At 47.2% G+C, this 142,850-nt stretch overlaps 2 protein-coding genes and 1 non-coding gene across 16 annotated transcripts in view; 2 read left to right on the top strand and 1 right to left on the bottom strand.

Moving 5' to 3' along the window:
- TMC7 (transmembrane channel like 7) overlaps positions 1-42,718 on the bottom strand; it is a 54,685-nt gene extending 11,967 nt beyond the window's left edge. For 3 of the 5 annotated variants that reach the window (XR_014840635.1, XR_014840636.1, XM_021086539.2), the window contains exons 1-12: positions 42,566-42,718; positions 25,415-25,655; positions 23,431-23,579; positions 19,763-19,930; positions 16,954-17,036; positions 11,521-11,666; positions 9,829-9,976; positions 7,959-8,132; positions 6,094-6,251; positions 2,853-2,970; positions 2,190-2,287; positions 1,559-1,745 (exon numbers count right to left, since the gene is read on the bottom strand). Coding sequence is in view for 2 of the 5 variants with exons in the window: in XM_021086539.2 (XP_020942198.1) it covers positions 1,559-1,745; positions 2,190-2,287; positions 2,853-2,970; positions 6,094-6,251; positions 7,959-8,132; positions 9,829-9,976; positions 11,521-11,666; positions 16,954-17,036; positions 19,763-19,930; positions 23,431-23,579; positions 25,415-25,655; positions 42,566-42,632 (1,737 nt within the window). In the remaining 3 variants the exon portion in view is untranslated. Of the gene's footprint in view, positions 1-1,558; positions 1,746-2,189; positions 2,288-2,852; positions 2,971-6,093; positions 6,252-7,958; positions 8,133-9,828; positions 9,977-11,520; positions 11,667-16,953; positions 17,037-19,762; positions 19,931-23,430; positions 23,580-25,414; positions 25,656-30,510; positions 30,723-42,565 lie in introns of all 5 variants that reach the window. The other 2 variants (XR_014840637.1, XM_085017418.1) reach the window with 1 other exon arrangement.
- Positions 42,719-60,251: 17,533 nt separating this feature from the next.
- TMC5 (transmembrane channel like 5) lies at positions 60,252-137,355 on the top strand. 10 transcript variants are annotated; one of them, XM_085017391.1, is made up of 22 exons: positions 60,252-60,396; positions 61,893-62,092; positions 94,796-95,636; positions 97,124-97,296; positions 98,327-98,416; positions 103,633-103,732; positions 106,793-106,880; positions 107,325-107,573; positions 109,193-109,344; positions 111,561-111,705; positions 113,297-113,452; positions 115,362-115,513; positions 116,960-117,038; positions 117,960-118,057; positions 119,961-120,056; positions 124,013-124,088; positions 124,366-124,499; positions 126,583-126,756; positions 129,621-129,699; positions 132,885-132,989; positions 134,492-134,534; positions 136,877-137,355. In XM_085017391.1, exons 3-22 carry the CDS (start codon positions 94,861-94,863, stop codon positions 136,921-136,923), a joined length of 3,012 nt encoding a protein of 1,003 aa, XP_084873517.1. In that variant the 5' UTR covers positions 60,252-60,396; positions 61,893-62,092; positions 94,796-94,860; the 3' UTR covers positions 136,924-137,355. The 10 variants fall into 10 exon arrangements, 9 of the variants coding, with proteins under 9 accessions (XP_084873517.1, XP_013851073.2, XP_020942196.2 ...); XM_013995619.3 differs by having other exon boundaries at positions 60,348-60,396; positions 61,677-62,092; XM_021086537.2 differs by lacking the exon at positions 60,252-60,396 and having other exon boundaries at positions 61,487-62,092; positions 134,495-134,534.
- Positions 60,603-60,704, top strand: LOC146404509 (U6 spliceosomal RNA). The gene has a single exon (XR_014842666.1). It is a non-coding gene; the product is annotated as a U6 spliceosomal RNA (small nuclear RNA).
- Positions 137,356-142,850: the final 5,495 nt, after the last annotated feature.

The raw sequence follows: 142,850 nt of genomic DNA, 5'->3' as shown, positions 1-142,850 counted from the left end.
TACATGGCGCTGTGAGGTGGAAAGGGTGGATTTCAAAACTCTGTATTGTATGATCTCATTTACATTTTTAAAAGTTTTTAAAAAACATTTTACTGTAAATTTCTTTTTTGCGACTTTAGTGAGGTATTCAGTTTCCTAATTTGTAAAATACAGACATATCCTATATATAAAATATACCCTATATATAAAACATAGAGCACATACCCTACTGCAAAGGGTATGTGTAAGGGAGTTCCCGTTGTGGCGCAGTGGTTAACGAATCTGACTAGGAACCATGAGGTTGCGGGTTCAGTCCCTGGCCTTGCTCAGTGGGTTAAGGATCCGGCATTGCCATGAGCTGTGGCGTAGGTTGCAGATGCAGCTTGGATCCCGCATTGCTGTGGCTGTGGCTGTGGCGTAGGCCAGCGGCTACAGCTCTGATTAGACCCCTAGCCTGGGAACCTCCATATGCCACGGGAGCGGCCCTAGAAAAGACAAAAAAACAAAAAAGCAAACAAAAAAACCACATGCACACAAAAACAAAAACAAAGGATATGAATAAGCATTATATGAACATCCATGCAAAGTCTTCAGCAGAATCGGGGCACAAAGTATTGCTACCATTTGTTGTTATTATTGTCATTACTATTAATGCTATTATTACTTCCATTTATGAATCCTCAGGGTTTGGCATAAGAGGTGATCAATAATTGTTGGGCTTGTTAACAGAGGGTTCCTCTGGCAGGAGGGACAGGATCCATATATGTATTGTCTAAATGTTTAACAGTGAGCATATATTGCTTCTATTTTAAAGAAAAAAGAAGTTTGGTTCCTAAGCCCAGGTAAGTCAGTCATCTGCAAGGCTATTTCACTCATTAAGAACTTAGTTCAGGGAATTCTCATCATGGCTCAGCAGTAATGAACCAGAGTAGTATCCATGAGGATGCGGGTTCGATCCCTGGCCTCGCTCAGTTGGTTAAGGATCCAGCATTGTGGTGAGCTGTGGCGTAGGTTGCAGACGCAGCTTGGATCTGGCATTACTGTGGCTGTGGCTGTGGTGTACGCTGCAGGCAGCTATAGCTCCAATTTGATTCCTAGCCTGGGAACTTCCACATGCCGCAGGTGCGGTGTTAAAAAGACAAACAAAAACAAAAACAGAAACTTAGTTCAGCTACAATATCCAGGGCCTGGGAGCTGTTTGAGGAGCTACCCAAATAACTGAGACCTGAAAAGAAATGAACTAAAATCCAAACAGAAAATGACAAAATTTTAGTTCATAAACCTTTTGTTAAACATCACCGAAATGGACCACTGTCAACGGATCAGTGACTTGCAACTCAACTCTTCGCTGGTTACATATGAAAACAATTCAACAGGAGCAAAACGACTTAAAAAAACTCTCAAAATGACAGAAGTGTGAAAATTCACTCAAAGTCTTTCTTTCCAGCATCAAAATATCTATCAAATAAGGAACGCAATTCCGATACAGCTGTTAGGATGTGGGTGGGCTCCAAGCCCATCACGTGCCGAACATCTTGCAAGGTCAAGGAGGGTCGAGGTTATGGACCACGCTCCTTACCTCTTTCACGTAAAAGATGATGATGAACTTCAGGGTGGCGACTGCAGGAAGGAGGGGCGAGAAGAAGGCACCGATCCAGCAAATGGTTTGTCCGTAAACGATCCCCAGGACGTTGTCGGGAATGGCGAACTCCTGCTGGCCCCAGCACTGGAACAGCTTCCAGGAGGAGCAGTAGGTCACGAGGATCCTGAAAACAAACAGGACAACTTCTCACCTGGACAACCAGTGTCTGCCAAGACACAGCCACCAAATCAGGGCTGTTTCCACGCATGTCTCATGGGCACTGGTTGCTCATACATCTGTAAGATGCAGAATATAATGAACTCTGGAATTATAGGCAGGCCATATGCAGCCTGGGGCGGGGGGGCGTCTCCACGACAGGGCCCATGGCTGTGAAAATGGCAAAAAGCACCCTTTCTGCTCCTTGTGCTCCCCTTCAATGGGGCACATTAGGGACAAGGGGGTGATGGCCTGGAGCTGTCTGAACGTCACCAGGGGGTTTTTAGGGGTTCCCAGGATGTGGAATCATCTAGTACTCTGTGAAGAGCAGTTGGGATGGGAGCCTACAGTGGGGGGACCCGGGGAGGGGGCGGGGCATGGAGGGAGAGGAGGGGGTGCCCCTCGCACTTACTTTCTGGGAAAATCCACAAAAAGCGTCACAGCCAAGATGATGATGAGGTCGAAGATCATCAGCTTGTACATCTCCTGCCCTACCTGGGTCTCCCAGCACTGAAACCAGAGAAAGGAGCCTGACTTGGAACAAAGAAAGCCAGGTCCTCCCGAGGCCATGTCCAGCCCCAACCCTGCTGCCTCCGGAAGCCATCAGCCGATGCTCCTCTGAGCTCCAGCCCAGACTTTGGTTTTCAAGACCTTAGAAGTGACGGCTGTGCCAGATTCTGCGACCCAGCATGAAAGTGGATGGAAAGTTCCCGTCGTGGCTCAGTGGAAATGAATCTGACTAGTATCCATGAGGACACGGGCTCGATCCCTGGCCTTGCTCAGTGGCTTGAGGATCCGGCGTTGCCGTGAGCTGTGTAAGTTGCAGATGTGACTCGGATCTAGCGTGGCTCTGGCTGTGGTGTAGGCTGGCAGCTGTGGCTCCGATTAGACCCCTAGCCTGGAAACCTCCATATGCTGCAGGTGGGGCCCTAAATAGCAAAGAAGGCAGGAAGGAAGGAAAGAAGGAAGGGGCTCGATGGGGTTCAAACCCTTGGCTTCAAGCGCCATCCTCTTGACCTTGATGCTATTACCCCGTGACCCACGGGCCAGGATGTGCCCATCCCTGCAGCCTCACCGGGTAGAGTTTCTGGTTGTAGCCACAGAGCTCACACGAGTAGTTGTCGCAGGATGTAATCTTGGAGCCCAGGGTGAACACCAGCACACAGATGGTGGCCAGCCGCATAAAGACACACCTGCAGGAAAGAGCAGGGGGATGGAGGATGAGAAAAGGAGGAATCGAGGCAGCCTGGCCCCTTGGACCGGGGTGTGGGGAAGCTGCCTTTCTCAACAGCAAACCTACAAATGGGCAGGGTTTCTATTTGGGATGATGAGCAAGTTCTGGAAACAGACAATGGTGATGATGGCAGAACACTGAGAATGTACAATTCTCTTGCCACGGAACTGTACCCTTCAAAGTGGCCAAGATGGTACATTCTATGTCATCTATATTTTATCACAATTTTTTTTTTCTTTTTACGGCTATACCTGTGGCATATCCAAGTTCCCTGGCTGGGGGTAGAATCAAAACGGCAGCTGCTGGGCTACACCATAGCCAAGCCACATCTGGGACCTACACTGCAGCCTGAGGCCAGGCTGGATTCTTAACCCACTGAGCGAGGCTAGGATCAACCTGCATCCTCAATCTTAACCCACAGAGCCACAATGGGAACTCCTACCACGATTTTTTTTTTTAAATGGCAGATTAAAAAAAAAAACAGACCAGAAAGCTGGGAACTCCTGAATCCATGACAACAGAGCCAGGCTCCAAACAATTTCTGGAAAGAACTAAATGCATCTTCTAAGTATCAGCTTTGAGAGACGGCTAACATATTGAGAAATGAAAAAACTGCACTTCAGAGTTTCCTGCTGATACAACTCTATTTTTATTTTTTATTTTTATTTATTTAATGGCTACACCCACAGCATATGGACATTCCCGGGCCAGGGACTGAATCTGAGCTGCAGCTGTGCTCTGCACCAGATCCTTTAACCCACTGCACCAGGCCAGGGATCACACCCACGCCTCTGCTGGGACCTGAGCCGCTGCAGTCTCAGATTCTTAACCCACTGTGCCACAGCAGGAATGCCACAACTCTATTTTTAAAAGAAAACAAAATGTGTGAAGTTGGCAAGAAAAATAGGAAGCATGCAAATGAGGGCTGCCAGGGAAAAAAGGATTCAAGTGAGGAGAGTGCTTTTTTTTTTTTTTTTCCAAGGGCCACACACATGGCATATGGAAGTTCCCAGGCTAGGGGTCGAATCAGAGCTACACCACAGGCACAGCAATGCCAGATCCTTAATGAGCAAGACCAGGGATCGAACCTGCATCCTCATGGATACTAGCCGGGTTCATTACCACTGAGTCACGACAGGAACAGCCAAAGGAGGGGGATTCTTGAAAGAATAAAAGGGATTTGAGAGATATTAACAACCCGTGGAGTGCCCTGGTGGCACATCAGGTTAAAGATCCAGTGCTGTCACCCTGTGGCTCTGGTTACTGCTGTGGTGTGGGTTTAATTCCTGGTCTAGGAACTGCCACATGCCCTGAGTGCGGCCAAAAAAAAAAGAGAGAGAGAGAAAGACCTAACAACCCAACCCAACACATGGCCTTTCTCTGGGTCTTGGTTTGCACAAACCAATCACAGAAAGCCTTCCGCAACTCCATCAGGGAACCGACTTAATTCTATGAGGTGTGATGATGATAAAAAAAGAAAAGTCGTTGTCACTTAGAGATATGTTGAAGTGTTTAGAGATGAAAGGACACGTTCTGAGATTTGCTTCAAATAATCCAGCAGAGTGGGAGGACCACATGAAACAAGATTGGTAAAATGTTGGTAAATAGTTGAAACTAAGTGACAGGAACACATAAGGGTTCATTATATGGCCTGTTCAAAAATTTCCAAAATAAGAAGATTTTTTTAAAAAACAGAGCTCCCCACAATGAAATTCTTTGCAGAACAGATACTGACTCACAGACTTTGGAAAACTTACGGTTTCCAAAGGAGACAGGTTTGGGGTGGGGATGTGTCAGGGGTTTGGGATGGAAATGCTATAAAATTGGGATGTGATGATCATTGTACAACTATAAATGTAATAAAATTCATTGACCCCCCCAAAAAAAACAAACAAACAAAAAACAACAGAGCTCCCTGGTGACTCACAGGGTTAAAGACCTGGTATTGTTATTGCTGTGGTTCTGGTTACAGCTGTGACTCGGGTTCAGTCCCTGGACTGGCAACTTCCACATGCCAAAGGCATGGCCAAAAAAGAGTCTTTTTCTATCTGGTCTCCCTTAACTCACATGTGTTAATTCCCTGAGCTTGGCTTTATAGCTGTCATTTATTTTTTATTTTTTTTTTATGAAACTGAATAGTTATATAGTATGAGAAGAGATATGACAACAAATTATGATAAATCAACTGTGGTACACACAGTAATATTTTTTCAGCACTCATTCTAGCAAAAGTTTGCGCATCATAAATTCTTTCTCTCTCTCTCTCTCTTTTTTTTTTTTTTTTTTGCTTTTTAGGGCTGCATCTGAAGCATATGGAAGTTCCCCAGGTTAGGGGTCGAATCAGAGCTACAGCTGCTGGCCTACACCACAGCCACAGCCATGCGGGCTCTGAGCCACATCTGCAACCTACACCACAGCACAGCAAGGCTGGATCCTTAACTCACTGAGCAAGGCTAGGGATCGAACCTGCGTCCTTATGGATGCTAGTCAGATTCATTTCCACTGAGCTATGACAGGAACTCCTGCACCACAAGTTCTTACAGTAACTCTCCTCCCAAGGCCTGCGAGTGCGGGGAGTTAACGCCTCTGGGAGCCAGCCACCCTTAGGCAGGGGAGGAGGAACGTTTTGCCGGAGGATACATACTGTACTGAGCAGGACAGTTCTGAGATATTTTCCATGCAAACTCCCAGAGGTGTCCCACAGGACTGAGCCCCACCTGCAACTTGCCAAATAACATACCTGCCATCAGGTACCTTCCCTTCTCTCATTTCATCACTCTCCTACTGGTATTCATTTGTCATTTCCAATCTCTTGAGAGCAACACCTCCTCCAAGGCCCCCACCCTATGCCCTCCGCTGTCCATGTGCTAATACACGAACCAAAAATAGACAGCAGCTGAGTAGACACAGAAGTCAAAGAGATTTTGCTGCAAGTGCAAACTCTGAGTCATCTGTAGGGGTCATCTGAAGGCTGAAGAGGATTCTCGGCTCAGCAGGGAAAGGTGCCACAAGGGATTAGCAAAGTCTGCCGTGGGCAGGGGAGGAGACAAGTGGTGGCCTGCCCGGCATATCTAGGCCTCACCTAAGGATCGTCAGCCGGATCTCAAAGCCTGGGGAATAATCCTCATAGTGGATGATCTTGGCAAAGATCATCGGGGTGATAAAATTGGCCAGCGTGATCACAATAGAAGGCAGGTACAATATCAGGAGGTTCTCTCCAAAGACCATCTTGTCAATTTCCTACGAAGATAACACAGCCAGTCAGGAATCTCATAAAGGAAGAGGCATCACAAATGAATTGCCCTTAAAAGAACCCAATATCGGGAGTTCCCGTCGTGGCGCAGTGGTTAACGAACCCGACTGGGAACCATGAGGTTGCGGGTTCGGTCCCTGCCCTTGCTCAGTGGGTTAACGATCCGGCGTTGCCGTGAGCTGTGGTGTAGGTTGCAGATGTGGCTCGGATCCTGCGTTGCTGTGGCTCTGACGTAGGCCGGTGGCTACAGCTCCGATTCAACCCCTAGCCTGGGAACCTCCATATGCCGCGGAAGCGGCCCAAAGAAATAGCAAAAAGACAAAAAAAAAAAAAAAAAAAAAAAGAACCCAATATGTACGTCATATGTAGGCTGAACACCTTAAACTTATACAGTGCTGTATGTCCATTCCATCTCATTAAAACGAGACGAGAAAAAAACTATACGTGTTTAGCAAACCTAACATGTCGTTCAATGGGACCCCTAAAAATAAGCCATCTCTGTCACTGGCTCTTCCAGGAAACACAATTCAGTACCACAGGGAAAGAAGAATGAGCTCTATTGGACTTATTAAGGGGAAGTAGTAAAAAAAAAAAATCTATGCATTCTGTGTCAATGGGCAATTGAAATCATTTTCAAGGCTGCAGAACTAAATGACTTGAATAGCCACTCTCTTCTTTTATAATAATAGGCTATTTAGTCACATATATGGCTATCTGGGACAAAACTAAATTTCCTAGCCTCCCATTGTGGCTAGGTATAGCCGTATGACTAAATTCTGGCCTAGGAATATAAGTGGAAGGTGAGTTTTTTTTGTTTTTTTGTTTTGTTTTTTTTTTGGTCTTTTTAGGGCTACATATGGAAGTTCCCAGGCTAGGAGTTGAATTGGAGCTGTAGCTGCCAGCCTACACCACAGCCATGGCAATGCAGGATCCGAGCTGTGTCTGTGACCTACACCACAGCTCACAGCAACGCCGGATCCTTAACCCACTGAGTGAGGCCAGGGAACGAACCTGCATCCTCGTGGATGCTAGTCGGGTTCATTACCACTGAACTCCTATAAGTAGAAGCTTTAAGTGTAATCTCCAGGTTGAGCCCTCCCCACCTCCTTCCCTTCCTTCCCATTGGCTAGAATGTGAACATGTGAGTTACCCTGTACCACACAGAAGGCCAATCCTAAAGATGGCAGAACTGTAGGATGGAAGGAACCCAGGCCGCTGATGATTCATTCCATGAAACAGAGCCACTAGATTAACCCGAATTTTTAAAACCACTATTGGAGTTCCCTTGTGGCCTAGCGGTTGAAGATGCAGCATTGTCACCTCTGTGGCTCAGGTTACTGCTGTGGTGTGGGTTCCAGCCCCAGTGTGGGATCTTCTGCATGCCATGGGTGAAGCCAAAAAAAAAAAAAAACCTCCATTATTTTAAGTAAACTGAAACCCCAGTTAGTAAGTAGTGGAATTGGGGATTTGAACATTGCAAATTCCAGAAGGAGCAGGTATCCCAAATACGCTATTTTGGATGCTTTTTTTTTTTTTCTACTAAGAGTGGAAATGAGTGACTCTGATATTTGGTTCTCTGTCCCACCAGCCATAGGTAAAAGAGAATGATGACAGCACTTCCCCAGAGGTTTGCTAAGGAGCACATATAATGTCCAACCAGAGTAAAAGTAAAATTGACCTTCAGGAGCGCTTACCTTTTTCATGTGTTCTTGCGAGAATATCGTTGCTCTATAGATGGCATAAAAGCATGCTGCTAAAACAGCCAGCACGAGACAGTTCAGAAACAGCCTCAGAGAGTAAATCCGTATTGTTTCTTCTGAAGTCCTTTCTGCTATTTTCTGCCGAATTCTTTCTTCCTCCAGATCTGCCTAAGAACCAAAGCAAACTCATTTGTGAGCACTGAGATGAAGGGATACTGTGTGTGGGGGGAGCTCTAACTCGTACCCTCATACCCTCCTGCTCCATCTTTAAACATTCCTGAAATATTCATTTCCCCCAGTATAACTTCCCCAGACCAAGCCCAACTAGTTTCCATGTCTACCAAAGGCCTAAGGCAAGGCAGAACCTCCTACTTAAGATGGCAATGAGATGTAATACATTTGAAAACAGAACTATAATCTATTCATGCCTTATACGTAGCATGCGTTCTTTCTTTTCTTGTTTTGTTTTGTTTTTTTTGTTCGTGTTGCTTTGGCCGAGCCCATGGCATGCAGAAGTTCCTGGGCCAGGGATCGAACCCACACCACAACAGTGACCCAAGCCACAGCAGTGACAACACCAGAGCTGTAAAGGAAGCAGTTTTCTGCTAACAGCTCTTGACTGTTTTAAGCCAGTTCTTAACTAGGTCACCAGAGAACCTTGTGTTATTGCTTTAAACAAATGTTACATTTGATTTGATTCCTTCTGTCTTATTTTATTAAGTTTTTGATATCATTGTCTCCTCCGCTTTTTGTTTTTGTTTTTGATGCTTCAGCATAGATAGTGTAATTTAATTTAACTTCGGCTTTTATAGGGCCACACCCTTGGCATATGGAAGTTCCCAGACGAGGGGTCGAATCAAAATCAAAGCTGTAGCTGTCGTCCTACACCACAGCCATAGCAACGCCAGATTCGAGCCACGTCGGCGACGTACACCACAGCTCAAGGCAATGCCAGATCCCTAACCTACTGAGCGAGACCAGGGATTGAACCCATGTCCTCATGGATACTAGTCAGGTTCATTACTGCTGAGCCATGACGGGAACTCCCTTTTTTTCAGATGTATTTTTAATAGCTCCTCTGTTTATTTTCAGACCTATTCAGTGTCCTAGTGCTGTCAGGATCTCTCTGGGAAGCCAGATTTGAGAATGGGAAGAAAAAAACTGTGGATACAGATGGTCCCCATCTGCAAGGCAGGGATCTGGGCAGGCGGCCTCCTCTCCTTTTCGGAGCACATCACATCAAGATGCTATTTGCTGCTTCTTCTCTCTCCTTGTTAGTTTGGAAATTCTCCTTTTCATGTTCTCTCTGCTCCACCTTGTCCTCATAACAATCCCGCTTAGTCTTATTCCTCCTGGTTTAAGCCATGTTCATGACAGGTTTTCATCAGACGTAAAAATGACAGTATACAGTGGACAAGGAAGTTCCCAGCCTCAGCTCCATGCTTGGGTCTAAGGTGAGCGACCCCAGAAAGGAAGCAGTTTTCTGCAAACAGCTCTTAAAAACTACATAGGGGAGGAGTTGCCCTTGTGGCTCAGCAGTTAAGAACCCAACATAGTGTCTGTGAGGATTTGGGTTTGATCCCTGGCCTCACTCAGTGGATTAAGGATCTGGTGTTGTTGCAAGCTGCAGCATAGGTCACAGACGCAGCTCCGATCTGGCGTGGCTGTGGCTGGCAGCTGCAGCTCTGCTTCAACCCCTAGTCCGAGAACTTCTAGAGGCTGCATCGGCCCTTACAAAAAAACAAAAAATAACTACATAAGGGAAGGTAGCTAAGCACTGGGGTTGTCTTGATGAGGCCTCCATCAAGCTCCTTTGCAAGCATGCCACCCCACCCCCGCCAAGAGTGGACCCAGCGGCACTCACCCGGAGCTCATAGCGCAGGCTGCTGTGCTTCAGGTCTGCCATGCTGCGGTTGGTGATGCAGAAATCCCAGCCCGCGAAGATCTTGTTGCAGTAACTTTGGAAGTGCTCCTCACTCCGGATCAGGTTGATTTTGAACCCTTCCACTGACCTGACCCCAAAAGAACCACCACAAAATATAGGGCCATGCATCTTGCATCCACTTGGACATGCGTGGCCAAGTTCTGAACCATTCTAAATATGGGGCCGCTACCCCGGCATCTCATTGTTGCAAATTGTTTCTTTTCATCCATTCAGTGGCTTCTGGCACAGCTGGAATAAAATCCAAACTCTCGACACAGCCTAGAGGTCTTGCATGACCTTGCACGAGGTCATCTTTCCTCCCGTAGACCCATAATGACAATGGCTTTTTCTCCTTTCCATAAACATGGAAACCTATCCTCCAGCCTCAGGGCCTTTGCACCTGCAGTTCCCTCTGGCCTCTCCTCTTCCCGAGGTTGCCTTCTTCTTATCCCCTCCACAGATTCCCCACTACCACATCTAAAGTTGTGACTTCAAGTGAGTCTCTTTAATTTCCTTCACAGCGATGAACTGAATCCACAATCATCTTATGTGTTTTACTGCTTGGAGCCCCTTATCCTGACTGAATTTTAAATTCCTTGAGGGTAGGTACCCTTGCTGTCTTGCCACCTTTATGCCTGGATATAAATATGGCCACTATCTAAATGATGGAGAAATGCGTGAATAAATGACTTAAATGGTCCAAACAGCCAATTATCTAGTGAGCACCCGTTTCAGTCAGATGCACCTCTGGTGCACAAATTTATAATCATTCAAATGCTTTCATGGAAAATAATATACTCTGGCACCGGATTAAAAACATCAAAGGCCATACACTCTGTCGTTGAAAGGGTACTTGTAAGATTTGCAACTGAGTTGGGAAGACGATAGAAGTGGAAGGAATTAAAATAATCAGTCCCCCTGCCAAAGGCTGACAGCGAAGAATTTACTACATCACCACTACCGGGGGTGCTTTTGCAAAATGCAGACTCCCAGGGGTTTTCATAGGCTGAGAGTTCTAACTTAGTAGGTGGCCTGTGGGGTCCAGAAATATACTCTTTATAAAGCTCCATGGTGAGTCTGAGCGACCATAGTTGAATGGTCTGATTTAGACTCAACCAATATTTTACAGATGAGAAAGCTAAGCTCCAGAGACGGGAAAATTATTTCCCTAGATCCAGAGAGCTAGTGGCAGAACTGGGGCTAATTCGGTGATGATGATGATTTTAATTAAAAAATGTCGACAGGGTGCCACGCCCAGTACTAAATTCTTTACCTGCCTTATTTCAGTTAATCCTCCCAACAACTCTTTTAGGTGTGTTCATTTCACAGATAAAGAAAATGGGGTTTGGGTTTCCCTTCGTGGCTCAGTCGTTAACGAATCCGACTAGGATCTGTGAGGATGCGGGTTCGATCCCTGGCCTTGTTCAGTGGGTTAAGGATCCAGCATTGCTGTGAACTGTGGTGTAGGTCGCAGATGAGGGGCTGTGGCTGTGCTGTAGGCCGGCAGCTGTAGCTCTGATTGGACCCTAGCCTGGGAACTTCTGTGTGCCGAGGGTGTGGCCCTAAAAAGCAAATACTACTACTACTACTACTACTAATTCAAAGAGAACACAACAACAAGGTAAACTTTACCTTTTCACTATCCAAAGAAGACTCAGGGCCAGGTAGGCAATCGTGCTTAATAAATAAGCCAGAGGCAAGTCATAGACGAAGTTCTGAAATTTCACCCCGTCAATGGTGTAATGTCCATAAAAGAGGTAGGTATCCTCCAAGAAACCCTGAAACAAAGCCAAGGGCATGAGGTCAGACTGGTGAGGTGACTGCAGGGAACCAGGAGCCTAGTCTCTGCCTCCAGGAATTCACATTCCAGTGCCACTGTTCATCCCTGAATTCCCAGAGACTGGAAAAATCCAGAAATATACAGGATGCTCAGTTTATGTCAGGGGAATAAATCATGGATAAAGCCTAAGCATTAAAAATACACAAGTGGGAGTTCCCGTCGTGGCGCAGTGGTTGACGAATCCGACTAGGAACCATGCGGTTGCGGGTTCGGTCCCTGCCCTTGCTCAGTGGGTTGACGATCCGGCGTTGCCGTGAGCTGTGGTGTAGGTTGCAGACAAGGCTCGGATCCTGCGTTGCTGTGGCTCTGGCGTAGGCCGGTGGCTACAGCTCTGATTCGACCCATAGCCTGGGAACCTCCATATGCCGTGAGAGCGGCCTGAGAAATGGCAAAAAGACAAAAAAAAAAAAAAAAAATCTTGTATGTGAATGTTCTTAACAGTATTATTCATAACAGCCAAAAGGTGAAAACCACCCTGAATCATGAATTTATATATTCATTCAATTTATACAGTCATCTTGAATACATAAACGAAATTCAGTATTTCCATTCACTGGAATCTTATTTGGCCGGAACAGGGAATGAAAGGCTGATAGATGCTCCAACGTGGATGAAACTTAAAAGCTTGCGAGTGAAAGAAGCCAGAGACAAAAGACCATGTATTATGATTCCACTGATACGAAATGTCATGAATCAGCATTTCGTGGAGACAAAAGAGGTTAATGGTTGCTTAGCACTGATGAGAGGAACTGGCAGGTGATAAAGGACACAGGGGTTTTTTTTGAGGTGCTGAAAATGTTCAATTCTGTGAATATAATAAAAACCACTGACTTGGACACTTCATTTTTTTTTTTTTTTGACTTGGACACTTTAACTGGGTGAATTGTGTGACATGTGAATTGTAATTCAATTAAGGCTATAACAAGAACAGAACAAAACAAAAACCCTTGAAAACCTAAAGATACCCTATCTGAAAATATAGCAGAGAGCAGCCTGGGACTTCTTTTTTTTTCTTCCTTCCTTCTTTTTTTTTTTTTTCAGTTTTTAGGGTCACACCTCCGGCCTAGATGGTGTCAAATCAGACCTGTAGCCACCGGCCTACACCACAGCCATAGCAACACCTGTTCCAAGCCGTGTCTGCAACCTACAGCACAGCTCGCGCAATGCCAGATCCTTAACCCAGGGAGCAAGGCTAGGAATGGAACCTGCATCTTCGTGGATACTAGCTGGGTTTGTAACCCTCGGAGCCACAACGGGAACGCCCCATAACTTCTTATGATGGGGATAACTGAATACCTGCAACTCCTCTTAGAGAGCAAGGATCAAACAGTCTAGGAGCACGAGGAAGGGAACACACACAGGAAGCAGAAACAGTACCCGGAGTGCCTAGCTGTGCAGTACAGCACTGTCTGTAAGGCGGGGGGGAAGGGAAGTAACCTGAATGTCCATCAGTAGGGGACTGGCTAGACCATGAAAACCCACATTAGAAAATACTAAGAAGGAGTTCCCGTCATGGCTCAGTGGTTAACGAATCTGACTAGGAACCATGAGGTTGCAGGTTCGATCCCTGGCCTCACTCAGTGGGTTAAGGATCTGGTGTTGCCGTGAGCTGTGGTGTGAGAAGTGGCTGAGATCTGGTGTTGCTGTGGCTCCGCTGTAGGCCAGAGGCTACAGCCCCGATTAGACCCCTAGCCTGGGAACCTCCATATGCCGCGGGTTCGGCCCTGTAAAGACAAAAAAAGACAAAAGACAAAAAAATAAAATAAAATTAAAAAGTAGAAACAGAAGACTCCTTCTTCTCATTTTTTTTGGGGGGTGGGAGATGCACCCATGGCATGTGCCAGTTTCACAGCCAGGGATCAAATTCACACCACAGCAGTGAGCCAATTCACAGCAGTGACAATACTGGAACCTAAACCCGCTGCACCACAAGAGAACTCCCTCCATTATCTCTTTAACTCTCCCAAAGCTGGGACACACAGGCCATAAAAACTCGCTCAACTACACAAAACCTGTTTTTATCGCCCCAGGTTGCTATCAGGGCTGCCATCCATCACTCACACAAAATTATGTAACATGGAAGGACAAAGGTCCCCTAGGCCTGGAAAATAACTTCTCTGATTAACCATGAGCGTGGCTTGACTGTTTTTAGCAAAGACAAGCTCCTGCTTGATATCTCTGGCCATCTCCCTCTTGGACATATTTAAATTTAAATTGACCAAAAAAATAAATTAATTAAAAAAAAAGAGGAGTTCCCATCATGGCTCAGTGGTAACGAATCTGACTAGTGTCCATGAGGAGGCAGGTTCGATCCCTGGCCTCGCTCAGTGGGTTAAGGATCCGGCGTGGCTGTGGCTGTGGCTGTGGTGTAGGACGGTGGCTGCAGCTCTGATCGGACCCCTAGCCTGAGAACCTCCATATGCCATGAGTGTGGCCCTAAAAAGACAAAACAAATAAATAAATAAATAAATTTAAATTTATATGTGACCCGAGTTCCCGCTGTGGCTCAGCAGGTTAAGAACCAGACATAGTGTCCATGAGGATGCACGTTGGATCCCTGGCCTCGATCAATGGATTAAAGATCCAGCGTTGCTGTGGTTGTGGTGTAGGTCGCAGATGTGGCTCCAATTTGACCCCGAGCCTGGGAACTTCCATATGCTGCAGGTGGGGTCCTAAAAAGAAAAAAAATATTCTATGTGACATGATAAAGCTATTAGCTAAAACTACTGTAGTAATCAGATTACAATATATAAATGTATCAAACCAACAGGCTGCACACCTCAAACATATCCAATGTTATATGCCAATCATATCTCAGTTAAGAAAAAACCACATGCAAAAAGATGTAAGGATGCTAGTTACCTGCAATGCTGAAAACAGTGTTTTTCAGTGAATACACGTGACAGGCATATTGTAACGCATCAGTGAAGATTTTAAAAACACAGGGAAAAAGGTGGTTGTAAAAGTGCTACTTGCTCATTATGCTAAGAATACTTCATTTTGGTTTTTTTTCTTCTTTTTACGGCCACACTTGCAGCATATGGAAGTTCCCAGGCTAGGAGTTGAATTGGAGCTGCAGCTGCCGGCCTACCCCGCAGCCACAGCAATTCCTCTTATGGCTGTTTTGAGGAAAACATGAGCTCAGCTATGTAAGAACCACTTTTTCAAAATCAAATGCAGTGGGAGTTCTACTATGCCACAGCAGGTTAAGGATCCTGCCTTGTCACTGTAGTGGCTCAGGTTGCTGCTGTGGCACCGGTTCGATCCCTGGCCCTGCAACTTCCACATGCCACAGGCTGGGCCAAAACAAATAAACAAAAAAACCAAAACAAAACAGGAGTTCCCCTTGTGGTTCAGCAGAAACGAATCTGACTAGTATCCATGAGGATGCAGGTTCAATCCCTGGCCTCGCTCAATGAGTTAGCAAGCGAGCCGTGGTATAGGTCACAGACTCAGCATTGCTGTGCTGTGGCCAGCAGCTATAGCTCCAATTCAACCCCTAGCCAGGGAACCTCTATATGCCTTGGGTACTGCTCTAAAAAGAAAAAAGAAAAAAGAAAGAAAAAAAGATTTTATTTGGAGTCCCCATGTGGCTCAGTGGGTTAAGGATCTGGCTTTGTCACTGTAGTGGCTCGGGTCACTGCTGTGGCATAGGTTCTATCCCTGACCCAGGAACTTCTGCATGCTGCAGGTGTAACCAGAAAAGAAAAAAGGAAAAAAACAATTTTGGGGGGTGTGCTTTTATTGTTTAATCTTACCCTTTTTTTCAGCAGATAAGATTGCAGCTGTGCATAGTGGCTGTCTCGCCTTCTGGACTAGGGTTTCTTACCCTGGGACCCAATATGTTGTTGCTGTGGGTGGGCAGGTGGCCTGTGCATAGGAGCTCTAGCCACTGGCCTATGGCACAGCCACAGCCACACCAGATCTGAGCTGCGTCTGCAACCTACACCTCAGCTCACAGGAAGGCTGGATCCTTAACCCACTGAGTGAGACCAGGGATCAAACCTGCATCTTCATGGATATTAGTCAGATTCACTTCTGCTGAGCCAGGACGGGAACTCCAAAAAAAACTATTTTTTTTTTAATTTCTTTGTCTTTTTAGGGCCACACCTGTGGCATATGGAAATTCCCAGGCTAAGGGGTCAAATTAGAGCTGCAGCTGCCGGCCTACACCACAGCCACAGCAACGCCAGGTCTGAGCTGCTTCTGTGACCTATACCATAGTTCACAGTAACACCGGATCCTTAACCCACTGAGCAAGGCCAGGGATCAAACTCGAGTCCTCATGGATACTAGTCGGGTTTGTTACTGCTGAGCCACAAGGGGAACCTTCAAAATCACTTTTTAGAATAAAGAATAAAAAACCTTTTGAAACTACTATAGGAAGGATGAGATTAATTCCACTTTAGAGCAGTAGGGTTACCTTGGGATTAATAGACTTTTCAGGGATTTTAGGGAGTGTATTCACGTGTGTGGACAAGTGCAGCGTGTGCACATGTACACCCAGGTGTGTAATTTCTAGGGAGAAGAGTCACAACTTTCACCCAGGTGGTCCAGGACCACAAAATGTCAAGGTTTTTCAATGTCAGAGAAGTGAGATAAATTTTGTCTGGGTTTATTTTTTCTTTCTTTCCTTTCCTTTTTTATCCTTTTCTTTTTTTTTCTTTGGCTTTTTAGGGTCATACCTGCGGCATATGGAGGTTCCGAGGCTAGGGGTGGAATCAGGGCTGCAGCCACCGGCCTACACCACAGCCACAGCAACGCAGGATTGGAGCCGCAACTGTGATCGACACCACAGCTCATGGCAATGCCGGACCTTTAACCCATTGAGCATGACCAGGGATCGAACTTGAGTCCTCCTGGATACGAGTTGGGTTCGTTAACCGGAACTGAGCCATGACAGGAACTCCTATCTGGGTTTATTTTCACTAAACCTTCTTTCTATGGGGGACCTCAGATCTTGCTGCAGGTCCACGCAAAGGTAGCAGGCATCAGGAAGAAGCCAAAGGCTGAAAGTGACAAAGCACATTTCCTGGACATCCCAGGAGAGGGCGGATACATGTCATCCTTGCCAAGAAGGCCACTGCGAATCCTGTTTCTTTTATGGGGACGTTGGTCAAAACTTGTGTTTGGCTCTCATTGCAGACATTTAGAAAGCGGATCTTTAAATTAATCTATGTTCAGCACACGGAAGGTCCAAGTCCAGAATTACGTCAGATACTTACGGTGCCAGAAAGTAAGTCTATGATGTAAGTGTAAAAGTAAGTGAGTCCAGAACTACTTATTGCATATGCTGTGCATTGACTATCTGCAAAACAAGAACAAGAACATCAGTGGAAACAGCTTCGGTCTCTATAACCTAGCATAAGCTTGTGTATATATGCATGTATACGTATATACATCTAGATGCCATATACAATTGAGAGTGGGTGCATTTGTGAATCTGAGATTTTCTAGTTGCAGGCCACACCCCAGGGCACCAAGTACAGCAGCATTTTCTCCAGTACTAGTCTCCCTAAACATCTGGGGATATATTTTCTTTCTATACATTTTTTTTTTCTATACATTTTGTATGTGGGTCCACTTATACTTCAGGTTTTCTTCTAGTACTGGTATTTTATTTTGGGGTTTATGTTTGCAGATATCTTAAAAACTGTGCTTGATATAACTATTCCATTTTAAGCACATCCAGTTTGGTTGGTTGGTTGGTTGGTCTTTTTAGGGCCGCACCCATGGCATATAAAAGTTCCCAGGCTGGGGGTTGAATCGGAGCTGTAGCCACCAGCCTATGCCACAGCCACAGCCACAGCCAGGCTAGATCCGAGCCTCATCTGCAATCTACACCACAGCTCCTGGCAACGCTGGATCCTTAACCCACTGAGCAAGGCCAGGGATCAAATCTGCATCCTCATGGTTACCACTCAGATTCGTTTCTGCTGAGCCACCACATCCAGTTTTGTAGGATCTCTACATGTAAGGAGTAAATTAACATGCAGTTTCATTTCAAAAATTAAGTTTTTGAAATTTTGAATTAAAAGTACACATATGTACCTATAGTTAACCAAGAAATCTTTTGAACATCAGTTTTCATGACACTAGATTACACTTAAACCGATTCCCTTCCTCTGTATCAGTCAGCTATTGCTGTGTAACAAAGAACCTTAAAATATGTATTTTCTCCCTCAGGAGTCTGCAGTTGGAGTTTATTCAGCTGATTTAGTCTAAGCCAGGATGGCCAGGAGGCTCCCAGCTGGGCTGTCTGCTCTGTATGACTTCATTTTGGGGCCCAGGCTGAAGAGGCAGAGAAGAGGGAGACAGTCATTCTATGTGGAGTGGAGTCAGGAAGATGGAATGAGGTGGCTGCCACTCTGCTCTTCACTCACTGTCCTCAAGCCTAGAGGTCAACCAACTACGGCCCTCGGGCCAGGTCTGGCTGGCAGCCCGTTTTTGTCAATCCGGTGCTATCGGAACACAGCCATGCACATTCAGATCATTTGACTACGGCCTCTTCTGTGCCACCACGGCAGCACGGAATAGTTGCAACAGTGACCATAGGGTCTGCTAAGCCTAAAATATATCCTTTCTGGCCCTTTCCAGAAAGGCTGCTCTCAAGCCATGCTAGGCTTTTCATTTCTCTAATATACTGAGTGATTCCCAGTTTTAAACTTTTGCAGGTGCTGCTCCCCTGCACGAAGATGCTGTCCCAAACTCTTCAACAGCTGCCCTCTCCTTGCCCTCTTGGGCTCACCTTAAATGTCCCTGCCTTCACAGAGGGCTTGGAGGAACCCTCAGCCTCCAGTGGCCTAGGGTCCACCCTCTCAGCATCTTATCCTTTCCCTTCCTCCCAGACAAATGCATGCCTTTTACCTCTCTGTGTGGTCCCTTCCTAACGCCCACCCTTGGCTGGAGTGCATGAAAGTCACTGTGGATATAGGTATGGCGTTCCCAGCCGCAGCCCCAGGAACCGGCTCAGGCACACAGCAGGTGCTCAATAAACACTTGGGGGAGGAATGAAGAAGGGAAGGAAGGTGAGAAGAGGACAGAGGAACTTCTGACCCTTAAGGAACCTTTGATGGCTGAGTTAAAAAAAAAAAAAAAACAGAAGAAAACACACACACACACACACACACACACACGCGCAGGAGGATGTAGTCAGAGGAAGTAATGAGGAGAGAGCAGAGACAGGAGGTGACGATGCTCAGAGTCCAGCTCCATTTCTCTCAGAGGGTGGCTCTCCTCAGTGGCGGCTCTTCTGGGGAAAGGAGTCACGTGGTAAAAGCATGCGATCTCCACTTCCAGCACAGAGCACAGAGCCTGGTACCAGAGGGTAGTCAATACACGACTCTGGAATGACAGAAACTCTCCCCTTTTGCATAAACAGCACACCCAGAACATCAGACTTGTGTCAAGAATTCAGTAAGAAAACACAGGTCCAGCAACACCTGCCACAGTATCGGGCAGATGATGGGTGTTAAATAAATGGAGGGCTGAGTATCATCATTACCAGAGATAAAAGCCTTGGAATAAAGTCACTGGAGCAGATTTTATTATGTTTACTAAACACTCTACCTCCCTACCCTGCACTGCTTCTCCCAAAGGCCTTGCTGAACCCAGGAGTGGACAGTGACTTGCTTTGGCTAAAAAGATGGGGCAGAAAGGATGTGTGGCGGCATCTCCAGGCAGAGGCGCCAGAAGCCAGCACACATTTGCTGTGGTTCTTTTTTCCCACAGACGTAGTTACTTTCAATGGGCCAGAGAGAGGCGGTTCTGTCAGCTTAGGTCCCAGAGTGAAGACAACACGGGACAAGGCCACCACAAACACTGATGGACATAAACTGTGAGCAAGAAGAAACCTTTGTGGTTATTGGGTCCTGAGAGTTCTGGGGTCATTTGTTTCTGCAGCATAACCGAGCCTATCCTGACTAATACAGTCACCCAAGACTCAGAATATAAAGATTCTTAGAGAAAGAAGCCTGGCTGCTAGGTACACAATGAAAAGAACATTATTCATGGCAAACCAGGCCTTCGACTCACCCACGTCTTTGAAGGGAATGAGCACAAAGCTGCTGTTGGTGATCTTGTATCTGGTGAGCAAGACGGGGAGCAAAACCAGCATAAAGATGATCAGAAATATAACCAAATTCAGCAACACCAGAAACCGTAAGAAGGAGAAGTAGGATTGGATCCCGGTGCCAAATTTCCCTGGAAAACAAGAAATCCAAACAACACTGACCAAGAGTATTGACCTAGTACCCACGGCAGGTTTCATCAGCCACAGAGGGCTGAACTGAAATAGGAGGCTCTTAGTGGGGGAGGAAGGAAGAATCATTTCACATTTTCCACTGTTGACTGTTTTTTTTTTAGGGCCACACCTGTGGCATATGGAGGCTCCCAGGCTACGGGTTGAATTTGAGCTACAGCTGCCGGCCTACACCACAGCCACAGCAGTGCAGGATCTGAGCTGTATTTGCGACCTACACCACAGCGCATGGCAATGCAGGATCCTTAACCTACTGAGCCGGGCCAGGGATCGAACCCACATCCTCATGGAAACTAATCGGGTTTGTTGCCGCTGAGGCATAGTGGGAACTCCTACTGTTGGCGTTAAGGCTTTACTTCCTAGTAGTTTAAACTTTTGCATGTAAATCTACAATCAATCTTAAATTAATCATTTAAGATGGTGTAAAGGAGGGCTTAATATTTATAGTTTCTCATAGGAATGTCTAGTTGACTCAGCATCATTTATGTAAAAGGCCATCCTTTCCCTGGTGAACGGCAGTAGTGCTTCTATATCTGGCGATATATTTATGCACCTGTTTCTGAATTCTCCTCTTCTATTGGTCTATTTGTCTATCCTTACACCAATCCAGACTGTCTCATTATTGTAGACTTATAATAATAATACTTGATATATGGTGCTCCAAGTCTTCAGGCTTTGTTCTTCCTTAGGCATCCTTGTCCTTTGCATTTTGACATAAATTGTAGAATTAGCATATCGATTTTCTTTTTTTTCTTTTCTTTTCTTTCTTTTTGTCTTTTTGCCTTTTCTAGGGCCACTCCCGTGGCATATGGAGGTTCCCAGGCTAGGGGTCGAATTGGAGCTGTAGCCACTAGCCTACGCCAGAGCCACAGCAACACGGGATCTGAGCTGCGTCTGCAACCTACACCACAGCTCACAGCAATGCCAAATCCTTAACCCACTGAACAAGGCCAGGAATCAAACCCAAAAACTCATCGTTCCTAGTCAGATTCGTTAACCACTGAGCCACGATGGGAACTCCATGCATATCAATATTCGTACACACAAACACACACACACGAAATCTGCTGAGACTTTGATGGTGATTACATGGACTATATCATGACCTATATATATTTAGATCAATTTGAGGTCAAGTGACATCTTTACAATATCGAGGCATTGATTAATGAACATGGTATAATTTTGTTCTTTTCTCAACAGTATTTTATAGACTGCTGTGCAGAATTATTACATAGAGTCCTTTAGATGTATTCCTAGGTATAAGGATGCTATTACAAACGGTATCATTTTTTTTAATTGTTTGTTGCTGGCATATAGAAATACAGTGGATTTATAGATCTCCTTGCTAAATTCACATGTCAATTCTAAGAGTTTCTTTTTTAGTTTCTACAAACAAATCATGTCATCTGCTAAAAAAAAAAAAGACATTATTCCTTCCTTTCTGGTCACTGTCCCTCTTTCTTCCAACATTGTACATTGGCTAGGACCTCCAGGATGCTGCTGAATAGAACCTGTGAACATTAGCAGCCTTTTCCTCATTCTCCATCTCAGGGGAAAAGCTTTCGATATTTCACCCTTACGTATGATGTTTACGGCAAAACTTTTTTTTCTTTTTTGCCATGCCCGACCCATAGAAATTCCCATGCCAGGGATCAAACCTGAGCCATAGCAGTGACAACACGAAATCTTTAACCACCAGGCCACCAGGGAATTTATATACATAAATTAAGAAAGTTCCCATCTATTTCTTATTTGTTAAGAATGAAAACTGAGGAGTTCCCGTCATGGCGCAATGCTGAACAAATCTGACTAGGAACCATGAGGTTGCGGGTTCGATCCCTGCCCTTGCTCAGTGGGTTAAGGGATCCGGCGTTGCTGTGAGCTGTGGTGTAGGTTGCAGACGCGGCTCGGATCCTGCATTGCTGTGGCTCTGGCGTAGGCTGGTGGCTACAGCTCCGATTCGACCCCTAGCCTGGGAACCTCCATATGCCCCGGGAGCGGCCAAGAAATGGCAAAAAAAAAAAAAAAAAAAAGAATGAAAATTGAATTGCATCAATACCTTTTCTGCATCTGTTGAGATAATCATATTATTTTTATCCTTTATTCTGTTCAAATGGTAGATTACATTCATTGATTTTCAAATGGAAAACAAACCTTCCATCAGATAGTGATTAAATTACTAAGGACAGACATCAACACTCAAGGAGTAGGGTCTGCTTATTGCTGCAGGCAAAGAACTCATATTCTGAGACTGAAGATTCACACTCTTTGCTTCTCTCTTTGCCAAATAACCACCTAGTCAGCAGAGAAATCTCAGGAATGGAGGCACAAAAGAGAAAATCAAGTCCCTGGCTCTACAGAGAGAAACTCCCTTCCAACACACAAGCCACTTTATTGGATGAAAGTCTCCAGGGAGGCCACCCCTTAACAAGAAAGGAAGCTTGGCATGATGGATAAAACCTTGGGCTCTGAAGCTTGACTGCCCAGATTCAAATTCTGGGTCTGTCTTGTCCTAGCCAATGCACCTGGGCAAGTATTTTAACCGCTCTGAGCCATGCAAACGATACATGCCTATAGAAAAGTTGGGTTTTGTTTTTGTTTTTTTGTTTTTTAGGGCCATGTCTGCAGCATCTGGAAGTTCCCAGGCTAGGGGTTGAATCCAAGCTATATAGTGGCTGGCCTATGCCACAGCCACAGTAACGCAGGATCCACTCCTCTTCTGTGACCTACACCAGAGCTCAAGGCAACGCCGGATCCTTAACCCACTGATGGAGGCCAGGGATTGAACCCACATCCTCATGGATATTAGTCAGGTTACTGCTGTGCCACAATGGGAACTCCTAAAAATTTTTTCATTAAAAAAAAAAAAAAAAAGATCAAGGGGCAGATCTAATCACTGTTATAATTTCGTTTTTTGTTTGCTTGTTTGGGTTTTTTTGCATTTTAGGGCTGCACCTCTGGCATATGGAGGTTCCCAGGCTAGGGGTCCAATTGGAGCTGTGGCTGTGGTGTAGGCCAGCAGCGACACCACAGCCACAGCAACGCCAGATCCGAGCCTCATCTGTGACCTACCTACACCACAGCTCTCGGCAACACCGGATCTTTAACCCACTGGGCGAGACCAGGGATTGAACCTGCATCCTCATGGATCCTAGTCGGGTTCGTTAACCACTGCGCCACAACGGGAACTCCCCTGTTCTAATTTCTGAGGTGTGGCCAGCACAGATGACTACAACAACTGGAAGGGACAGGAGGACATCTGTGATCTTCCTGGGGACAAAGACACAGGCTCTGTTCATCCTCACTGTGGTCTGAGGCTCGCATTCATGATGGAGGGAAATGCTACATTTCAGCTGGAGGCTGGTGAAAAGTGTTCTTCTCCAGGTGCAGGACACCTCCATGGAGACACACACACAGGAGACGTTGGCAAGGAGGGTACCTTCTATGCTGCGTATGTCCTCCCGCCACAGCTCCAGGTGGGTCGTCATCTCACGAGCCTTCTCAATGAACCGCTTCCACGACTTGCTGCTATACCGTTTCCACTGGTCCCACTCAGATAAGTACTTCATTTGGGTTTCCTGAATGTCCCTGCATTAAAAAAAGAAACCAGCATGGAGTTTCCACTGTGGCGCACCAGGTTAAGAACCTGACTAGTATCCATAAGGATGCAGGTTCCATCCCTGTTCTCGCTCAGTGGGTTAAGGATCGGGTGTTACCATGAGCTGTGGTGTAGGTTGTAGACATGGCTCAGATCTGGCATTGCTGTGGCTGTGGTGTAGGTAGGCAGTTGCAGCTGCGACTCTACCCCTAGCCTGGGAACTTCCAGATTCCACAGGTGCAGCCCTAAAAAGACAAAAAAAAATTTTTTTTAATTAAAAAAATAAAAATAAAGAGCATGACTGGAGTTCTGGTTGTGGTGTAATGGGGTGGGAGGTGTCTCTGGAGCGCTGGGACCTGGGTTTGATCCCCAGCCCAGCAAGGGGTAAGATCCTGAGTTGCCACATATGCGGTGTGGGTTGCAACGGTGGCTCAGATCTGACCCCCCCTCCCCCAAAAAAGAGCATAACAATGACAATGGCTATGCCATCAAGTCTCAGCATGAAATTAACACCTCCCCCAAGAGGCTATGGAAAATCTAGAGCCCTCATACACTGCTGGTGGGGAGGTAAAATGGTACAGCCACTAGGAGAAGTTTGGCCATTCCTCAAAAAGGTGCCATATGACCCAGCCAATCCACTCCTAGATAGATAGATGGTCTGTAAGAATGGAAAACAGGGTCTCCAACAAAAACTTGCACATGATGTTCACGGTGGCATTAATCACAATGGCCAAAAGGTGGAAACAACCAAAATGTCCATCAATGAATGGATCAACAAAATAAGGTCTAGTCCTACAATGTAGTATTACTCCGCCATAAAAAGGAATGAAGGCAGTTCCCATTGTGGTGCAGCGGAAACAAATACAACCAGTATCCATGAGGATGTGGGTTTGATCCCGGGCCTCGTTCAGTGTGTCCGGGATCTGGTATTGCTGTGAGCTGTGAGCTGTGGTGCAGGTCAGACGGGGCTCGGATCCCAAGTAGCTGTGGCTGTGGTGTACGCCAGCAGCTGTAGCTCCAATTTCAACCACTAGTCTGGGACCTGGGAACTTCCATATGCCTCCAATGTGGCCCTAAAAAGCAAAACAAAACAAAACAAAAAAAAAAAAGAATGAAGAGCTGATACAGGCTACAACTTGCATGAACCTTGAAAACATATGCTGAGTAAAAGAAGCCAGACACCAAAGATCACAGAGAATATGATTCTATTTATATGAAATGTCCAGAATGACAAATCTCCAGAGACAGAGAGTGGACCCGTGGCTGGGCAAGGGCTGAGGGGAGAGGGAACAGAGTGACTGCAAACAACAAGGCTTTGGGGTTGCAGAGCCACAGAGGGAAGGAGCCTGGGTCCCTGAGTGACTGCAAAGTCCCCCTTGACCTCAACCCAGGACGTTCATGTGAGCAAAAAAAAAAAACTTCTAGGGTTCCAGCTGTGGCGCCATGGATTAATGATCCGGCTTGTCTCTGTGGTGTTGCCAGTTCAATCCCCAGCCTGGCCTGGGTTGGGTTAAGGATCCCCCATTGTCATAGCTATGGTGTAGGCTGGCAGCTGGGACTCGGATTCAATCCCTGGTCCGGGAACTTCCTGATGCTGGGGGTGCGGCCGAAAAAGGAAAAATAAATAAATAAAATGTTGAAAAAAGAAAGAACCTCCTAATACATGGAGATTTTACACGTTGGAGTATTTTTGTCCCAGCAGCGTCGCTCATCCTCCGTGATACACTTGTCATTATGTGACCTCCTCGGGAAATGCACTTCGTGCAGAAAAATCCCCTCTGCCCGAAACCGTGCATCGCAGCTTCCGGATGATTACTGGACAAACCTTAGCCTTCGCTTCTCCGAGATGTTCAGTGCGTACTTCCGAATGGATTGGTTATTGAGGTTTTCGGCGATTCCTCTCTCCAGCTGGTGGCTGTAAGAGTCTGCGGGCTTCAGCAAAGTACCACTCTGCTTGTCCCGGGACAGGACAGTTGTCCTCTTCCGAGCAATGGACCGGTAGCTGGGCAATTCTTGAAGGAAAGTCACAGGCGGAGAAAAGCAACTGGAGTCCAAAGAGAGGTTCTCTGCGAAAAAAAAGAAGAAAACTCCTCATTTACCCCAGTGAATCTGGGGCCAAAAAACAAAACTTACACAGGAAACCTGGACCTCAGAGACTCTAACTAAACCTCGCAGTCAGGAGCCCGGGCCGCTGACAAAAGCATCTGTGATTTAATTATGTACCAGCATGCTGCTCAGGACAATGAAATCTGGGTTTGCTTTTATCAGATGTGTTTGCAAATATGTTTTTTTGGGGGAGGTGGGGCACACCCACAGAATGTGGAAGTTCCCAGGCCAGGGAGGCAGAGCTTCATATGCAGTCATGCGATCTGGGCTGGGCTTTGATCTGCTTGGACCAACACAATACAACAGAAGTGATGCTGTACCAGCTCTAAGCCGAGCCTTGGGAGCTCTGCCAGCTTCTGCTGCTCTCTGGACCCCAGCTGCTGCCTTGTGAACGAGCCTCCGCTAACCTGCTGGAGGATGAGAGCAGATGGAGCAGGAATAACAGCTCCAGCTGAGATCATCCCAGGCCAGCCTACAGCCAGCCATCACCCCAGGGACGACAGATGCTCACAAATCTTGAGGTAGGTACTGTGATCATGCCCATTTTACAGATGAGAAAATAAAGTCATTGATGGCTTCCCCAACCCCTCGCCCTGCATGGTCCAACTCCTTGTCTCTCTACCCTCCAACTTCCATTTGTGGGGGATCCTTCTTATAATAAAATGCACCCATGTGCCCTCCTCCTCAGAGCCTTTGCATAGGCTGTTCCCTCTGCCTGGAATGAACCCGTCCCACCTCTTTATCCTTGTAGCTCCTACTCAAATGTCACTTCCTCAGGGAAAAGGTCCCTACATCACTGCACTATTACTGCACCACTGCAGGGGCCTTGTTACACATTTTCCCCTACACAGTAAGCCCTTCACAGCACTTATCCCAACTTATAACCTTATATGTCTTTGTGTGACAGCGTGTGTAGGTCTGTCCCTGGGACTGTGATGACTGCTTCAGCCTCCCAGGGACCCAGCAGCATCCTTGGCTCAGCGTAGTTCGATAAATACATATTAGATGGATGAACGCGTGGAGGACATTTCTAACTTGCCCGCGCTTAGAGAGCCTGCGAGCGAGGGCGCTGGAAACAGAGTCAGGCCCACCCAGAAGAACCTCTGTTCGCTCTGCTACATCAGGCCACAGCTGGAGGCCACGTTCTGCTGTGCCTTGTGCAGTGGTCCAAGGAGGGAGAGCTTTCTGTCGAAGGGGAGGAAAGAGGGCCACCTTCAAGATGGGTTTTACACCTGATCCGCTTTTAGTTTGGGAAGTTCACAGAAGAAGGAGGAAGGAGGGAAGAGGTTATTACAAGGCTAAGCAATGATCCCTACAGACAGCAGAGTGTCTACAGCCTAATGTGAGACGACAAATTGCTTGGCTTTGAATCTTGGCTCTGTCGATGACTAGCTGTGTGTCTTTGGGAGTTACTTAACCTCTCTGAGCTTTAGTTTCCTCATCTCAAAAATGCATTCGTGGAATTCCCACTACGGTGCAGCAGGATCAGCAGCATCTCTGCAGCACACAGGATGCAGGTTTGATCCCAACCCAGCACAGTGGGTTAAAGGATCCAGCATTGCCGCAGCTGCAGCGTAGGTTGCAACTGCAGCTCAGATCTGAATCCCTGGCCCAGGAACTCCACATGCTGCGGGAGGCCAAAAAAGAAAAGAAATAAATTTTTTAAAAACATCATTCATTTCCCAAATATACCTTCCCTGTGTCAGATCTGGAGTGAGGGGTATTGCGGTGAAAAAGTAAATCCTCTACCCCCATGGCACTTATATTCTAAGGTGGGGGCAGGGGATGATCAGATAATACACAGGCAACAAATATTATGCCAGGAGGTGATAAGTGCAATTTAAAAGGGGGGGGGGGTAAGGGGACAGAGGTGATGGGTGGGGTACCTTGTTTTTGATAAGGTGGGGTCAGGCATGGTTTCTCTATTAAGGTAGCACTGAAGCTGAGGCTAAGTAGAAGAAGGCTGGGGGCCCTGTGGATATTTGGGGAACGGTACCCAGGAAGGGAAATAGCAAGTGCAAAGGCCCTGAGGCAGGCAGGGCGGGGGGTGGCATGTTGGAAGAAGAGCACGGAGGTCTAGGTGGTGGGGAAAGAGTGAACAAACAGGAGCCTCACAGGCCCTTTTGTTGGTGGCCCCAAAGAGCCACACCAGCCCTCTGTGTCACCCTTGAATCCGGGCTGGATCTGTGACTTGCTTTAGCCAAAGGTCACAAGAGAAGTGCTACTCAGCCAGTTCCAGACCCAAGCCTCAAAAGGGCCTGGAAGCTTCTCCCTTTGCACTCTTGGGAGCCTGGGGCTACAGGGTTAGAAGTTCAGCTGGGTTGTTGGCACGTGGAAATAAAGAGGCCCCAAGCCCCCAGCGAGAATGGCCAAGGAACTGGCCGACAGCCCAGAACCAAGGTCCCAGCTTAGGACCCCAGGGAGCCACCGGACCTGGTCCCCAGCCCTCCAGATCATCCTCGCCAGGCCCCGCCACAGGTGCTCAGAGGCCACTGGACGCTCAGACCCAGGAGGCATGACCCGCAGCTAAGCAAACTGTCTCGGCCATAGCCGGCTGGTTTCCTGAGGCACAGCATCAGCAGAAACCATCAAATAGTGAAAGCCATCATGTTTGCAGCCCGCTGTTAAGCGCCAACAGGGAGTTGGAACAGGAAGAATAGAAAAGCAGAGGCCAGAGAGATGGCTGGTCCAGACTCTGTGGGCTGTGCTCTGACCCCTGGATGTAGCAGATAGACAGCCAAAGCATATCTCATCAGACCGCATTGCAAAGGATCACTCTGTAGGCTGCAAGGCTAAGGACGGGCACCACCACAAGGGCGATCATGCAGGTAGAAACAACAAACACAGGACCTGGCACTCAGTGAGCTCCATAAATGTCCTCAAATTTAATGAAGACGCGCTAGGGGGGTTCCCATTGCGGTGCAGAAGTAACGAATCTGACTAGTCTCCATGAGGACGTGGGTTCAATTCCTGGCCTCGCTCAGTGGGTTAAGGATCTGTCATTGCCGTGAGCTGTGGTGTAGGTCACAGATGTGGCTCAGATCCCATGCTGCTGTGCCTGTGGTGTGGGCTGGCAGCTACAGCTCCAATCTGAACCCTAGCCTGGGAATCTCCATATGCTGCAGATGCAGCCCTAAAAAAGCAAAAAAAAAAAAGGAGGGAAAGAGCCAAGGCCTTGATCTGGAGTCCAACAGAGCAGCTCTGTAATCCTTGCCTCTCCAATGGGCATGTCCACACACAGCGAACAGCTGTCCTACCGCTGATGACACACAGACACGCGTCTGGAGCCCTGCCAATCGCCAAGTGCAAGCCTGCAATTCCCATTCAACCTTTCATTCCCGGCCCAACGCACCCTGAGGTTAGGACACACGTGGCTCCCTAAGCAAACATGGGGGGTGGGGCGAGGGGAGGGCTGAAGGCTAGAGGGTCCGAGGCTGGAGGCCGCTCCTCTCTGGACAGCAACAAAGAGCTGTTATTAACTGGAACAAAGGCCTTTGAACACGCAGCAGCACCAACCTATAAATATTCGGCAGCTGTGGGGTCAGGGACCGAGGGCTGGAGCAGGGCTGGCTTGTCACCCACTAGCCAGGCCAGCCCAGGAGAGACAATGACCATCTCTGAGTCACATGTTTCTCATCTCAGGACCTGGGGGCCGGCGGCGGGGAGCGGGGTGGGGAGGGGGGAGGAGGAGGTGGCATTTATAATAGCATGACCTCATCCGTCTAATTATGAGCATGGATTTACCAACATAAAGAACACTGGCTGGGAACCATTAGGCACTTGAGCCAGGCTATTCCGAGTATACAAGAGGCATCAGCCCACCCAATGCTCTGAACTTCTTTTATTTTTTCTTTTATTTATTTATTTATTCAGTTTTGCTCTTTAGGGATGCACCTGTGGCATAAGGAAGTTCCCAGGCTAGGGGCTGAACTGGAGCTACAGCTGCTGGTCTACACCACAGCCGCAGCAACGCGGGATCCAAGCCACGTGTGCGACCTACCCTGCAGCTCATGGCAATGCCAGATCCTTAACCCACGGAGCGGGGTCAGAGATCGAAGCTGCATCCTCATGGAGACTAGTCGGCTCTGTTACTGCTGAGCTACATTGGGAACTCCTCTGAACTCCTCTTTGGACAGAATTATCCTATTTTACAGATGGAGAAACTGAGGCTTGGGGAGGTTGGTGCCTTGCCCATTGGCACAGCTACGAAGTGTTAGAACCAGGAACCTATCATAGGTGAGTCAAGTACCAAAGCTGCAGTCTTCACAAGGAGACCAGTCAGTGGGCCACGGATTTGAAAGTGCTTCGTAAACACTAAAATGCCGTACAAATAATTATTTGATTTTTCCTGCCTCCAAGCCCCAGGAAGGATGGGTCCCATTCAAACTTCCTAACAACCGGCCCTGGTAGAGAACTCTGTTTTCAAAAGGGCCATCATTGGAGAGGAGCGCTTTCTCCTTCTCAGACAGCCCTAGGACGTTCTCTCCATCTTCAAATGTAAAAAAAATCAAGAGTCCCAGCTGTCCCAACTAGTATCCATGAGGATGCAGGTTTGATCCCTGGCCCCACTCAGTGGGTTGGGGACCTGGCATCAGCTACCGTGTAGGTCGCAGATGTGGCTCGGATCCCGCATTGCTGTGGCTGTGGTGCAGGCCAGCGGCTACAGCTTCAATTCGACCCCTAGCCTGCGAACTTCCATAGGCCACAGGCGCAGGCCTAAAAAGACCAAAAAAAAAAAAAAAAAAAAAAATCACCACCATAGCTTTGAATGCAGGCATCATTATTTTCATAGCTGATCCACCTCTGACGGTTTACCTGTAGGACCACACACTTTCCAAATTGTGACATCACCGATTTCTCACGCCCACTTGCACGGAAGGCTTCGCTGCCCTCGCTTTTCAACGGGGAACCTGGGGCCCGGAGTGATGGCAGCTTGCCCAAGGCTTTGAGGTCAAGACAGCCTCCCGGTTCTACCACTTCTTAGAAAGGCAGGCCGCGTCCCCTCTCCAGGACTTGGTCTTCTCATCCTGAGAGGATAGGAATGCACTGTCAGATGTTCTCTGCAGTTGGTCACCTAAGCCTTGGGGGGTGCGGGCTGCCGGATGACCACTGGCATGGAGGGAGGAGCATGGCTCAGATACTGGGTGTCTCCATCTAGAAATGCCTAGAATCTCTTGGCCATGAGAGCCGGACTTGAGCAAGTGGGAAGGGAGTTAGGTGGGAGGTTGGCTGGGTAGCTCCAGGAGACGTGGGGGCAGAGCAGACACGACTCCTTTTTCTGGTGTCTGGTACTCTGCCAAGTTAAGGACAAAGGTAGTCTCTCCAAGGCTCAGAGCAGTGTCTTGTTCACAGAAAGCCCTCCATCTGAAGAATGATTGAATGAATGAATGAACAAGCAGAGGCAGGCATACCTGAAGAGCACCCTGAGGTCCCAATTTTCTTTTTCTTTTTTTTATAGCCACACCTGAGGCATTTGGAAGTTCCCAGGCTAGGGGTCACATTGGAGCTGAAGCTGGGGCCTGGGCCACAGTCACAGCCACATCAGATCAGAGCTGCCTCTGCAACCTATGCCGCAGCTTGCAGCAACACCAGATTCTTACTCCACCAAGTGAGGCCTGGGATTGAACCCACATCCTCATGGAGACTATGTCAGGTTCTGAACCCACTGAGCCACAACGGGAACTCCAGGTCCCAATTTTCTTGGCAGCTCTTTCCACAGGACACCAAATCCCACCAATGGGCACAAACACTCCCAGAATGTGAGTCCAGGCCAACCGTGATCTAAATGGCACTAAAACCACTCCCAGCCTCGTTCGAGGCCAGAGCCAAGAGCCCAGCCTGACCGTATTTGGTGCTGGCTTCCCTTCAGGGTTTTTCTTCTCACTCACAGCATCATGGAAACTCTGGGTAAGAAGGGACCTTCTGGGTCACCTGCTCCAGACAACTGGCTGGCTGCTGTGGGAAGCAGTTCTGCCGCATAACGTGCATGGAGCCCCTCCCCTCTCTGTGGGGGACTCTGGGTTGGGTTGGGGGCAGGGGCTCTGGAGAGGATGAAGGTCTGTAACTAATTCCTGCCTCAACAAACTTCCCCTCTGTCCTTCAACCAGCATGGGTCTCCTGAGTGCCCACCGCTGCATCGCTGTCTCATCCCACCCTCTACCCTTCGTGTTTCCCAGCATAGGGTCTGACCCCTTCCCTCCCCCATGACAAAAGGGACCGCTGAGTCCCCAAGTCCTAGCACAGAGCCTGACATGTGGTGGATGCTTCAGAAAAACCTAAGTTCCCCTGGCGGCTCAGCGGGTCAAGAACCCGACATCATCTCTGTGAGGATGTGGGTTCAACTCCATCCCTCGCTCGGTGGGTTAAGGATCCGGTGTTGCCACTGCCCTGAAGGTCACAGATGCGGCTCGGATCTGGTGAGGCTGTGGCTGGGGTATAGGCTGGCAGCTGCAGCTCTGATTCAACCCCTAGCCAGGGAACATCCACATGCCGCAGGCGCAGCCATAAAAAGGAAAAAAGAAAAGAAAAGAAAAACCCAGGTGAATGAATGCAGGTATGAATGAATTGTGAGAAACTGCCCTTGTGGCTGGAGATAGAGGCAACACTGGATCACCCACCAGGCAGACCAAAGCACGTGTTCAGCACCAGCAAAGGGCACCAAAAAATGAAAAAAAGATACAAGGAAGTCAAACATTTAATACTCTTTAGAGATTTTTTTTGGTCTTTTTTAGGGCCGCACCTGCAGCACATGGAAGTTCCCAGGCCAGGGATCGAATCAGAGCTGCAGCGGCCAGCCTACACCACAGCTCACAGCAACGCCGGATCCTTAACCCACTGAGCGAGGCCAGGGATCAAACGTGCATCCTCATGGATACTAGTCAGATTTGTTTCCGCTGAGTCGCAACAGGAAATCTGATGGGTTTTTTTTTTTTTTCACGATTGAAAAAGCTGGCAAAAAATATTGCAGTGTTGACTGCATATTACATCCTTCCTATTTCGGGGAATTTATACAAACCAGACCTCTTAGAAATGGGTGTGTGGAGTTCCTGTCGTGGCTCAGCAGGTTACGAACCTGATATAGTGTCTGTGAGGATGCAGGTTCGATCCCTGGCCTCGTTCAGTGGGTAAAGGATCTGGCGTTGCCACCCACTGCGGTGTAGGTTGCAGATGTAGCTCAGATCTGGTGTTGCTATAGCTGGGATAGAATGGGAGCTACAACTGCCCACCTACATCACAGCCACAGCAACACAGGATCCGAGCCATGTCTGCGACCTACAGCACAGCTCAGGGCAATGCCGGATCCTTAACCCACTGAGCAAGGCCAGGGATTGAACCTGCATCCTCATGGATGCTAGTCAGATTTGTTAACTGCTGAGCCACGATGGGAACTCCGAAGGACATATTTCAAATGGTGATAAATGTATGGTGACAAATAAAGCGGGGGTGTGTTTGAGCAAAGCCTGGAGGGAGGGAAAAAGCCACCTGGTTTTCTGGAGGAAGAGCATCCAATAGAAGATAGAGAAGAGCCAGTGCAAAGGCCCCGAGGCAGGATCACGCCCAGCCACTTCGAGGAACAAAAAGGAGGCCAGTGTGGCTGAAGGAGAGTCAGCAGGGAGGAAAGCAAGGGGGTAGGAGAAATAGGCCATGCCACACAGGGCTGTGGGCCATGGTGTCACCGTACGTGGGTAAGGTGGGAACCAAGGGGAGTTCTGAGCAGAGAAATGATACAGTCGGACGCAGGTTTAACAGGCTCTCTCTTGCCAGCCATGTGCCTATTTCTGTCCTTGAGCTACACAGATTGGCATGGCCACATGCCACGGCAGGACATCACACGTCAGGGTGCAGTCTCCTGCAATGATGGAAACGTTCTATAATTGCACTGCTTCATGTGACCACTGGCTATTGTGTGGTGTGGCGATTGGGTAACCAACGTGTGGCTGCTGAGACCGAGGAAAAGGGAATTTTTAACTTGATCAGATGTCTCTGGCTAGTGGCTACAGTACTGGACCACGGGGCGGGGGGGGGGGTGGGGGAGGCAGGGGAGGAACAAGGGGCTGGGGAGCATCCCCCATCTGCCAGACTTCAGAACTGCAGGGCTGGGGAGACCTGCGTGAGTCACCACCTGGCACCTGGGTGGGGCTTGGGGAATGATGAGCCCAAAGCTTTATGACCAGATGAGCAAACAGTCTTTAGGGACAGTGATTCACTGGGTGATCAGAGCCGTGCTGGGCCCAGAACCCAGGTCTCCTAGTTTTCAAGCCAGTAGAGCATCCGGTGGACTGTACTGGAGCCATTACTGTGAGTCTGTCTAAGGAGCTGATAAGACACGGTGGTTAAAAGCACTGGCTCCAAAGTCCGCTCCCTGGATTCTAACCCCAGCTCCGCTGGCAGTTCCTTGACCTGTGTGACCTGGCGAGTTCCTTGACCATTCTGTGCCTCAGTTGTTCCACCTGTAAAAGGGGGGTAGCCGTCCCCACCTCGCACAGCCGCCCAAAGGATTAGATGGCTAGTGCAGGTGAGAAAAGAGGGCAACCTTTTCTGTAAAGAGCCAGAAACAACATATTTTTCCCACAAAGATCTTTGTCACAACTACTCAACCGGCATTGCTGTAGGAGAGCAGCCACCATCCATAAATGAATATGCACGATTATAAATAAAACTTTATAAAAATAGGAGATGGCAGGAGTTCCCCCTGTGGCTCAGCACCTCAGCTACCTTTCAAGGGCACAGCACCTGCCCACGCGGTGCTAGATTCTAGACACACTTATCTCATTCAATGCCCTCGGTGGCCCCAGCAGAGGGGGTCTGCGATTCCTCACATTTCCCAGACGTGAACACGGAGGCCGTATTAGCTCTTTTCCTCCACCTGCTAGTGTCTCTCCCCGCTGCCGGACTAGAAGCTTCGACTGCACATCCCGGGCCAGCCTCTTTCACCACGAGGCCCCAGGCCTGGTGCCTGCTTTTGGCTCAGGGTCAGTTCCCCGCCTCCCCCTGGCGAGGGTGGGAGGGAGCCCCCCACCCCGCAGAAGGGCTGGGTGGTCCCACAGCCCAACAATGCTCCTTGAAAAAGCAGCCAGACGCCGACAAAGTTTACACCCACTGGAAAGTCATTTCCCCCTTTTATCTCTTCAATTCTTCGCTTCCTGAAAAAAACAAACCAAAAAAAGCCACTGAGGGCCTCTGGGCCTTTGGGCCTAATCTGGGCCCGAGTTGCTGGGCAGAGCTCAGCCTTTCCCAGACAGAGAGGAAAAGACAGAACTTGGCTCAGATGGCTGGTTCACCAGAGAACCATGGCAGCCTGTGTCCAGACCTGCAGAAGGGCACCTCTGAGGAGTAATCTGGATGAATGGATTTAGCAGGTAAGGTTGAAATTAAACAAACAAACAAACACACTGCAGGTCCAATGGTTACTGGTCTGCACGTTTCTTACAATCCACGGACGGGACTAAAATAGCCCACAGGATAGGTATATTTAACCACTTAAGTATCTAACAGCATAACTTTAGGAAGTATGGACACACAGCACATGCAGTCATCAAACCTTAAAACAGCAGAGCTAGAGAAGGCAATAATAATAATAATAATAGTAATAGTAATACCAGCAGCTGCCATTCAAGTGCACAGCATCTGCCCACGTGGTGCTAGATTCTAGACACGCTTATCTCATTCAATGCCCTCGGTGCCCCCAGCAGGGGGGGGGTCTATGAGTCTTCACATTTCACAGATATGAACACGGAGGCTCAGAGAGGTCACAGGACTTGCTCAAGGTCACAAAGCTGATAACCGGCCAAGGTGTGGTTTGCACCTGGACCAGGCAGGCTCCATGAGGCTCTCTTCATTTATCTTAAAACGCAAACCAAAGTTGCAGAGGCCCCTCACCAGAGGAGCTAGAGGGGCTCTTTCGTTTTCCCCCTTTATCCTCCCACGTGCTCACTGCTGGGAACAGACCAAGGCCCACCCTGCAGCGGGAGGGGGGGCGTCAATCCAAATAGTCACATCAGCGTTGTCCAGGCAGGTCCCCTCCCAGGAGCGGCGCCCACTGAGGAGGAGAGAGGCTGGGCCAGTGGCTCTGCAGCCACCGCGCAGGTGTCAATGCTGCCCAGCCAGCCACCATGTAAGGCCATCCGGCCACCTTGGTTAAGTCACGCAGGTCCCCCTCTGAACAGTGGAGTTATGGTCATAGTCACGCCGCACAAAAGGGGCAAGAGTCCCTGGGTGTGGCAGTTCCGCAAAAAATTAAACAGAGAATTAGCACATGATCCAGCAAGTCCACTAGCAGGCAGATAACCAAAGGAAATTGCAAACATGTTCCAACGAAAACTTGTACATGAATTTCATGGTTACCAAAGGGGAAATGCAGGGCAGGAGAGGGTCTGGGATTGGCATATACACACTTAGTAAAACAGCTAGGTAGCTAGGACCTGCTGTATATACAGCACAGGGAAACCTACTCAATATTGTGTAATAACCTATAACACAACAGTTATTTTTATTTTTTTGGGAAAAGAACCCGAAAAAGAATGGATATGTGTGACACAACTTTGTAAATCAACTATATATATATTTTTTTAATTAAAATAAATAAATAAAAAGACACTGTGGAGCTCTTGTCATGGCTCATCAGTAATGAACCTGACTAGTATCCATGAGGATATGGGTTGGATCCCTGGCCTTGCTCAGTGGGTTAAGGATCCCACTGAGCAAGGCCAGGGCGTTGTTGTGAGCTGTGGTGTAGGTCACGGCTCGGATCCCACATTGCTGTGGCTGTGGCATAGGCCGGCACATGCAGCTCCTACTGGACCCCTAGCCTGGGAACTTCCATATATGCCTCGGGTGCAGACCTAAAAAGACACACACAAAGACACACTGCAAAAAACTAAAATAAAACAAAATTTTAAAAAAGGTATATGTGGAGTTCCCGTTGTGGTGCAGTGGTTAACAAATCTGACAAGGAACCATGAGGTTGCAGGTTTGATCCTTGGCCTTGCTCAGTGGGTTAAGGATCCAGCATTGCCGTGAGCTGTGGTGTGGGTCGCAGACGCGGCTCAGATCCTGTGTTGCTGTGGCTGCGGTGTAGGCCAGTGGCTACAGCTCCGATTAGACCCCTAGCCTGGGAACCTCTATATGCCGTGGGAGCGGCCCTAGAAAAGGCAAAAAGACAAAAAAAAAAAAAAAAAAAAAAAAGTGTATGTGTATGAATGACTGATTTACTTTGCTGTACACCTGAAACTAACACAACTTTCTAAGTCAACTATACTCCAAAAAATGTATTTAAAAAAAAAAAAGGAATAAAAGAGCTATAGTTACAAAGACATCAACAACAACAACAAAAAAAGAAACTCACACATGAATGTTCACAGCATCATTTTTCCTAATGGCCAAAAGGTGGAAACCCAAATGTCCATCCACGAATGAATGGATAAACTAAGTATCCATACAATGGGATATTGTTCAGCCACACAAAGGAGTTAAGTACACGCTACATGACTGAAACTTGAAAAGCATTATGTTATGCTCCGTGAAAGAGGCCCATCCCCAAAGGTCACCTGTTGTATGAGTCCATGTCTTTGAAACATTCAGAATCGGTAAATCCATAGAAACAGAAAGCAGTTTCGTGGTAGCCAGGGGTTTTGGGGAGGGGAACAGGCTGGGACCATTTCATGGACATAGGGTTTCCTTTGCTTTAGGTTCCATGAAAATATTCTGGACCTCGAGAAAGATGATGGCTGGACCATTTTGTGAATGGACTAAATGCTGCTGAAGCTACACTTCAAAATTGGTTGATTTTTGTTATATGAATTATACCTCAAACAAAAAAATAGTCAGGGAGTTCCTGTCAAGGCTCAGTAGTTAACGAATCGGACTAGGAACCATGAGGTTGTGGGTTCGATCCCTGGCCTCGCTCAGTGGGTTAAGGATCCGGCATTGCTGTGAGCTATGGTGTAGGTCACAGATGTGGCTCAGATCCTGCATTGCTGTGGCTGTGGTGTAGGCTGGCAGCTACAGCTCCGACTGGACCCCTAGCCTGGGAACCTCCATATGCCATGGGAGCGGCCTTAGAAAAGGCAAAAAGACAAAAACAAAACAAAACAAAACAAAACAAAACAAAACAAAACAAAACAAAACCCCAAAAAACAAACCTCAGTGCACGCAGTCTGGCTGAAGGGCTCCAGACTGGAATAAGCGTGCAGTTCCAGTACATACACCGACAGCATACCTAAGTGTGCAGTGAGCATGCAACGGACTGGTATGACAGCCTGGGAGCCCATATGTACATGGCAAAGGCGAAAAGCCATGAGAGTCATTCTATCCAACAAACACGGGACACACCAGGTACCATGGGGCTGAAGGGCAATGAAGCCCTGGGAGTGGGCAAAATGTCTCCTGGGGGTCATGTGAGATGGGAGGGGGGGCTCTTTGTCTCTTGGAGGAGGTGACTTTCAAGCTGACAGCTGAGGTGTGAAGACCTGGCCACAGGAAGGGCAGGGGGAAGGGCAGAGGGAACAGCAGCTGTGAACACCTGCGGAGGGAAGCGCTGGGGGCATTGGCGGGCAGCTGGAATCTAGGGGAAGGGAGGCAGCAGGGGTCGAGGTGGAGAGGTGGGCAGGGGCCAGCTTTCATGCTGAGGCTCAGAAAAGGCCGTGACTTGCTTAAGGCCACCCAGTTTATAAGAGGCCAAGTCAGTGTCTGAATCTGGGTCTGTTTAATTCCAAAATCCTTGCTCTTAAAAATGATGTAGGCATTCCCATTGTGCCTCGGTGGGTTAAGAACCCGACATAGTCTCCATGAGGTTGCGGGTTCGATCCCTGGCCTCACTCAGTGGGCTAAGGAGCCGGCATGGCTAGGGCTGCGGCGTAGACACACTTCGACCCCTAGCCTCAGAAATTCCATATGCCGCAAGTGCGGCCATAAAAAGAAAAAAAGAAAAAAAAAGAGAGAGAGAGATACAACTCAAGAGAGGCGAGCATACAGTTCAAGGGAGACTTTGACAGGTGAGGCCAAAGGGTTGTGTGGACACTAAGAAGGGACACAGTCCAGTCTGTGGGAGGGAGGTAGTCAGGGAGGCTTCCAGGAGGAAGCGACACAAGACTGAAAGACAGGGCCTATGCCTTAAAAGGAAGTAAGGCACTGGCCCCCTGGTTGAGGGAACAGCAGGAGCTTCTCAGGCTCAAGAAGTAACATGGAGACCATCAGGCAGGGGGGGGGGGGACTGGGAGCTGAGACGGAGACCAAATCATGAAGGGTATCCTTTCATACCATTAACTGGAAAGCCTGCTAGGCACCAAGCCCTGGACTAAGTAAGCACGGGGACGCAAAACAAGCCCCGCCCCGGCCCTGCTGGAGCTTAACGTCCAGGAGGGGAGCAGAGGCATCCATGGCAGCAGTTAACACGGACCAGTTACATGGACCCATGGCAGCCAATCCTCTCCTCCCAACATCCTGACATTCGTGCCTTTACACAAGTCCCTTCCATGCCGAACAGGGCTGACTCGTGGGCGATTTCTTTTTTTCTTTTTTTGTCTTTTTTTTTTGGGGGGGGGGTCTTTTTACAGCTGCACCTGCAGCATATGGAAGTGCGCAGGCTAGGTGTTGAACTGGAGCTGTAGCTGCTGGCCACAGCCACAGCCACACCAGATCCGAGCTGCGTCTGCAACCTACACTGCACACAGCTCACAGCCATGCAGGATCTTCAACCTACTGAACAAGGCCAGGGATCGAACCTGCATCCTCGTTAATACCAGTCAGGCCCATTACCATGGAGGCACCATGGGAGCTCCCAGGGTGATTTCTAAGACCAGCCCACAAGAGATGCGTTTCTGCCTTGCTCTCTCTTGGAACATCTGCTCTGGGAGACGCCAGCCACCATGTCTCGAGGACACTCAAGCAGCCCTCTGGGAGGTCCACGTGGAGAGGAAATGGGGCCTCCTGTCGAAAGCCAGTGTCAACACTGCCATTCATGTGAGCAAGTCATCTTGGAAGGGCCCCTCCAGCCCCAGGCAAGCCTCCGGATGACTGCATGGCTGGCTGACACATGATTGCAATTTCATAAGAGACTCTGATCCAAAAAAGCTTGGATCAGTCACTCCTATATTCCTGAACCACAGAAACTGTGAGATAAGTGACCGTTACTGTTCTAAGCCTCTAAATTAAGGGATAATGTGTTACAGGACATTAGATAACTAATATAAGCTACTAAATTATCTACATAACTCCCTTATTAGCAATAAGTTACTCATTACTAAGTTATTTACATAAATTCATAATTCTTAGAAGGACCTCCTGAAGTAGGCGCAATCATTATCTCCATTTAGTGCCTTCCCCAACGACAAATCCAGTAAATGGGAAAAAGAGGATTTGCATCTGGGAATCCAGAGTCAAGACTCCCAACGGCTACACTATAGCTGCCCAGAGTGGTTGTGGGTACATTCCATTCATTCGTTCATTCATCCATTCATTCAACACATACTTAGCACCCACCATGTGCCAGATACTGTTCTAGGCTCCAGGGGAATAAGACAAAGCTCCTGCTTTTCATGGCATCCACATTCTAGAAGAAGAGATGGTTAATAAGCCAGGAAATAATCAAACCAGATGACTTTCTTTTTTCTTTTTATGGCCGCACCTGCAGCATAAGGAAGTTCCCAGGTTAGGAGCTGAACTGGAGCTGCGGCTCCAGGCCTACACCACAGCCATAGCAATGCTGGATCTGAGCCACGTCTGCGACCTATGCCGCAGCTTGCAGCAACATCATCAGATCCTTACCCCACTGAGCAAGGCCAGTGAACCCGCATCCTCACAGACACTACATGGGGTTCTCAACCCACTGAGTCACAACAGGAACTCCCCAGATGACTTTAGATGGTGCTAAATGCTTTGAAGAAATAAGCCAGGTAACTGGTCAGGGGTAGAGATAAGAGGGCACTTCTCCAAACTTCTCCAGGGTTGTCTGTCTCTCTGAAGGGACATTTGAGCAGACACCTGACAGGAGGAGAAATGGAGGCTGCCCTATGAGCATCAAAGAGAAAAGTACTCCAGGCAGAGAATAGCAGGTGCAAAGGCCCCGAGGCAGAAATAACCTTGCTATGTTGGAGGAATGGGAAGGTAGTCAGTGTATCAGGAGCAGGATGGGTTAAGGTAAGGCAGTGATGAGGGCAGGAGGAGTCACTGGAGTCTTTGTAGGGCTTGTTGGCCACCATAGAAAAGCCTGGAGTTTATTCTCAGAGCAGTGGGAAACCACCGCAAAGTTTCCATTAAGAAGGCAAGCAGGCGTTCCCATGGTGGCACAGTGGAAACGAATCCGACTAGGAACCATGAGGTTGCGGGTTCAATCCCTGGCCTCGCTCAGTGGGTTAAGGATCCGGTGTTGCCGTGAGCTGTGGTGTAGGTAACAGACGAAGCTCAGATCTGGCACTGCTGTGGCTATGGCAATAGGCAGGGGGCTACAGCTCCGATGTGATTCCTAGCCTGGGAACCTCCATATGCCCTGGGTGCAGCCCTAAAAAGACACAAAAAAAAATAGAAGACAAAAAAATAAAAGAAGGCAAGCATTGTGATCTGTTTTATCATTCACAAGGATACACATTTCCCATTTCTGTAAACCAGATGCCCTGTCTCCTCGCTTGCTCCAACCTTCCTCCCATGATGCCCAACAGTATATCATGGTTTGCAAAGTGCTACAAAGATATGAACAGTCCCTTCTGAGTCTCCCTCTCATGCCAGCGGGTACAAGGTCACAAAATATCATCTGTCCAAGGGCAGGGGGAGACCTTTTAATTAGAGGGGTTAGTTATAATACTCATAGGAAGATGCTTATAATACTCATAAGAAAAGTGCCCTTAAACACCCAGCAAAGAACCAAGAAAGACGAATCTCATGCCCTCTGTATGGGAAACCAAGATTGGTGCCCTAAAGGTGACGAGTTGTGATAATACAAGAGGAAGATAAATAAATATCAACTCGAAAATACTTGAATAGCTATTACTGAAAGGCTGAAACTGAACTGATGCCAGCACTGTTGATTATACATCAGAAACGAATTAGCATCAAACCCGGTCTAACTTCTTTCTCTGATTTCTGAACAAGTTGCCAGAGTTTGAGTGTCTTTTCCTTTTCTGCTTCTTCTAAATGCTGCGATCAATCCAATCCGAAGGGCCCAATGCCCATATCTAACTACACTCAAGTTGTACTGTAAATCCAGGTAGCAAAATCTCTATTCTCAAATTGAAACAGAAAAACAAACAAACAAACAAACAAAAAACACTGCACATAAAACCCACAGTGGTGTCTTGTGTTTTGTGAAGGGCAAATAAAAGATACAAATGCTGCAAAGAAGCCTGCCTGGGGACTGGCAACTTTTCTGACTTGGCTGGGTCGCGGTTGTACCCATTTACGTAAAAATTCACAGAGCTGTACCCTAGGTTAGGTACTTCACACATTCCTCTCCCAACTAACCCCACCTACATCCTCTTCTCATTTTACTGCTGAGGTATCTGAGGTTCAGAGAGAGCAAGCCACTTAGCAAAGCTCACACAGCAAGAAAACAGCCGAGGCAGAATTCACTTCTAAGTGCGTCTCATCATAAAGCCTGAGATGGCTGGGAGGCAAGCACCGCGTATCACAATGTTCGGGCTGGCAAGGATCTCACAGCCTTTCGTTTCACGTATGGGACGCGTTTACGAAGACGCCGGGATCCCTCCACCAGAATTGGGACGGCGAACTCACCACGGTCGCGACTCCCATTCAAGCGCGCCGGGGGTTAGAGCATGCGCTCTCTGACCTGGGTGAGGATGGGCTGGAGGGAGGGAGAGCACCAATAAGAAAGACCCGCTGTCCCCCCTCAAGTTGGGGAACCCAGTCCCCGCCGCCCTACCTTGGTGGATGAAGGGCTGCCTGCTGGGTCTGCCGGGTGGGAGCCCACTAGCGCTGGATTCGCTCATGGTTGTGCCCAGCGCCGCCGAGAGGCCGCGGGAGACCAGCTCCAGCCGCCGCCACCTCCCCGCCTTCGCTTCGGGAGCCGGGATTCCAGGTTCCGGCGCTGACGTCACAGAGGCGGGGGCGGGGGCGGGGCGCCGGGCTGCCCTTCCCACGCCCGCCCCGCGCTGGACCACCCGAGGGGCCCGGAGCTGGGAGGCGAGGTGACAGCCGGGGGCGGCGGGAAGGTGCGGTTCCGGCGCGTCGCCCACCCGGGATGGGAGGAGCGGCTGGAGAGCCTGAGAGACCCCGGACGGCTCCATCCAGCGGCCGCGCTGAGGGGCGACCTTCCAGTTTTTAAAAAGTGTAATAAAAATAATCAAAGACTCCAAACAAGTGTATCGAGTAAGTTACCATTTGAGTACAAAAAGGGAAGAAAAAAAAGAAAGGGACCGTACTTGTTTGTAAATACAGAAGATGTCTCTCGAGTGGAGAGCTAGGAGGCTGGGGGAGAGAGGTAGGAGGGAGGATTTTTCTATAATATATATTTTTAAAATTTTGCACCATATCCACATCTCTGCCTCTATCCACGTTTAAAAGATAGAATTCAAAGGAATTGCCAAATAAATACTGAAGAAATTGTATATACATTTGTATATAATACAAGTAACTGCCAAATTAAACAAAGTGTAGCTAAGTCTACTATGCAGAAGAATTCCAAATAATTTCTAGACACTTCAAGGAAGTGGAACCTAACTCCGCCCTCTTTAAGTGTAGACTACATACAGTGACTTCCTTCCAAAGACGACAGTGTGGAAAGGGAGGGCGGGGCAAGTATTTAACTGAATAATCCCTGACAAACACTTTCCCAGACAGATGATCACAAAGTCAGAATCATCAGTGATGTCATATTGATGATATGCATCCTTGATATGATGTGATAGAAATGATATTTTACCTGTGGGGTCTTTCTCCCCCAGACCCATAATTTCAGCCTCATCATGGAAACATCCGACAAACCCCAACTGAGAGACATTCTGCAGGATACCTGATAAGCTCCACAAAACTGTTAGGTCGTTAAAAACGAGGAAAGTCAGGGGTTCTCGTTGTGTCTCAGTGGTTACAAACCTGCCTAGTATCTGTGAGGGTGCAGGTTTGATCCCTGGCCTCACTCAGTGGGTTAAGGATCCGGTGTTGCTGTGAGCAGATCGCAGATGTGGCTCAGATCCCATGTTGCTGTGGCTCCAATTCGCCCCCTAGCCTGGGAACTTCCATATACTGCAGGTGCAGCCTTAAAAAAAATAAAAAAGGAAAGTCAGAAACTGTCACAACCAAGAGGAGCCTAAGGATCCATGACCACTCAAGTGTAAGGTGGCTGCTAGGATGGGATGTGGAACAGGAAAAGTAACATCTAAGCAAATCTGAATAAAATATGGACTTTAATACTCCAATATAAAATAAAAATTGACTTAAATTGGAAAAAATTAAAGTATGGACTTTAATAATAATGTGTAGGCATGGCTCATCTATCACTGATGGGGTAAGAGAGTAATAATCAGAGAAACTGAGTTTGAGTGTATGGAAATTCTCTGTGCTATTCTCAACAATTTTCTGTAACTCTAAAACTATTCCAAGTCAGAAAATTATTTGTTTATTTATTTATTTTGTTTTCAGGGCTGCACCCACCGCTTGTAGAAGTTCCCAGGCTAGGGGTCAAATCAGAGCTGCAGCTGCCAGCCTACACCACAGCCACAGCAACGGGGGATCCAAGCCAGATCTGTGACCTACACCACCACTCACGGCAATGCCAGATCCTTAACCAATTGAGCGAGGCCGGGGATGGAACCTGCGTGCTTATGGATACTAGTTGGGCTTGTGACCACTGAGCCGCAATGGGAACTTCCAAACGTGCTTTTTTAAAAAGTGTTTTTGTTTTGGGGAGGGGTTTGGTTTTGTACATTTATTAGTATCAGAGTGGCGAAGACCTTACTAAGGTTGACCCAAACCCAGAAGCCAAAAAACATGGTAAATTCAACTACATAAAATTTGAAAATTCTGCAACACAAGCTATAACATTTGTACATTGTTGTTTGTATTGCATTTGTTCCCTGCAATGTTGTTCATGCAAGCAAAAGAATGGTAGGGGCCTAAATCTCCATAGATACAAAGCTGGTGAAATAAATTTTGACACATATATCCAGCAACGTTATGGCTGTATATGGAGACATATAGAAAGTTCTATGTATAGGAATATGCAAATAAGGAGTTCCCGCTGTGGCACAGTGGGTTGAGAATCTGACAGCAGCAGCTCCAGTCGCTGCAGAGGTGTGGATTCCATCCCTGCCCTGGTACAGTGGGTTAAAGGATCCAAGCAGTTGCCCCAGCTGCAGTGTAGGTCACAGGTGCAGCTTGCGTTCAACCCCTGGCCCAGGAACTTCCATGTGCTGCAGGTGCAGCCAAAAAAGAAAGAAAGAAAAAGAAAGGAAGGAAGGAAGGGAGAAAGAAAAAGAAAGAAAGAAAGAAGGAAAGGAAAAGAAAGAAAGGAAGGAAGGAAGTATGCAATCAAGCGAAAAAAGCAAGGTGCAGAAGTTTATTAGGTAAGCAACCATTTGGGTAAAGAAAGAAGAAGATGCGTGTGCTTATAAATGCACAGTATATATCTCAGGACAGGAACAAGAGGTATTTGCTGATGATCCTTTTTTTTTTTTTTTTGTAATGCATGGATTTATTACCTATATATGCTTGAATTTTTTCTTAATAACCTTTAAAGTCTGCAGCATAGAAAAGTGTCGACAAGTGATGGCTATTTCCATCATGAGACAATCCGCCTTCCTTTCCTCAACAGAGGCCCCCTCCCAGCCCACAGATGGAGGGAGATGGTGGAGATGGATGAAGACTCAGAACTCCAAGTGTTTATCTCCTCCTGCGGGCCTCACCGGGCACCTGGCCCTGGCTTGGTCTGCACCCTGAGTCAGGAGCAGGGGAATGAGCCCAGTATCCTGTAGGAGCCTCCTCCCTCCCGGGAGAGGACTGATTTTACAGGAATAGAAATCAGATAATTCTTGGAGCTCCCGCTGTGGCACAACGGGATTGGCAGGTGCTGGGATGCAGGTTCGATTCCTGGCCTGGCACAGTGGGTTAAGGAACTAGCATTGCTGCAGCTGCAGCTGCAGCTTGGGTTGAGACTGCGGTTTGGATCTGATCCTTGGCCCAGGAGCTCAATACGCTGCAGGGCAGCCAAAAATGAAAAATAAAAAAAAAGAAAGAAAAGAAAGAAAAAAAAATAAGATAATTCTTTGGGAAAGGTCACAAAAATCTCTTATTGGAAGGAGGTAGAGGGGAACAAGTTTGGCAGCTGGACAAACAAATTCAGACAGAAGGATGGCAAGCAGTATAGAAAGCAGACTCAAACAAGCAAATTTTTTTCCCTCTTTTTAGGGCCGAACCTGGGGCATATGGAAGTACCCAGCCTAGGGGTTGATTCAGGGCTGTAGCTGCAGCCTATGCCACAGGCATGGCAACACCTGATCAAAGCCACATTTGTGACCTACACTGCAGCTTGTGGCAATGTCAGATCCTTAACCCACTGAGTGAGGCCAGGGATCGAACCCACAACCTCATGGTTCCTAGTCGGATCAGTTTCCACTGCACCACGACAGGACCTCCAGAAAATATGAATAAGATGTTTGGTAGTGACAAGAAACCAGATTATTCAGCTCTGAAAAATAAAGGAGACCCATTACAAGCCTTAAGTAAAAACTGCTCTGCGAGGGGGCGTGAGAGGCTGATAACCCAGAGCTCTGAGGACCCACGATGGTTTTAGACCATCACAGGGAGAAACCGAGACATGTAGAGTCACCCTTCTTAAGGAGCTAGACTTAGAAGCAGCACATAGGAGATCCATCCCACTATCCTCAAAGTTGCTCAGATCATATTTCATGTCTAAATCAGGCTACAAATAATGGGAAATGGTGCTTCAAAGGCCAAACAGGAGCTGCGCATAGAGCTACCTCCGCAGTACCATCTGGGTTTATGTGTGCTTGCAGTGCTTAAGTAGGAATTAGAGGAAATTAGGCTCTGAAATGGCCAAGGTGGTGTTCTTTTGGCACTCCCAAACTGAATTTTCCTCGTGAAGTTAAAGCCCCAGTCTTCCAGATCTTTGCTTGCAGGTTCAACAAAAAACAAGGGCGGTAAGAGGTTTCCTCTTTTCTAAAATTAGGTTAGCGTGGGAAAATATTTGTAAGGCTAGCTCCTTGATCCTTGGACTTGGAAAACCTACCAAGTTGCTAGAATTTTATTTTATTTTTTATTTTTTGGTCTTTTTTTTTTTGTCTTTTTTAGGGCTGCTCCAGCGGCATATGGAGGTTCCCAGGCTAGGGGTCGAATTGGAGCTGTAGCTGCCAGCCTATGCCAGAGCCACAGCAATGTGGGATCTGAGCCACGTCTGTGACCTACACCACAGTTCACGGCAACACCAGATCCTTAACTCACTGAGTGAGGCCAGGGATTGAACCCGCATCCTCATGGATGCTAGTCAGTTTCGTTAACCACTGAGCCACGATGGGAACTCCCCAAGTTGTGGAAATTTTAGATCTCTCTCTCTTTCCCTCTTTCTCTCTCCCTTTCCTGCTCTTGGAGCATGCGGAAGTTCCTGAGCCAGGGCTCAAACCCATGCCACAGCAGCGACCCAAGCCACTGCAGTGACAACACTATATCCTTAACCAGCTGCAGCACAAGAGAACGCCAAGAGAGCTCTCATCTTAAACTATTGCACCTATTTGAAATGGTATGCAGAAGTCTCGAAAGGCTTCAGAATTTCAAACTAGTCTCATGGATGGATTTGTTGGAGAAGGCTAATGAAAGATTGATGATATAAAATTTACTTAAAACTTTAACCACTGCTCCCCTCTAGCCTTTTTTTCCCTTTTTCTTTTTACAGCTGCACCTGTGGCATATGGAGGCATGCGGAAGCTCAATCAAATTGGAGCTGCAGCTAGAGTCTGGGCTGCAGCCACAGCAACACCAATCCAAGCTGAAACTGCAAACTATGTTGCAGCTTGCAACAACGCCAGATCCTTAACCCACGGAGTGAGGCCAGGGATTGAACCTGTGTCCTCACAGATACTACGTGGACCCACTGTGCCACAAACGGGAACTCCCACAAGTCTGTCTGTATAGTACTAGATGTATGGCTCCAGAAATAATCTGAAGCCCATCAATCTTTTACCACATCCCAAACCTCCCCCACTTCAAGAGGCTTATGAGTATTGAACAAAATTTCTAGCCCTAAGAGAATAAAGTCATCCTAGGAGTGCAAATGTTCTACCTAATTTTTTCCAGCAACTCTTATCTCCATTAACTTTTAAAAATGCAAATTTCCCGTCATGGCTCAGTGGGTAACGAATCCGACTAGGAACCATAACGTTTCGGGTTCAATACCTGGCCTTTTTCAGTGGGTTAAGGATCTGGTGTTGCAGTGAGCTATGGTGTAGGTTGCAGACTCGGCTTGGATCCCACATTGCTGTGGCTGTGGTGTAGGCTTGCGGCTATAGCTCTGATTATACCCCTAGCCTGGGAACCTCCACGTGCTGCGGAGGCGGCCCTAGAAAAGGCAAAAAGACCAAAAAAAAAAAAAAAAAAAAAAAAAAAAAAGCAAATTTCAGGAAAGAGGATAAGGAACTTGGAGCTTGACTTGTTAAGGACAAATGGGAATCTTAAGTGTCTTCTCCATAAATATTAATAAAAAAGGTTTAAATAGTTCACTCTGGGTTGCCATTGCAATGGCTTGGTTGACTGTGGAGGCGCCGGTTCGATTCCTGGCCTGGCACATTGCGTTAAGGATCTGGCTTTGCCACAACTGTGGCATAGGCCACAGCTAGGGCTCAGGTTTGATCCCTGGCCCAGGAATTTTCATATACCACTGGCGCAGCCAAAAAAAGGGGGAGCAGTGGTTAGCCATCTAGACAGGTGATCTTGATTTGTTCCGTCTGCTAGAAAACTAAGTGGAATCCAACCTCTTTTGTATCTGATGGATTTTATATTGTCGTACCTGATTCATGGCTAATATTTTGGGATGGGGACTGCGAGGCGTCTGTGTCTGTGCTTATACGTAGTTACATATGTGTGTTGTAAATGTGTGGTGTTGCCAAATTTAATTTGTAAAAGAGCTTTATTGAACTGGCATAAAGGAAACAAGTGCTTATATAAATACTCAGAAATATAAAAGAAACTGGCCTGAATGAATGTTGGGTTCATGTGATCTGGAAAATTGAATTAATACCTGGTTATCAAAGTTAGCCTAACGCTTATTGGTTTAATTAATCAGGCGTGTTGTGAAAGCCATGACATTAAGTATAATACTTTATATGTACCCAAGAATACTAGAAATCAAAGTAGACCTTATTATTCCTGTTACAAAGTTTGTCAGTAAGAAAAATAACAAGGGATTTCCTGTTGTGACTCAGCAGAAACGATTCTGACTAGTATGCATAAGGTTGCAGGTTTGATCCCTGCCCTCACTCAGTGGGTTAAGGATCCGGCGTTGCCATGAGCTGTGGTGTAGGTCACAGACACAGCTCAGATCCCGCATTGCTGTGGCTGTGGTGTAGGCTGGCAGCTGTAGCTCCGATTCGACCCCTAGCCTGGGAACCTCCATACGCCGAGGGTGTGGCCCTAAAAAATAAAAAATAAAAAAATAAAAATAGACTAGTCTCTCAAGATTTTGGTAACTTGAAACTTTAGAGTTTTGCTAAATTATGTTAAATGATGGGAATCCATTGACTATCCAGATTATTTCCAAATAAGACACCCAAGCATTAGTTACTGAACATAGAATTCCTTTTACAGAGAAACTAAAGATACTTAGGACTATTAATAGATATGTTTGGTGCCACACTAAGATATTTTCTGTAAGAAATTCTGTGTTTTCTAGAAACCATAAATAGTATTTATAGGCTTGCCCATCTACAAGAAGGCCAATGTACAATACAGTTAATAACTGCTTCTTGGTTTTTGATAGAAACTAGGTCTTAAGGTCAAGTAGAATATATGTAGCGAAAGCTATTAAAATAATAAGGGAAACAGTTTCGTATACAAGGAAGACGGGAAGTATATCTTTAGTGGAAGAGGGCGGAAGGAATGGGAATGCATTTTTTTAAGGTGGGAAAAAAGGTGGTTTTGTCCCAGAGCTGATTGTTTCTGAATGGAAAAAGTAAGTGAAGGACAAAAATAATATGGACATAGAAAGTTCTAGAAGGTTTGTGGAGGAGGAACACTGAGAGAAGAGTTTTATGCATGGTCAGGATTGGCTAAGATTGGGCTGAATTTAATTAGATAAACATGGAGCATCTTTTCAGGTGTGGTTGGCCATCTATATGTCTTCTTTGGAAAAATATCTATTTAGATCTTCCGCACATTTTTTAATTGGGTTGTTTGGTTTTGTTTGGGGGTTTTTTGGTATAAAGCTGTAGGTGATGATTGTATATTTTGAAGATTAATCCCCTGTTGGTCTCTTCATTTGCAAAGATTTTTCTCCCATTCTGTGAGTTGTCTTTTTGTTTTGCTTATGGTTTCCTATGCTGTGTGAAAGTTTTTGATTTTTGTTTTGTTGTTGTTGTTTGTTTATTTGTTGAGGGCCACACCCGAGACATATGGAAATTCCCAGGCTAGGGGTCGAACTGGAAATATAGCTGCCTACCTACACCACAGCCACAGCCACGCCAGATCCGAGCTGTGTCTGTGACCTACACCACAGCCCACAGCAATGCTGAATCTTTAACCCACTGAGCAAGGCCAGGGATCCAACCTGCTTTCTCATGGATCTTAGTTGGGTTCATTACAGCTCAACCACGATGGGAACTCCCATGCAAAAGTTTTTAAGTTGAATTAGGTCCCATTTGTTTTTTTGTTTGTTTGTTTTTAATTTCCTTACTCCAAGAGGTGGAACAAAAAAAAAAAGATACTGCTGCAATGTCAAAGAGGCTTGTGCCTATATTTTCCTCTAAGAGTTTTACAGCATCTGATCTTATGCTTAGGTCTTTAATCCATTTTGAGCTTATTTTTTATATGCTGTTAGACAGTGTTCTAATTTCATTTTGTTACATGTAGCTGTCTGGTTTTCCCTGCATCACTTATTGAAGAAACGGTCTTTTCCCCATTGTAAGTTCTTTCCTCCTTTGTCATAGATTAATTGACCATATGTGTATAGATTTATTTCTGAGCTTTTTTTTTTTTGGTCTTTTTGCCTTTTCTAGGGCCGCTCCTGCGGCATATGGAGGTTCCCAGGCTAGGGGTCAAATTGGAGCCATAGCTGCTGGCCTACACCACAGCCACAGCAACGCGGGATCATCTTGCTCGGCTCATGCTTGGCGTGGCTTAGGCTCCTTCCTGGTGGTACATGCACCTCTCAGCCAAGATGGATTCCAGCGCCAAGGATCCTGGGAGGTTAATCATCTTAACCTCATCTATTGGCCCCTCCTGCATCCCCCCAATTAGTCTTCAGGGTGCACCTTGTTCCTTATCAGGGCCTCCTGCTGTGAGAGAACTCCTGCCAGCAGCTACCCGGAGTAAGCTTCGGGTCAGTTCCACTGTCTGACAGGTCTTGCTTTCTCCTTTTGACAGCCTCAACTGCCATGGGTGCTCAGGGCACTAGGTGATCAGCCTTTATTATGCCCCTCAGGTGAGCAGATTTTTTTATTGTTGTTTTGTCTTTTTAGGGAGGCACCCACATCATATGGAAGTCCCCAGGCTAGGGGTCGAATCAGAGCTGTAGCTACCGACCTACACCATAGCTCACTGCAAAGCCAGATCCTTAACCCACGGATTGAGGAGGCCAGGGATCAAGCCCGCATCCTCATGGATCCCAGTCAGGTTCATTACCACTGAGCCACAGCGGGAACTCCTGCAGAATTTACTTAATGGTTTTAGTGGGATCCTCGGTGAGACCACTACGCCTCATGAGGATTGATCCTCAGACATTTCTGCTAGGTTCTTCATCGCCTGAGAGTGCCTTGTGCCTGGAAAGAGAGGATGTCTCTTTTTCTTCCATGCTGAGCAGGCTCAGTCTCTCATTTCGCTAGCAAACATATATGCATAATCTTTCCAATTTAAGCCAAATAAAAAAAAGGAAGAAAGAAAGACAGCCAACCTGGTCCACAACAATGTTCCCTCTGGTCCCTGCCAAGGAAATGTACAGTCCCCTTAGGACTTAAAATCCTGAGGAAAACAGCTCAGGCACAATTCAGGACATCACTTAAAGCAATAATGTTCTTCTATCAGAACTCACCAATGGGGAGAAGTTCGGAGAGGCAGGTGGGGCTCAACGGGCTCCTGGTGGTACCAAACACGGGTTCAGGGTAGACTCACCCTGGCGGGTGTCTCTGATATCCTGCCAACTATGCCAAGAAAATACCAATGAAAATTCAGTTAACTAAGGAGTTCCCTGATGGCACAGTGGGTAAAGAATCCAGCATTGACACTCCAGGGGCTTAGGTTGCTGCTGTGGCACAGGTTCGATCCCTGGCCCAGGAATTTCTACATATCCTCGAGTGCAGCCAAAAAAAAAAAAAAAAAAGACAATTAACAATCAAGTTAAGAAGGAAAAAAGGGAGGCGTTCCCGGTTGTGCTCAATGGGTTAAGAACCTGACGAATATCCATGAGGATGTGGGTTCAATCCCTGACCTTGCTCAGTGAATTAAGGATCCAGCGTTGCCCCAAGCTTCAGTGTAGGTCACAGAGGCAGCTTGGAACTGCTGTTGCTGTGGCTGTGGTGTAGGATGTCGGCTACAGCTCTGACTCGGCCCCTAGCCTGGGAACCTCCATATCTCGCGGTTGTGGCTCTAAAAAGACAGGAGATAGAGAAGAAGAGGAAGGAATTTGACTTGAGCCAAACAGGATTATTATCTGGGAAACAAGTGCCGGCTGTCTGCGGAAGCCGTATGAACCACCCTTGATTCCTGCGGATCTTCTGTCAGATGCTCTGGTCAAGCCTACTAGCAGATCTGGAACCGCCTCAGTCCAAGCGCAGATGCTGAAGACACCAGCCTCCTGGAGCTGCCGTGGGGAGACACTTCTCGCACTTGACACGAGCTGTTTCCACAGCAGAAATCCCAGGACATCAGTGAGAGTTAGAACAGACTTGAGACATGACCCCTTTGGTGGCTGATAGGTTCATCCTGGAATCTGCAGTGGTTTGTCTGCTTCCAGAACAGGCTGTGTGCTGCAAGTCAGGACCCGGGCCCCTCTGACATCTCCTGAAGGAGAAACAAACAAAGGATATTTAAGGAAATTGTTTGTGTTTCTTCTTTTTACTGCTCCCCCTACGGCATATGGACGTCCCCAGGCTCAGGGTTGACTCAGAACTTCAGCTGTGGGCCTACACTGCAGCCACAGCAACGAGGGATCTGAGCCACCTCTGCGACCTACACCATGGCTTGCAGCAATGCCACATCCTTAACCCACTGAGCCACAGTTGGAACTCCAATAAAACTGTTTTTAATTGGTACAATAACAATAGCAGCAGCAGCAGCAATAATAATAATAATAATAATAATAATAATAATGCTCTGGGAAGCAGATTTTCCAAAAACTCTGAGAACTGTTCTGCCTGTTAGAAGTTGAAGGCACAGGAGTTTCTGCTGTGGTGCAGTGGGTTAAGAGTCAGACTGCAGTGCTCAGGTCACTGTGGAGGCACAGGTTTGCTTCCCGGCACTGTCAGCCTAAAAGCAGTTACTTCTGGAGAGAAAAACAGGGTAGAGTATGAAGAGAGATGTTAGTTTTTATTCTTGTTTCTGTGTCATTGGAAACAAGCAGGAGTTCCCATTGTGGCTCAACAGTAACACACCCAGCTAGTGTCCATGAGGATGTGGGTTCAATCTCTGGCCTTGCTCAGTGGGTTAAGGATCTGGCGTTAGTGTGGCTGTGATGTAGCCTGGCAGCTCCAGCTCCAATTTGACCCCTAGCCTGGGAAACTCCATATGCCATGGGTGTGGCCCTAAAAACCAAAAAAAAAAAAAAAAAAAAAGAGAGAGAGAGAATATTCACTGTAGGAGTTCCTCCTGCAGCTCAGTGGTAATGAACTCAACTAGTATCCAGGAAGACTCGGGTTCAGTCCCTGGTCTCACTCAGTGGGTTAAGGATCCCACTTAACCAGCGTTGCCGTGAACTGTGGTGTAGGTCACAGATGCAGCTCAGATCCTATGTTGCTGTGGCTGTGGTGTAGGCCAGCGGCTACAGCTCTGATTAGACCCCTAGTCTGGGAACCTCCATATGCCTCAGGTGCAGCCCTAGAAAAGGCAAAAAGACAAAAAGACCAAAAAAAACAAAAAACAAAAAACAAAAAAAAAAAAGGAAGAAGAAGAAGAAATGAAATTGGTGTTAAAAAAAAAAAAAGTTTATGTTATGTCATTGCATTTAGATGACAACCTCCAGTCCCACCCCACACCCCAGTTCCTAACCATTGGGATTTTTTTTTTTGGGGGGGGGGTGGCAGATGTTTTCATAATTTGTAATTCCATGGGGATGGGATAATGAACTTGTGACAAAGTTTGATCCCCAAATAGGTCACTTGGCTTGACCCCATTTCAAGGCTACAGTGCGATATTGGGGAATGTCTGTAAGCTCCAAGATCAGAACACGCCTGGCTTCTCTTTGCTGGCTCTGATGCTTCCTGGTGGGGTGTCTTTGGGCAACTTTCATTTTTCTTTGTTTGTCTCCATCCCTCAGCCTCCATATTTGTCAAGCCACTTCACAGGGATGTTAAATGAGGTCATCCACGATGTCAAGTGCTCTGCGGAGTGGGCTCCCAGCCAGAGGTACTTGGTCTGGGTTTGCTCCCAATCCCGCAGGCGCACCTCTGGACAGCCTGAGGAGACTGTCCACAAGGGGGCGCAGGTGAGGCGAGTATGAGCGGATCACAGCCTTTGAGTTAAGCGTAATTCGTGTTCCTGGAGGCTCCATGGCTGTGTTTGTATTCATTGCAAGCATCCCTGCAGTTTGTAAACACCATATTCTCGGGAGACAGCAGAATACAGTTGTGTCTTGAATATAATGAGTACTCCAGTGGGTGGCAACAGCTCTGCTTTGCCCCTGGGGCTCCTGCTTCTGGTTCCTAAGGAAGTTTCAGAGCCACTCTTTCCCAAAGCCCTGAGTCAAATCCCTTTTGTGACCAAGTGCCTTAGTTTTACCGCCTCAAAAATAGATGGTGTCATACTTTCCAGTCCCCCCACATCAGGTTCGCTGAAGAAATCTGGGCACAATTGGGAGCAATTCAAGAACATACCTGAGGGAAATTCTCATTGTGGCTCAGGGGTAACTGAGCCCGACTAGTATCCGTAAGGATTTGGGTTCGATCCCTGGCCTTGATCAGTGGGGCTGAGATCCCACGTTGCCGGGAGGTGTGGTGGAGATCGAAGACACGGCTCGGCTTGGATCCCAAGTTGCTGTGGCTGTGGTGTAGGCCAGCAGCTATAGCTCCAATTCCAACCCTTGCCGGGGAACTTCGATATGCCGCAGGTGTGACCCTAAAAAGCAATAAACAAAAAACAAACAAACATAAAATAAAAAAAAAAACAACACTTTAGGAGTTCCTGTTGAGGCTCGGTTAGACATTCCAGATCTCATCTCATTCAACCCTCAAAACAACCCTATGAGGTGGGTACTATTATTAGCCCATTTGGTGATTGAGAAAATGAAAGTACAGAGAGGGCTAGCAACTTTCTTCATATCACACATCTAGGGAGTGGTGGAGGCAAGTTTCAAAGTCTTTTCTGTACAACTTCCATGGCTTGCATGACTAACCACTGCACATACAGCCTTTCTGCGTCAGATAAAAATGCCTTTATCAGGAGTTCCTGTCATGGCTAGTGGTTAATGAACCCTACTAGTATCCATGAGGACTCCAGTTCAATCCCTGGCCTTGCACAGTGGGTTAAGGATCTGGCATTGCTGTGAGCTGTGGTGTAGGTTGCAGACACATCTCAGATCCTGCATTGCTCTGGCTGTGGCTTAGGCTGGCAGCTACAGCTCCTATTCGACCCCTAGCGTGGGAACCTTCATATGCCATGGGTGCATCCATTAAAAAAAAAAAAGACAAAAAAATGCCTTTATCAGAGTCAGAAGATGTGGTTGAATCACTGTTCTTTTACCACTGAGTAAACTGGTCTGGAAAAATCCCCTGGTTTTATCTGTTTCTTCATCAGAAATTGGGGTTTGGGCAATCTCACTCCTGGGTATATATCTGAAAAACCCCCATTAATTTGAAAAGATGCATGCACCCCAAAGTTCATAGCAGCATTACTTACAATAGCCAAGATATGGAAGCAACATAAGTGCCCATCAATAGATAAATGGATAAAGAATATGTGGTATGTCTGTACAATGGAATACTACTCAGCCACAAAAAAGAACGAAATATTGCCATTTGCAGCAACATGGTTAGGTTTGGAGAGTATTGTGCTAGGTGAAATAAGTCAGAGAAAGACAAATACTGTATGAGATCACTCAATGTGGAATCTAAAAAATACAATAAACTAGTGAATATAATAAAGAAGAAACAGGGAGGATTTCCTATTGTGATGCAACAGAAATGAATCTGACCAGTATCCACAAGGATGTGGGTTCAATTCCCGGCCTTGCTCAGTGGGTTGGGGAGCTGATGTGAGCTGTGGTGTAGATTGCAGATACAGCTCTGATTCGCCCCCTAGCCTGGGAACTTCCATATGCTGTGGGTGTGGCCCTAAAAAGCAAAATAAATAAATTAAAACAAAATAAAAAAACAGGGAGTTCCCTTGTGGCACAACATGTTAAAGATCCAGCGTTGTCATGGCAGCGCCTCAGGCTCTGCTGTGGCTTGAGTTTGATCCCTGGCTCAGGAAGGAACAGGTGGAAAAAAGGAAGCAGAGAACAAACTAGTGGTTCCCAGTGGGGAGAGGGAAAGGGGGAGGGGGAGGGGATTAGGAGGTACAGATTATTATATATGAAATAAGCTCTTAGGATCCACCGTACAACATGGGGACGATAGCCAATATGTTATAATAACTATAAATGATTTATAACCTTTAAAAATTGTGACTCACTATTGTACATTTGTAACTTAAATAATATTGTACAGCAGCTATACCTTAATTAAAAAATAAAAGGGAGCTCCCTTGTGACACAGCAGGGTGAGGACCCAGCGTTTTCACTGCAGTGGCTCTGGTCACTGCTGTGGTGCCGGTTTGATCCTTGGCCTGGGAATTTTCACGTGCCTCGGGCATGGCCAAAAAATAAAATAAAATTTAAAAATAAAGAAAAAAGAGAAATTGGAGTCGGCGGGAGGGGGGGGCAGTGGAGTATGACTCTTCACTAGCATCCTTCTTATCGCATTGTGTAGGTGTCAAATGTGATAACGGGTGTTTGGAGACTGTAAAGCGGTGTACACACGTTTAAAGCGCATGCTGAAGATGACGAAGCTGAGGATTCATGGGCTGTAGGGTCCTCACTGAATTTTTTTTTTTTCTTTTTAGGGCCACACCCACAGCATATGGAAGTTCCCAGGCTAGGGGTGGAATCAGAGCTACAGCTGCCAGCCTCCACCGCAGCCACAGCAACATCAAATGGAGCCTTGTCTGCAACCTACACAGCAGGGCACAGCAATACTGGATCCTTCGCCCACTGAGTGAGGCCAGGGATCAAACCCGTGTCCTCAAGGATACGAGTCAGATTCGTTACCACTGAGCCACCGTGGGAACTCCCAGGCCAGGGACGGACTCCAAGCCACAGAGGCAACCTGTGCCACAGCTGCAGCAGCACCAGATCCTTTAACCCACTTCCCCGGGGGGCTGGGGATTGAACATACACCTCTACTGCCCCCCGAGCCACTGTAGGCAGCTGCTTCTTTTTTTTTCCTTTCTTTTATTTTTGGGACCACACTCACGACATATGGAAGTTCTTATGCTAGGGGTCGAATCGGAAATACAGCTGCAGGCCTACGCCACAGTCACAGCAACACCAGAATCTTAACCCACTGAGAGAGGCCAGGGATCGAACCTGCATCCTCACAGAGTCTGTGTTGTGTTCTTAGACTGCTGAGCCACAACGGGAACACCCAATTTTATTTTATTTAAAATAATAAACAATAATAGCACTTAGATAGCTTGTTAAATAAAATAAAACTTACTTAGGGTATGGTGGATCCACATGCCATGCCATAGATGCAGCCAAAAAACAAAAACAAAACCCCCCAAAATGGAATCTCTGTACTTAACATTGACTTTAAGTAATTATTTAAGTGGATTAATTTTCACTTGTCATTATTATTAATTCTACCACCAAACAGGACAGTTCCAGAGAATTTCACTATGTAAAATTAACTCAGGAGTTTCCTTGTGGCTCAGTGGGTTAAGGACCTGGCATTATAACTGCAGTGGCTGGGGTTGCTGTTGGAGTCTGGGTTTAATCCCTGATCCAGGAACTTCCACATACCACCTTGCTTGCAATAATCACCACTGCATTTACATCATGATAAAGTTTTTAAAATTGTGGTAAAATATATATAACATTAAAATTAACATCTTAGCCTTATTTTTTTTTTTTTTTTGGCATGTGAAAGTTCCCAGGCCAGGGATCAAACCTGAGTCACTGCACTGACCACACTGGATTTTTTTTTTTTTTTTGGTCTTTTTAGGGCTGCACCTGCAGCATATGGAGGTTCCCAGGCTAGGGGGTCCAATGGGAGCTGGTAGCTGCTGGCTTATACCACAGGCACAGCACCACAGAATCCCAGCTACGTCTGTGACCCACACCACAGCTCAGGGCAACACCGGATCCTTAACCCACTGAGTGAGGCCAGGGATCAAATCTGCATCCTCCTTGATGCTAGTCGGGTTTGTTAACCCCTGAGCCTCGACGGGAACTCCCAGAACTGGGTTCTTAATCCACTGCACCCCACCAGGGAATTTCCAAGTGGCCATCCTAACCCTTTTTTAAGCCTACAGGTCAGTAGTGTTCCATATATTCACATTGTTTCTAAACAGATTTCTGGAACTTTTTCATCCTATAAAATTGAAAGTCTATACCTGCCAAACGCCAACTCCTTCTCTCTCTTCCGCTCACCCCCACCCCTTTCTATTTTGTCTATGATTTTTATGTCTTTAGACACACTCTGTGAGTAGAATGTTACACTGCGTGCCCTTTTGTAACTGGTTTATTTCACTCAGCATCCTGTCCTCCAGGTCCATCTATACTGTAGCATGTGTCCGAATTTCCTTCTTTTTTTTTCTTGTCCTCATGTATATTTTTCTAACTGAAGGATGGTTGGTCTACGATGTTTCAGATGTACAGCGAAGTGATTCAGTTTGATATCACTGAGTTTTATATCTACCTATATGGATGGATACAGATATATACTTTTTCAGATTCTTTTCCATTATAGGTTATTACACGACATTGATATAATTCCCTCCTTTTTCAGGTTGCACCGTATTCCACTGTGTGTATATACCACATTTTCTTTTTTCTTTTCCTTTTTTTTTTTTTTTTGCTTTTTAGGGCCACACCTTCAGCATATGGAAGTTCCCAGGCTAGGGGTCCCACGGGAGCTCCAGCTGCTGGCCTACACCATGGCCACAGCAACACAGGATCCGAGCTGTGTCTTCCACCTGCACCACCCCTCATGGCAGCACTGGATCCTTAACCCACTGAGCAAGGCCAGGGATCAAACTCGCAACCTCAAGGTTCCTAGTCGGATTTGTTAACCACTGAGCCACAACAGGAACTCTAGATTTCTTTAGATTCCTCATCAACACTTGTTTTCTGTGGTTGTTGTTGTTGCTCTTTTTTTGATAATAGCCATCCTAATAGATATGAGGTGATATCTCATTGTGGTTTTGATTTTCTCTAATGATTAGTGATGTTGAGCATATTTTCATGTGCTTGTCATTTTTATACCTTCCGTAGAAAAATGCCTATTTAATCCTTTGCCCATTAAAAAATCTGGCTATCTAGAGTTCCCATTGTGGCACAGTGGAAACGAATCTGAGTAGTATTCATGAGGATGTAGGTTCGAACCCTGGCCTCACTCAGTGGGTTGAGGATCCAGCGTTGCTGTGAGGTGTGGTGTAGGTTGCAGACGTGGCTTGGATCCCCTGTGGCTGTGGCATAGGTCGGCAGCTGCAGCTCCGATTCAGTCCCTAGCCTGGGAACTTCCATATGCTGCAGGTGTGGCCATAAAAGGCAAAACAAACAAACAAAAAACAACAACCAAAAAAACCCCCAAAAAACCCAAAACCCCAAACAAAAAAAAACCTGGCTATGTGATTTTTTTTTTTTTTTTTTTGGTTGTAGTTGCATGGTAGGAGTTCTTCATATATTCTGGGTATTAACTCTTAATCAGACACGTGATTTGCAAATTATTTCCCGCCACTCCTTAGGTTGCTTTTCTGGTCCCTGACATGTTATTTAATAGACATTTCTCAACTGACCGGTCAACTCTACGAAGCCACTGGCAGTATCTGTTTTGCTCACTACTCTGTTCCCCCAGAGTCCGCTTGTTGGAGGAGGTCATGGAGAGGCCGTGACCGCTAGATGACCAGACACTCAGCCCCAGGCAATCAGGGGTTCCTGGCCCCTCCCCGATCCTTGGAATGTACATTCTCCCCACCCTTCCCACGGGTGGGAGTCAGTTTGGAGAAGGCAACCTTGACAGAGAAAGATGCTGTTGAGACCTTCTGGACAGGATATGTGACTATAAACTAAAGATTCTGCTGGGCACAGGCAGAGATCTACTCCTGCTGCATCCGAGACAAGCCTCATAGGTAAAGTCCCTTATTTATTAGCCCTGCCACCTACCAATCTGGCATGACTGCCTCTTTGGCTTCGTCTTGCCCTCCGTGTACCAGGGCCAGTTTCAGATTTCACCTGGGAGCCCTTGAGTTTGCCATCTAACCCAAGTGCCATGCCTGGTGCTTGCTAGGTCTTCCCCAGATGTTTCCTGAAGGAAATAAGAAAGGGCTGAATTGCTGCTCTCTTAGCAGTACATATACTAAAAGTGAAACGATACAGAGAAGATTAGCATGGCCCCTGTGCAAGGATGACATGCAAATATGAAGCGTTCCATATTTTCAAAAAGAAAAAAGGAAAATTGGAGTTCCGGTCGTGGCTCAGCAGAAATGAATCTGAGTAGTATCCATGAAAGTGCAGATTTGATCTCTGGCCTCGCGAAGTGGGTTAAGGATCGGGTGTTGCCGTGAGCTGTGGTGTAGGTCACAGATGTGGCGGGGACCTGGCGTTGCTGTGGCTCTGGCGTAGTCTGGTGGCTACAGCTCCGATTGGACCCCTAGCCTGGGAACCTCCATCTGTCATGGGTGTGGCCCTAAAAAGACAGAAAAAAAAAAAAAAGAAAGAAAGAAAGAAAGAAAGAAAGAAAAAGAAAAGGCTGAATCGATTCCAGAATGGACAACTGGACTACCCTACGGGTTCCTGCTCAAGATCAGCCAGCACTCTCCAAGAGAAATATAATAGGAGAAAACTTTAAAAAATTTTTTCTTAGCTATATTTTAGAAAAGGAGCAATAGGTGAGCTTATTTATGTATGTATGTATTTGTAGGGCTCCACCTGCCAACATATAGAAGTTCCTGGGCTAGGGGTCCAACTGGAGCTGCAGCCACTGACCTACACCACAGCCATAGCAACAGTGGATCCCAGACGCATCTGTGACCTATGCAGCAGCTTGCAGCAATGCTGGATCCTTAACCCACTGAGTGAGGCTAGGGGTGGAACTGCATCCTCATGGATACTAGTCAGGTTCTTAGCTGGTTGAGCCACAACAGAAACATTTTTATTTTATTTCATTTTATTATTGCATTTCATTTATTGGCTGGGCTTCCAAGGGCGTGCAGAAATCCCAGTTCTGGGGCAGGGATTACCCCGGCCCCACAGCAGTGACAATGCAGGATCTTTTTAACCCATTGAGCCACCAGGAAATTCTGAATTTAATTTTAATATTCATTTTATTCTAAAAGCTATGTCTGAAATAATATCGTTTTAATATTCAATTTAATTCTTGTTAGTGAATGTTTTGAAATTTCTTCTTCAGTCCTGTGGCTTAGACACATCTCAGTCGTTGAAGCCACAATTTCAAGTGCTCAATACCACATGTGGCCATCGTGGAGAACGCAGCCCTAGCCCCTGCGCCCTCCAGGTCCCCAACTGGCGCGCTGGCATCTGGTGGGCGCTTGCTAAGGTTTGCTCAATGGAAGGAAAAAATGAAGGCAGACTCGGGGCAGTGAATAGAGGTCTCGGATGCCAACAGGTGTGCTAAAGCAACACGCGCAGGAGCCTGGCTCGATTCCACGAAGAAAACGATCGGCCCTCCAGGCAGGAAGTCCAGCGCGGGTGCCGGGACGCGCAGCCTACCGGCTCCCCGGCTGGGGTCGCCGATGCGCCCGACGGGCAGGCCCAAAGGGCGGCGACCAGAGCGCCAGGAGCCGGGGACGCGAACGCAGGTCGGAGGTAAGGCGGGCTTGCCTGGTCGCGGGGCAGGCGGTGGGGCTGCTTTCCCAGGTATCCGCCGAATTGGGGCGGCGTGGAGGAGCCCATTCCCGGCTCCGAGAGGGGATGGATGGGAAGAACGCGGCAGCCCAGCGGGGTGTGTCTCCAGCGCGGGGCTGCTGTGACGTGGCCCGGGGTGGCAGCGGTGGCGGGGAGCGGGAACGCGCTGGGGTGGATGGTGGTTCTCTCGGGGGAGAACATCCGGGGGCGGGCATCGGGGAGCCGGGGGACCGAGACCGTGGCCAGCTCCCGGCCGCCGCCCGCGGATCTCCTGCGCTAGGAAAGCTTCCGAGGAGCGCGCGCCACGCACCCCCGCCTCGGGCAGCGGGCCGCGCAGGGGCCGGAAGGAAACGATCAGCACACGGCTTTATCCCGCGCTCGGTCAACCTTGCCAGACCCGCAGACCTCTCTGCGTGACAGTGGCGGGGAGCGGGGGGGGGGGGGTGGTGTGTTAGAGCCCGGGCTATGAAATCACTCTGTGTATGCGCTGTGCGCCTTTAGTTAAATTACCTACCCTCTCTGGGCTCCACTTTCCACCTCTGTTTAAAAAGTGTGTGTGGGGGGGTAAACATGGGACGTCCCTCATAGGGTTTCGGTGAGCCTTCTGTGTGACGGATGGGAAGTCAAGAAGTGCTTCCTAGAAGGTAGATTTTGTTATTTCCCCTGGGATAATCTCCTGGTCCCATTTTCCCCACGATTCAGACCCAGACAAATGGAATACCTTGTACACAGCGATCAGAAGGAACTAGCAGGATTTGAAACCAGGAAGTCAAACTCCAGAGACTGGACGTCAATGTCTAATCCAGGTCCCACTATTTACTAGAAGGATGAAGGGGAGGCAGGAGTAAACAGAGACCCCGTCTTCCTACCTGTGAAATGGCTGTAACAGTAGCTAACCTGTGGGTTATTGTGAGGATTAACTGAGCTAACACACAAGTGCCTTCCTGCTGGTGTGTTCATGCCACAAGGGTAGGATTTTTTTTTTTCCCTCTGTTTTGTTTGCAGATATATCCTCAGTGCCTGGTACATAGTAGATGCTCAATAAATACTTGTTGGGAGTTCCCTTTGTGGCTCAGCAGTTAATGACCCCGACTAGGATCCACGAGGATCTGGGTTAGATCCCAGCCTTGGGGATTCGGCGTTGCCTTGAGCTGTGGTGTAGATCTCAGACGTGACTTGGATCCTGAGTTGCTGTGGCTGTGGTGTAGGCCAGCAGTCGCAGCTCCAGTTCGACCCCCAGCCTGGGAACCTCCATATGTATGGCCCTAAAAAACCAAAAATACATACATACATACATTCTTGTCATATGAATAAGGCACATATATTACTTTTTATCCTGACAACAGTCGTGATGAGGCGACTGAGGTTCAGAGAGGTTAGGTCAACTGAGGGGTCACCTGGGGGACGTCCTAGTGGTGGCTGGTAGAGAAGCTGACATTTGAACGCAGGTCTAGTTGACCATAAAGTCTTTGTGGTCCGATGTCCAATCCAGGTTCCGTCACCTTCTAGTGTGAGTGTGACAAGTTACTTAGTTCTTCTGTGCTCAGTTTCCTAATCCAGAAAATGAGGAGAATGATGGTACTGACCCCATATCATTTTTGTCTGGATGAAATAAAGATAAAGCTCTCAGACCAGTGCCTGGCAATAAACATAAGCTACAGTAAATGCTGTCTGCCCAGTACAGAGTGGAGGGGCTGGCACAGCAGGAGAGTCCATTTCCAGGAGGCACCGGGGCAGGGGGACCCAAGGAGCTTTCCTGCTTGCTGTGTAGTCCACAGGACCAAGGCCCTTGTCTGGCCTCTGGAGTATTCCTGGGAAGCCCCCGTGCCCAGGGCAGAGGGAAGGGTGTGACCCTGCCTCCTGCTGTCTATCCATCGTGCAGGGAGATGGTCACGAGGACCTGTGTCCTTTTGTTCGACAAAGGGGCACTAAGTCCTCTCTGCTTCAGTTGATTCCTTGCTGCAGCTTTTGGGAGGAGGATGTCAGCTTGCAAGGATAGTTGTGTGGTGGTTATTCTACCTAGACCTCCGTTCAAAGATCATCTCAAAGTAACTCCCAGCTCTGGGACTCTGGCATGTTGCTTTGCGAGCCTCAGTTCCCTCATCTGTTGAATGGGCACAATAATAGGACCTCACAGGATTGTTGGAGGGATAATCTGAACTGTCTGGAAAGCATTTGAGGAGTTCCCGTTGTGGCTCAGTGGTAACAAACCTGATTAATAGCCATGAGGATGCAGGTTTGATCCCTGGCGCCAACCCAGTGGGTTAAGGATCAGGCGTTGCCATGGCTGTGGTGTAGGCTGGCAGCTGCAGCTCTGACTCAACCCCTAGCTTGGGAACCTCTATATGCCTTGGGTGCGGCCCCAAAAAGAAAAAAGAGAGAGAGAGAGAGAGAGAAAGCATTTGACATAGGGTCTGGCATGTGGTAAATGGCAGGTGTTTTTGCTCATATTATTTGATGCGTGATGCTCTTTCTATTCCTGGCCTTTGGATCTGTCAATGTGCAGGTTCAACTCTCCAAGGAGGATGACATAAAGTGCCCTTCCCTTGAACCCCTTCTCGTCTAGAGTGTCTCCTTCTAGGGGTGTCCAGCCGTCAAATCCTTGGAGAGCTATGTGTTCTAATAGGACAAGTACCGCCCTAAAGTGCGCCAGGGCAGTTTCTGGGGACAGTAAAGCTGACACGGGGTGGAAAGGGCTGTGCTCTCCCCTTCCTTTGAGGTGGGCACTTGGTGGGGGCAGAGATCCCCGCCTTTTAGTGGAATCAGAGTCCTTAACATCTATTCTGCTGACTCTGTGCCAGGCATTGTGCGAAGCCACAGCTCTAGTGATCTATGAACCTGGGCTCTGAGCCAGACTGCCTGGGTTCCAGTCCTGCCTCTGCCACTTCCTAGCTCTGTGACCTTAAGCCCAGTAATTAACCTCTCTGTACTTCAAATGATCATCTATAAAAGGATGATTGTAATACTCAAAACTCACAGGGCTACCATGGACATTAAATATAATCAACATTCCTATAAGAACAAAGTCACGATAAACATCAGCCACTTCTGTAGTTAGAATTATCTCTATTATAAAGCTGAGGAAGTTAAGGGAAATTAATAAAGAGCCCAATGACACAGCTATCCTTTCTCAGAACTGTCCATGTATTTCCATTTATGCTGCCATCCTCTGTGGTTTTTTTTTTTTTTGGTTGCTGTTTTTTTTGTTTTGCTCTTTAGGGCCACACCTGCGGCATATGGAAGTTCCCAGGCTAGGGGTCAAATTGGAGCTGCGACTGCTGGCCTACACCACAGCCACAGCAACTCAGGGTCTGAGTCGCGTCTGAGACCTATGCCATAACTCACGGCAATGCCAGATCCTTAACCCACTGAGCGAGGCCAGGAATTGAACCTGCAACCTCATGGTTCCTAGTTGGATTCGTTACCCACTGCGCCACCATGGGAACTCTGATTTATTTTAAAAAAAAAAAATTTTTTTTTTAGGGCCACACCTGCACCTGCACATATGGAAGTTCCCAGGCTAGGGGTCGAATGGGAGCTGCAGCTGTCGGCCTACGCCACAGCCACAGCAAGGCGGGATCCAAGCCGCATCTGAAGCCTACACTGCAGCTTGTGGCAACGTCAGATCTTTAACCCACTGAGTGAGGCCAGGGATCAAGCCCGCATCCTCTCAGAACTATGTAAGGTTCTTAACCTGCTGAGCCACAGCGGGAACTGCAAAAGGGGTGATTTAAATCACCTATGTAGGGGCAGTTCTTCTGGGTCTTTATTGTCCTCTGGCCAACCGTCTTGTTTTATTTCTCACACTTGATTGGATCCAGGGCCCTCCCCAATCAATAAGTGTGTGCAAATTTTAGCCAATAGGGAGTCCAGCATGAGGGATTATGGGAGGTTAGCACAACTTATTGTGGCCTGGCATCCCCTCCCTTTTTGAACCCCAATGAGCCTTTCTGCACATGTGTAGCTGGGGAGGCCTCTTTGACCTCAAGAATGATTGAGGAGTTCCCATTGTGGCGCAGCAGAAACAAATCTGACTAGTATCCATGAGGACACAAGTTCGAAGCCTGGCCTTGCTCGGTGGATTAAGGATCCAGCCGTGAGCTGTGGTGTAGGTCACAGATGCAGCTCAGATCTGGCATTGCTGTGGCTGTGGTGTAGGCCAGCAGCTGTAGCCTGGGAACTTCCATATGCTGCAGATGCGGCCCTAAAAAGCAAAAAGCAAAAAGCAAAAAAAAGATTGATGTCTTTTTACTCCAGCAGAGCTCAGCTGCTGTCATTTATTTTCTTCTCAAAGTTTCAAGGAGAAACTCTAATTTACTCAGTGTGACAAATCCCAGCTATTCTCAGCCCAGAGGCCCATCCACTTCCTCCCTCAAACTGGAGGCGTTTTGCCTGGAGATAGTTTTGGTCATCCCAGCTTGCAGGGGTGGTGATGAGAAATGTCCTACAGGCATCCACAGCCAGGGATGCTGAGAAACATCCTACGACACACAGAACGGCCCCACGACAGGGTTATCTGCCCCCCGTGTCAGCAGAGCTGAGGTCGAGACACCCTGACTTAGAGTCACAGAACAATTCCTGGTGTGTCCTTTTGCCTCGAACTCCAAGGTGGCTCAGCTCTGTACTGCCTGGCAGGCAGGACCCCAAAATTCACGTGGTCCCCGACACACACGCTGCCGGGTACCATCATCTCAACCCCAGAGGGACAGTTCTGGGGCAGCTAAAGCCACTTTCCTGGAGATCACTACCTATCTCCTCTCCTTTTATGGTCTTTCCTCTGATCAGACCATTTGTAAAGCCAATCTCTGTCCAGACAGGAGAAAATCCCCCTCACATTTGGAAAGCCGTTATTTTGTATTTATGGGGGGGTGGCGTTTGTAACACATCTGAGGTTGGGACCAGTAATTAGGGTCCCCCAAATCTTGGGAATTGTAGAAAGAGGACTTTCTTCTTTTCTTTTTCTTTTTTCTTTTTTTGTCTGTTTAGGGCCTCACCTGCGGCACATGGAGGTTCCCAGGCTAGGGGTCACATCGGAGCTGTAGCTGCCAGCCTACACCACAGCCACAGCAACACGGGATCCCAGCCTCTTCTGCAATCTACACCACAGCTCACAGCAGTGTCAGATCCTTAACCCACTGATGGAGGCCAGAGATGGAACCTGCGTCCTCATGGATCCTAGTCAGATTCGTTTCCGCTGAGCCGTGACAGGAACTCCCTTCTTTTCTTTGAAATGCTACCCACCCAGATCCAAATGCCATAGGAAACTTCTTTGTTTGGGCATTTGTAAAAATAATGGACCCCTTACCCAGCTCTGGATCATCCACTTCTGTCTTTCTTTCCCTCTGAATAAAGAGTCCTCCTCCTAGAGATGAGAGTCCTGGAGGATTAGCATTCCTGTGGCTGAGGTTTCTCTCTGGGAACTTGAACCATTAATAACATGAGCGTTTAAAAGGTTCAACCTGGAGTTCCCATCATAGCTCAGTGGTTAACAAATCCGATGAGGAGCCATGAGGTTGCGGGTTCGATCCCTGGCCTTGCTTAGGGGGTTAAGGGTCTGGCGTTGCCATGAGCTGTGGTGTAGGTGGCCGATGCAGTTCGGATCCCGCATTGCTGTGGCTGTGGTGTAGGCTGGCGGCTACAGCTCCAATTCGACCCCTAGCCTGGGGACCTCCATATGCTGCGGGAGCGGCCCTAAAAAGACAAAAAAAAAAAAAGTCAACCCTTGCATTTGGAGTGGGTAAACAAAGAGATTCTGCTGTATAGCATGGGGAACTCGTATCACTTGTGATGCAACATGATGGAGGATAATGCAAAAAAAGAATGTATATATATGTGTGTATATATGTATATGCATGGCTGGGTCACTTTGCTGTACAGAAGAAATTGACAGAACATTGTAAATCAACTATAATAAAAAAAATTTTTTTTAAATAACAGAAACAAACCCATTAAAAAAAAAAAGCAGGGGGAGTTCCTGTCGTGGCGCAGTGGTTAACGAATCCGACTAGGAACCATGAGTTTGCGGGTTCGGTCCCTGCCCTTGCTCAGTGGGTTAAGGATCCGGCATTGCCGTGAGCTGTGATGTAGGTTGCAGACACGGCTCGGATCCCGCATTGCTGTGGCTCTGGCGTAGGCCAGTGGCTACAGCTCCGATTGGACCCCTAGCCTGGGAACCTCCATATGCCGCGAGAGCGGCCCAAAGAAATAGCAAAAAGACCAAAAAAAAAAAAAAATCGGGGATTGGGGGGGGACCCGACTAGCATCCATGAGCACACGGGTCTGATACCTGGCCTCGATTAATGGGTTAAGGATCCGACATTGCTGTGGTGAGCTGTAGTGTAGGCCAGCGCCTTTCAACCCCCTAGCCCGAGAACCTCCAGATGCCGTGGGTGCAGCTCTAAAAACACACACACACTAAAAAAAAAAAAAAAAAAGAAACTGATGTAGTCTGCATGAGGATTCTGGTTTAATCCCTGGCCTCGCTCAGTGGGTTAAGGATCCACTGTGGCCATCAGCTTAGGTGTAGGTCACAGAGGCGACTCAGATCCTGCCTTGCTATGACTGTGGTGTATCTCCAATTTGACCCCTAGTCTGGGAACTTCCATATGCCACAGGTGGGGCTGTTAAAAGAAAAAGCAAAAAAAAAAAAAAAAAAAAAAAAAAATCCAACCTTTCTCCTAGGTTAACATATCTGGGTCCTTCCAACACTGGCGAGAAGTAAAGTATGTTGTCCCCATTTTGCTAATGGCAGGGGGTGGGCATTGACGTTCCCAGGGGTAGAGCCGTAAAAAGCCGAGTCGGATTCTGATTCAAGTCAGGCTTGAGGGTGGGCTGGCTCTTGCGTGGCTGGGAGAGACATGTCGTCATCATCATGATGTTAAGTCTGTCGGGACATTGTTTTCTCAGGGGCTGAACCTGCAGGACAAAGTGGCCCGTGCCTGAGGGTGTCTAGTGGAGCATTCTGTTCCTGCATGCTTTATTGTATAAAACATTTCTAACCGTACTAACTTCCTTGTGGTGTCCAAGAAATAAGACAGCCTCTAGGAAGAACTTTGCCCCTTTTATTGCACCAGTGCTGCACGAACATTGACGAGAGGGTGGGGCTGGGGTTCAGGAAGAAATAAATACACAATATGGGCCCTGAGTTAGGGTTTCTCCGAGCACCCCCGACCCCAACCCAGAATGCAGAGGCCATGGTGCAGCCAGGCAGTTGGGCGTCAAGGACTGATCTGCATTAAATGGGCGAGACTCAGGTATTCATTGGCCAGCCAGCAAGGGGAGCGATGATAGCCAGGGTGGCATGAAACAGCCGTGAGCTGGCAAACGTCCCCTCCCTGGGAGCCCAGTGGTGTGACCAGGCGAGCCAGCCAGGCTGTGTTTAAGGCAGACAAAATGGGCTTTATGGGTTGGTAAGAAAAGAGGACCCGCCGATTCTGAAGAGTGGAGAGGAAATGCCTGCGTATTCCTTTAGGATGGGGAGCAGGTGAGAGAGGGTGCTTTGAAGGAGGGGCGGGGGGGTCACAGAAATGATGGGGAGCCTTTGGGGGGAGTCACGGGAGGAGGCTGAAACGGGGGCTGTCCTCTTGCTTAGCCCCAGATGTCATGTTCAGAATAAATGCACAGTAAATATTTGTTAGAGGAAGAGTTCCCCTCGTGGCACAGTGGAAATGAATCCGACTAATAACGAGGAGGTTGCGGGTTCGATCCCTGGCCTTGCTCAGTGGGTTAAGGATCCGGCGTTGCCGTGAGCTGTGGTGTAGGTCACAGATGAGACTGGGGTATAGGCTGGCAGTTGTAACTCTGATTTGACCCCTAACCTGGGAGCTTCCATATGCCACGGGGGCGACCCTGAAAAGCAACAAATACATAAATAAATGAATGAAAATATTTGTTAGAGGAAAGAATGATGATTGGGGAAATGGGAGGCAGACCAGTGTGTTGGCTGTAGAGGAAGCTCTAGCGATGTCTGCCTAAGCTGAAATCTGGGCTTTCCCCGGTCTTCACTGGGAAACTCTGGGTGAGTTGGACCTTTTTGGACTCCGTTTGCTTGTCTGTAGAATGGGTAGTGTGCTAAAAGCTCCTGCCTCCAAGAGCAGTGATCAAAGCTAATCAAAAAAATACGGTACACTTAGGCGCCCAACAAATGGTGCCTCTCCCTCTGCCTCCTCTCTCGTCTCATCCTTCTTTCCTTTCTCTGCTAACAGTGAGGATGATCATGGTGAGGGTGGCCAAAGCTCAAGCAAAAAAAAAAGAAAAAGAAAAAAAAGGAGTTCCCACTGTGGTGCAATGGGATCGGCAGGGTCTCCGCAGCACCAGGACACAGGTTCAATCCCCAGCCAGGCACAGTGGATTTAAGGATCTGGTGCTGCCCAAACTGTGATGGAGCTTGCAGTTGTGGCTTGGGTCCAATTCCTGGCCCAGACACTCCACGCGCCACAGGGAGGCCAAAAAAGGAAAGAATAAAAAAAAAATTCAGGCCATGAGGCAAGCATTTGAATCCCATTCTGTCTTCCCAAATGTCTTAACCTCTCTGGGCCTCAGCAATCCCCATAAAATGGCGGTAATCCTACCTATCCACTAGGTGGCTTGAGGATTCAATTGCTATGGGTGTGAAGGGCTTAGCCTGGTGGCGGGGCTCAATTAAGCGCTTAGCAATGGTGCTGGCTTTATGATTATTCGTATTGTTGTTGTTTGACTAGATTCCTTCTGCCCTGGAAAAGGGGAAAAGGAATTCAGAGGAGAAGGATGCCCAGCGGTGGAGCTTAGAGCCCTGTTGTGCCAGGAAGGGTCCTCTCCTCAGAGGCAGTGTCAGGTGGAACTTTCTGAAAGTTCAGTGGATCACATGATTGATTATGTTTGACGAGAGCTCCGGGAATGGAGCAGGGGGAGCTTGGACTGTATTACTGCTCAGGTTATTTCCAGCCGCCTCAGGTTCAATGTTCCCAGAGATAAGCCCACAGTGATGGAATGCTAATCATTAGGCAGGGTCCTTTCTAGGAAAGATGCTCCTTATTCGTAGGGAAAGACATCAGAGACGGGGTAAGATCTCTGGGTTTTTATAAGCCCTAACTTGTTTGTTTAAATCTAGGTGGGTAGCATTTAAAAGTAGAAAGGAGTATTACTCAGCCATAAAAAAGAATGAAATAATGTCATTTGCAGCAACATGGATACAACCAGAAGTTCTCATATCAAGTGAAGTAAGTCAGCAAAAGAAAGAAAAATACCATATGATGTAACTTATATGTGGAATCTAAAATATGGCACCGTAGTTCCCACTGTGGCTCAGTGGTAATAAACCTGACTAGTATCCGTGAAAATGCAGGTTGGATCCCTGGCCTCACTCAGTGGGTTAAGGATCCAGGGTTGTTGTGAGCTGTGGTGTAGGTTGCAGACACAGCTCAGACCCCACATTGCTTTTGCTATGGCTGTGGTGTTGCAGTGGTAGCTCTGATTCTACCCCTAGCCTGTGAACTTCCATGTGCCTCGGGTGTGGCCTTAAAAAGCAAAAAAAAAAAAAAAAAAAAAAAAGGCATCAAAATACTATTTATTTTGATTATTGGAATTTGGGGTACCCCTTAATTCTGCATCCCATGCTCACACCTCACTCCCTGCACAACTCCTCACCCTGCTGCAAATAGCACTAAATCTAGAAGCTTCCCATGCTTAACTTCATACTGACTCAGCCGGGGCAGAAAGATGACCGTATTCAAAACGTGAATGTTGAACAAAGATGAAAAGAGAGAATCCATTGCCCTGAGCGGAAGGGACATTTATGAACTGGATCCCACTCTCTCCTGGCTGTGTTTCCTGCCCAAGATGCTTCACTTCTCTGTGCCTTCATATCTTTCTCTGTAAAATTAAGGTAATAAGAGCACCTATTACTTAGGCTGTGGTAGGGCTTGAATGGGTTAACACCTGTCAGGCTCTCACGACGGTGTCTGCCATATACATATTCATTGCTTTGTCATCATTGGTTTCTGTTTCTCTTTTCCTGTCTGCAAAGCTGGAACAATAATACTTAGATGGTGTTATATAATGTTGGTTTAAATAGGCATTATAATAGGATTGTTATAGGAATCTGAATTAGTCTGATTAAGAACTAAGCTTCTATATCCAATCACTTGTGATAGAATATGATGGAAGAAAAAGAATGTATGAGAAACAATGTATATATATATATATATATATATATATATATATGACTAGGTCACTTTTCTGTACAGCAGAAATTGACAGAACATTGTAAATCAATTATGCTTTAATAGAAAATCTTTTTAAAAAAGAACTAAGTGGAGTTCCCATGGTGGCTCAGTGGTAATAAACCCGACAAGTATCCATGAGGACCTGGGTTCGATCCTCGGCCTCACTCAGTGGATTAAGAATCCAGCGTTGCCGTGACCGGGTATACGTCGCAGATGTGACACAGCTAGGATCCCATGTGGCTGTGGCTGCAGCTGTGGTGTGGTGTGATTGGACCCCTAGCCTGGGAACTTCCATATGCTGCAGGTGCGGTCTTAAAAAGACAAAAAACATAAGATAACATAAAATAAAGTAAGCTTCTAGTCCTAGAATTGAATGCAGAAAGGGGTTCTTTTTTTTTTTCCTTTTTTCTAAAAGAGGGAGGCTTGATACAGACCCAGGGTCACAGAGGATGGATCAAGGTGAATGTGGTTTTCCTGCCCCCTCCTGCCTTTCTGAGACCCAGTGGTAGAGAAAGGGGAGGATCCCCCACCCAGGGGGCCTTAAAGTTTATCATTTTCCCCTGCTCCAGGCAGGATTCTGAGCACACGGACAGTGGGGAGGCGGAAGACAAAGGGTCTCCAGGAAGCAGGGTCCTTCCTCGGGTAGCAGGTCGCCCATCCCTTCCAGGAGGCCTCAGTGGGTGCGGGAGCCCATGATGTGCACCTCATGCAGTGTCTGGTCCTCCCAGAAAGGGGTCCTGGCTCTTCTGGATAGGCTGGGGCGGTCCAGCCAGGCAGGAAATCGCCAAGCTGCCGAGGCACGAGCAACCCAGCGTTTCCTCTTCCCCTCCCACCTCCCTGTGGCTCCTCGCAGCCTCTCAAACCTTGGATTTCTCAAACCTTGGTGCCCAGAAGAATCCCGCTGGGAAACCTGATAAAAAGGCAGATTTTCAGGCCCTGCCCTAGACACACTGAATTTAAACTTCTGGGAATGGGACCTGAGCTAGGGTGGTTTTCTCGGGATGGGTGGGGTTCCCAGGAGACAGAACTTCCAGTGCTAAAGCTGAGAACATTCTGGGAAAACTGAGACAGGTTGGTCACCTAGTGATTCATGGGTCCCCATCTCCAGCAAGCCCCCAGTTCCCCTTGTCCGCCAAGCTCCCGGGTGCCTCTCCTGGGCACCCAGCTTGATGCTCCCCGATACACATAGATCAGTGATACTTTATTTTTTTTATTTTTAAATTTTTTTTTGTCTTTGTCTTTTTAGGGCCACACCACAGCATAGGGAGGTTCCCAGGCTAGGGGTCTAATCGCAGCTGTGGCCACTGGCCTACAGAACCAGCCAGAGCCACAGCAATGTGGGATCCGAGTTGTATCTGTGACCTACACCACAGCTCATGGCAATGCTGGATCCTTAACCATCAAGTGAGGCCAGGGATTGAACCTGCAACCTCATGGTTCCTAGTCAGATTCCTTTCTGCTGCACCACGACGGGAACTCCATCAGTGATGCTTTAAATGTCGGGAGTTCCTTTAGGCTCCGAGCTTCACTCTCCTTTCCTTCCCTAAACTTGCACTGGTGGCATCATAGCAACTTATAGTTATTTACATTGAAGTTAATTAAAATTAAATAAAATTAAAAATTCAGTCCCTCAGTTGTACTAGCCACATTTTGAGCACTCAGTAGGTACATGTTGTATGGACTGGGTCACTTTGCTGTATAGCAGAAATTGACAGAACATTGTAAATCAATTATACTTTTTTTTTTTTTAATTTTTTAGGGTTGCACCTGCAGCATATGGAAGTTCCCATGCTAGGAGTTGAATTGGAGCCACAGCTGCCGGCCTACACCACAGCCACAGCAACTCAGGGTCCGAGCCTTGTCTTCCGACCTACACCATAGCTCATGGCAACGCTGGATCCTTAATCCACTGAGCGAGACCAGGGATCAAACCCACAACCTCATGGTCGCTAGTCAAATTTGTTTCCGCTGCGCCACTATGGGAACTCCTCCTCAACTATACTTTAATTTAAAAAAAAAGAAAAAAGAGGAGTTCCCGTCATGGAGCAGTGGTTAACAAATCCGAGTAGGAACCATGAGGTCGCAGGTTTGATCCCTAGACCTTGCTCAGTGGGTTAAGGATCCAGCGTTGCCATGAGCTGTGGTGTAGGTTGCAAAAGTGGCTCAGATCCTGAGTTGCTGTGGCTCTGATGTAGGGCGGTGGCTACGGCTCCGATTAGACCCCTAGCCTGGGAATCTCCATATGCAGTGGGAGCAGCCCTAGAAAAGGCAAAAAGACCAAAAAAAAAAAAAAAAAAAAAAAAAAAAAAAGAAAGAAAAGAAAAAAGATACGATGGCTAGTGGCTGCCGTATTAGACAGTATAGAACAATTTTCTCTTCATAGAAACTTCTGTAGGCACACCTCATTTGGTTGTTTTATGCTGTAAACCTTTAAATGTTTAAAGTTTGTGGCAACCCTGTGTTGAGCTTGTCAGCACCATTTTTCCACCTGCCCACTTTGTATCTCTGTCACATTTTGATAATTCTCGCAGTATTTCCAACTTTTCGTTATGATTTATTCTTTCTTTGTGGGAATTCTTTGGGCCAAACCCTTCCCAGCGGGTCTCATTGGTTAATCTGTTATGTTGATCTGTGAACAGGAAGCTTTGATGTTACTGTTGCAAAAAGATTGAGACTCGTTGAAGGCTCAGGTAATGATTGACATTTTTAGCAATAAAGTAGCTTTATTTGGTAATGAAATGTTTTTGTGTACATTGGTTGTGTGGACATGATGCTGTTGCACACGTCATAGACCACAGTACATGAAAACATGACTCTGCTATCGCCTGGGAAACGGAAAAGTTCACACGACTGCCTTTATTGCGAGTTGTCTGGAACCAAATTCGCAGCCTCTCCCTGCGTCTGCAGGGATTGAACAGCATTTCCCTAAACCATCTCCTCGAGGTCAGGGTTTCTCAACCTGGAAAAGCGCAGACATTTGGGGCTTGATGGTTCTCTGCTGTGAGGGGCTCTCCTGGACATTGTAGGATGTTTAGCCTGTGTCTAATAGATGCAAATATCGCACCCTTCACCCAAGATGTGACAGCCAAAAATGCCTCCAGTCTTTGTGAAATGTGCTAGGGGAGAGCAAAATTGCTGTGATTGACAGTTCCTGCCATAGACCAATCTCCTATTTATTTTATTTTATTTTATTTTATTTTATTTTATTTTATTTTATTTTATTTTTGTGTTTTAGAGCTGCACTTACAGCCTATGGAGGTTCCCAGGCTAGGGGTCGAATTGGCGCTACAGCCGCCAGCCTACACCACAGCCGCAGCAATGCCAGATCTGAGCTGTGTCTGTGACCTACACCACAGCTCACGGCAACACCAGATCCTTAACCCACCGAGCGAGGCCAGGGATCGAACCCCAAGCGTCTTGGTTCCTAATTGGATTTATTTCCACTTCACCATGATGGGAACCCCCCTATTTTACTTTATTTTTTAAAAAATGTTTGGCCATTCCGTTTCATATAGAGCTCCCAGGCCAGGGATCAGATCCCTAGCCACAGTTCTGACCTATGCCACTACTTCAGCAAAGCCAGATCCTTAACCTACTGTACCAGGCCAGGGATTAAATCTGCATCCCGGGGCTCCAGAGATGCTGCCAATCCTGTTGTGCCACAGCAGGAACTCCCTAAAATAGAATAAAAGCCACTCACGCACACTGTGCTGGAAATAGAACACAGGCACCTGAATGCAAGCGCTATCTTGCAATTCACCTTCGCATCTAAGGCACACGGGTTTTTATCTACTTTGGGGGCATTCTTATACACAAGAAAGAAAGTCCTGTTATAAAGTGTCATTTGCATAGGGAGGAGTTAAGGTTATGGTAAGGATGAGACCCGCTGGAAAGGGTTTGGTCCAAAGAATTCCCACGAAGAAAGAATAAAGTTAAAAGAGGAGGTATCTTAGCTAGCGTAATGAGATTTTTAAAAACGTTTTAAAGTATAGTGGTTTTGAGATTTGAAGGGCTTCAAAACATGCATAGAAAATTTAAAAAATATCATACCACTCTAGCTTTGTCTTGAATTTTCCTTGAGATGTTTTGGGTTTTTTTTTTTTTTTTTTTTTTGTCTTTTTAGGGCTGCACCTGTGGCATATGGAGGTTCCCAGGGCTAGAGGTTGAATAGGAGCCATAGCCACCAGCCTATGCCACAGTCACAGCCACGCCAGATCCGAGCCATGTCTTCGACCTCCACCATAGCTCCTGGCAACACCGGATCCTTAACCCACTGACTGAGGCCAGGGATCGAACCTGTGTCCTCATGGATACTAGTCAGTTTCATTTCCCATGAGCCACGACAGGAACTCCTCCCTGAGGATATTAATTGGTGACATTTGCTAACTGTATCACCCCAAGTTGCCCACCTTTTATTTGAAAAATATATTAGAACTCATCTTCATTTGGTGTTATAAGTATTGGCCACCTTACTGCAAAACGTAGCCCATCAGGGAGTTCCCTGGTGGTCTAGTGGTTAGGAATTGATGCTTTCATGGATGTGGCCTGGGTTCAATCCTTGGTCTGGGAACTGAGGTCCATATCAAGCCATGACACAGTGTGGCTACATAAGCGATTAAATGCAGCCCATTAAACCCTTCTCTGGGTGGATTTTTGCCATGTCTGGTGATGCTCTTCCTGAGATTGCAATTCACATTCATTGTCTAGCCTTTGACTTAACAGGAGTCTGTCAAGTTAAAAAGGGACACTCTTTTGGCTTTCATAAAATATAATTACCATTCCTCGGGAATTAAGTCAATGTCTCAAAAACTTAGTCAATTCCTTGGTGAAGGGAAACCATGAGAAAAGAAAAAGATGTACGCATTTGTTGTCTATATATTTCCCCTTCCCTTCATAGCAAACCAGAACCGGGCTCCAAATGTGTGGCCTTGAATGTGCCTGAGTCAAAAGCAGGAATGGTCTCTGAGAAGCAAAGCAGAGCAGGGAGCACAGCAGGTGCTACAAAATGTCTAGTTCTGGGAAGCACTTGTTTGATGAGTGATTGAAGGTTTTGCCCTCCCGAGTTTGAAGAGATTGATTTCGTTGGCTTTATTTCCTTGTTCTGAACCTTCCTTGCAGATACAGGATTCTAAGGCATTTATTTACAGTGGCTTCGATGACAGCCAAAGCAATCGTTCAAGCTCACAAGACCAGCCCAGAAAGAACAACAGGGTGCTTGTGAGCAAACAAAATCTAGGTTTCTGCTGAAACACGGATGTGTCTTGAGTGCGTGGCCTGGTGCCTGGGTGATGGCTCCCAGACACGTGGTGACCTCTGTTCTTTGATGGGGGTGGGGGAGGAGGATTCAGGCCTTTCCAGGATCAGTGCCTTAAAGGAATCAAAGCTTCTAGTACCGTGATTATGAGGGTTCAAATGAGATGCCGGGGAATGAGCTGTGTCTTCATTCTCAATGCCTTTCCTTTCCCTTTCAGGAATTCTTAGAATTATGACTGGTATTTTGTGTGTGGGGTGAAAGGGAAAGTATTCAATTATGTTATTGCACAATGTCCATGGTTTCCCCAAATTTAGTCACCTGCATTCCACCTTCAAATTGTTGCCTCTTTTCTTACCATACATACTATTATGTATCTGGTCTTTATATCCAATAGATTTATTTTATTTTATTTTATTTTATTTTATTTTATTTATGTAGAGTGCAACAGCAAACATTGTAGCTAACACTGGCTTTGGGATTTGACTTTGAAATCCTAGACTGCCAGCTGGGGGATTTTTGTCGTTTTAGCTGTTCTAACCCTTAGTTTCCACGTCTACATAATGGGGACAGTAATAGCTCACATGTCACAGTCACTGTGAGTTGTATTTGTTTCCTCTCGCCTCCGTAACAAATTGCCCCAAACATACAACACATATTTTTTCTTTTTTTCTTTTTCGGTCCCACTTGCAGCATATGGAAGTTCCTGGGTTGGGGTGGAATCGGAGCTGCTCCCAGCGTATGAAAGTTCCCAGGCTTCTGATCGAATCAGAACTCCCAGATTTATTTGAAAAGGAAACTTATGGAGTTCCTGTCATGGCTCAGCAGTAATGAGCCAGACTGGTATCCATGAGGATGCGGGTTCCATCCCTGGCCTCGCTCAGTGGGTTAAGGATCGGGCGTTGCCATGAGCTGTGGTGTAGGTGGCAGATGTGGCTTGGATGTGGTGTTGCTGTGGCTGTGGTGTAGGTCGTAGATGTGGCTTGGATCCTGTGTTGCTGTGGCTGTGGTGTAGGCTGGCAGCTGCAGCTCCTATTCAACCCCTAGACTGGGAACGTCTGTGTGCCACAGGTGCAGCCCTAAAAAGACAAAAAAATAAATACATAAAAATAAAAGGAAACATGTCATTATTGTAAAGGGAAAAACTTGACCCCTTGTATACATAGAAGTGACTATGTATTTACAGATATTCTCACGTATGTGCATACAGGGAAGACCAAAGCATGTTATTAAATTCTGCTAGATTACACAAGAAGCCAGTCTCCAAGGGCTGCCTTCTGTATGATTCCATTCATATGACATTTTGAAAAAGGCAACACTGTAGGGATGGAGAACAGATCAACGTTGAGCCAAGGGTAGGAGGAGGGGGTGGTGGTGGGGGGGTTACAGGGAGTGGCATGAGGACGTTTTGGGGGTTACTGAACTGTTCTGTATCGTGACTGTGGTGGTGCATGTGCTCAAATTCATAAAACTGTACACCAGAATCTTTTATTGCATTTTTTTTTCTGTCTTTTTTAGGGCCGCACTCGCGGCATGGAGGTTCCCAGGCTAGGGGTCGAATCAGAGCTGTAGCTGCCAGCCTGTGCCACAGCCACAGCAACGCCAGATCTGAGCCTCATCCGTGGCCTACACCACAGCGCATGGCAACACCAGATCCTCAGCCCACTGAGCAAGGCCAGGGATCGAACCCGCAACATCAAGGTTCCTAGTCGGATTCATTTCCTTGGCACCATGATGGGAACTCCTCTTTTATTGCATGTTAATTTAAGTTCCTGTCACGGCTCAGTGGGTTAAGAACCCAGCATAGTGTCTGAGAGGGTGCAGGTTTGATCCCTGGCCTTGCTCAGTTTGTCAAGCATTCAGTGTTAGTGTGGCTGTGGTTCAGGCCCGCAGCTGCAGCTTTGATTCGATCCGTAGTCTGGGAGCTTCCATATGCCGCAGGTACGGCTGTAAAAATGAAAAAATAAATCAAAAGTGAAATTGTCATCTGTTGCGACCTGGTAAAGGTTCTGAGCTTGGAGCTTTGCTCTCTCCTCATTGAAAAAGAGATTGTGGGCAATTTGGAGAGGTGTCAAGGAATTATTAGCACCAACTGAGACTGCACAGGGTTATGAATGTGCATTATTGAATGTGAAATAAAACAGATGGTATCCTCTCAGTGAGATTCCTTGTATTTCCCATAAAGGGAAATTATCTTTTTTTTCCCTCTTTTTAGGGCTAAACGTGTGGCATATGGAGGTTCCCAGGTCAGCGGTCGAATCGGAGCTGTAGCTGCCAGCCTACACCACAGCCACAGCAATGCCAGATCTGTGTCACATCTGAAACCTACACCACAGCTCATGGCAACACCAGATCCTTAATCCACTGAGCGAGGCCAGGGATTGAACCTCTGTCCTCATGGATTCTAGTCAGATTCATTTCAACTGAGCCATGATGGGAACTCCAGGGAAAAGATCCTTTTAAGAGTCCCTGTGCTGATCTGAAACCCTTAGTTTATAAATGGGATATGTTTGTGCCCCCAGTGGACCCAGGCATGAGAAGGGCTGGTCTGATTGAACCCTCCCCCAGGCCCCACTCCCTGAGGGTAATCCAGTTGACCCCAGTTAGGCTTGTTTCCCCTCCCACTGGCTGAGGGTAGCTGCCACCAAGATGGGCTCCAGGCAGTGCATGAAGTAAATGAGAACTTTGTGGAACCACATTCATTCACTCATTCATTCATTCAACAAACACTGAATGTCTCTCATGTGCCAGGTATGGTGCTAGATCCTAGGGATATACTGAGCAAAGTAGAATAACTCCTGCCTTCACAGAGCACCCTGGCAGGTGCATTCCTTTGGATAAGACAGAGAAGCATCTTCGCTCCTTTTACCCTGCTGGATTTTGCTTTTCCTTTGTTCCTTGGCATCCTGCTAAAGGAGGTTGGCTCAGAGTATCGTGTTTGTTGTTGGTCTTTGTCAAGTGCAGGTGTGGTTGGAAATGCATCCGGGGTTGTTGGTTTTTCAGTTTCCTTTTACTGATTTGATGAGGGGCATGTTCAGACATAGTGATTTCATTGTGCTTGTTTTGAGGGTTTAAGTAATTGACACAGTTCAAAAATTCAATACACATTTGTTGTAGCTAATTTTGATTTGTTTTGAAGCTTCTGTAGCTTATTTGGGGATGAAGGAAAAAAACATTCACACAGGCAGCTTATTCCAGCTTTTTTTCTCCCTCTTTTCCCCCAGACACTACGCTTTAGGGTTTTACTCTTTTGAAAAACTGGTCTCTGGGGTTCCTGTCATGGCTCAGCAAGTATCCGTGAGGATGCGGGTTTGATCCCCCGGCCTTGCTCAGTGGGTAGAGGATCCAGTTGCCATGGCTGTGGCGTGGGCCTGCCACTGAAGCTCCAATTCGACCCCTAGCCTGGGAACTTCTGTATGCTGCAGGTGTGGCAGTAAAAGGAAAAAAGAGAAAAAAAAGTGGTTTTTCATTTAGAAATGACTGAGATTTGGAAAAATCCTGACTCCTTTGTTTCTTTTTACCATCCTTTTTTCTTTTTTTTAATTTTTTTTTTGTTTTTTTGTCTTTTTAGGGCTGTACCTGCGGCATATGGAGGTTCCCAGGCTAGGGGTCTAATCGGAGCTGTAGCCACCAGCCTAAGCCACAACCACAGCAACGTGGGATCTGAGCCTCGTCTGCGACCTACATCACAGCTCATGGCAATGCCAGCTCCTTAACCCACTGAGCAAGGCCAGGGATCGAACCCACAACCTCATGGTTCCTAGTCAGATTCATTTCTGCTGCACCACAATGAGAACTCCCGTTTTTATTTTATTTTATTTAGTTTTTCCATCCTTTTTTTAAATGGTGCTAAGATATATATACATTAAATTTACCATCTTAACCATTCAGTAGCGTGAAGTGCAGACATATTGTTTTGCAACCAATTGCTAGAACTTATTTGTCTTGCAGAACTGAAACTCTATACCCACTAAACAACAGCTAACAAATCCCTGCTTCCCTCTCCCTTCAGCCCTTGGCAACCACCATTCTGGTGTCTATTTCTGTGGGTTGGACTACTCCAGAGACCTCATATATCTGGAATTATATAGTATTTGTCTTTTATGAGTAGCTTCTTGTTTTCTCTTAATTACTTTTTTTTTTTTTTTTTTTGTTCATACATGTGGAAGTTCCTGGGCCAAGAATTGAACCCACACCACAGCATCAACAGCAGTGATAACACTGGATCCTTAACCTGCTGCACCACCTGGGAACTCCTCTTAATGACTTTTTAAAAACGGACCAAGTAAAGTATAGAGACTGAAAGAACAAAGATTACCAAATGTCAATCATTTTCTTATTAATTCCAGATACGTGCTTATTTTTTTTTTTTAGGGCTACACCCGTGGCACATGGAGGTTCCCAGGCTGGGGGTCCAATCAGAGCTGAAGCCACTGGCCTACGTCACAGCCACAGCAACACGAGATCTGAGCCTAGTCTGTGACCCACACCACAGCTATGGCAACGCTGGATCCTTAATCCACTGTGTGAGGCCAGGGATCGAACCTGCAACCTCACGGTTCCTAGTCGGATTCGTTTCCGCTGCGCCAGGATGGGAACTCCAGAAGTTTTAAATTTTGATGTAGTCCAATTTGTCTATTTTTACTTTTGTTGCCAGTGCTTTTAATGTCTTATCATGAGATCATTGCCAGGGAGTTCTCTTGTGGCTCAGTGGGTTAAGGATTCGGTGTTGTCACTGCAGTGGCTTGGGTTGCTGCTGTGGCTGGGGTTCCATCCCTTGCCTGGGAACTTCCACATGACTCGGGTGTGACAGAAAGAAAGGGACAGAGGAAGGAAGGAAGGAAAATCACTGCCAAATCCAAGGTCATGAATCTTTCCTCCTGTTTTTTTCTAAGAGTTTTATAGTTTTAGGTCTTACTTTGGGGTCTTTGAGCTTTTTTGAGTTACTTTTGTATATGGTATAAGGTAGGAGTCCAACTTCATTCTTCTACATGTGGGTATCCAATTTTTCCAACACCATTTGTTGAAAGGCTGTCCTTTCCTCATAGAATGATTTTGGCACCTTTGTTAAAAAGTCGTTGGAGGAAGTTCCCACTGTGGCTCAGCAGTACTGAGCCCGACTAGCATCCATGAGGGTATGGGTTTGATCCCTGGTCTCACTCAGTGAGTTAGGGTCCGACGTTGTCGTGAGCTGTGGTGGAGGTCGCAGACACGGCTCCCCATGTTGCTGTGGCTGTGGTGTAGACCAGCAGCTGTAGCTCTGATTGGACCCCTAGCCTGGGAACTTCCATAAACCCCAGGTGTGGCTCTAAAAAGCAGAAAGAAAAAAAAAAAAAAAGATTAAAAAAAAAAAAAAAAGGCCATTTGACCCTATATGCAAAGGTCATATAGGGTCAAATGCTTATTTGACTTATTTCTGGACTCTATTCCACTGGTCTGTCTGTCCGTCTCTACGTCAATTCTTGCCTCTTTTTTTTTTTTTCTTTGTTGGGCCATACCCACGGCATATGGAAGTTCCCAGGCTAGGGGTCGAGTCGGAGCTGCAGCTGCCGGCCTACACCACAGCCAAAGCAACGCAGGATCCAAGCCGAGTCTTCGACCTACACCGCAGCTCACGGCAGCTCTGGATCCTTAATCCCCTGAGTGAGGCCAGGAATCGAACCCGCTTCCTCATAGAAACTAGTCTCCTTCATTACTGCTGAGCCACGATGGGAACTCCACCTCTTGCCTCTTTTTATTCAGCTTGTTTATCATTTCCTTTTCTGCTGAGAAGGCCTCTTTTTACCTGGACCAGAAGTGCTACCTTTGCCCCTCTTTCCCTTTCTGCTTGAGCAATCTTCATGGGTTGTTCAAAGTACATCAGTAATTAAGTAATTAAGTAAATTAAAAAGTGAGGAAGTCAGTGTACATGGGAGACGGTCAAGCGTCGTAGTTAAGAAACATATTCAAATTCCTGTCCCCGCTTACTGTCCATAGAACTCAGAGATGTTACTCAGTCTCGACTTGCTCATCCATCGAAGGAGAGCATGACGAGGGCCTGGTGCCAAAGCAAGGGGAGATTCGGGGAAGATACGCACCTACGTAGCTCGGCTCACAGCCTGATTCTGAGCAGGCAGGTGTTACGATGTCTCTGAAGTACATCTGTTTCACATAGATTTCCCTTTCATCCAATGTGTCCACTTCTTTCTCTTTCATGAAAAAGCTTCTGGAGTTCCCGCTGTGGCTCATTGGGTTAAGAGCTCGACATAGTGTTCACAAGGATGCGGGTTCCATCCCTGGCCTCTCTCAGTGGGTTAAGGATCTGGCATTGCTGTGAGCTGTGGCATGGGTTGCGGATGTGGCTTAGATCCGGGGTTGCTGTGGCTGTGATGTAGCCTCAGCTGTAGTTCTGATTGGACCCCTCACCCAGAAGCTTCCATATGCCACAGGCGTGGACCTAAAAGTCTCACTTCTGTTTTCTTTTCTTTTTTCTTTTTTATTCCTTTAAGTTTTTCTCGATATCATTGACTCAGAACATTGGAAAAGCCCTTTTAGACCTCCCATGTTCGTCTCGGTTTAACTCAAGTGTGGAGAGGGAGAGGGTTGATTCACTTTGCTGCAGCTCAGGGCATTCCCGTCGTGGCTCAGCGGTTAACAAACTCGACTAGTATCCATGAGGACTCGGGTTCGATCCCTGGCCTCGATGAGTGGATTAAGGATCCAGTGTTGCCATGAGCTGTGGTGTAGGTTGCAGATCCAGCGTTGCTGTGGCTGTGGTGTAGGCCAGCAGCTGTAGCTCTGCTTGGACCCCTAGCCTGGGAACCTGCATATGCCATGGGTGCAGCCCTGAAAAGACAAAAAGACAAAAAGACAAAAAAAAAAAAAAAAAAAAAAAGAAGGAAACTGCAGCTCACAGCTCAGATCGATCCCTGGTCGGGGAACTCCACATGCCATGGGGTGGCCAAAAAAAGAAAAAAAGAAAAGAAAAAAAACAACAGGGGGGAGTTCCCATCGTGGCGCAGTGGTTAACGAATCCGACTAGGAACCATGAGGTTGCGGGTTCGGTCCCTGCCCTTGCTCAGTGGGTTAACGATCTGGCGTTGCCGTGAACTGTGGTGTAGGTTGCAGATGCGGCTCGGATCCCACGTTGCTGTGGCTCTGGCGTAGGCCGGTGGCTACAGCTCCGATTCAACCCCTAGCCTGGGAACCTCCATATGCCGCGGGAACGGCCCAAGAAATAGCAACAACAACAACAACAAAAAACAACAACAAAAAAAAGACAAAAAAAGACAAAAGACAAAAAAAAAAAAACAAAAAAAAACAACAGGGGTGGGCACTTGGGCACTTAATGGAAAGATATTGTCTCATAGTTCTGCAGGCTGGAAGTCCCAAATCAAGGTGTCTACAGGGTAGCGGTCCCTCCAATGCCTGCGGGGGAAGGATCCCTACTTGTCTGTTCAAATTCGGGCAGCCACAGATGTTCCTTGGCCTGTGGCTGGATAACTGCATGTCTCCTCACATACTCCTCCCTCTGTGCGTGTCTGTGTCCAAAGGTCCCTTGTTAAGAAGGACGCCTGTCCTATTGGACCAGGGCTCCCCTAGTGATTTCACTCTCACTCCATCACCTGTTTAAAGATCCTATTTCCTAATAAGGTCACATTCTGAGATACCAGAGGTTAAGGACTTGAACACCTCTTTCTCTGGGGACACAATTCAACCCCTAGCAGTGGTCAAAGTATAAACAATATGAGATGGAAAGTCATCCACTAGATTCCCATCGTGCTGGTTCCCAGGCAGAAAAGGGGGGCAGTGGTGGGAAACTGGACTGGGGGGAGGCTCTGGAGCTTCTGCTTTATCAGTAATGTTTTATTTCCTTGAGAAAATATGCACACATCTGGGAGTTCCTGTCATGGCTCAGTGGTTAACAAACCTGACTAGCATCCTTGAGGATACAGGTTCGATCCCTGGCCTTGCTCAGCGGGTTAAGGATCCAGCATTGCTGTGAGCTGTGGTGTAGGTTGCAGACTGCCTCGGATCATGCGTTGCTGTGGTTATGGTGTAAGCCAGCAGCTGTAGCTCCAATTCGATCCCTAGCCTAGGAACATCTATATGCCATGGGTGTGGCTCTAAAAAGAAAAAGATTAAAAAAATAATAAACACACATCTGTAATGAATAAGAAAATGATTGATATTTGGTAATTGTTTTTTTAGTCTCTATATGTTACTATGGTGCATTTTCAAAAAGTTATTAAGAGGAGTTCCCTGGTGGTGTAGCAGGTAAAGGATCCAGGGTTATCAATGCTGTTGATGCTGTGGTGCAGGTTCGATCCTTGACCCAGGAACTTCCACATGCATGACCCCCGCCCCCAAAAAAGAAAGTCATTAAGAGAAAACAAGAAGTCATTGAGGCAGCGTGTCATCTGCATAGGCACCTGACTGAGTGACATGGCATGAGACAATCTCTTGTGGTAGTTGAAGTCCTCTGTCACCTGATTTTTAGGACCTCTGGCTTGCAATCAGCAGCTAGGAATTTTCAGACTTCAGACCCATGTCAGAGGTTATAACATTCTATAAATAGTCTGTGGTCCAGCTTCCACCAAAAGCCAGTGGGAGGGGTTCCTGTCATGGTGCAGCGGAAACAAATCTGACCAGTATCCATGAGGATGCAGGTTCGATCCCTGGCCTCGCTCAGTGGGTTAAGGATCTGGCATTGCCTTGAGCTGTGGTGTAGGTCGAAGATGCAATTCGGATCCCATGTTGCTGTGGCTGTGGTGCAGGCCGGCAGCTACAGCTCTGATTCGACTCCTGGCCTGGGAACTTCCACATGCTGCAGATGTGGCCCTAAAAAGAAAAAAAAAAAAAGCCAGTGGGGGCAAAAACCCAGGCTTATCTGACACGGTGGTTCCAAAGGCATCCACAGACCAAGTTGGTCTGTGCAAAGTTTGCACCTGTTTGGAACAAAGTGAGGAAAAGGAGGCTAGAGGAGTGAGGTTTTTTTTTTTTTTTTTTTTTTTTTGATTTTTTTGTTTTTGTTTTTGTTTTTGTCTTTTTGCCATTTCTAGGGCCGCTCCCAAGGTTTATGGAGGTTCCCAGGCTAGGGGTCGAATCGGAGCTGTAGCCTCCGGCCTACGCCAGAGCCACAGCAACATGGGATCCGAGCCACATCTGCAACCTACACCACAGCTCACGGCAATGCTGGATCGTTAACCCACTGAGCAAGGGCAGGGATCGAACCCGCAACCTCATGGTTCCTAGTCAGATTCGTTTACCACTGCGCCACGACGGGAACTCCAGGAGTGAGTTTTTAAGGTTAATCTATTCAATTAAGTGGACTGCTCTTTTGAGATTGGGACCCTCTCCTTAAAAAAAAAAAAAAAAAAAAAAAAAAAAAAAGCCCGTAAAATGTTCTATGAAATAATAGTGATAGCAAGTCATGGTAGCTCTTGTTGGTTTTGAGGTCCATATTTAGCAAAATAAAATGGGCTCCTCCTCCCCCAAAACTTAAAAATGTGGTTGGTCTATTATTTTTTTCTTTCTAAGGGCTGCATCTGCAGCATGTGGAAGTTCCCAGACTGGGGGTCGAATCAGAGCTACAGCTGCCAGCCTACAGCACAGCCACAGCAACGCCTGGATCTGAGCCTCATCTGCCTACACCACAGCTCGAGGCAACACTGGAGCCTTAACCCACTGAGCGAAGCCAGGGATTGAATCCACTGGCCTCATAGATACCAGATGGGTTCTTAACTTGCTGAACCATAATGGGAATTCCCTGGTTTGTCTATTTTGAATCAAAAGGATGCCCGCTCATTGAAACTAGTTAAGAATTTCTATAGATGCACTTGGGTAATTTTGACTATGGTCTTTTTTTTTTTTTTTTTTTTTTTTTTGCTACACCTGTGGCATGGAAGTTCCAGGCCAGGGATTGAACCTGCCCCACAGCAGCGACCTGAGCTGTTGCAGTGACAAAGCCAGATCCTTAACCCACTGCACCATAAGGGAACCCTCAACTGTGGATCTTAAATATGTATATATCTTATACCATTGATTGGATTGTAGCATAAGCAACGTCAGCTTCATTTGGGCTGAAAGGCGGTCTTGTGTTGTCGTGACAAAGTGCACTCCTTTAGAAGAAAAAACAAACAGCTGAAATTCTAATATGTGACCTCACTTTGCCTCTTATGGGGTGATCTCCTGTGTTTGGCGGTGCTCAGGTTATTTTTCACATGGCCTTATCTTCTCTGTCCTTATCTCTCAGGTAATAACTGGCTTCATTTGGAAAAATTAACCTTTGCACAGTTCATGACTGCCTGGCCACAGTTCTAACCCAGTCCTGGGGTTAGATGAGAAAGAAAAGCCACATGAAACTGGCAGCCTTCTGCTGGTACATATAGATCTAGAGCTTCTTTTTTGCAGCTCTGTGATAGTTCATTGAGCAGATGCTGGCACTGATTTGGTCCATCCTTTGTTTTTATTTTATGTTTTTTTTAGGGCCCCACCTACAGCATTTGGAGGTTCCCAGGCCAGGGGTAGAATCAGAACTACAGCTGCCGGTCTACACCACAGCCAGCCAAGACCAGATCCAAGTCACATCTTTGACCTACGCCGCAGCTTGTGGCAATGCTGGATCCTTAACCCACCGAGCCAGGCCAGGGATCAAACCCTCAGCCTCATGGATACTAGTCAGGTCCTTAACCTGCTGAGCCATAGCAGGAACTACTGGTCCAACCTTTGTTGATGGGTTTTGGATTGTTTCCAGTTTTTCCTCATTACGCACAAAATTTTGTCTGACTATCCTTAATGACTGCATGTCACTGATTTGTGAGGTCATTTTGGTGGCTGCAGAACAGAGTTTTGCTGGCCTGCTTTGGCTTATGCTGGTTGAAGTCCAGGAAAGCTAAGAAGCCCCAGAGATCAGGTAAATAGCCTGAACGGGACCTCTTCAAGATTAAAGATTTATTTCTTGAACGTTTCTGGACTAGCTGAATGAGAAATGCAAGGTTGTTGTGATCACACATTCAAGCCAGGAGCCTTGCGTGATCAAATCCGGAGTCCACAATTAATAGATTCAGAAGGCATAGAATTCCTTAGGACTATAATTGAAACCCCTGACACAGTGAAGTGGGAAACCCTAAATAGATGTTTTCCTAAGCAGAAAAAGGACCTGTTCCATTTATTTCTAGGATCCATGAGGATTTGGGTTAACGAAACCGACTAGGATCCATGAGGATGTGGGTTCGAGCCCTGGCCTTGCTCAGTAGGTTAAGAATCCGGCGTTGCCATGAGCTTCAGTGTAGGTCACAGACAGCTATAGCTATAGCTCAGATTCAACTCCTGGCCGGGGAACTTCCATATGCCACATGTGCAGCCCTAAACAAAACAAAACAAGAGGACTTAGAGTAGATGTTTTAATGGCTCTTATTGGGAAGATACAAAGCAATAAAATTTGGAAGCAGAGGAGTTCCTGCTGTGGCTTACTGGGTTAATGATCCAGCTCGTCTCTGTGGAGGTGCTGGTTTGATCCCCAGCCTGGTGCTACTGCAGCAGTGGCATAGGTTGCAGCTCTATCTTGGATTCGATCCCTTGCCTGGGAACTTCTGGGGTACAGAAGTAAAAAAAAACTGGGGGCAGAGAAAAAAATGTCTTCTCTCTCTGTGCTTTTTCCAAGGCACAAAGTGAAACTTTTCCTTTGAAAGGGCAGGATACGTGTTCCTCTAATTGTTAATAGGAAACTTTGAGTGAGGTTCTCAGAACCGCTCCCACTTCATTTGACAGTATTAGACAAAGATAAAATCTCTCTACTATTTCCTTGTAGTTATTTCCTCCTTCCTCTTCCCTCCCAATCATTTTCTCTGGGCTTAGCTTTTTGTTTGTTTAGTAATTTGTCCCAGCGCAGGTGGTAGCGGTGAGAGCAACGCTTGTGCTTGATCTTGTGAAAAAGACATGCCCTGTATAAGCTCCTACCAAAGACATCAGCAGAACAGAGACGTGTACTTGAAATTCACTGCTGGCTGATCACGTATAATCTGTCTATCTGCCTATCACCTACTTATTGGCTGATAACATATAATGTTTATTTATCATCTACTTATCTATTTACCTACTCTACCTGTGTTATATGAATACAACCATGAACATATATATGCATAAATATGTTCATGAATATGTATGACATGTGTTGCAGTAATAGATATATTCACACAACACATACATAAAACACACATAGATAGATAAGTAGGTAAGTAGATAAGTAGATGATTGCTAGGTAAGTAACTAGATAGATAAATGTTATATGTGAGCAGCCAACAGTTCGCTCATTCATACATATGTATTCATGGATATATGTATTCAGGTAACACACGCAGATGTATATGAATTTGTCATGTGAAGATTACAAAGGTCAGGCTAGGCTGAACTCTCCTGCATCAAGAAACAGATTCGGAGTTCCCATTGTGGCGCAGCGGAAACGAATCCGACTAGTAACCATGAAGTTGTGGGTTCAATCCCTGGCCTCCCTCAGTGGGTTGAGGATCTGGAGTTGCCGTGAACTGTGGTGTAGGTGGCAGACTCGGCTCGGATCTGGCGTTGCTGTGGCTGTGGTGTAGGCCGGCGGCAACAGCTCCGATTAGATCCCTTGCCTGGAAACCTCCACATGCCTTGGGTGCGGCCCTAAAAGAACAAACACACACACATACACACACACAAAAAGAGGCAACAACAACAGCAAAAGGTGAGAACATTCCTAGAGGCTCATGTTCTTTCCCAGCTCCTCCCTTCCCCAAGGTAATCACTGTGCTGACTTGTAGCACCATTAAATAGTTTGCCTGATTTTGAACTTTGTATAAATGTTTTATAGTCCGTAATCTTGTATCAGGCTCAATCATCATTGCTTCTGTGACATGCATCCATCTTGTTGCATGTCTCAGAAGTTCAGTCTCGGAGTTCCTGCTGTGATGCAGTGGGTTGAGAATCTGATTGCAGTGGCTTGGGTCACTGCAGAGGTGCAGGTTCGATCCCAAGCCCCAGAGCTTCCATATGCTACAGGTGCAGCCATAAGAAACAAACAAACAAACAAAGCTCAGTCTTTGTTACTGCTGTGTACTATGTCATTATATGAATATGCCACAATTTATGTACTTATTCTGCTGTTGGGTTGTTTCCAATTTCTGGCACTTATATAAAAAAAGCAACTGTGAACACTCTTTGTCTGTTGGCAGACATACTCACTTCTCTTAGGCTGGTATTATACTGGATTTCATTGTCTTATTTTTAGTAGGCATCATTTAGCTTGTTAGATGTAATAGCCAAGGTTTATTATTAATTTCAAGTCTTACCATGTAAGTAGGGGAATGGGTTCATTTTCCATGTTATGAAAAATAAGTTGTGGAGTTCCGTCATGGCTCTGGAGTTCCCGTCATGGCTCAGTGGAAACAGATAGAATTAGCATCCATGAGGACGCAAGTTCGATCCCTGGCCTTGCTCAGAGGGTTAAGGATGAAGCACTGGCTTGAGCTGTGGTACAGGTTGAAGACTCGGATCAGCTTGGATTCCACATCGCTGTGGCTGTGGTGCGGTGTCGTTTGCATATGACAGAAACCCAACTCAAACTGACTTAAGACCAAAAAGAAATGTAATGACTCAGGTCATTGGTTGGTGGCTGGCTGCCTTCAGGCATGGCTGGATTCAGGTGCTGAAACAATGTCATCAGCATTTGGTCTTTCTGTTTATCTCTTGGCTTTCTTCTGTTCCTTCCTGGCACCTTGCTCAGACAGGCCTCTTACCCTGGTGATCTCTGGCAGCTTCTGACTTATAACTTCCTAATCCCAAGTCTAGCCAAAAGAGTGTTTCTCTCTTTCCAACGTTTTGACAAAACTTCCAGAATTGAATCTTATTGGCTCTGCTGGGTATATATACCCTGACCCAACCACTGTGACCAGGAAGCAAATAATTCCAATTGGATCATACTTTACACCTAGGTGACATAGAAGGAGAAGAAAAATGTCACCACAAAAGAAAGAAGTGTTTGCTGGGCAGAGACAAAATAATGAAAAACAGACTTCCATTATGCTAAGAAATAAGCAATTGAGTTGGCGAATAAACATTCTGAGGCTGTAAATGACAGAAGGTTAATTCTTTAGTTCTGATGACTCAGCAAGAAGTCTAAGCCTATTCATTTACATAGTGACACACATGTAAACACTGGCTGAACTTTAAAAATGATTTACTTCCTTCTTGCAAAAGCGTCTTCATTTATATAATCATACCAGCATCACACTATGGAGCTATTTGTGCCTTTTCTTTTCCTTAGCTCTCACCCTGCCCATATCAGGTCAGTCCACAGATCCTATTAATTTTTCCTTTAAAATTTCTCCCCTACTTCTTTTCTTCTCTGTTCTGACTATACCGGAAGTTCCAGGCTTATATTCTATCACCATAGCAACCTAGTGAAATAAGAGCATATCTCTTTCCCAGTTAGCCCGGTCAAGGTCCTGGAAGACCGACTTGGTTTATGTGCCCATCCCTGAATTAAAATCTGCAGCCAGAGGCATGGTGGATGCTGATAGGCAAGCTGTGGTCATGAGACCGGCCACCCTTGGAGCAGGAAAGCAATCAGTCTTTCCTGAATCTCCTGGACCAGGCATGGGGCAGGGGCAGATGTCCAGAGAACAATCAGGATAGCAGGCAAGTAAAAACAGCAGATAGTCAGCTCACTTAGAAGTTAAAAGCCCCATCACTTCTGATTGAAAGTGTGCTGTGTCTATAGATTAGCGCTCACAGAATTCATAACATCGTATTTTCAAGCTGCAAGAGATGGTAGTACTGGTCTCCTTACCCAAGGCCTCTAGTTATCATTAACCCTTCCCCCTTGGTTTTTGTTTTTTGTTTTTTGTTTGTTTTTTACGGCTGCACCCAAGGCATATGGAGGTTCCCAGGCTAGGTGTCAAAGCGGAGCTACAAGGAGTTTTCTGTGGTGCAGGGGGTTAAGGATCTGGCATTGTCACTTCAGTGGCCGGGGTCGCTGCTGTGAGATGCAGGTGCCATCCCTCGCCTAGGAACTTCTACATGCCACAGGCTCAGCCAAAAAAAAAAAGTGTTCATTCCAGGAGTTCCCTTTGTGGCTCAATGGTTAATGAACCCGACTAGGACCCGTGAGGATGCGGGTTTGATCCCTGGCCTGGCTCAGTGGGTTTGGGATCTGGCGTTGCTGTGAGCTGTAGTGTTGAAGATGCGGCTCGGATCCCTCATTGCTGTGGCTGTGGTATAGGCCAGCAGCTGGAGCTCTCATGGGACCCCTAGCCTGGGAACCTCCATATGCTGTGGGTGCAGCCCTAAAAAGCAAAAAAAAAAAAAAAAGCAGAGCTACAGCTGCCAGCCGACACCATAGCCACAGCAATGCCAGATCTGAGCTGCATCTGCGACCTACATCACAGCTCACGGCAACGCTGGATCCCTAACCCACTGAGCGAGGTCAGGGATTGAACCCAAATCCTCATGGGTACTAGTTGGGTTTGTTACCGCTGAGCCTCAACAGGAACTCCGACCCTTCTTCCTCTGTGCGCTCATGGTAGTTTATGCTTTGAAAGCAAGAATCGCAAATGCCATCAAAGTGCTCAAAAAGTCCTGTACCTTCCAGTCTTTTGTTCATTGCTCCCCTCCCCCATAACCAGGGGAAGGCCTTGGGCAGGACATAAGTTTGTTCAGACGTATCAGACCTCCAAACAGTGGTTTACACAAGATACTAGGGCTTTCGTTGTCCTTTTTTTTTTTTTTTTTTTTTTTTTTTTTTTTTTTTAATGGTGGTGCCAGGGATTGAATCGGAGCTGCAGCTGCAACCTGTGCTGTAGCTGTGGCAACACCAGATACTTTAGCCCACCGTGCCAGGCCAGGGATCTGTCCCTTGCTTCCACAGCGACCTGAGCCACTGTGATCAGATTCTTAACCCAGAGCACCACAGCAGGAACTCCAAAATAATGGTTTATTTCTTTCTTTACATAAAAGCCCAAGCTGGAGTTCCTGTCATGGCTCAGAGATAACAACCCAGTTAGTATCCATGAGGATGCCGGTCTGATCCCTGGTCTCGTTCAGTGAGTCCAGGATCCATTGAGAACTGTGGTGTAGGTTGGCAGCTACAGCTCTGATTTGACCCCTAGCCTGGGAATTTCCATATGCCGCAGGTATAGCCCTAAAAAGACTGAAAAAGAAAAAAAAAAGAGTGTGTGTCTCTGGAGTTTCCTGGTGGCTCAGTGGGTTAAGGGTCTGGTGTTGTCACTGCTGTGGCTTGGGTTGCTGCTGTGGGTTTGATCCCTGGCCTGGGAACTTCCACATACTGCAGGCATGGCCTAAATAAATAAGTAAAATAAAAATAATCTTTTTTTTTTTTAAGGGAGAGTACCCATTGTGGCTCAGCAGAAATGAGCCTGACTAGTATCCATGAGGTTGCGGGTTTGATCCCTGGCCTCACTCAGTGGGTTAAGAATCTGGCATTGCCATGAGCTGTGGTGTAGGTTGGCAGCTGTAGTTCCCATTCGACCCCTAGTGTGGGAACTTCCATATGCTGCAGGCACAGCCCTAAAAAGACAAAAAAGAAAAAAAAAGAAAAAAGAAAAAGAAAGAAAAATCCCAAGCTGATACTGGGCACTGATCTGTGAAATCACCGGCAACCCAGGTGCCTCCGTCTGCTGCGCTGCTCTCCCAAGGGTGGGTGCCGACTGTGCACACATGGCGCCCCATCATTTCCAGGTTCCAGCCCCCAGGAAGTAAGAAGACTGGGAAAGGGAGGCATGCCCCTTCCCTTCCACAGCACATCCTGGGAGTTGTACACATCGCTTCTGCTCACGTCCTGCTGACCCTCTCGTGGCTGCACTTAGAATGCACGAGAGGCTGGGAAACACAGTCTTTCTTTTGGGCAGCTGTGTACCCAGCTATGAGAGAAGGGAGAAGAGATGCTAAAAGATAACCATCAACCTTTGCAGGAAAGAAAGGATGGATAAGCAATGAGATCCTGCTGTGTAGCTCTGGGAACTCTATCTAGTCCCTTATGATGGAGCAGGATAATGTAAGAAAAAAGAATGTATACCTGTATGTGTGACTGGGTCACCTTGCTGTACAGCAGAAAATGGACAGAACACTGTCAATCAGCTACAATGGAAAAAATAAACATCATTATAAAATGCAGGAAAGAAAGGAAAAATATCTGACCTTTCCTTCTATTTTTTATGTTTGTTTGTTTTTCAGATAATAACAGAAGAGATTCCCAGGTGATTGCAAATAAAGGAACATTTTAACACGCCAGGAAAATCATGTCTGCCTACTACCGGAATAACGCCTATGAGGAAGATCCAGATGCTGCTTACTATTCCGGGTCTCAGAACCATCCTCGGGGATATTTGAACACTCCAAACTATCCAGAACCTCCAGATCCTCTGAACAACCCAGACTACCCCAGCACCAGGAGGAACCCATACTCTGCAGATTCCAGAACAGGTCCAGACTATCCTGGGTCTCTAGCAGAACCAGATTATCCTGGATCTCAGAGGAATCCAGACTACCCAGGCAACAGGCACAATCCCTATGCTGCAGACTCCAGAAGTTCAGACTATCCCGCCTCTTGGGCAGAGCCAGATTATCCTGGATCTCCGCCCAATCCATACCACTCAGGCCCATCCAGAGAGCCAGACGACTCTGCCTCTCAACGCAATCCTGCTTTCGCAGGTTCCAGGAGCAGTGGAAATTATGCAGGCTCCAGAACAAATCCAGATTATCTGGGCTCCCTGGGAGAACCAGACTACCCTGGAGCTCAGGGAAACACTACCTCTCCCGGCCCCAGCGCCAAATCCAACCAGCCAGGCTCCAGAAGGAATCCAGAATCTGCGGGTTCTAGAATCAATCCGTACATAGACGCTCTGGGACAGCCTGATTATCCAGGTGCTGAGAATCAACCTGATCCTCCAAACTTTTGGGGGGAACCAGACTATCCTGATGCTGAGGACTATCGCCATGCTCCAAACTTGTGGGGGGAGCCTGATTACCCAGGAGCTGAGAATGGCTCTTCTGAGAATCCAGAAATGAACAGGGAGTAAGTGCCAGCATCTTCCTCCACTGGGGATGGAGGGTGAAGCCTAGATCATGAAATCGGTGGAACTTGGTTGCTATTGTTTGGGTTAGGGACACACAGGATGGGTTCCTTGACCTGAACTTGTGGCAAAACTTTCATGCCTACTTGTCTGCCTCACCTGGACTCAACCTGAGGCTTCAAGCCTTTACCTGAACGTAATCTTTCATTACTTCTTGCTTTGAATAACCTCCTTCCCAGTCTCCTATCTCTTCCTGTCTCATCACTGCAAGACACCTAAATTCCCACTGTTGTGACCCTGCTACTTCGCCAATGAGGTTAGTGTTAAGATGACAGTTATGGGAGATCCTGTGGTGGTTCAGCGGAAATGAATCTGACTAATACCCATGAGGACACAGGTTCCATCCCTGGCCTTGCTCAGTAGGTTAAGGATCCGGCATTGCCATGAGCTGTGGCGTAGGTCGCAGTTGCCAGTTGAGGCTCGGATCCTGCATTGCTGTGGCTGTGGTGTAGGCTGGCAGCAACAGCTCCGATTGGACCCCTAGCCTGGGAACCTCCATATGCTGCAGGTGCAGTTCTAAAAAGACAACAACAACAACAACAAATGATAGTTATGAACCCAAACATTTTAACCAGAGTTATATTAAAAGGAATGCATTTTATTTTATTTTATTATTTTATTTTATTTTTAGGGCTGCACCTGCAGCATTTGGAAGTTCCCAGGCTAGGGGTCCAATCGGAGCTGCAGCTGCCGGCCTACACCGCAGCCATAGCAACGCTGGATCCTTAACCCACTGATCAAGGCCAGGGATCCAATCCACATCCTCATGGATACTAGTTGGGTTCGTTACTGCTAAGCCACAGTGGGAACTCCTAGGTCAGTAATTTTCGACTTGGGCTGATGCTTAGTATTACCTGTGTACCTGGGGAGCTTTGAAATCATACACATGCTCAGGCCCAACCTTCAGAGCTTCTGTGTCTGGGGTGGGGCCTGGGAATTGGGATCTACATAAAATTGAGAACCAGGGCTCCAAGTGAATTGATTTTCACAGCATTCCCTTTATATACTCAGCACTTTCTAGTCTCGCACCTTTATTTGTGCTGTTCTTTGTCCTTGGAACGCCCTCCTCCTGATTCTTTATGTATGAATTTATCCTTCCAAACCCAGCTCAGATGCCTCTTTTCCGTACAATTTCCCTCCAGACTCCCAGCCCAAATTCTTCTCTCTTTCCTCTGAGTTCCTTGGGCTGGTCTTCTGCTAGTCATCAGTTGCTACTTGTCTGATAATTGCTTATGGCTGTGTTTAAGAAGCTCTACCTGGCTGTCCTGAGAGTTCCCTGAGGGTAGACACCCTGAGTCTTTATCTTTCTGCTCTCACCCCGTTGCCCATGGCTAACACATGGTTGGCATTGAGTCCGCATTTGTGGAATGGATGGATGGATGGATGGATGCTAGTGGATGAATACTGAGCCATCGCTTTGGGATTTCAGAATGCTCAGCAGAACATCTTCCATCCGGCCCTCTTTTCACCGTGGAGGTGACGGCCCCTTGGGCATCCTTGGGAGAGAAGATGGAGATAACCCTGAAAACATTGAAATGACATCCATGGAGATGGCAAATCCATACAGCCACTCTGTGCCAGGTGCTCCTGACCGTGGCTATGGTGAGCATTTGTCATAAGGATCATATCCTGGGACAAAAGCAAAATTCAGTGGGCTTGGGACCAGTCATTAACGATCAGCAGAAATTGGGAGTTCCCGTTGTGGCTCAGCGGAAATGAGTCTGACTAGGACCCATGAGGTTGCAGGTTCGATCCCTGGCCTGGCTTGTGGGTTAAGGATCTGGTGTTGCCGTGAGCCATGGTGTAGGTCACAGACATGGCTTGGATCTGGTGTTGCTGTGGCTGTGGCATAGGCCAGCTGCTATGGCTCTGATTCAACCCTTAGCCTGGGACCCTCCATATGCCATAGGTGTGGCCCTAAAAAAAGACAAAAAAAAAAAAAAAAAAGATCAGCAAGACTAGAGTTGTCCCGCCCCCTTCAAATACCAGATCAAGTATGGTTTCCTTCTCTGGGTATCTTTTAAGTCCAAGGGTATAGCCCTTGGCATTCACCTGGCCAGCGCCATGCCATCCTGTTATGTGCTCTTGAGATGAACAGCCTTCATCTCAATATCTTCCAAGGCTCCAGGTGTTTTTCCTACATGGTGCCTGGTACCCAGTAGGTGCTTGAGCAACACTCATGGAATTAATGGCATTAATAATCCAGCAACTGTAAGGGATGTATCAATTAGCTCTTGCCACAGGAATGCTGCATAACAAATAACTCCAAAACCCAGCGTTGTCTAATAAACAGCATTTACTTCTCACCCACACATCTGTGGGTCTGACTGAATCAGCTGGGACTTGGCTGTGCCTGATCTGAGGTCACAGATTCTGTTTAGGGCTACAGTCCCTCTTGATGCAGTGAGCTCACCTGGGCCATTTCCTTCCCTTGGCACAAGCTGAACGTGCTGTGATGAGCAGAAACACACAGTGTCTCTGAGTCCTTGACTAGGAATTCCTTACTGCTGAGCCACGACAGGAGCTCCACAGACAAACCCTGAGTCAAGCCATTTGCAAGTCTTATGGACCAAGCTGTGCTCCGGAACAGCTAGTGCGGTGGAATTAATTGTCTCCTGCCTCTTCGTTCCAGTGAACCCTGCTTATGTGGGTGACGATGGCCGGGGCCAAGCTTACAGAGACCCACCATTATCGGGACATGATTGGTTCAAGTCTCCCCAAGGTAAGGCTTAAATGAACAGTGACCAAAAAAGTCAATCCTAAAGAAGGAACGTGGGACGTTCCCGAGGTGGCTCAGTGATCGTGAGCCCAACTAGTATCCATGAGGACGAGGGTTCAATCCCCGGCCTCGCTCAGTGGGTTAAGGATCCGGTGTTGCCAGGAGCTGTGGTGTAGGTTGCAGACAGGGCTCAGATCCCATGTTCCTGTGGCTGTGGTGTCAGCTGGCAGCTGCAGCTCTGATTGGACCCCTAGCCTGGGAACTTCCATATGCTGCAAGTGTGGCCCGAAAAAGCAAACAAAAACAAACACACCCACAATTTACGTGGCATCTCTGCCCATAATGCTTTCAAAGCCTGAGGCTCCTTCTATAGTGCTTTTTTTTTTTTTTTTAAATCGGAGTATAATTCATTTCTGTAGCGTCTTTCTCCATCCTTAGCCTCCCATGAATGTGTATACTCTGATTTTCAAAATGACAGCCTCTGGTCAGGAAGAAGGAGAAATGGTGAAGGGTAAAAGGTAAAACCAGGCAAACAGTCACCTTTTAAAGAGAATTCCTGGAAGCCACAATCCTATTGGCTATAACAGGATCACGGGTCCACCCTTGGCCTCCAAGGAGCCACCCTTTGCCACGAAGGAAGATGGGAGAGTTTTAACTGAGCATAGTGCCTGCCCTGGAAAGGAGGCTTCTGCTGGTATAAGAAAAAGAGGAGTTCCCATTGTGACTCAGCAGGTTACAAACCCCACATAGCATTGGTGAGGATGCAGGTTTGATCCTTGGCCTTGTTCAGTGGGTTAAGGATTCAGCATTGCCTCAAGCAGCAGCATAGGTCACAGATGAGGCTCGGATTCTGTGTGGCTGTGGCTGTAGCTGTGGCCTGCAGCTGCAGCTCCTATTCAACCCCTAGCCTGGGAACTTCCACATGCTGCAGGTGCATCCAGAAAGAAAGAAAGAGAAAGAGGGAATGGTATTGGGAGGCAGACAGATAGCAGCAACCAAGGTCTTCAGGGGATAATAACTATTTCACCATAAACCCATCTGATAGGCATATAAATTGATCAATATAAAATATAAGTTTTAGGAGTTTCTGCTGTGGCTCAGTGGTTAATGAATCCGACTAGGGACCATGAGGTTGTGGGTTCAATCCCTGGCCTTCTCAATGGGTTAAGGATCCGGCATTGCTGTGAGCTGTGGCGTAGGTTGCAGACGTGGCTTGGATCCCGTGTGTTGCTGTGGCTGCGGCTGTGGCGTAGGCCGGCGGCTACAGCTCCAATTCAACCCCCAGCCTGGGAACCTCCGTATGCCGTGGGAGCGGCCCTAGAAATGGCAAAAAACAAAACAAAAAAAAAAAAAAACCAAACAAACAAACAAAAAACAAACAAAAAAAATTTAAAAAAAAATAAAATAAAATACAAGTTTTAGGCCAGAGGCCCCCAGTCAAAGTGAAAATCTTGCCCTTTGATTACGAGTCATTTAGAAGGATCTCTGCCTTCTGTTTCTAGAATCCCATTGTCTTTAACAAAGGATTCTGTTTCCAGTCCCTTGCCTAGCTACTGGGACAGAGGTCTCTACAGGAAAAATGCACCTCTTCGCAGAGAGACCCTCCCCTCCAGCGTAGATGTGGGCAGTTGTGCTGGGATTGTGTGGCGCTGGCTTTGTCCGTCTCCTCCTGGCGTTACACACCACGGACGGGGCAGCTCTTTGTAGCTGTTGTCACTTTTCCTGCCAGTAGCCGACGATGCCGGTGTGACTTCTCTATGAGGCCTTGGGAAGCCCACGCCACGGGTGCGTAAGGCTCAGAGGAGGCCAGAGATGCTGTCAGATGACCAAGGGAATGAAATCATTGTCGAAGTTGAGGACATCCCATCTGGGGTCCAGAGCTCTCCATCTTTGAATCAGATTGTTTCAGAAAAGAGGCCGCTGAACTCAAGTGTCAGCCTGGTCTCCTCCCTTTCCGACGTCAGTGCAACAGACTGTCCGGTTTTCAGCCAGCAGAGGGACAGGAAGGGCAAGCAGGTGTTACGGTTTTCAACATCTTTGAATGAATCATTTTCTCGGACGCTTTATAGCTCGGAAAGCATGGCCTTAGACACGCCTCGAGCTTCACAGGAGACCATCCAAGGTAGTAAGACATCGGGGCAGCGGAGTTAGGGCGGGAGCAATGCTTTCCGGAGAGGTCCACAAGGGTTTGGTTTTAAGACATCAAGAGAGGAGTTCCCATCGTGGTGCAGTGGTTAACGAATCTGACTAGGAACCATGTGGTTGAGGGTTCGATCCCTGGCCTTGCTCAGTAGGTTGAGGATCTGGCATTGCTGTGAGCTGTGGTGTAGGTTGCAGACATGGCTCAGATCCCACGTTGCTGTGCCTCTGGTGTAGGCTGGCAGCTACAGCTCCGATTAGACCCCTAGCCTGGGAATCTCCATATGCTGCAGGAGCGGCCCAAGAAGTGGCAAAAAAAAAAAAAAAAAAAAAAAAAAAAAAAAGACATCAAGAGGAGTTCCCGTTGTGGCTCAACGGTAACGGACTGGACTAGTATCTATGAGGATGTGGGTTCGCTCCCTGGCCTCTCTCAGTGGGTTAAAGAATCTGGTGTTGCTGTGAGCTGTGGTGTAGGTCGCAGATCAGGCTCGGATTTGGCGTTGCTATGGCTGTAGTGTAGGCTGGCGGCTACAGCTCTGATTCCACCCCTAGCCTGGGAACTTCCATATGCTGAGGGTGTGGCCCTAAAAAGAAAAAAAAAAAAAAAGACATCAGATTGGGTTATTACAGACCGGGGTTCTTGGCCTTCCCAATCAAGAGAACTTGGTAAGAAGCCAGCCCAAAAATTCATGCAAGCCTTTACTTGGGGCTCCTGCTGCAACAGAAGAGGAGTGAAAACAAGTACCTGATTCCTTGCTCATTCCCAAAGGAGTGGAGCAAGCGGGTTCCTTACATGGAGTGAGGGTGGGGGGCGTCCAGGTGTTGGCTGAAGGCACAGCTTAAGACTTTGGTGGTGGTGGTTTGTGCAGGAATCATGCAAAGTACCCTGTTTTTGCTCCAGGCTCTTCAAAAGGGGCAGTCGCTTTTTTTTTGTTTGTTTTGCTTTTTAGGGCCACGCCCACGGTATATGGAAGTTCCCAAGCTAGGGGTCAAATCAGAGCAGCACCTGCTGGTCTACACCACAGCCACAGCAACACAGGATCTGAGCCGCATCTTCAACCTACACCACAGGTCAGAGCAATGCCAGATCCCCAACCCACTGGGTGAGGCCAGGGGTGGAATCCACATCCTCATGGATACTGGTCAGACTCCTTTCCACTGTGCCACGACAGGAACTCCCTGGCAGCTGCCTTTTTTTGGTCTTTTTGTATCTTGTTGTCCGTAACCTGCCCCACTTCTCATGCACACAGTTATTTTTAGTCCCATATAGTTTCTTTGGATTTTATTGTTTAGGGAGATTTCGTCCAGGTACAAGCATTGCAGCAGAGGGTCTCAGGTCCCAGGTCCTAGTTGGTCCCAGGGCGAAGGTTTGGTAGATGACCTGAGAATGCTCAGGACCAAGGAAGAACTCATTCTGAGAGCATCTGACACCGAAGAAGTTTAGCCTGTCCAGCTCATATCATGTGGCTGGTGTTCCCCTCTTCTGTTTGTTTTTTTTTTTTTTTTTTTTTTTTTTTTTTAAGGGCTGCACCTGCAGCATTTGGAGGTTTCCAGATGAGGGGTCCAATTGGGGCTACAGCTGCCAGCCTACACCACAGCCACAGCAACACGGGATCCGAGCTGCATCTGCTACCTACACCATAGTTCACGGAGATGCTGAATCCTTAACCCACTGAGCGAGGCCAGGGATCGAACCCACAACCTCATAGTTCCCAGTCGGATTTGTTTCTGCTGCACCACGATGGGAACTCCCCCTTTTCTGTTATCCATGGAATTTCCTTTGATTTATGCCCCACACTGCACCCCTGTGAAACAGGCATGCTTGTCATTTTCATTTGCTTGCTGAGAATCCTGGGGCTCAGGGAAATGAAATGATGTGGCAAATCTGGGATCAAATGCAGGTCTGCCTGAGCCCCAAGTCTGATGCCTTTACCAGCATCCTGTCCTGCTTTGGTCTAACCCTTCCCTACTCTGGATTTGGGAACACGATGCCTCTTTTTATTGAGTCTGCCATGAAGCCAGGTCTTAGCTGAGACTTCCTGCCTCTCTGCTCCTGATGCCAAACTCTGGTTTCTCAGATGCTGTTTCTGTTTCATCCCATAAGACTCCAGGCCTGAAGTCCAGCTGATTTCAATGATTTCTAAGAGGGGAAAAAAAAAAATCCATTCACACCAAGCGTTTTCTAGGTTTAGCCCCTTTGTTGAAGATTGAGGGGATGGAGTTCCCTGGTGGCCTGGTGGTTAAGGATCTGGCATTGTCACTGCTGTGGCTCAGATTTGATCCCCCGGTCTGAGAACTTCCACATGCCTTGGGTGTGGCCAAAAAAAAAAAAAAAAAAAAAGATTGGGGCATCTCCTCTCGCATTACTATCTCCCGATTTTCTGGGTTTTTTTCCTCCTTCCTCCCCCTTCTTTCTTCCTCTCTATCTACTCCTACTTACCTCAAGAGAGACACAAATTTCTCATCTTCAGCTGAGGATTTGGTGGCCCTGCTCTAGGGACTCTCCCTCCACCTCAAATATGTCATTAAAATAAGGAGTTCCGGAGTTCCCACTGTGGCTCCGTGGTAGCAAACCCGACTGATATCCATGAGGATTTGGGTTCAATCTCTGGCCTTGCCCAGTGGGTTAAGGATCCAGTGCTGCTGTGACCTATGGTGTAGGTCACAGACGAGGCTCAGATCCCGAGTTGCTGTGGTTGAGGTGTAGGCTGGCAGCTATAGCTCCGATTGGACCCCTAGCCTGGGAACCTCCATATGCCGCAGGTGTTGCCCTAAAAAGCAAAAAAGCAAAAAAAATAATAATAATAAAACATAGTTGACTTACAGTGTTGTGCCAATTTCTGCTGTACAGCAAAGTGCCTTAGTCACTCATATATATACATTTCTTTTCTCATATTCTTTTCCATCATGGTCTCTCCCAGGAGACTGGGTCCAATTCCCTGTGCTGTGCAGTAGGCCCTCATTGCTTATCCATTCTAAATGTAACAGCTTGCATCTACTAATCCCAAATACCATCTTTTCAAATGCTATTACTTTGGTAAAGGAAGAAAAGAAACTCCATTTTTTTTTTTTTCTTGCAGGACAAAAATTAATCGCCTCCCTGATTCCCATGACTTCTAGAGACAGAATTAAAGCCATCAGGAATCAGCCAAGGACCATGGACGAGAAAAGGAACCTTAGGTATGGACCAAAAGCGTTTCTTCTTGCCCAGCTTTCATGCAAATGTCCACCTTCTGCTTTTCTCCCACGTCAGAAAGGACATCCTGCTGGAGAATGCCACGCCATCTGTGTAGGTCGCCCGAGTGGGGGCTGTGCTTGATGCCCGGCGTGCAGAGAGCAGTGCGTGAAAACAGAGGGAGTAACTTTGGGATGGTGAAGTCGGGCTACCCCTCCCTCGGCCAGGTGACCCAGGTTAACAGCCGCAGAGATAAGTCACGGGACCGGAAGGACGTCCCCTCTGTGGTACCCCCTCCGAAAACCCCCAACCCCGGTCTAACCAGACGGAAAAAAACGCAGTCAAACCCTCATAGTGGGACATTCTACAAATACCTGAGCCGTAGTCCTTAAACCTGTCAAGCTCATCCAAAAATGGAAAATCTGAGAAACGATCACAGACTACGGGGTTCTTCTTCTTCCTTTTTTTTTTTTTTTTTTTTTTTTTGTCTTTTTTAGCGCCTCACCCATGGCATATGGAAGTTCCCAGGCTAGGGGTTGAATCGGAGCTGTAAGCTGCCTCAGCAATGCCAGATCCCAGCCACGTCTGCCACCTACACCACAGCTCACGGCAATGCCAGATCCTTAACCCACTGTGCAAGGCCAGGGATTGAACCCACATCCTCATGGATTCTAGTCGGGTTTGTTAACTGCTGAGCCATGACGGGAACGTCCTAAAGGGTTCTAAAGAGACATGACAGCTATGCCCCGTGATATCCTGGATGGGTCCTGGAAGATAAGCCAGGCATCTGTGGAAAAACTAGTACAGTTGGAATAGTCTAGAGTGCAGGTAAAAGTTATACATCAACGTTGGTTTCTTAGTTCTGACAAACCTACTTTGGACATGTAAGATGTGGAGTTCCTGCGTGACTCGGCGGGTTAAGAATGAGGATGGTGTCCATGAGGATGCGGTTCTATCCCTGGCCTGGCTCATCGGGTTGAGGACCCTGGGTTGCCCCAGGTTGCCATTGCTGGGGCTCAGATCCAGCATTTCTGTGGCTGCGACGTAGGCCTGTAGCTACAGCTCCAATTCAACCCCTGGCCTGGGCACTTCCATATGATGCAGGTGCAGCTGTAAAAAGAAAATTTTTTTTAAATGTAAAAAGGAGTTCCTGTTGTGGGGCAGCGGCAACGAATCCAACTAGGAACCGTGAGGTTGCGGGTTCAATCCCTGGCCTCGCTCAGTGGGTTAAGGATCCTGAGTTGCCGTGAGCTGTGGTGTAAGTTGCAGATGCAACTCAGATCTGGCATTGCTGTGGCTGTGGTGTAGGCCAGCAGATGTAGCTCCGATTTGATCCTTAGCCTGGGAACCTCCATATGCCTTGGGTATGGCCCTAAAAAGAAAAACAAAAAACAAAAAACAAGGGTGAGGCAGTTTAAGTCTTCAGACCCTACTTATATATAAGGTTCCTCAGCCTTTCTCTTTTTGCAGTTTGTAGTAGTTGGCAGAAACTAGCAGAGCAGATGTAGCAATTGCTAATAAATGATTCAAATGATGCAGTTGTTCTGAGGTTCAAAGTCTGGCAGGGTGGGGGTGGGGGATAAATAAGTCAACAGGTAACTATGATACAAAAAAAATCAGGCCAAATCAAAACAGAAGGAGATTGCAGTGGGAGGACCAGAAGGAGGAGATACAGTGCATTGGACAAACCAGGGGAGGGGGGCATCTGAACTGAACCTTAGATGATGCTGGAGGGTGGCGGGGGGGCCTTTGCCATGGACCAAAGAGAACCAGGAAAGGCCAGAGCAAAGGAGATGTAATGCGTTCTTGGAAAGTTAAAGAGACCAACTGTGGCTGGATTTTTCTCTAAACACTCTTCTATCCAGGAGGACGCGGGTTCGAACCCTGGCTTCGCTTAGTGGGTTAAGGATCCTGCATTGCTGTGGCTGTGATATAGGCCGGCAGCTGTAGCTCCAATTCACCCCTAGCCTGGGAACTTCCATATGCCTCAGGTGTGGCCCTAAAAAGCAAAAAAAAAAAAAAAAAAAAAAAAAAAAAAAGTTCAAAGCACTTTTCTGTTTCAAGCTCTACATGCTTCCCTCTGTCCCAAGGCTGGAGACTCCAAGGACTTTACAGCGGGATTTTCAACCTGCTGTTTGGGTCTGGATCATTCTGTGTTGTGGGGGCTGTCTATTCACTGCAGGGTGTACACAGCATCTGTGGTCTCCTCCCAAGAGAGGTCGGTGGCACCCACCACCCCCTGTTTGACAACTCAAGAGCTCTCCAGGGGTTCCCTTGGCGCGGGGGAGGGGGGAAGGGGGGGGCACAAATCGGCCAGGCTGAGAACCATTGACTTCTGGGGACCCCAGCCCCCTCCTGATGGTTATCCCTCACACCCTCCACCCTTCCCCCTGCTTATTCCGTGTTGGCCAGCCTGGCCTCTTTGGGGGGTCATGTTAGCTGTTCCTTGTGCAGGGACAGCCCCTTCTCCACAGACTAACCCCGCTTCTCCTTCAAGATTTGGAGCAAAGATGGCGCTATTCCAACACAATCTTCACCCCAGCACATCCGATCTCCTTACTCTGCTGTTTTTCTTTCCCAAAGTACAACTCACCTTCTTTGTTTTTTTTCAAGGCCACGTCCATGGCATATGGAAATTCCCAGGCCAGAGGTCGAATCAGAGCTCCAGCAGCCAGCCTACACCCCAGCCACAGCAACACAGGACCCAAGCCATGTCTGCAACCTACACCACAGCTCACGCTAATGTCCAATCCTTAACCCACTGAGCAAGGCCGGGGATTGAACCCACAACCTCATGGTTCCTAGTTGAATTCCTTTCCGCTGTGCCACAACAGGAACTCCACTTCACCTTCTATTATCCTATATTGTTTCCCCACTTTAGTACTGTATCTATTATTTATTTTCATTCTCTTCCAACATGGATGTGTGCTCCCCAGCTGGCAAAATCCTTCTCTAGCTCACCACCTGGAGCTGTGCCTGGCACATCGGAGGCACTCAGGAACTCTGGGGGAAATGTATGCATTACAGCATCAGTGTCTCTCACTTTTTGGTGCTGTTTCTCATAGGAAAATAGTTGAAAAAGAGAAAAGCAAGCAGTCTCGTCGTATCCTGGAGCTCACCTGCTGTGCTCAGTGCCTAAACTCCATGTCGCTGGTAAGTCGGTCTTTGCTGCGGTCTGTTGGTGGGTACGGCGTTGGGTGCAGGCGGGGAGGTGGGATGGTGGGGATGACAGAGGGGCCACAGGGAGGAGGAACCCAAGGTCAGGGCTGTTTCCCTGAAGGATGTAGGCATTGGGTCCGTCTAGGTGTGGGACCACCAGGGGGATGTGGGAAAGTCTAAGAGGGTGCTGAGTTATTCAAGCCCCTGGGCCACTGTGGGCATCACCTGCCACAGCAAACCTGGGAAGATGACAAATCATAGCAGTCACTTTGGGGGGTGGTCCTGCGGATGAAATGGGGTCGCATTTGCCAGTGCATCGGCAGGGGCTGGCTGCATTGTCCTGCTCCAGAAATGGTGGCCGTGCTTGTTGTCATGGTACCTGCTCCGTAGACACCTGTTGGGGGTACGGAAGCTCTCACCCTTTGCTCCCCGCTCCAGACATACCGGAGAGTCAAGAACAGCCTGTCCGAACTCCTCCATTCCATCAACCTCTGGCAGAAGACGTTCAAGGTCATCAGAGGCAAGTTCGGCACCAGCGTCCTCTCCTATTTCAACTTTCTGAGATGGCTTTTGAAGTTCAACGTTCTCGCGTTCGTTGTGACCTTCAGTTTCATCATAATCCCTCAGTTAACCGTGGCCCCAAAGAACCACCTCCAATTCACTGGACTGGAATTTGTAACCGGGGCGGTAAGTGCTCCACCCGTCACCCCCCGCACCCAGACATCACACCTGAGACCCGGGGACGCACCTGCCCTGCACCCTTCCAGGCCACTCGTTTTGCCTGGAAGTCAACAGATGGGGAAAGTGGGTGTTTAAATTGTTTTCCTTTTCTCCCTCAAAGTAATATGTACACAACATAGTAGAATCTCTGCCTCCCAAGGAGACCAGGGTAACGGGTTTTGTTGTCCAGAATCCTCTTCTCCGCACATATGTGGACACATCATGTGTAGATAGATGCATTTTTTTTTTGTTTGTTTTAACAAAAGATGAATTGGGAGTTCCTGTCATGGCTCAGTGGTTAACGAATCCGACTGGGAATCATGAGGCTTTGGGTTCCATCTCTGACCTCGTTCAGTGGGTAAAGGATCCAGCATTGCTGTGAGCTGTAATGTAGGTCGCAGATGTGGCTTGGATCCTGCCGCTGGCGTCAACCAGCGGCCACAGCCCTATTTGACCCCTGGCCTGGGAACCTCCATATGCCTCAGGTGTGGCCCTAGAAAAGGCAAAAAGGCAAAAAGACAAAAAAAAAAAAAAAAGATGAATTAACAAAAGAAGACTTGCTTTCTTGCACCTAATATGTGGTGGGACATCTCATATTAATGTTCATCTACCTTTCTTTCTTTCTTCCTTTCTTTTTGCTGTGCCCAAGGAATGCAGAAGTTCCTGGCCAGGGATCAAACCTATACCACAGGCTGCAGTCAAAGTTAAGATTCCCCCAGGGAGTTCCCTTTGTGGCTCAATGGGTTAGGAACCTGACCAGTATCCATGAGGATGAGGGTTTGATCCTTGGCCTCATTCAGTGGGTTAAGCTCCAGCATTCCTGCAAACTTCAGTGTACGTCAATGCAGCTCAGATCCTGTATTGCTGCAGCTGTGGAGTAGGCAGGATCAAACCCAAGTCCTCATGGATATTAGTCAGATTCATTTCTGCTGAGCCACAATGGGAAGTCCTTTCATAGCTTCTTGTTCAGACCAAGATCCAAGCAAAGACCACACTCTCTGTTGTTTTTCTCTGAAGCCTATTCATCTAGAACAGTCCCCCCAATCCCTGCCCCCTTGTGTCTTTTTGGCCATGCCCACAGCATGCAGATGTTCCTAGGCTAGGGATCAAACCCCCACCAGAGCAGTGACCCACGACACAGCAGATCCTTAACCACTAGGCCACCAGGGAACTCCCTGCCCCCTTTTATCAGTGAGCCCTTTAAAGAAAGAGTCTCTGGAGTTCCCATCGTGGCTCAGTGGTTAATGAACCTGACTAGTATCCATGAGGATGAGGGTTCGATCCCTGGCCTCACTCAGTGAGTTAAGGATCCAGCATTGCTGTGAGCTGTGGTGTAGGTAGCAGACAAGGCTTGGATCTGGCGTTGCTGTGGTTGTGGTGTAGGCCGGCAGCTATGGCTCCAATTGGAGCCCTCGTCTGGGAAGCTCCATATGCCTTGGGTGTGGCCCTAAAAAGACAAAAAAAAAAAAGTGGTAACACACTGACGGGTGCAAGCTTCTCACACACAGAAGAGGTCAGTTGTGCTGACCACACTCATTCACTGTTTCTCCAGAGATCCACCTGACTGGGTATATTGTCCTTTTCAGGGTTATTTTAGCGACACAGTGATGTACTATGGCTTTTACACCAATTCGACCATCCGGCACGGGGACGGCGGGGCCTCCTACAACATGCAGCTGGCCTACATCTTCACCATCGGAGCGTATTTGGTCACCTGCTTTTTCAGTTTGCTGTTCAGGTGTGGAATGTCTGCATTTTCGGGTTCTAAGCGCTTTTCAGCTTTAGGCAACATTTAAGAGATTCAAGAGAATCAAGAGTTACAAGGGAATCCATTGCTCTACCATGTCAGCTTTCTGCTGCTGATCTTTCCTTGTCCTGGGGCGTAAAGTATACATTTGGATAGAGGCAGAGAGGTTTTCACGTGCCTTCAAAGACACTGGTCAGTCTGAAAATAAGGATGCAATGACTCAAGCCATTTTTTGTTTATTTGTTTCTTTTCTGGTTTTTGTTTTTTTCACAGCATATGGAAGATCCCAGGCCAGGGGTCAAATTGAAACTGCAGCTGTGGCCTATGCTACAGCCATGGCAACACCAGATCCTTAGCCCACTGAGCAAGACCAGGGATCGAACCCACGTCCTCGCAGAGACAACGCCGTGTCCTTAACCTGCTGAGCCACAACAGGAACTCCATGACTCAAGAAGTTTTGATGGACAATTGTGGATTGATAGTTATCCAGAAGGATGTATGGATGTTCTATCTCTGTATTGGTTTATGAAGTCTTTGTAACAAAGGGCCACAGACTGGGTGGCTTAAACAACAGAAATTTATTTTCTTAAATTCCAGAGGCTAGAAGTCCAAGTTCAAGGTGGCAGTGGGATTGGTTTCTCCTGTGGCCTCTCTCCTTGGCTTGCAGACAGCCAGCCACCTTCTCACTGTGTCCTCATGTGATCTGCCCTCAGTGCATGTCTGAATCCTAATTTTTTCTTCTTATAAGGACACCGGTCATATTGGATTAGAACCCACCTGTATGACCTCACTTTAGTCTAATTACCTCTGTAAAAACACTATCTTCAAATACAGTCACTCTCTTGGGTATTATGGGCTAGGACTTCAGCATATTAATTTTTAGGGGATACAGTGCAGCTTATAACAACCTCACTGCCAGCATGATAATCCAAAATAAAACACGATCTTGTTTTGCCCTGTCAAACTGGGAACGGTTTCCTAAGCTGCTCTTACTAGGTGGTGGCAAATTTTGGAAAGGTAATGTCCAGCTTTTTTTTTTTTTTTCTTTTTATGGCTGCACCTGCAGCATATGGAAATTCCCGGGCTAGGGGTCTAATTGGAGCTGCAGGCCTACGCCACAGCCACGGCAACGCTGGATCCTTAACCCAAGGAGCATCGTCTCTTGCATCCTTATGGAGACTATGTTGGGTTCTTTTTTTTTTTTTTTTTTTCTGTCTTTTTGCCTTTTCTAGGGCTGTAACTGTGGCATATGGAGGTTCCCAGGCTAAGGGTCTAATCAGAGCTGTAGCCGTTGGCCTATGTCAGAGCCACAGCAATGCTGGATCCTTAGCCCACTGAGCAAGGCCAGGGATCGAACACGCAACCTCATGGTTCCTAGTCAGATTTGTTAACCACTGAGCCACGACAGGAACTCCATATCTTGGGTTCTTAACTCACTGAGCCATAATGGGAGCTCTGGAACTGTCCATTTGACTCGGCATTTTTAATGTGCCAGACTTAGTGCTAAGAGCTTCCTGGGCTGGATTTCATTGTCTCCTGCTGACATCTCCAGGATAATAATAGCTGCCTTTCTTGCATGCTTACAGCTCTAAGAGTGACACTGATTCTTATGGTGGGCTGAATAATGCCCCCCACTTTTCAAAGATGTCCACATCCTACCCTCCAGGACCTGTGAAAAGGTTACCTTATCTGGCAGAAGGGATTTTGCAGATGTGGCTTGGAGCTATTGTTGCTGTGGCTGTGGTGCAGGCCTCAGCTACAGCTCCAATTCGACCCTTAGCCCAAGAACTTCCATATGCCACCAGTGTGGCCATAAAAAAATAAACAAACAGACAAAAAAAAAAGACTAAATACATGCTGTTAAGCAAGTAAGTTTGGGGCAATTAATTATAGAGGCAAAAGGAAACGACTACAACTCTAATAGTAACTCTGTGTGGTGTGAACTGCTATTATCCCCATTATGTAGATGTGGAAACTGAGGGTCAGAAGAGTTAAAATGACAAAATCCCCAGCTGGCAGTCTAGGGTTATAAAGTCAGATCCCAAAGCTGGTGATGGCTATGGTATGGGCTGTTGCAGAAGAACTTGGGGCTCGGTCTTCCGTGTTGTCTTCCACCATGAATGATGGGACTTTCCTTTGTTTTAATCTCTGCACCCCCAATGCCTGTCCTAATAACCCTTGGGTATTTTGGGTTTTGCCTTCCCTAGCATGGCCAGGTATTTCCGGAACAACTTCATAAACCCCCATGTTTACTCCCGAGGGATTGCTAAACTCATTTTTTGCTGGGATTTCACCGTTACGCATGAAAGTGCTGTAAAGCTGAAACAGAAGAATCTGAGCACTGAGATACAGGTAAGACAAGCTAGCTTTACACCCCTTCCCATGGCTGGTCTTCTTTCCTCTTTTATCATATCTGTGATTTTTTAAAAGCAATAGTTATTTTTTATTTCCCAGAAACAAAAACAAACCCCTGAAATTATGTAAATGCCTGTGCTGGTGATGATATAGGGAAATGGACATTTTCACACAACGTGACTTTGTAATTGATACAGGCTTGCCTTATAAAATAAAATTTTAAATAATTATTATTTAAAAAATAACAATTTTGGGAGTTCCTGTCGTGGCGCAGTGGTTAACGTATCCGACTAGGAACCATGAGGTTGCGGGTTCGGTCCCTGCCCTTGCTCAGTGGGTTAACGATCCGGCGTTGCCGTGAGCTGTGGTGTAGGTTGCAGATGCAGCTCGGATCCTGCGTTGCTGTGGCTCTGGTGTAGGCCAGTGGCTACACCTCCATATGCTGCGGGAGCAGCCCAAGAAATAGCAAAAAGACAAAAAAAAATAAATAATAACAATTTTGGAGTTCCCCATTGTGGCTCAGCAGAAACTAATCTGACTAGCATCCATGAGGACACAGGTTCGATCTCTGGCCTTGCTCAGTGGCTTAAGGATCTGGCATTGTCATGAGCTGCGGTGTAGGTCGAAGACTCGGCTTGGATCTGGCATTGCTGTGGCTGTGGTGTAGGCCGGCAGCCACAGCTCTGATTCAACCCTTAGCCTGGGAACCTCCGTATGCCATGGGTATGGTCCAAGCAGAATTTATAAACAAAGTGTTTTTTGGGTTTTTGTTGTTGTTGTTGTTGTTGTTGTTTCTTTTTTGGCTGCCCTGTGGCATGTGCAGTTCCCAGGCCAAGGATCAGATCCAAGCTGCAGTTGGATCCTTAACCCCCTGTGCGGGGTCAGGGATCAAATCTCCATCCCAGTGCTGCAAAGATGCTGCTACTCCATAGCATCACATTGGGAACTCCAAATGAAGGGGTTTTGACAAGAGGGTTGCAGAGGGTTTCTTTCTTTCTTCCTTTTTTTTTTAAGGGCTGCACGTGTGGCATATGGACGTTCCCAGGCTAGGGGTCCAATTGGAGCTGTAGCCACCAGCCTACACCACAGCCACAGCAACACAGGATCTGAGCCACATCTGCAACCTACACCACAGCTCACGGCAACACTGGATCCTTAACCCACTGAGCGAGGCCAGGGATCAAACCCCACCTCCTCATGGATACTAGTTGGGTTCATTTCCTCTGAGCCACAACGAGAACTCCTGCAGAGGGTTCCTTTGGCAGAGGGATCCCTGGTGTAGACACCCCGCCTCATTCTAAAAGAAGCTTCTGTGGCCTCAAGGTGCTTTTCCTGATCACGGTCCCAATCCCTGTTCCTCTGAGATGGAAAAGGTGTTTAATGAAGTGATGGGGGTTTTTGCCCATTTGAGATTTTCCCACAAGTCTCCTAATTTGAGTCCATCATGCACCTCCTCCTCTCTCTACCCTGTGGATCTGGGGTGGGTTTGTGTTTCTGGGAGCAGCAAGACCTGGGGGTGGGAGGGGGGGGTCTTTGCTAACAGTGGAGGGGGGGTCTGTGGGTGAACTCGACTTCCTTGTGTTTACAGGAGAACCTGTCAGAAATCCGCCAGGAGAATGTCAAGTTAACATTCAAACAGCAGTTGGTCCACTTCTCTGCCCACCTGGCAGCCTGGGTTGTGTCTACGGGAGTGGCCATTGCCTGCTGTGTGGCTGTTTATTACCTGGCTGAGAATAACTCAGAGGTAAGCAGAGAGGCAGGAGCTCCAGGGTCCAGAGGGCAGAAGAATAAGGGAAGGGAGGGCGTGGTGGAGAAGGAGGGTGGCAGAGAGCCCACCCCTCCAACCGGGTGGCCAGTAGCATCAGCACAAGTCTGCGAAAAAGTGCAGAATCCTGGGTCCCTTCTTTGGCCCAAGGGCTCAGCATCTATAGCATAAAAATATCTGCAGGTGATGTATGTGCAACGCCCAGAGTGGGAGGGTCGGGGCTAGTGGAGAGAGGGGAGGACCTGAGATGGGCCTTGGACTTGGGATCAGGTTCTGATTTCTTCCTCTCTGAGTCTATCCCTAATGCCTCTCATAGCCGCTGGTAATGAGCAGACACTCAATAAGTACTGCGAACTGAGGGAGTTTGGCAAAAGATTTATTTTTCCAAGTCCCAGATTCCTTACCTGTAACCAGGAGTATCGGGCTTTGTAAGCATGCAGTTAGGACAAGAGAAAAGTTATGTGGAGAGTCTATTTAGTGCATGGTCCTGTGGTGAGCAAGGAATATCAGCTTTTTCTTTTAATTATATGAACTCTGTGACTAATTAGCTAGGTGGGTGAAGTACTGTTTTTCTGTAGGTTTCACCTTTCTCTGATGGAAAAGGGGGCTAATTGAGGCTCATTTTGCCACCCTCTAGAGTTGTTACGCGGGTTGGTCAGATTGTGTGACTTTCTTTACGGGTCCCCCACACTCTCAGGATAAAATCCATCCTCCAGGGATTTGGTCTCCATCCCCTAATTTGGTCTCCAGTCTTACAATGTCTATAAGCATCTGGTTCCAGGCCTCGAGGACAGCATTGTAATCCAGGTTACTCTCATCCAAAGATGCAGCCAGAAGTGCAAGGGGTGCTTTCAAAACCATCTGGAGGTAGATGAGGGTGGGGCCAGGCCCCCGGGGGAGGAGAACAGGGAATTGTCAGACATCCGATAAACCCACTGGATTGGCCCATCCCCCGAGGGCACCTGGCTGAGGGGCAGCCCAGGCTTCACTCCAGCCAAATGTCAGAGTGGCATCCCCGTGAAGGCAGGGACACCTCTCTGGGTTCTCATACAAAGATGGGGCACCGGCTAGCAGAGGCTCCCCTTCCCTCTCATTCAGCACCAAGGACAGGGAAAGCCTGGTGAAATGAACAAGGGCACATGGGAGAAAGGAGGAGAGACTCTCAGTGCTTCAGTAGCTTTGGAGCTCAAGCGTTTGCTCCAAAGGCTGGGAGCCCATTCTGGTGTCCCCAGACCTCTTGGTAAGGAAAGTCAGGTCGCAGCGTGGCTGCTGGAACTCAGGTCCCTGAGTCTGATAGACAGGGGTGACCCTAGGCTAGGGGCAAATGTGCTCCTTCCTACATGGGTGACCCCGGGCAAGCATCTTCACCTCTCTGAGCCTCAGGCCATCCATCAGTCAGGTCTATGAATATTCCCTGCTGGGCTGTAGTGAGAATTAAAGCAGCCTTGTGGGGGATTCTCAGCCCAGGGTAAGTGCTCAATAAATGGCATCTTAAGAGCTAATCTCAGAGGAGCCACTCCTGGGGTTTTCCCATCATGGAGGGTCTTCTGAGTCACGCAAAGAGGGGTCCAAGGTAGAGTTGGCATCTTTTTTTAAAACTTCTTTTTGTTGTTTTGCTTTTTTAGGGCCACACCTGTGGCCTATGGAAGTTCCCAGGGTAGGGGTTGAATCAGAACTACAGCTACTGACCTACGCCACAGCCACTAGGAATCCGAGCCATGCCTGTAACCTATACCACACCTCATGGCAACACCGGGTCCTTAACCCACTGAGTGGGGCCAGGGATCGAACCCGTGTCCTCATGGATGCTAGTCAGGTTCGTTTTCACTGAGCCACAATGAGAATTCCTAGATTCGGCATCTTGATTCTCTCTCTCCATCCCCTGCAGTTCCTGGCGAACCACAGGGACCCCGGGGCGGTGCTGTTACTGCCTTTTGTTGTGTCCTGCATCAACTTGGCTGTGCCTCGGTTCTACTCCATGTTCAGGCTGGTGGAGCATTATGAGATGCCAAGGCACGAAGTCTACAGCCTCCTGATCCGGTAGGTGTGGCTGTCACTCTCGGCACCAGCCTCCATTTTCATGCAGGGAAATGGGACGGGTGCCAGAAAGGGTCATGCCCAAGTATCAAAGTTCTGTTTCCCAGAAAGAATTTCAAGAGTAAAATATGTTTATATGGTGTAGGTTAATAACTATAAAATCCAAAGAGCTCTGAGGAAATACAGTTATTGAGTACATCTACCTTTTTCTAAAGTAAGGGCTTATCTTTCCCAGTTGTTCCCAGTCTGAGGATTAACATAATCTCAGTTATGAGATGTTCAGATGGGCAGGTTGTGCACTGCACAAATGTTCTTGGCTAGGGAGTCGTATGGGGACTGATGTTATCCAGTGTTCCCATAAGCCGAACTGTGAGTATGAGTACCCACTGGATCAACCACATGGAACAGGTGCATTTTGGTAATTCAACCATTCAAACAGAAGTGGAAGGAGTGCTTTTGCCAATTCGTTTTGATTCCTACAAAGGCAATGTATGTGCTAGAGGTGACCCTATAGTTTTTTGTTTGTTTTTGCTTTTTTTAGGGCCACACCTGCAGCATTTGGAAGTTCCCAGGCTAGGGGTCAAATGGGAGCTACAGCCTCCGGCCCACGACACAGCCACAGCCACAGCAGATCTGAGCTGCATCTGTGACCTACACCACAGCTCACAGCGATGCCAAATCCTTAACCCACTGAGCGAGGCCAGGGATCAAACCTGCATCCTCACAGAAACTAGTCAGATTCTTAATCCAGTGAGCCACAATGGGACCTCCAAGCTGTGTGATCTTGTACAAGTTATTTCATCTGAGTTTCGGTTTCCCCAGTGGTAAGATTGACATTAAGTGCTATCTACCTGATGATAGAGTTGTAAGGATTGGAATGATGCAATAAAGTCCTCACCACGTTTATGATCTCTGTTAGCATGAATAGTGATGAAGAGTGTGTATATTTACTACTATTACAGTGAGAAGTGAAATCACAAAGTTTGAAGCTGCCCAAAAGAGGGTGTATCAGTCAGAATAAATGAGGCTAAGCTGTGGTAACAAACAGCACCCCCCACATCTCAGTGGCTTAGAACACAGAGGTTCATTTCTTGTTCAGGCTACATGTCCTCTGTGGATTGGCAGGGCATTTTGCTCATGTTAACCACTCAGGAATCCTGGCTGAAATTGCAGGAACCATCGCAAATATTGCTGATTGTCATTCCAGGGAAAAGACAGTGATTCCAGAAGGGTCTCACTGGCATTCAAGTGCTCTAGCCTAAAAGGGACACACGTGATGCATATCACTTCCGTTCACAATTCATTGGCAGAACAAGCCAGATGGCCCCACTCGACCATGGAGGGGGCAGGAATTTCCATCCTACCATGTGCCCCCAAGAAAATATTAGCAGACAGCACTTGTGACTTCCATGGAGGGTAACGGTAATTGTTTTCTCTTTTGTTATTTAGGAACATCTTTCTGAAAATATCAATCATTGGAATTCTTTGTTACTATTGGCTGAACATCGTGGCCTTGGCTGGTGAAGAGGTGAGACTTCCATGCTGTTTTGCCTTAAGTTTGGTTTCTTAGCCTTTGATGAGAGAAGAAGTGAGTTTTTCAAGTTTCTCAAGAGTTCTTCTTATGATATTAGAACAGCTGTCATTTTCTTCTTCCATCCCTCCATCCGTCCATCCACCCGTCCCTCCCCCCTCCATCCTTCCCTCCTTCCCTCCATCCATTCATCCTTCCATTCCTCCATCCGTCCTTCCCTCCCTCCCTCCATCCATCCTTCTATCCCTCTGTCCCTCCATCCTTCCATCCACCTGTCCCTCCCTCTCTCCATCCATCCATCCATGCCTCCATCCATCCATCCATGCCTCCATCCATCCATCCTTGGCATGTGCACCTGAAATGTTCCTTTCCCATTCAGCCAAATCTAAAAGATCCCAATCCATCAGCTTGTAGCACTGGCTTCCTGCAGAGGTAACTGACCACTAGTTTCATAAACCAACTCCTTCAGCCTTCCAGTTTGTACTCGTCTGCTAAACCCCTAGGCCATTTTCTTCATCGAGTGGATATCGGTTTCTTATAAGGTTCATAAGCAAAAAGAGGGGAAGTATCATTAGCCATCGACACTTCTTGCCCTCTTTGGTTGAGAAATGGGATCCAGAGGGCATAGGCCAGAGAAGAAAAGCAGAGAGGTAGGGGGAGGGCAAGTTTGGGTTCATAGGGAGGGCAAGCCCGAATAGGGGAAGAAGGAGCGTGGAAAGAGAATAAACACTCTTAGAAACAAACTCAGCCTAAGGGTGCGTTTCTGCTGAGAGTGAGTCTGCTTTTCAGGGCCACAAAGACTCCTGGGCAAATGAAGCCACCAGCCACATCCTCATGAGTGCAGGGAGCCAAGAACGGGTGGGAACTGAGAGGAGGCAACAGCCTCTTCCCACACCCCAACTCTTGTTTGCCTTCCAGTGTTGGGAAACCCTCATTGGCCAGGAAATCTACCGGCTCCTTCTGATGGATTTTGTGTTCTCTTTAGCTGATTCCTTGCTGGGGGAGTTCCTGAGGAGGTAAATATCGGTCTGTCTTAAGCAATTTGTACCTGACTTTGTAACCAGAGCCACAGCCTCAGCCGAGCAGGAAGTCTGGGTCCCTTATGTACATTGTTCTAAGTCTGCCTCTTGTCCTTTGGGATAGTGTTTTCTTCTGAATTAATTGTAGTGTCACCTTGATAGGACAGTCCTGTTGTCACAGTTCATTTAGCTCAGCTGGCTCTTTAAAACCTTCTTCCGAAAAAGAAAATTCTAGAAATTCAACGCAGAAATGGAGTCATTTGAAATCTTACCCACCATGGATAATTTTAATATGTATATGTATATTCTTCCATATTTTTCTATGAATCTACTGCTTTGTGGATATGTATGTACTCCTTAATTTTTCAAGACCAAGTGAGGTCACACTGCAGAACCACTGTGGAGTTTGTTCTTACTGATGTTATCACGAATCACTATGACTTGGCATCTTTCCATGCTTGTACCTATAGATTTATCTCATTTTTTGGCCTTTTTTTAAGGCCACTCCTGTGACATATGGAGGTTCCCAGGCCAGAGGTGGAATCGGAGCTGCAGCTGCTGGCCTACACCACAGCCACAGCAACACGGGATCCAAGCCGCATCTGCAACCTATGCAAGAGCTTGCAACAATGTTGGATCGATCCTTCACCCACTGAGTGAGCCCGGGGGCCAAACCCTCATCTTCATGGACACTATGTCACCTTCTTCACCTGCTGAGCCACAACGGGAACTCCCCAAATTCACTTTTTTTTTTTTTTTGGTCTTTTTAGGGCTGCACCTGAGGCATATGGACATTCCCAAGTTAGGGGTCGAATTGGAGCTGTGGCCACTGACCTACACCACAGCTACAGCAACGCCAGATCTTTAATCCACTGAGCGAGGCCAGGGATAGAACCTGCGTCCTCATGGATGCTATTCAGATTCATTTCCGCTGAGCCACGACGGGAATTCCTCCCCAAACTCACTTTTAGTCCAGCCTCTGTTCAGGGTCTGGGCATAAAGATGAGAAGTTGTTTTGTTTTTTTAACAGCAGTTTTTTATTGGCAACTCCTCTGTATGAAAAAAAAAAAAAAAAACCAAAAGTGGTCTCAAATTTCTTCAGAATAAATGGAGATTTAGTTTTCCTCCTTGTGGGTTTAGGAAACAGGGAAACACCATGAATTCAATAACAGTAACCAAAAGTTGAAAAAAATTTCAGTTTATTTGTGTTGAAAGGCCCTGAGTTTGTCTAGTCTCTGGGAAAAAGAGCTTTAACAAGTAAAAAGTGGTGTAAACAAGACAACAGGTGAGATCATTTAAATAATATTGCATTTAAATAATACCCATTATTAATTAATAAATAATTATATATTGAAATAATAGGTGGGATAATTTAAATAATGTTCTCTAGAATTTTTATGAACCACTTTAGCAATACCTCCACTCAAGTGTGTTGTGTTAGTTCCATTTTTCCTCAATTTCTCAATTACTTCTTTGAAATCATGTTTATGGTTGGAACTTTTCAAAACTTGCAAGGGGGAGTTCCCATCGTGGCTGAGCGATAATGAATCTGACTAGTAACCATGAGGACGAGGGATCCATCCCTGGCCTCACTCAGTGGGTTAAGGATCCAGTATTGCCGTGAGTTGTGGTGTAGGTCACAGATGAGGCTCGGATCCCACAGTGTAGCTGTGGCTGTGGGGTAGGCTGGCAGCTACAGCTCCAATTGGACCCTTCGCTTGGGAACTCCCATATGCTGCAGGTGCAGCCCTAAAAAGCAAAACAAAAGAAAACAAAATTTTGCAAGGGAACTTATGTGACTTTATTCCAAACTGGTGGGGGATCTCCTCTGTCAATTGTGGGGGAACCTTGGAAGGAGGGAATTGATGGTTTGGTTATTCAACTCATTACACTTTCACAGAATCATTGGGACGCGGTTTATCAGAAGTCTCGGCTTACAGGAGTTTGACATTGCCAGGAATGTCCTGGAACTGATCTACGCACAGACTCTGGTGTGGTAAGGTTTTGTTTGGTTTTGGTTTTTTTCCTCCATTTTTTAAAGTTTTATTGAAGCATAGTTGATTTACAATGCTGTGTTCTGCGGTACATTTTGAAAATATTTGGTTTGCCCAGTGGTTCCCACCTGACAGTGGGCTCAAGAGTTTCAGGGGCAACACTTAGAATCTATTGCTTTTCAAAGCTGCCCAGGTGATACCCAATCCGGCCAGTCTGAGAACTAGGAAATCATGTCCCAGACTATTCTTTTCCTTTATAAGGATTTCAGCCAAGAATCAACATTAAGCAGGAGTCCCAAGCTGGAGGACCCCAGGCTGTATCCAGCCTGAAAGTGTGTGTTGCTCGTCCGACACAGTGCCTTTTCTAAAAATTCACCACCAATATTTAAGAATCAAGAGACTGGGAGTTCAGCAGTAACAAACCGGACTAGTATCCATAAGGATGCAGGTTCCACCCGTGGCCTCACTCGGTGGGTTAAAGATCCAGTGTTGCAGCAAGCTGCGGTTTAAGTCCCAGATGTGGCTCAGATCCCGTGTGGTTGTGGCTGTGGTGTAGGCCGGTAGCTGCAGTTCCAATACGACTCCTAGCCTGGGAACTTCCACATGCTGCAGGTGTGGCCCTAAAAATAAAAAAATAAAATAAAAAAAATAAAAAAGGAGAGAGAGAGAGAGAATGAGAGTAGGGAGAAACAAGAGTTTTCAAACAAAATTTAAAATTTCTTTGGCCAAAAATTTTCTGCACAGCAGGTTAAGGACCCTGTGTTGTCTCTGTAGAAGCTTGGGTCACACCTGCAGCTTGGATTCCATCCCTGACCTGGGAGCTTCCATGTGCCATGGGTGTGGCCAAAAAATTTGAAAATTTTGAAAAATAAATAAATACAACTGTTGGCTCCTCTCCAAAATAGGAAAGATCAAGACCATCTCCCATTATGGTAACAACTGGCTGGGCCTTGAACCGGGGTCAGCCACTCCAGTTTGCTGAAACCGGCCTCTATACACTGGCACCAGCTAAGTCTCAGAGACAGTGTCCAGTTCTCTAAAGCTTTCTTTTTTTGTTTTTTTCAGGGCCGCACCTGCAGCATATGGAGGGTCCCAGGCTAGGGGTCCAATTGGAGCTACAGCTGCCAGCCTACACCACAGTCACAGCAATGCCAGATCCAAGCTGCATCTGTGACGTACACCACAGCTCAGAGCAACACCAGATCCTTTACCCACTGCGTGAAGCAAGGGATGGAACCTACATCCTCATGGATCCTCGTCGGATTCATTTCCGCTGCACCATGACGGGACCTCCTCAATGACTAGATGGTGTTTTGGGTATTCAACTCATTACATCTTCACAGAGTCATTGGGATGCAGTTTTCAATCCTAGAACCCGAGCCCTCAGATTATTGACCATTCGACAGTCATTCCCAAGGGAATGTTCGCATCGAGGGCAGAGACGTTGCAATCAGAGATAGTCATTATTACTTATGGACCTTGAAGATTTTTATTAATAAATCATAAATACGCACAATTGAAAACACACATGTGTTTTCCTTTCTCCGTGGCCCTTATAGCTTTAACCTCTGTGGGTTTTAGAAGAATATTGTCTTTGATGATGAGCTTTAAAGGAGAAAATAGAGTGAGTGTAAACGGAAATTGAGTGTATATTAGGGATGGTGGTAGAAAAACAGGTGAAGAAAGTGTTTTCTAAACTCAGGTCTTTTGAATATCAGCCTACCTGTTTTTGTTTGTTTGTTTGTTTGTTTTCCTGGCATCTCTATCACCTGTACTGTTTTTTACTTAATATTATCTTTTATTTATTTATTTAAAAAATTTTAATTACGGTTGACTTACAATGTTCTGTCAATTTCTGCTGTACAACAGCAGCAACAAAGTGACCCAGTTATACATTTATATACATTCAATATTATCTTTTAAACTGTTTGCCTTTTTAAAAAACTTAAATGAGTATTTTTTCATCATAAATGGAAAATCATATTATTTGACAGAAATTGCAAATGATTTTTTTTTTTTTTTTGCTTTTTAGGGCCACACCTGCCGCATATGGAGGTTCCCAGGCTAGGGGTCCAGTTGGAGCTACAGCTGCTGCCTACACCACAGCCACAGCAACATCAGATCTGAGCTGTGTCTGCGACCTACACCACAGCTCACGGCAATACCGGATCCTTAACCCACTGAGCGAGGCCAGGGATCAAACCTGAATCCTCATGGTTCCTGGTCGGATTTGTTTCTGCTGTGCCACGATGGGAACTCCACAAGTGATTGTAAAAACAAAATCAATCCCATGACAAGAATATATATATATTTATATATATTTTAGCCATGCTCGTGGCATTTGGAAGTTCCCAGGCCAGGGACTGAAGCCAAGCCATAGCAGTTACAACTGCCAAATCCTTAACCACTAGACCATCAGGGAACCCCTGATTCAGTCTCATCACAAGAAATCATTAAGTTCTAGCGAGATGTTGCTATCTGTCAAGGCTCTCAGTCTAAAAGCTGCTTCCTTTTTTTCTTTTTTTTTAAGGGAGGTTGGCAAGTGTTAGGACTTAAAGACATTCTAGCAGCAAACTGAGACGTCTCTCTTTTGGCCTCAGAAGCTTTGAAGAGAGTTGAAGAGGGGGAGCCCTTCTCATTTGTAACTCAATGAAGTTTTTTTTTTTTTTTTCTTTTCTAGGGCCACACCCCAGCATATGGAGGTTCCCAGGCTAGGGGTCTAATCAGAGCTGCAGCTGCCGGCCTACACCACAGCCACAGCAACGTGGGATCCGAGCCACGCCTGCAACCTATGCCACAGCTCACGGCCACCCTGGATCCTCAACCCACTGAGCAAGGCCAGGGACTGAACCCACAACCTCATGGTTCCTAGTTGGATTCATTAACTACTGCGACACAATGGGAACTCCTCAGTGCAGTTCAATGCCCATCTCTGCAGGACCTCAGACCTTCTCAAAAGCCATAGAGGCAAGAGGAGTTCACATCCCACCTTTGGGACCCCTAGCTTAGGGCTGGCTGAAGGCCATCTGGTGGTTTCACGGCTGTGCGCGTACCGTGCTCTGCAAAATCTCTTTTCCAAAGCGTGGATGCTGGGTGTGGCGGAAATTGGCTTGCTGTGTTGGAATCAATCTCTTATGAATATGAGTTTTATAGGACTTCCATAACAAAGTACCACAGGATGGGTGGCTTAAACCGCACACACGTATTTTCTCATCATTCTGAAGCCCCAAAATCCAAGATCATGGTGTTGGCAGGCTTGGTTTCTTCTGAGGCTTCTGTCCTTGGCCTGTAGATGGCGCCCTCTCCCTGTGTCCTCACATGGTCTTCCCCCTGTGTGAGTCTGTCAGGGCCCCCTGGGGACCTCATTCTACCTTAATCCTCTATGTTTTTATTTTATTTTTTTGTCTTTTTAGGGCCACACCTGTGGCATACAGAGGTTCCCAGGCTAGGGGTCAAATCAGAGCTGCAGCAGCCAGCCTACACCCCAGCCACAGCAACAGAGAATCTGAGCCACGTCTGCAACCTACACCACAGCTCACGGCAACACTGGCTCCTTAACCCACTGAGCGAGGCCAGGGATCGAACCGAGTCTTTACGAATACTAGTCACGTTCGTTATTGCTGAGCCACGATGGGAACTCCTTAATTCTCTCTTTAAAGGCCGTAATTCCAGGAGTTCCCAAGCAGCTCAGCGGGGTCAGGATCCAGCGTTGTCACTGCAGTGGCTTGGGTCACTGCTGTGGTGCAGGTTAGATCCCTGGCCCAGGAACTTCTGCATGCCATGGTGCAACCAAAAGAAAAAAAAGAAAATCCATATCTCCAAATAGAGTAACATTCTGAGGTAGTGGAGGCTTAGGACTTCGACATTTTGGGAGGGACACCATTCAGCCCTTCACACCCCATTCCCTTCCCTTCATACGTGTTCCCCTGATCTCTGATCCTCACCCCCTCTCTCATAGGATTGGAACCTTCTTCTGCCCTCTGCTGCCCTTTATCCAAATGATTACTCTCTTCATCATGTTTTATGTCAAAAATGTGAGTCAGCCTGATGTTGGAACCCCCGGCAGTGGTTGGAACTGGGGGGTAGGGTGGGGGAGTTCCCGCTGTGGCATAATGGGATGGAGGCGTCTCTGGAGCGTTGGGACACAAGTTCAATTCCTGGCCTGGAAACTCTAGCCTCAGCCAAAAAAAAAAAAAAAAAAAAAAAGGCATTAAGCATTGGGGGTGAGGCGTGCTGGGAAGAATATCAGGACGCTGGTGCCCGGCGTGCTTCTTGGGCACAGGTAGGAGGTAACTGCTTCTCTTTCTTCAGATCAGCCTGATGATGAACTTCCAGCCTCCGAGCAAAGCCTGGCGGGCCTCACAGATGATGACTTTTTTCATCCTATTACTCTTCTTCCCGTCTTTAATCGGGGTCCTGTGCACCCTGGCCATCACCATCTGGAGGTAGGAGATGGCCCTGCTGAGGTGAGGGGTTAGAGATGGGGTGGGTGAGTGTTTTAAAAGGCAGGTGTTGGAGTTTCCCTTGTAGCTCAGTGGTCAAGAACCCAAGCAGGATCCAGCAGGATGCAGGTTCGATCCCTGGCCTCGTTCAGGGGGTTAAGGATCCAGCGGTGCCCTGAGCTGTGGTGTAGGTCAAAGATGCGCCCCAGATCTGGTGTGGCTGTGGCTGTGGTGTAGGCCAGCAGCTACTGCTCTGATTCATCTGCCAGCCTGGGAACCTCCGAATGCCGTGGGCGCAGCCCCCAAAAAGCGGATCCTGCGTTGCTGTGGCTGTGGTGACAGCGCCCATTCAGCCCCTAGCCTGGGAACCTCCATCCTCTGAGGGTGCCATCCTAAAAAAAAAAAAAAAAAAAAAAAAAAAAAAAAGACATACTTAATTCAGTGTTCAGCCAGGTATCCTTGGTAAGCAACAGATGCAAGGACCCAGGGTGGCAATGTATCCGAGTTTGGTCACCGCCCACCAGTGCCCACAGTCTTGACTGGCACAGCTTCCTTGCTTCCCCGCTGGGGAGAAGCCAGCCCTCCACACGGAGAACAGGACTTCCTCTTGTGAACTGAAAGTCCCCGTGTGTCTGATCAGGCTCCCTCTCACCTCTCCAGCTGCACCCCCCATGCTCCATCCTATCCGGCCTCACGGTGCTCTGTCTGTTCCTGGGACTCCGTGTGCCTCTGCTCCTGTGGGGCGGGACCCTCTGTTTCAAGTGCTGGCTCTGGAGCTCCCATCATGGCTCAGTGGTTAATGAGTCCAACTAGGAACCATGAGGTGGTGGGTCTGATCTCTGGTCTTGTTCAGTGGGTTAAGGATCCAACATTGCTGCAAGCTGCTGCATAGGTTGCAGATGTGGCTTGGATCCTGTGTTGCTGTGGCTGTGGTGTAGGCTGGTGGCTACATCTCCAATTGGACCCCTAGCCTGGGAACCTCCATATGCCGTGGGTCCGGCCCTAAAAAGACCAAAAAAAAAAAAAAATTAAAAATAAAGTGCTGGCTCTGCTCCCTCTGCTAGGCCTTATCTCCACCCTCCAGTCCTCAGCTCAGAAGTCTTCTGACCTCCTGAATATTTTCAGCCCCCACCTCCTCTCCCTCCTGGGACAGTTTTCTTTCTTTCCCTTCTCTTCCTTTCTTGCCACACTCAAGGCATATGGAAGTTCCCAGGCTAGGGGTCAAATTGGAGCTGCAGCTGTGGTCTACACCACAGCCACAGCAACACCGGATCCATGTCGCGTCTTCAACCTACACCACAGCTTGAGGCAACGCCGGATCCTAAACCCACTGGCCAGGGATCGAACCTGCAGTCTCACAGACACTATGTCAGGTCTTCCACCCACTGAGCTACAACAGGAACTTCACGGTGTCTTTTCTTCATTCTCCAGTTCCCTAGAAATGCCTGTGAATCTTTGTTGAATTGTGTGCTCATTGTTTGACCATCTTTCCCACTAGAACATAAACCTGGGAGGGCAGGTATCATCTCTGTCTTGTTCCCTGTGGAAGAGTCTCCAGGGCTTAGTGTCTAGCAAGTGCCCAATACAAGGGCAATAAATCTTTGAAGGATGAATGAGCAGGAGTTCCCATTGTGGCTCAGCTGATATGAATCCGACTCATATCCATGAGGATGCGGTGCAACCCCTGGCCTCTTTCAATGTGTTAAGGATCAGGTGTTGCCATGAGCTGTGGTGTAGGTCACAGACTCGGCTCAGATCTGGCATTGCTGTGGCTGTGGTATAGGACGGCGGCTATAGCTCTGATTTGACCCCTAGCCTGGAAACTTCCATATGCCATGGGTGTGGCCCTACAAAGCAAAAAAAAAAAAAAAAAAAAAAAAAGCTGGACCTCACAATGCAGGTCATGGGTACCAACCACAGCAGCTGGGGCTGTGGGCAAGGGGGTTTCTTTTGGAGGCGGGTGTGGGAGGAGTAGGTAAGAATCGCGCTCGTTCCAGGTCTGGAGCCCAGAAAGGGCACCTGATTCTGGAATAAGCTATATCTGAGTTGTCCGCGAGAGATGCTTCTCTGTCCCTTGTGTTACCAGGTTGAAGCCTTCCGCCGGCTGTGGCCCGTTTCGAGGTCTGCCCTTCTTCATTCAGTCCATCTACAGCTGGATCGACACCCTGAGTAAAAGGCCCAGCTACCTGTGGGTCGTTTGGATCTACCAGAACCTCATCGGAAGCGTGCACTTCTTCTTCATCCTCACCCTCATCGTGTTGTAAGTGGGTCCCTTGGAACCTCAAGGGGAAATACGTCATCGACACAACGTGTGGGCAGCCGAGGGATGTTGGGTGGGAAAGCCAAGGCTACGGCGTAGCTCTGTGTTCTGGACTGTCTGACTCTGCCCTTGAATATTTCTGAAAGTTATGTAATATAGTTTTTTTTTGTTGTTGTTTTGTTTTGTTTTGTTTTTTGCTTTCTAGGGCCACACCTGCAGCATATGGAAATTCTCAAGCTAGGGGTCAAATCGACGCTGCAGCTGCCAGCCTGCACCACAGCCACAGCAAAGCAGATCCAAGCCATGTCTAACCTACACCACAGCTCATGGCAACGCTGGATCCTTAACCCACTGAGCGAGGCCAGGGATCAAACCCATAACCTCATGCATACTAGTCGGGTTTGTAACTCACTGAGCCACAACGGGAACTCCCAAAGTTATCTAATATCTTCTTGTACATTCTGGGGGGTCTGTTTTATGAAGAAAGCATACCTGCTCTTCCTCCTCTTAAGAAATATCATGAGGGAATTCCCATCGTGGTGCAGTGGGAATGAATCTGACTAGTATCCATGAGGATGCAGGTTGGATCCCTGGCCTCGCTCAGTGGGTTAAGGATCTAGCATTGTCATGATCTTTGGTGTAGTTTGCTGTGGTGTAGACGAGGCTCGGATCTGGCATTGCTGTGGTTGTGACATAAACCTGCAGCTGTAGCTCCTATTTGACCCCAGCCTGGGAACCTCCGCACCGAACCTCTGGTGCGGCCCTTAAAAAAAAAGACTCACTGGGAGTCTTGTCGTGGCTCAGTGGAAACAAATCCGACTAGGAACCATGAGGTTGCAGGTTCGATCCCCGGCCTCGCTCAATGGTTAAGGATCCGGCGTTTCCATGAGCTGTGGTGTAGGTTGCAGACACAGCTTGGACCCCTCATTGCTGTGGCTGCGGTGTAGGCCGGCAGCTGTAGCTCCGATTCAACCCCCAGCCTCTAAGCCTCCATATGTTGAGGGTGCGGCCCTAAAAAGACAAAAAAAAAAAAAAAAAAAAAAAAAAAACTCACTGAGATAGAGTCTTTTTTTTTTTCTCAATTTTATTTTTATTTTATTATCACTATTTTTTAATCTCTGTGAGATGGAATTTGGTATTACCTGAGTTTTCTTCTTTTTTGTTGTTGTTGTTATTTGTTTTAACAGTTATTTCCCCAATACAGTTTTTTTTTTTTTCTACTCTACAGCATGGTGACCCAGTTATACATACACGTACACATTCTATTTTCACACATTATCATGCTCCATCCTAAGTGACTAGACAGAGTTCCCAGGGCTTGGCACAGAGTCTTTAGCCATAAACATGTGGTTGCTGGGGCGGGGGGCGGGGGGATCGGGGGAGGGATGGACTGAGCATATGGAATTAGCAGATGCAAACTATTACATCTAGGATGGATAAACGACAAAGTCCTACCTCAGAGCACAAGAAACTATATTCAATATGCTGTGATAGACCATGCTGGAAAAGAATATGAAAAAGAATATATATATATGTATAGCTGAGTCACTTTGCTGTGCAGCAGAAATTAACACAATGTTGTAAAATCAACTATACTTCAACAAAATACATTTTTAAAATAAAGAAATAGTCCTGGAGTTCCTGTTGTGGCGCAGTAGCTTAAGAACCCAACATAGTGTCCCGAGGGTGCAATACCTGCCTCATTCCATGGGTTAAGGATCCGGTGTTGCCAAAAGCTGTGGCATAGCTCCGATTTGGTCCCTAGCCTGGGAACTTCCACATGCTGCAGGTGTGGCTGTAAAAAGAAAATAAATAAGTAAACAAAAAAGAAATAGACAATACAGTTAAATGTTCTCATCACAAAAAAAGAAATGATAATTATGTGACATGATAGGGGTGTTGGCTAACACTATGGCAGTAATCATGTTATAATATAAATGCATCAAATCAACAGAGTTTTACACCTTAAATTTACACAATGTTATTAATTATATGTCAGTAAAAATAAAACTAGGGAGTTCCCATCGTGGCTCAGAGGTTAACGAACCCAATTAGTATTCATGAGGTTGTGGGTTTGATCTCTGGCCTTGCTCAGTAGGTTAAGGATCTGGCGTTGCCGGAAGCTGTGGTGTAGGTTGCAGACGCGGCTCGGATCCCACGTTGCTGTGGTTCTGGTGTAGGCCGGTGGCTACAGCTCCAATTGGACCCCTAGCCTGGGAACCTCCATATGTCAAGGGAGCGTTCCAAGAAATGGCAAAAAGACAAAAATAAAATAAAAACATACATATTTATATTTATCGTAAGCGAGGCTTGGATCTGGTGTTACTGTGGCTGTGGTGTAGGCTGGTGGCTGTAGCTCCGATTCAACCCCTAACCTATCAACCTCCATATGCTGAGGGTATGGCCCCCAAAAGACAAAAAATAAATGAATAAAATAAAATAAAACTAGACTGGGGTCAACTTTGCACACCTGTATAGGTTGACTAAAACTCATTGAACTACTCTTAAAATGAATACATTTTGTAGCATATAAACTCTGCCTCAATAGAGCTATAAAGAATAAGAAGTACCGATGTCTGGCCTTATGGCCAAAACAGCTCAATTAATTGATCTGAGAAGGGGCCATGGCATGAGTCTTTTCTCTGCTTCTCACGTGATTTATTATTATATGTAGAATGGTGAGAACCATTGCTATAATGCATTTAACCTCTAGCTCACCCCGGTACAACTTTGAAAGAACGCTGGCTGATCCAAAAATCTATCTGCGAGCACATATACTGGTTCCTTTGTGCCCAGGTGAAGTTCAGAGCCGGCAAAGCATTGGCGAGCAAGCAACTGCCATTCTGCGTTTTCTTCTCTTCCAGAATCATCACTTACCTTTACTGGCAGATCACAGAGGGAAGGAAGATTATGATCAGACTGCTCCATGAACAGATCATCAATGTAAGTCCCATTGCTTTTTATTTACAACATAACATAGTAGAACTTACACCGATTCTTTCATGAAATATTCTCACCTTCCATGGGAATACAATGGATATCTAAAGGAAAAACTTTCCGGAGTTCCCATGATGGCTCAGTGGTGAACGAACCTGACTAGCATCCATGAGGACGCAGGTTTGATCCCTGGTCTTGCTCAGTGAGTTAAGGATCTGGTGTTGGAGTTCCCGTCGTGGCTCAGTGGTTGACGAATCTGGCTAGGAACCCTGAGGTTTCGGGTTCGATCCCTGGCCTCGCTCAGTGGGTTAAGGATCCGGCGTTGCCATGAGCTGTGGTGTAGGTCGCAGATGTGGCTCGGATCCCGAGTGGCTGTGGCTCTGGTGTAGGCCAGCAGCTACAGCTCCGATTAGACCCCTAGCCTGGGAACCTCCACATGCCATGGGAGTGGCCCTAGAAATGAAAAATAAATAAATAAATAAATAAAAAGAATCTGTGGTTGCCATGAGCTGTGAGGTAGGCCAGCAACTGCAGCTCTGATTCGACCCTATCCTGGAAACCTCCATATGCCTCAGGTGTGGCCCTAAAAAGACAAAAAAAAAAAAAAAGGAAAAACTTTCTGTGATAAAATTGAATTGTGAAAAGATGTGTCGATTGATTTATTCTCCTTATAAATTGCCATATTTTAAGAACTTTCAGTGTTTCATTTTGTTACTGCACCCGTGTAAATTTCTCTCATGAGTACCAGAATAAAAAAAGAGTCAGGGAGTTCCAGTCATGGCTCGGCTGAAACGAATCTGACTAGTATCCATGAGGACACAGGTTCGATCCCTGGCCTTGCTCAGTGGGTTAAGGATCCGGTGTTGCCGTGAACTGTGGTGTAGGTTGCAGATGCGGCCCAGATCCCATGTTTCTGTGGCTATGGCGTAGGCCAGCAGCTACAGCTCTGATTCAACCCCTAGCCTGGGGAAACTTCCATATGCCATGGGTGCAGCCCTAGAGAAAAAAAAAAAAAAAAGACAAAAGAGCAGTGTTGAAAGAGAAGTGCCAGGTAAACTCAGAAGGTATTTGGATAAAATCATTTCAGGGAGGCACCATAGACATCACGCAGGCCTGCCTGCCTGGGAGTCTTGCCCAGTATATGGACCACAAAGACGGGGACACTATCTCTAAAAGAACCCAGGAGTTCCTGTCATGGTGCAGCGGAAACGAATCCGACTAGGAACCATGAGGTTGTGGGTTCGATCCCTGGCCTCGCTCAGTAGCTTAAGGATCTGGCATTGGTGTGAGCTGTGGTGTAGGTTGAAAACGTGGCTCAGATCTGGTGTTGCTGTGGGCTGGCAGCTGTAGCTTGGATTCGACCCCTAGCCTAGGAACCTCCATATGTGGCGGGTGTGGACCTAAAAAATAAATAAATAAAAGAACCCAGACAAAGATGCTGAGAATAGGCTCAGCGGCCATCCTTCTCAAAGTATGATCACTATGTCAAAAACTCCTGGACGCTTGTTAAAATTGAAAATTCCTATTATCTCTCCCTCCTCGAGGCAATAATAGTAACAGATAATGTTTTATTGAGCACTAATTGATGCCTGGCCTTATGGTATGTGATGAGTAAAAATTCTTATTTAATCTTTACGACTCCCTCTGGGGCACATTCAGTTCTTCCACCTCTATTTTTAAATTAAGGAAACAGGATTACGGAGGGAAATGACCTGCCCAAAGTTGCAGGGCCAGTAAATAGTGGGATTTGAACTCGTTTAATTCAAAGTTTGTGCCCTCAACTATGACACAGCTTTGCCTCCCGAGTCAAAATCTGCTGCGTGAAGCCCGCAGGTCTGTAGTCTTAGAAGCTCTCCCGCTAATTCTTGTTGACACTAAAGTATGAAAACAGCTGCCACCAACCAGAGATTTCCAAACAAGTTGGCCACATCCAAGAGAGTTGGGGAACAAGATAAAAATATCAATTCCGGAGTTCCTGTCGTGGCTCAGTGGTTAACGAATCCAACTAGGAAGCATGAGGTTTTGGGTTCAATCCCTGGCCTCGCTCAGTGGGTTAAGGATCCAGCGTTGCCGTGAGCCGTGGTGTAGGTCGCAGACATGGCTCAGATCCCAAGTTGCTGTGGTGTAGGCCAGCAGCTATGGCTCCAATTAGACCCCTAGCCTGGGAACCTCCATATGCCATGGGTGTGGCCCTAGAAAAGACAAAAAGACAAAAAAAAAAAAAACAGAAAAACCAATTCCCACAGAGAACTCCTCTTTCAGAAGAATCTCAGTTACTTAATGCAGAAGGAATGAGGAAAAGAAAGAATCATTATGAACCACGTACTGCAATAATAGTTGTTGCAAGCAAGATCCACTGTGGATGCTAAAATCAATGACTGAAGGTTGAAGGAGAAAGAAGGGCCTGGGAAATGGGATTGATGTAGATGGGACAGACCACGCGTGATGCTTGCCAACCCACCTCCACACTGCTGGAATAGCCCGCTCTCTTATCTGTAGTAGATTCCCAAGAAAGTGATTCGCCCTCCCGGGGAAAGCAGATCCCTTTCCTTTGTTCTCTTTCCAATTCAGGAATTATTTAGCATGTCTACTCTGTGAACACAGACCACTCTGACAAATGAAATACATGTGATATCTTTGGAGGCAGAGCTATAAGCTTTGACGTGGGCAGTGGGAGGACAGGGCAGCCACAGGTGCATCCCTAAAAAGCAAAAAAAAAAAAAAAAAAAAAAGAAAAAGAAAAAAAAAGAAGAAAAGAAAAGAAAAGGAAAAAAGAAAGAAAACATGGGGCATTCCGTTGGGGCTCAGCAGCTTAAGAACCTGACATAGTATCTGTGAAGATGTGGGTTCGATGCTTGGCAGCTCGTTCAGTGGGTGAAGGATCCAGCATTGTCTCAAGCTGTGGTGTAGGTTGCCTTTGTGGCTCGGATCCGGCATTGCTGTGGCTGTGCTGTAGGCCGGCAGCTGCAGCTCCAATTCAGCCCCTGGCCAAGGATCTTCCATATGCCACGGCATGGCCCTAAAAAGAAAAAAAGAAAAAAGAAAAAAAGAAAGAAGACATGGGGAGCAGTCTCCATCCAATGGCCGGGAGCTTACCTGCCCCCAAATCAACCTTCTTTTCACCACTCACTTCTCAACCTCACACCATCATTCATCTTCCATGCTTTTGTTTTTGTTTTCTTTCTTGGCAGGAGGGCAAAGACAAAATGTTCCTGATAGAAAAGTTACTCAAGCTGCAGGATACAGAGAAGAGAGCAAACTCCACCTCATTCAGGCTGGAAGGGAGAGACTCGGAGGTGAGGCTGGAGGTGGCGTTGGGATCCCTGTGACACAGAGGTGCCCTCCTCTGGAAACTGCATCAGGGAACTAGAATCGCATAACGGCACTTGCTGTGTTTTAACATTTCTCTTTTTATTTAAAAAAATAGTGTTCATTTGGAGTTCCCACCGTGGTGAGTCTCTGCAAGGACCAGGATGCAGATTCTATCCCCAGCCGCACAGTGGTTTAAAAGGATCCGGTGTTGCCGCAGCTGCCGCATAGGTTGCAGCTGTGGCTCGGATCTGATCCCTAGCCTGGGAACTCCGTATGCCTCATTCAGGGTGGCTTAAAAAAAAAAAAAAAAAAAAAAAAAGGTACCCATTGGCAGCTCCTGTCACAGCTCAGTGGGTCAAGAACCCAAGTAGTATCCATGAGGATGCAGGTTCGATTCCTGGCCTCGATCATCAGAGGGTTAAGGATCCGGGGTTGCCATGAGCTGCGGTGTAGGTCACAGATGCAGCTCAGATCCTGTCTTGTTGTGGCTGTGGCATAGGCTGGCAGCTGCAGCTCCAATTTGACCCCCAGCCCTTCAACTTCCATATGCTGTGGGTATGGCCCTGAAAAGACCCCCCCCCCGAAAAAGGTACCCATCCACTGTGTCCTATGCCTGATGGTGTTCTAGGTGCTGGGGTTATTGTGGTTACAGGACAAGGCTCTGCCCTCATGGGGCCTGCATGCACCTTCTCTATAACTCAGCCACACAGGAAGTATATCCCACTGAAACGAAATCACGCCGACACCTCTCCCCACGAGGTTAATGTTTCAGGGTTTATTCTTCCAGATCTTCCCGCAGGCATCTGTAAACATACATACATCTACTTTTTTGTTTATTTCTTTATTACAAAAAAAGAGGCTGTATTAGACACAGAATAATTCCCCCTCTCACCACTTCATACTGTATCTCAGACATTGTTTTAGTCTGTACATATTTGGACATTTGGGTCATTTTCAGGGTTTTTTGGTTTCAAAAAATCAATTTCTCCTTATTTTATTTTGTTTTAGTCTTTTTTAGGGCCGCACCCATGGCATATGGAGGTTCCCAGGCTAGGGGTCAAATCGGAGCCATATCTGCTGGCCTACACCACAGCCACAGCAATGCCAGATCTGAGCCATGTCCGAGACCTACACCACAGCTCACAGCAACGCCGGATCCTGAACCCACTGAGAGAGGTGAGGGATGGAACCAGCAATCTCATGGTTCCTAGTCGGATTCCTTAACCACTGAGCCATGACGGGAACTCCTCCTCTTCCTTCTTCTTTTTTTTTTTTTTTTTTTTTTTTTTTTGCCTCCTCTTGGCTTATGGAGTTCTTGGGCCAGGGATCAGATCCGAGCCAACGTTGCCACCAGTGCTACAGCCTCGGCAACACCAAATCCTTAACCCACTGTACCGGGCTGGGGATGAAACCTGTGTCCCAGCACTCCAGAGATGCCACCAATCCTGTTAGGCCACTTAAGAACGCTTGTCCTCTTCTTTTCCAGCAGTCGGGCTCTCTGCGTGTCAGGGAACACATCGATGCTAGAGGTGAGTACCAAGTGACACTGAAGGAGGCAGGATTCCTCCAGGTGATAGATCCCAAAACAGAGGGTCAGAAGTGTCTCTGGATCAGTTCCGCGTTCAGTTGCAAGAACTGGCCCAAACTGGCTTTAGCCAAAGCCCAAGAATCATTCCTGCTTTCAGCATGGCCAGAGCAGGGGCTCACAGAATGACACCAGAATCTGGTTTCTTTCTCCTCAGTTCTCCTTGTCATTGCCTTTCCCAAATGGGCTCATCCTAATCACTACAAAACAGCTTTATTAGCTTTTTTTTTTTTTTTTTCTTTTTGCCTTTTCTAGGGCCGCTCCCTCGGCACATGGAGGTTCCCAGGCTAGGGGTCGAATTGGAGCTGCAGCTGCTGGCCTACACCCCAGCCACAGCAACGTGGGATCCGAGCCGCGTCTGCAACCTACACCACAGCTCACGGCAACACCAGATCCCTAACCCACTGAGCAAGGCCAGGGATCGAACCTGCAACCTCATGGTTCCTAGTCGGATTTGTTAACCACTGAGCCACGACAGGAACTCCAAAACAGCTTTATTAGCTTCTTGTATCTTCTCAGATTCAAGTCTAGTGGGAAAGAGACCCTGGATCTCATTGTGTTTCACTGGATCTGATTGGGTGATGTGCTCATTCATGAACTCCGTCCTTGTGGCCATGGGACCATGGTGATTTCATTGACCACATCTGGGTCACAGGCCTCATCTGTAGACACAGGCGGTACAGACATACAGACCGCAGGGACTCTGAAAGTGGAGAAGGGAGGTTTTCCCAAGAAAATCTGTGGCCGATGCCAGAAGAGGAATGAATGTTGGGGAGGAAACAAACAGACAGTTATTCATCTTTTTGGCCTTTTTTTTTTCCCTTAGGCCCATACCCGAGACATGTGGAGGTTCCCAGGCTAGGGGTCTAATCAGAGCTGTAGCCGCCAGCCTACACCACAGCCACAGCAACGTGGGATCCAAGCTGCCTATGTGACCTACACCATAGCTCACGGCAACACTGGATCCTTAACCCACTGAGCAAGGCCAGGGATCGCACCTGCATCCTCATGGATACTAGCCTGGTTTGTCAACTGCTGAGCCATGACCAGAACTCCCCATTCATCTTTTTGGAATAGCACTTGCTGATAGCATCCAAAAATGATGATCTTGAAGAGACAGCAGTGAGGGATGGCTTGGAGCGAGATCTTAATTCTCTGCTCAGGAATTGAACCTGGGCAGCCTGGGTAAAAACCAGGAATCCTGGCCCTAGACCAGCAAGAGGCTCAAAGCAGAATTGCCCTGATTCTTGCCTTCTGCTGAAAGCAAGAATATTTCAAGGAGGCAAAGATTGTAAAAACAGGTACAAAGGTTATTGTTAGAAACACATGTTGTTGGAGGTCCCGTTGTGGCTCAGCAGTTAAGGAACCCGACTAGCATCCATGAGGACGAGGGTTCGATCCCTGGCCTTGCTCAGTGGGTTAAGGATCCAGCATTGCTGTGAGCTGTGGTGTAGGTGGCAGATGCGACTCAGATCTAATGTTGCTGTGGCTGCGGCGTAGGCTGGCAGCTGTAGCTCCAATGAGATCCCTAGCCTGGGAACCTCTATATGCTTTAGATATGGCTCTAAAAGACAAAAAAGACCAAAAAGAAAAAAGAAAAGAAACACATGTTGTAATGTGGGGGAGCTCACAGAGTAGTTCTTTTAAGTCAGAAGCAAAGCCGAAAAGAAGAGTGTGGCATGGGTACCCCGGTGAGTGAGGAACGCAGCAGAGGTGATTGAAACCACTTATATAATCCAGTTCTTCTGGGTCTTTGTTTTCCTTTGGCCAATTATCTTGTTTTATTTCTCACACCTGATTGGACACGGGACCCTCAAGAAATGCGTGCGCATCTTTTGGCAAAGATGGATTCCAGAGCAAGGGGTGCTGGGACGGCACCAGGACCCATTATGGCCTGGCGCCCCCTCCCTTTGTGACCCCTAGGAGTCTTCCTGCACATGGGTAATTGGGGGGGGGGTCTCCTTGACCCCCAGGAGTGATGGAAGCGGTCATCTATCTTTTCACTCCGGCAGAGCTCAGCGCCTGCCATTACCTTTCTCCTTGACGTGTCAAAGAGAAGCAAGCTCCAATTTCCTCAGCCTCGCCAGTCCCTGCCGTTCTGCGCCCAGGGGCCCATCTAGCTCCCACCTCAGTGGGAGTTCAAGGGGGAGCACTGAGGCAACTTCAGAGGAGGAGGCAAGGAAGGCCTGAGATGCCGCAGGATCTCAAAAGCCGATCCGGTCTTTCCCTGGGAGAGATGGGGCCGTGTGTGTCTGTGCCAACTTCTCTCTCTTGTCTCCAACCCAGACCTGCGATTCAGGCGATCAGTTCAAGAAGATAATCCGAAAGCCTGATGATTCTTGTGGTACCCAGACAGCAACCACATAAAGGAAAGACGAGAAGGATGGACCGGCTTCCTCCAGACACCTGGCCCTTTAGAAGCCTCCCGGATGGGAAATTCCAAGCCTTTAGCCAGGAGTGGAAACTGATTTGACGTCAATACTGGTGTAAAATTGAGTAGTCCCTGCTGGTTCTTTTATACCTGAATAGCTGACTTTGTCAGACAAAAATATTTGAGATTTTCCACTAAAGACTGTTGTTGTATGTGAACAAATTCACAAAATGGGAAGAGATATGCCAAGAATGATGTCATTTATCTTTAAGAGATATACTTATGAATGATTGATCCTTAGAAATCCCTCCTCCCAGAACACCCAGACCTGGCAAAGGTTTGCAAACAGGTACTCAGACAAGTGGTCCAGCCTGAATAAAAATGTGACCCTCAATCAGGGACGTGCAGCCTCTCACTTGTGGAATTTGCATTTTCGTTCAAGACTTTGAACTGAAAACAGCCTCTTGTTACCCAAAGGTGAAATACACCCAGAGGTCTGCTCTGTGACTCTTACTGCGTATAAAATCCGTGAGTCTTTGGGACTGGACTGGGGTGAGGAACGTGTGGACGGGGACTCTGCCCCTGTGAGGTTTTCATACATGATCATTGGAATCCTATGTTGAAACAAACAGGAAATCAGTGGTGATGTGTGGAACATACACATGCATGTATACGTGTGTGTACCTAGGTGCACATACATGTATAAAGCGTTTTTTTTATTTTTTGCAGATTTGGCCTAATGATTCACAGTGCAGTGTGACGCATTTAAAACTGAAAGGTCCAGGGAGATCCTGTTGCGGCTCACAGGTTCAGAACCTGACTAGTATCCTTGAGGTTGTGGGTTCGATCCCTGGCCTCACTCAGCGGGTTCAGGATCTGGCATTGCTATGGCTGAGGTGTAGGCCGACCCCTAGCCTGGGAACCTCCATGTGCCACAGGTGTGGCCCTAAAGAGCAAAAAAAAAAGAAAAAAGAAAAACTCAATATCTTTGAGTTTTTCTGCAGACCTAAGGCCTCTACGTGGAGGATGATAACCTCAGGCTGAGCACACATTCCCTCACTGATCACTGAAAGGTTTCCAGGAGGATGGAGGCGGACATCCCCACCCCCCAAACGTGGCTGTTCACCTTGGAGGCCTGCTGGGGACTTGGGTGCGGCCAGGGACCAGATCTACACGCTCTCCCGGAATGTGGAGGCTCCAGTTGGGCAGAAGAAACAAAGGCCTGTGGAAAACAACTGCCCACATAGATTAACCTCCTGCAAGGATTACTGTCCTCTGTCACGGGACTCGACCTTCACCCCTCCCTTGACCTTCTCCTCCTCCTCCTTCGTTGTTCCTGCCACAAGTTCCCGCAGGAACGCCAGCCACAGGTTCCCTCCCCGCACCCTTCATAAGCCCAGCATCTCCTCGCAGTCAGAGCTGGTGGCCTCTTGAGCTCAGCCCGAGCCCCTCTGGTGCCTTCATAAACCTCTCGTGCTTTACTGACTTGGCCTTGTGCGTTCCTAGGACAAACCTAACAGTGGTGAGTGTTAGGTTTGCTGAGGGAGGAACATGCAAGGCCAACTCGCTAAGGGGAGAGGATTTTTTGGGACATCTCAAACAGATGGGCTGAGCTTAAGATGCTGCCAGCCCAGGAGTTCCCATCGTGGCGCAGTGGTTAACGAATCTGACTAGGAACCATGAGGTTGCAGGTTCGATCCCTGGCCTCGCTCAGTGGGTTAAGGATCCGGCGTTGTCATGAGCTGTGGTGTAGGTTGCAGATGTGGCTCAGATCCCGTGTTGCTGTGGCTGTGATGTAGGCCGGTGGCTATGGCTCTGATTAGACCCCTAGCCTGGGAATTTCCATATGCCACGGGAGGGGCCTTAGAAAAGGCAAAAAGAAAGAAAAAAAAAAATGCTGCCAGCCCAGACTGGGAGGAGACCCTAAGTTTATAATGGATCCATGGCGGGAATCTGTGGTGGGAACAATTGAGAAAAAGGAAGGGAAGGTTACACAATTCAGGAGAGGGGCGGGGATCAAGTCCCATGACCTGAGCGACTGTTGCACCAGGAATTGATATAATCTTTGCAGGTGGTTCATCTATGCAGGCAGTTGTTTTCTGCAGGCCACTGTTTCTCATGGCCTAACTCAAAGGGACACATGGTTGGGGAGGGGGAAGGGGGAGGGTCTGTCACCATCCTCCTGGGAAATGGTCAAGCACCAGCCAGTCAGAAGAAGCCCTTGCTCCAAACTTCTCCCTGGGAGTTCCCATTGGGGTGTAGTAGAAACAAATCCAACTAGTATCCATGAGGACACAGGTTCGATCCCTGGCCTCACTCAGTGGGTTAAGGATCTGGCATTGCTGTGAGTTGTGGTGTAGGTCGCAGGTGAGGCTCAGATCCTTTGTTCCTGTGGCTATGGCATAAACTGGCAGCTATAGTTCTGATTTGACTCCTAGCCTGGGAACTTCCATATGCTGCAGGTGTGGCCCTAAAAAAAAAAAAATTCCTCCCTGAAAATCAAGAGTTTGGGGTTTTTTTGGTTTTCTTTTGTTTTTTGGCCACATGCACAGTATACAGAAGTTCCTGGGCCAGGGACTGTAGCTATGCCATCACTGTGTTTCTGAAACTTGGGCTCTGTCCACTGGTGCCAAATAGAAACATAGAGACAGAGTTTGGGCGAAGGAGGAAAAAAAAGAGCTTTATTGCTTGGCCAGGCAAATGAGGCCACAGCAAGCTAATGCCCTAAAGACTGTGCCCTCCTTGGGAGGTGGTTTTCATAGTTTTGGAGTGGAAAATAGGGCCACAGAAAAGAATCAGTGTAGCTGCAAGCTTGTATTCTTCAGATTTGGTGTTTAGTGGCCCTGGGACTGGTTCTGGTGGTCCTGGAATGAAGAGGGCTTCATAACATCATCTGTTGGGGGTTTTCGTTCTGCAGAACTCAAAGATATTGTTAGGTATATTCCTTGAAGAGGAACTGGGACCCTGCCCCAAGGCTGCAGTGTTGTTCCTCCCAGGTCTCTGCATCCCCCCTCTGATGAGCAACGGTTCGACCTGCCCTTTGAACTCAGGGAAGGTCATGGAGGCTGAAGCTTATTCCCTGGAAACAAGAAATGAGGGACCCAGAAAGGCTTGTGTGCCCAGGAGCCCCACAGGGCCCTGCTCAATTTCAGCTTTGGCCATGCTGCATCCTTAATCCAGTGCACCACAGCAGGAACTGTGTTTGGGGATTTTGAGTATGAGCCACCCATTCGCCTTGCTTGGCCCTGCAGCAAACCTCTTTCTCTGCTCCAAACTCAGACATTTCAGTTTGGCTGCACTGTGTGTAGGGCACAGGAAATTCGTTCCTTAAAAGTTGCAGATTCATTATCTCTGGAACAGGCTCTAAGAATTTTTACGTCTTTTTTTTTTTTAACGATTTTTATTTTTTTCCATTATAGCTGGTTTACAGTGTTCTGTCAATTTTCTACTGTATAGCAAAGTGACCCAGTCACACATACATATGTACATTCTTTCTCTCATATTCTCCTCCATCAGGCCCCATCATAAGTGACTAGAAATAGTTCCCAGTGCTATACAGCAGGATCTCATTGCTTACCCATTAAGAATTTGTATTTTCTAGCAATTTTCCCTTTGTGCTGAACCTAGTATGGTTCGTTAACCACTGAGCTATGAAGGGAACGCCAGATGTTAGCTACTTGATGAAGCAGTCTTCATTCCAGAAAGTTTATGGTGCAGTTACCCCAAGGACCACCACAGAACCAGTCCTGGGACCGCCCTACACCAGCCTGCAATGCAACGCAAGCTTGCAGCTACTTCGATCCTTACCTGCGGCCCTACTTTGCACTCCCAAACTCTAAGACCCCTTGCTATTCTCTCCCATAGGAGGGCACGGTGTTTAAACCATTAACCTGCTGTGGCCTCCTTTGCCTAACAAAGCAGTAAAAGCTACTCCTTTCTTCTTTGCCCCAAACTGAGTTTATATTTGGCACTGGCGGACAGTTTTGGCAACATTTTCAGCCTCAAAGGGCAGCAATCGTTGAGAACCTTGTGCACAGCTGATATCCACGACTACCCCCTGGTGCGGTCCTAATACTGCCCCTATTTTAAATAAATAAATATTTTATTTATTTATTTATTTGGTTTTTAGGGCTGCACCCAAGGCATACGGAGGTTCCCAGGCTAAGGGGCCGAATCAGAGCCACAGCCATAGCCACACAGGATCCAACTACGTCTGTGACCTACACCACAGCTCATGGCAGTGCTGGATCCTTAACCCACTGAGAGAGGCCAGGAATGGAACCCGCATCCTCATGGATACTAGTCGGGTTCATTAACCACTGAGCCATGACGGGAACTCCTGGGATCTCAATCCTTCACTGGGCCTGGCTGAGCCAAGTGCACTATGGAGTGGAGACAAAGAGGCAGAGAATTGCTCACACGTTCTCCACACCACAGCAAAGATGTTCTGAACTCTGTGTTGCTGTCCCCCCAACCAAAGAATTCCTTTCCTATCATTTGCTGTGAAGCCTATAAAGGCTAGGCCAAAGGGGGAACTCAGTCTGAAGATGTTTCTCCCTTTCTCTTCCTTGTCACTCTAGTCATACGTGGCATGGAAGGAAGGACATGCAGTTTAGAATCTGTTCCATCCACTGAATCTCTGTCCTGCTGTTTTTAGTTTTTCAGGCCTGCACCTGTGGCAGATTGGAAGTTCCCAGGCTAGGCGTTGAATTGGAGCTTGCAGCTGCCAGCCTGCCCCACAGCCACAGCAACCTGGGATCTGAGCTGAGCCTGTGACCTACCCCACAGCTTATGGCAACACCAGATCGTTAACCCACCGAGAAAGGCCAGGGATTGAATCTGCCTCCTCTTGGATACTAGGTGGGTTTGTAACCCGTTGAGCCGCAATTGAAGCTCTTGACTTTTACCTTTTTTTAAAAATTTTTAAGGTGGCATATAGAAGTTCTCCAGCTAGGGGTTTAATTGAACTTGCAACTGCGGGCCTTCGCCACAGCCAGGGCAACTCGGGATCCACATCAGCAATCTACACAACTCACAGCAATGCCTGATCCTTAACCCACTTAGCGAGGCCCAGGATCACTCCTGCATCCTCATGGATCCTCTTCAGGTTCTTAGCCTGCTGAGCCACAATGGGAATTCAACTTCGTTTAAGAGATTGCTACTGAAGGTCACAATCAGACCTCTAGAAGCTCACATGGAAAAGACTGGCGCTGGGAATCAAGGCTCACGTGATAAAGGCAGACAGGGCCAGTGGTTCTTTGAACCGACTGACCTGGATGTGAATCCCCATCACACCAAGGGATTTAAGACCTTTGACTCTGCAGCGCCTGTTTCCTTACCAGTAAAAAAACTTCCGTAAGATTTTTGTGAAGGGCTAATGAAGATAATACATATAACCCAGCAAAGTTCTTGGCAAACACTAGAGTTTAGTTGTCATGAGATCAGGCTCTATGTCACCAGGGATCACTTCTCCAGACCCTTCCCTTCCACAGATTTGAGGTTCCTTATTTGTAAAGTGAGACTAGTCTAGATGTTTCTGGAAATTTCTTCCAGTTCTAGGATCAACTGTGTGGAGTAGCCTGAAAGGGTGCACCTCTGCCTGCCGCACTCGCACCCCCCCCAACTCCCGACCCCAGTGGGCTTGTAGCTCTTATTTCTAGATACCATAAATGATCCCTCAGACTAGTATCAAGACCTCTCTACATTTTCTTTCATTCTTTTTTTTTTTTTTTTTTTTTTGCTTTTTAGGACTAAATTCCAAGCATATGCAAGTTCCCAGGCTAGGGGTTGAATCGGAGCTGCAGCTGCTGGCCCACACCACGGCCACAGCAAGGCGGGATCCGAGCCGAATCTGTGACCTACATCACAGCTCACAGCAATACTGGATCC

This window comes from Sus scrofa, chromosome 3 (assembly GCF_054392235.1).
Source record: "Sus scrofa isolate SSC_HxYL_T2T_F1_AM1 chromosome 3, Sscrofa_HxYL_maternal_Yorkshire_Landrace_v2.0, whole genome shotgun sequence".
Lineage (NCBI taxonomy): Eukaryota > Metazoa > Chordata > Mammalia > Artiodactyla > Suidae > Sus > Sus scrofa.
The sequence above is the reverse complement of the archived record's forward strand: the minus strand, read 5'-3'. Positions and strand labels throughout refer to the sequence as shown.

What these genes read in the sequence shown, in the direction of transcription:
- TMC5 (XM_085017391.1), top strand. Translation starts at nt 94,861, where the DNA reads ATGTCTGCCTACTACCGGAATAACGCCTATGAGGAAGATCCAGATGCT. An exon ending in TGGCTGAGAATAACTCAGAG is followed by an intron (nt 113,453 to 115,361) that starts GTAAGCAGAGAG and finishes CATCCCCTGCAG; the next exon opens with TTCCTGGCGAACCACAGGGA. An exon ending in TCCATGAACAGATCATCAAT is followed by an intron (nt 129,700 to 132,884) that starts GTAAGTCCCATT and finishes CTTTCTTGGCAG; the next exon opens with GAGGGCAAAGACAAAATGTT.